At 39.0% G+C, this 121,896-nt stretch overlaps 2 protein-coding genes across 4 annotated transcripts; both read right to left on the bottom strand.

Annotated features, from left to right (window-relative positions):
• Window positions 1-5,954: 5,954 nt before the first annotated feature.
• neurod6b (neuronal differentiation 6b) lies at window positions 5,955-8,709 on the bottom strand. The gene is made up of 2 exons (XM_020635234.3): window positions 8,572-8,709; window positions 5,955-8,317 (listed from the first exon to the last, which is right to left on the bottom strand). The coding sequence occupies exon 2, from the start codon at window positions 8,310-8,312 to the stop codon at window positions 7,308-7,310; it is 1,005 nt and encodes a 334-aa protein (XP_020490890.1). The 5' UTR covers window positions 8,313-8,317; window positions 8,572-8,709; the 3' UTR covers window positions 5,955-7,307.
• Window positions 8,710-20,881: 12,172 nt separating this feature from the next.
• Window positions 20,882-112,997, bottom strand: pde1cb (phosphodiesterase 1C, calmodulin-dependent b). 3 transcript variants are annotated; one of them, XM_065954224.1, is made up of 18 exons: window positions 112,603-112,997; window positions 101,279-101,329; window positions 100,418-100,583; window positions 46,711-46,824; window positions 44,454-44,636; window positions 42,499-42,565; window positions 42,201-42,317; window positions 41,540-41,680; window positions 38,794-38,894; window positions 37,360-37,488; window positions 36,916-37,017; window positions 33,081-33,201; window positions 31,551-31,632; window positions 30,368-30,488; window positions 28,532-28,707; window positions 24,821-25,048; window positions 24,446-24,508; window positions 20,882-24,301 (listed from the first exon to the last, which is right to left on the bottom strand). In XM_065954224.1, the coding sequence occupies exons 1-18, from the start codon at window positions 112,682-112,684 to the stop codon at window positions 24,285-24,287; spliced, it is 2,061 nt and encodes a 686-aa protein (XP_065810296.1). In that variant the 5' UTR covers window positions 112,685-112,997; the 3' UTR covers window positions 20,882-24,284. The 3 variants fall into 3 exon arrangements, with proteins under 3 accessions (XP_065810296.1, XP_065810295.1, XP_020490903.2); XM_065954223.1 differs by having other exon boundaries at window positions 20,882-24,304; XM_020635247.3 differs by lacking the exons at window positions 100,418-100,583; window positions 101,279-101,329; window positions 112,603-112,997 and adding exons at window positions 84,881-84,907; window positions 89,334-90,827 and having other exon boundaries at window positions 20,882-24,304.
• Window positions 112,998-121,896: the final 8,899 nt, after the last annotated feature.

Here is a 121,896-nt window from a genome sequence, read left to right on the forward strand (position 1 = left end):
ACAGATTGGTGATGGCGCAGAATGGACTAGAATACTAAAAAGACACAACAATTTTCCTCATTTAAAGATCATACATCGATAAGATGACTCTCCTGCCAGGTTGGGACATTTGTCACATTTGTCCCATTGTGCATCTGCATGTCCTGCAATGTAAACCACATATTCTCTTCTGTGAATGAAAATAACGGGGTTATGGGGAATGTGTAAGAAATTACTTCAAATGCTGTCTTCTTTATCGGACCAAGCTTCATGTACAGTCAAAAAGGTGGAACTGCCATATCTGAAATGAGTTACAGGATGGTTGATCAAGGTTCTTATTAATCATAAGGAGGAGTGATTATGAAACAATACGTTATGAGTAAGAAAGAGCAGTAAGTCATTTTAGTATAGATATTATGAATGGATTCTTTTCTCCATCTTAATAGATAGTTAATTATGTACCTAATGACTCCTCACAAAGCGCTATATAATTAGTCTAGATGAGCCGAGAAAGTTCCTACTTGTTCTTACATGTTTAATGTTGGTGATTTCTCATTTCCAAATGGGAATGTCGGAGATGGTGGTACAACATTAATGTCAGTGGAACCACAGAGAGAAACTGATATCTTTCTATCTATCTATAGATCTATCTATCTATCTAGAGATCTGTATTATAACAATTATAATTTCTTAGACCCACATTAAATATTCATATTTTCTTCTAATTTCATTTAATCTCAATATGTAAGTATAGAATTGATTAAACTACCCTTATTCCTTATCCAGAAACTTGGAATATTGCATACTGCATGAAAGAGGAGGGTGATTCTGCCACGTCAGTTAGACCCAAGATATACTGTAGATCCAATGTGTAAGAACTCTTAAACAAACTTTGTATGTTTCTATGTTTAAAAGCAGAGTTGTCTCGCATCTTAGGGCCATTCTGATTGGGCGTGACCTGACCACTCGGATATATTTCATAGTATTTCGCATTTCGCAAATTTGGATAAAACTTGCAAGTGAACGATGACTACAGGAAGGGATGGAAGGAGGCCCGACTGATAAAGAGAAGCTTGGTGAAGTTAAAATAATGAATTAATGTACTTTTGGGAATGTGAACTTAGTCAAAATTAAAAATTATGAACTTCCCTCCAAGGGCCCACCTACTCAAATTTCCCAACATAAGAGGAGGTTAGAGTCAGAATTAGCGTCCTAGCTCGTTAGCTATTGTAGACATCAATGTTGTTAGAATATCTGTTATGCCGAAATGAAACACTTATTGTCAGTCTAAACTTAAAATTAACCCTTTAGTTACCTTTTTTTTCCACCAAGCAGAAAAGCAATCTAAATGGATGGTATTAAATAATCTATAATTTAATGTTTGTCTGATGGTTAGATTATCATATTTACAAGGATTTTTTTCTTTTATATTTGTGGACAATTTTCAGAAACACTTACAAGTAATTCAGCATCATTAACATTATTCTTTTACATTTATTTACATGAGTGATCTTGTTTACACCATTGTGTCTGTCACCTTGATTTTAAACAAATGTCCATCTATATACCTCCCAGAAAATTGCTCTTCAGCCCTGTACATATAAGCAAGTGTACACTTGAAGACAGTGCACACATACTTGGTGAAAAACTCCGAATAGATTTTTGATCTACCTTTTATTTTAATCTCTTTTCAGTATCACACCCCAGTGCAGTCATGCTTAGCACATGCTCGTGTTCACAGTCGAGGGAATATAAACCCCTTCACCCAGTTCCACACGTGCCTCTCAGGCTGCCCTGAAATAGGGTGTTGCTGGGGTGTCAGAGGATCACACCCCTGTATGCCTCCCACCTGCTCCTGAACCCACCCTATACTCCCTCATATTTTAGCCACACACTTTTTTTTTAAAATCTCACACACACATGAATATACAATCAGACAAAGAACAGCATAAAGCATAAAGGTGATGTAGTGGCAGATGCTCCCGTCACATACTTAGCATATCTCCACCTCCAAAATAGTGCAACAGCAGAAGTCAGCCTGTCTCCCTCTGTTAGTGCTACTACTCAAAGCTCATTCATTTTCTCTCCTCAGTGGATAAAAGCAGCTCTTTAACCACAATCCCTCACCCAATATTTATCCAATCTGACCAAATATTATAATTAATGCCTGTGTCTCTCTTCTGCTCCCTCCTCCAGGCCAATCTATTCCCCTCATCTCACTCCCCCACCCCCCCCACCCCGTCTAACCTTTCGGTGCCAAGTTCACAGATAGAGAGAAAGTACTTCCTATGAGAGGCCGGGCCGGCTGCCAGAGAGACTGATCCACCAATCTGACACGTTAATGAGATCCTGGCCCGTAGTAGTGGAGTGTCAGGCCTCCTCTGCAGCAGCATCAGCCCTGCCGTGACCTGCAACACACACACAAACACACACACAAGAGTTGTCTTTAGTCATATGTGTAATTTTTTTCACACATGCACCCACACTCACAGAAATATAAGCACAAATGAATCCATCTCCACACACACACTTTTAAAAAGGGGGGGGGGGGGGGGTTCAGCTCCTTAAATCTGTCTAATTAAAACACCAAATCCCTCTACTCCCCTCACCCACCAACCCAATCCTCACACACACACACACACACACACACACACACACCCGTACTCGCACCCCCCACCCCTCCTCCGTCCCCACTGCCACCACCCCCTATTCCGCAGGAGAAATGATTATTAGGAATTTAATGGGGGAACGTTTCCCATCCCACACCATCTGGGGCTTGGGAATGGCACAAAATTTGAGGATGCTTGCCGAAGTGGCAGGGAACATTATTTTCATTTTTCTTGACTGGTGCTCAGAGTTTAGACATTGCAGGAAAAAATGTGCCTGATTTCAATAAATTAACATAACACAAAAGAAGATACATACAAAGATGAATTTGTGCTAAAGGTGACTGCAGAAAAACTTTTCTCAACTTCTGAGCTGGTTGTTGTCATTGTGTGAGTTCTCCCTATAGAAACAAATAATAATTGTTTTGAATTAATTATGACACCACGTCTCCGGTTGCAAATTCACCCCTATATGATATACAACCCCCCCCCCCCCCCCCCCCCCCATTCCAGTCCTTCACCTCCCACACAGAGCTGGGCCATATGCTCCCTCTCCCTCTCTCCCGCTTTTTCCCTCGCTCTGTCTCCACACAGTTTAATGAGCTGCATGAATGTAGGGGTACGTGTACACGTTTGACCCTGCGATAAACTGCGTAGACCCCGTGGGTGTGAAACACCCCCTCCAGCCTCCCTTCCTCAGCTCCTCCTCACCCTCCTCAGTCTCCCTGTGGGGCTCCAAGAGGGATTTAAATCCGCTTCTCATCCACACACATGCATATATATATTCACACATACATGTACACACAGACACACACACACGCACACACACGCACAACATGCAGAAAAAGCATTAAGACTGACAAGGTGGGAATTTTAGTGAATGAGATAAATAAGGCCTGCTGGTGAAGGATGGGGGGCTAAAGAGGTGATTTTAGGGCCCCAAAGGGACCTTTAGTAACCCGCTACTCTAGTTTTATGACAATACAGAGGAAGAGGAGGTTGAGTGAGGGAATGAAGACAGGAAAAACAGTCATTTTCACATAGAAAAATTCCAAACATTTCCCTTATTCTGCAAATTTCCCCTCATCAGTGGTGCCGTATTTGGGAGAAAAGTAAGGTTGATTCTTAGGGCCCATGACTGACAGGGGCCCTTTCGGAATATTTGTGACAATTTTTGCGATATCAGTTCATTTTTCATGGGGCCCATAATCGCAGGCAGCGCCACTGCCCACATCTACTGTCCCAGATATTTCTGTCTTGACAATTTATTTCATCAATTTAACCAAAACGATGCAGGAAGTTCTGAGGGAAAATCTGATATTGATTTTGTGTAGTTTACATCCTATTCTGGTTAGACGTGTAGTTAAAACTGAATCATTCTTCCGATTAGAGGCTTCCATTTGGGTTACTTTGTTTTTCCCTGATTTTTCTTTCATGTTGCTGTTTGTGTTGCTCTTTAAACCCTACACAAATTATCACAAATTAGCTTGAGATTTCATGTTCATTGGTACATATTAACAAGTTTTTTTTTTAAATTGAGAGGATATGTTTACTTTAATTTTGTTTCTTCCCAAAATTGAACTTTACTAAGAGTTAAGAGCTTCTATCTGAGGCATGTTCTCTGTAAAGAAGTCAACCTCTGTAGATCAGAAGAGAAACAAAAATACGTCTTCGCTTTTTATATTCACAAGTTTCTTCTGCTACCACCGGAAAGACACTCTTAAGCAGTTTGACAGGTTTTGTGTCAAAAAGTGATTGTTCTCTATGTGTTTGTTATTGTTTTGAAGACATACCCTTTTTTATACCCTGAAGATCTAAAGGCCCTTTTTCAAACTCAGCCTTCACTATTTGTTATCGGATAGAAAACCACAGGTATCAAAGGACAGTCAGAGTTCTTTACTTACAGGAAAAAAACGTTTTGCTTGTAACCTCAGGTTTTTTTTTTTTTTACACAAGCTGCACCAACCACCAGAACATGTATTTTTTTACCTCCATGTTTCACTTCAGATAAACGTGTTGTGTTCTTTCTAAATTGTGTTACACAGATATAATTTGGGACTTGGTTCTAAAGTTGTAAAACCTCAGCCAAATGTTTCTTCTCTGTTTTCTGACTGTCCCACAATGCTTAGTTTAAGAGTGCTATAAGACAAACATGCATGGGATTATATTGCGTGTTCCCGCAGTGAGGTCGCGCACTTTATTAAGCACGATTTGTTTTTGTTTTTATACTTTTACAATTAAAGTCTTAAACGAACATTATGATTTTGACCTTTTCAATATTTTTTATATAGCCTAATAAAATGTCTTCTTTTTATATACGAATACAAAGTAAGTTCGTTATCCCCGTAAGTTCAGTAACATCAGCTATCGTTCGCCCTCTGATCATATTCATATTCAGTCACAATCGATCATATTCAGTGAGACTGACGTGACTTCTTCTACCACACAGGCTACGCAGTTAGCATAACACAGTAAACAGTCTAATAAAATCACATATAAGCGCAATGTTCGTTGAAATCCTGATATTAAAGGTAAAAGTCAAATTGCCTTTTTTTTTTTTTTTTTCCGACAAACTGAAAACTTTATTTTTGTTTCATATCTAGAGAGACCGTGCCACTTTAGATCATCTCTAAGTGGTGCTGCAGTCACAGAATTGTTCTCTCCTCACTGGGAGCACTGGGATCAGATGTCTGAGCTCTCTGGCTGACATCCAACACCTCGTGACACTAATCAGCAATGTGATGACTTAAATTAAATCAAATTATGGACAGGCCTCTTTGAGATCAAGAATGACAACACTGCGTTATATTTCACACCCTGGCCATTTAACGTGTTTTTTTTTATTATTATTACAAGCCCAACTTTATGTGAGAAAAAAAAGGTTCGATTACAAGGTTCATTTACGATTCAACATTTCACCCTTAAGATGTTTATCTAAATATTGAAAAGGCCTTTTACGTTTTGTGTCACAAAGAAGTCCTTAGAGATTGTAAGAATAAAGCAGTCAATTCCTCTAAAGTAAATAAACAAAATAAGGCCCGGGGCGTTTCAATCGTGATTTATTTTCCTGACAATTTTTTTTTAATTTTTTTTAACGTAATTGCCGCGTGCCTGCTGTCGATCATTCGCACAGAAAGCTGAGAAGCTGCTCTCCAACATAAAGCCTCTCCATTTTATTGCGACAAACACATCACAAAACATTAACACATTACTTCACGAGGATTTCGATCCATAACGAGTTCTTCTGAGGGATGTGTGCGTGTGTGTCAAGAGTACACAAGAGAGATAGTGTGTGTGTGTGTGTGTGTGTGTGTGTGTAAGAAATAAAAATTATAAATACCATCCAATAATCATCATTCGTCATTCGTGTTAAAGATACAAAAGCAACATAATTTATGAGTACAGTCACTAACATTGTGCAGAAACACGTGAAGTGCGTCACAGCTAGAACCAGGAAGTGTAAAAAGTTTACATCAAACTATCCAAAACAAACTGTCCTTTCGTTGCATATTGATGGTCATCATCTCCTCTTTTTTTAAGGCATTGTGAAACATTTTGTTCACGTCACACAAACTGATTTTTTTTACCTCCAGTCCTCCTCCTTTCAGCTGCAGTGAAATCTTCACAACAAAGTTTCAAATGTATGCTAATTTACAGAAAAGGTAACACTGCTGATTTCACAATAATTCTTATAATATAATTTCCACATTCAAATGGACGGACTTATAATAAATAAGCTTAAATAAATAAATACAATAATAATTTACATTCACCTCATATCACATTATTTACTCCAAATACAAACGCATTTCACTTTCCCCCCCCCCAAAAAAACTTCTTGTTTCAAAAGGACTTGTTTCATTCTGATGACATCATCGTCAGGTCTCCTTAACACGTGCACGTCCCTATGTTTTTTTTATTTTTATATTAGTAATTTTTTTTGTAATTGTCAACGTTTAAAAGAGTTAATGAGAAACGCCCTGTATGAGTAAATATATATTTATCATTATGTTAAAATCAAAGATTGCATTTGGCTGCCTTGCATAGCTCAATTGACCTTTTATTGCTAAAAGACTGAAACTGTGTACTCCAATCATCCAGAAAAACTTCCCTGAAGATGTCAAAATACTTGAGATTTTTCTTCGCCGGTTGTTTCTTTTACGTGATTATTTCGCCACAAATAATCGTCTCACTAACTGCTGTAAACCCAATCAAATAAATCCTCACAAAAAAAAAATGAATTGCCCTTCTCTCCCACATCATGACTGATAAATGCTGCACAGCCATTAACAAACAGATTGTGCACTTTACTTAATAAGAATCTGATTCTGAAACGAAATGTTTTCTATTTTGTCGGTTTTCAGGAGACGAAAAATCGTCAGTGAATCATTACAGTACATGTCCATTTTCTGAAACGAATCAGGGGGACTGCCTTCAGAATTAAGTGAATTCACTTGTTTTAAAATATTTTCTTTCGTTTTCTCTGCCTTTACCAACACAATTAAGGTGAAAAGGAAATAGGAACAAGTGAAAACATCATATTCAATCTGCAGACTGGTCATTTTTTAAGAAACACAAGTATGAACATTTAACACAAAGTGACTTGTTCAAATGGACGTTTTTTTTTTGCAGTGCATCAGCGTGTCTGGAGTCCATTTGTCTCAACATCTGCAGGGGGAAATTGCATCGCTTCTAAAACTTGAACTTAGTCCAGCTGACTGATTAATTGTGGAAAGAGCCATTAACTTCCCCTTGTGCTTGAAAGGACTGGCTGCGGACGTGCAGGTCGTAGGGGAAACGGCCCTCTGGGGAGACGCGGTACATAGAGTTGTGCGCCAGAGCCGTGCGTCCTGGCGCACCGCAGTAGCGCATACCATAGTGACTGCTTTTGCCGTAGTCTGGTGGATCGTCGTGTTTAAGGGAGAAAATCCCGTTAAAGTTCATAGGGGGGCTCAGCTGGCCGTCGAAATGCGGGCTCGCGCTCTCCGGGGACGGGTTCTCGTAGTAGGGCTCGTACGCGCCGCTGTAGCTGTAGTGTCTAAAGGGTTTGGCGCCGCCGTCCAGGCTGCCCGCGCTGTGTCCGGGGGGCGTGTTCACGTCTGAGCCCGGGTACGGATACACGGCATCGTAGGGCGACCTGCCAGAGAACATGACCTCCCCGTTGTGGTCTGTGAGGAAATTTCTGGCGTTGAGCTGCAAACACCCGGCCACCAGGTTGGTCGTTGGCTGAGATAATCCTTTGCACAAAGTCTGCACGAAAGCAAGGAGGTCCGGTCTCTTCCCGGCACTCAGAGTCTCTGACAGGGCCCAGATGTAGTTTTTAGCCAGTCTGAGTGTCTCAATCTTGGACAGTTTCTGAGTTTTTGAGTAGCAGGGCACAACTTTACGTAAGCTCTCCAGCGCGTCGTTCAGACCGTGCATGCGGCTGCGCTCCCGGGCGTTGGCTTCATGGCGCCGGACTTTGGACCGGTCCACCTGCTCCTTGCCCTGCTTCTTTTTCCTGGGGCCTCTCTTTTTAGGGTGCCCGTTCTCATCCTGGTCGTCCTCCCTCTCGTCGTCCTCTCGGTCGGAGAGCTCGTCCTCAGCCTCCCTCATGACTGAGTTGGACCTCTCCGGGTTGTGTTGTCGCTCCTGCTCCACGCTCTCAGGTAAGCTTTCACGGGGAAAATTGGCACCGAATCGCGGCTCACACATCATATGAGATTCCTCGAATGGCAGTGTCAACATATTTTCTGCAAATCAAAGCACATACAAAAGGTATGAGGACAGAGCACAACACTGACTCCTTCTGAAGGTTGTCACTTAATTACCTCGTGGGTAGATCATCCCAAGAGAGAGAGGGACAAATTGGAAAGCAAGGCCAATGTCACAGTTTTTATTAATTTCTTTGCGCATTTTTACCCCAAAGCGCAGCACAAAGTCATCTTTTAAGCAATAAATCATATTTATTTAAGGTCAACAAATGCATTCAAAACCATGTGCCTACCTCTGGTCAGCGTGCACCTTGCATGTTCCCAAATGTCTCCCCGAATTCTGCGCTGCTGCTTCTTCTCCTGCAAACCACAAATTAAAGGGAAAAGCTGAAAGCTGCGCTTCCTCTTTTCTCTGCTGTGTTCTGCTCTCCCTCTTCTCTCCCCCCTCTCTCTCTCTCTCTCTCTCTCTTCCCCGTCCCTTTCTCTTTGAGGAATGACACTCATGCCAACAGCGGGTACCCATGCCATCTGCCGCTGACGTCTTGTGGCAGTCGAGACCACGTGTTCTGCGTCCCATGGGACCTCCATTCCTTACCGATCATCTGGCAGCTCCGGTAATGGGCACCGGGAGGCCCGCGTTTACCGTCAGATACACAGACCGGAGAGGGATAACAACTAATATCTGCCTGTTTCCTCATGTAAGAAAGATAAATTCATGTCTTTATGTCAGGGAAAAAACGGAAAGATGGATGTGTGAGTCTGCAGCATCCTCAACAGGTGGGACAGACAGACACACTTCATGTTGGAATAAGTGTACTCTAAGTTGTACTTGTATCCAAATATGTGTAAATAAAAATCAAAAAATATGAAATATTCTGTAAATACTTGAATAACCATCCCTTGAAATCACAGCACGATTATTAAATTAAGTTAATAACTTGTTACATGCATATCTGTCAGGATGCTGCAAACAAAAAAATCGAAGAGAATATAGGGATCGAGGGGATTTGAATTTCCAGATTTTTTTTTATCCCAAAGCACATAAACACGTTTTTTTTACCTTATCCAAACAAAAAAGACTTTCAAGAAACTATGATAACAATTCATAAAGCAGAATCAAATACTTAAAGGTTTTTTTTAATTTTTTTATCAAAGATCAAACAGTTAGTCTGACCTCTAACACTGTAGAAACCTATAGGCCTAGTGAACATTTAAATATTACTTTTCACAAACTTCTTTCTTTTGCACACAATGATAGGTACTCTGCATCTTTAATTTGATACAGCCATCAAACGATTACCATTTTATTTCTTTTCCACATCCCTGAAAGAAAAAGAGTATGAAATAAAAGTAGGCCCTCTGATTTGAATCTTTCGATCACTACTGATGATCAATTGGTTAAACATTTGGATAACAAAATGTCAGGAAATAGGGACAGATGCCTGCTGTTCTTCTGACATCATCCAATATTTTGCAATGTTCAACCAACTGTCCAAAACCTGTTTATGATTTTCAACTACAAACTATGAAAATCAGTGAATCCTCACATTAGAGACAGTCAAACCAGTTTACAACCTGCAAATGTTTTTGGCCATAAAACTGTCACATTCAATGATTCAGGCTCAGATTAATTTGCCATTGATCATGTAATCCACTCATTGATTGGTGAGTGCAGTTTTGTAAAACAGGTAAAGAGATTTCTTGCAGGCTCCTCACACACAGGATGGTGTAAGCGTAACAGGGGGTGGGAGCGGGGGGGGGGGGGGGGGGCAGAGGCTGCACAGTGTTGGTACCTCAGGAGCGTACACATTAAGTACACCCTGTGGAAAAGGCCGGTGGCACGCTGCCAACTCCACACTGGGGCACAGCTGGCACTCGATATGGGTATATGCACTCCTCAGTTATGTGGAACACACACACACACACACACAGAGAAATGCATGCCTGTGAATGACCTTGTTGCAAGGAGAATCAATTAAAGCGATTTATCAATCTCTGTGTATCGGCCGTTAGACAACATCGATCAGCAGTGAGAGTTTGGCTGCAGAGTGATGACACTAAAGACCACACGAAGGTACAAATATGAGTGTGTTAAGTGATGTGTGTGTGCAACACGGCATCCAACATGGGTTCACAGGTAAGTGTAGGTAGGCATGGACACTTGGAAAGCACACTAAAAGCAACAATAATAAAAACTAAATAAACTAGTCCCTTCATCTCTGCCTTCCCCCCCAAAAAATGCCTCAGCTGGTCTGCTGATCGTTCTAGTCCAGCAGACACACAGACACACACACACACACACACACACACACACACACACACACACACACACACACACACACACACACACACACACACACACACACACACACACACACACACACACACACTCACACTCACACTCACACTCACACACACACTCACACTCACACTCACACCAGCATCTGATGAGTCAAACTCCCCATCTCAGACTAATCAGTTGACTGCACTAATTGCAAATGCAAATATGCAAATTTATATTAATTAATTACTCCACTAATTAGTTCTCTTGTCTTTTCAGGTAATAAATCATGGTGTGGTTGAGAGAGAAAGAAAGAGAGTGAGACAGAGACATGGCAGTGATCTTTTGTCTGCTAGAAATCCTCCTTTCAGGTCAGAATCAGATGAGTGTTTTTTGAGGATGATTTTCATCAAAACTCTCCTCCACTGAGACTCCCTTTTTTTCTTCACAGCGGCTCTAACCCGCTTAATTATTCCAATTGATATTTTATGTGTCATACTTGGAGGGTGGAAGCATTGTAATTTGAGAGGTATAGCAAACAGCAGAGGTTGGTAAATCAGGGTGTCTCGCTGACACTTCTTGCCTGTCAGCTCTTTTAATTATCACATTATCAGCTTTTATAGGCACAGCGCGTGGTGTGGAGCTGCAAAAGAAGGCGCCGCTGATCGCACGCTGAGCCGCAAGCGTTTCTCAATTGATGTCAGCAGTTAAGGGGAGTTCCTGTCTTGAGGACGAGAGCAGGGTGAAGTGGTTTGAGAGAGTCGTATTGTGGCACTACAACTTGGTTTTGCCCTTAAGTCCCCTCAGTGCAGGCTTATAGAGTCAGTGACAAGTTATTTCTTTAGCTTAAAGGCTGTAACAATGCTCCAGAATTAACTCCCAAACATGTGTTTTTTTTAAGTTCTGACACTGAATCTGTAATGAGGCTTTAACAGTTAATTTTCAGCTTCTAAACTATCTCTCACTATTACTTTACACAGAGGAATAATGTCAAATAAACTTAAGGCAAAACACTGACACTTTTAGGTTTAGGCTCTCCCAATTAAACAAAAACCTTCCTTCAGCAGATTTTTGTTCTTACACCATGAATGATTTGTTGAGATTTGTCTCCTTTTATCATGAGCTACTCCCAAATCTCTGACATTTCTGTCTTTTGCAACAACTTGTGTCATCTTTTTCTTGTCCTTTCTTTTTCTTGATTTAAGTAGGTAGGAGTCTAAATGTTACTCCAGAAGGGCTATAAGAGGGCAAGACATGTTCACTGCAGGTGTTTTACTCTGTTCACGTCTTAAGTTCACATCTTGAGTTGACATTTGATGTTACATTTAGACAACAAAATCATTTAGTTAAGGTTCGGATCCCAATAATGAATGAATTTGTGAAAGCTTGATATTTTCTGCATTCAACTTTTCTCAGAACAAAACTGAGGGCTTTGGTTTTAGTTCTGCCAGTAGTCCCTTTAGATTTTTTTTTCACAGATTTCAGGTGAAAACCAATAAATGTTGCCAGTGGTCCTTTAATTAACGCACAAGGATATCAATCATGTTAAATAATACAAACCCATAACGATAATACATCTATAAAGGTTGAGGGCTTATGTTTCCTACAGTAAATGCAGCCAATCTGGTGCTACATACTGTATATATACCATGACAATAAACCTTATTTATATAATTAATATCTATGACATATACTAGGATACAAGGTGGCAGTAAAAGTAAACATAAACATAAATCATAAACACAGGGATTTGAATTTTGGAAGAAAAATTCATATTAAAAAACATCATTGTTGATCAAGATGGCTTTTTTGACAAGCATCGAATTAACTAAGAATAATGAACTTTGACAATTACAAGTCATTTATTGTTTCCACATTAAAAAACATCAGTTAAACATCACAACAGAGCGGGGCGTGCTGGTGGCACAATGGTTAGGGCGCATGTCCCATGTATTGAGACTCTCATTTTGAGCGGTAGGCCCAGGTTCACTTCCACCCGTGGCCCCTTTCCGCGTGTCATTCCCCGCTCTCTCTCCCTGGTTTCTGACTCTATCCACTGTCATCTCTCTGCATTAAAGGCACGAAAAGCCCAAAATAAATCTTTAAAAAAAAAAACATCACAACAGAGCTCAATATCGAAACAGACTGAGGAAACAAGGCATAATCTATCAAACTTCATGGAACCAGCAGTTACATTCTGGTTTCAATACAGTTTTGGAGTATGTTATCAATGAGAAAAACATACTTTGGGGTCTCTATGGTGACAGTGATTCAAAAATTTGGAAAAAAATGAGTCCAAGTCATATATGTCACATAACATTCTGCAGGTAATTTGTCCCTATGACTTTAAATTAGTGCTTTCCAAATTGTCGTATTCCTAAATATGAGCTGGAATCTAAAGGGAAGACATGTTGTTGAACACTGTTATGGGGCAAGTTTCCTTCAGTTACAACAGTGAAACACATCTCCCCCTCCTCTTCCCCACAGCCTCACATCCAACACATGCTGGATGTGCAGAGGAGGGCCGAGGATTGAGGGACTGATTACCAGAGGCCAGGTCCTGGACTGGTGTCCTCCAGCTGTGCTGTTCTACCCAATTAGAATCTCCATATGCTGCCCCACTCAGCTGCTGAGTGGCCACACCTCCCACCCACACAGGTGGGAGCCCGGTGTGTGTTTCTGTGTGTGTTTTGCTTTTGTTGCTGTTGTCTGTAAAAAAACAACAATACAAACCCTTTTCTCCCCATTTGTTTTTAGAGCCAAGATGTTCCAGTGTACAGCGATATATAACACCCTCACAAATTGAATACGCGATGGTCCAATGCTGCAGTACTTTATAGTCCCAACTCGTTTCTTTAAACCCAAACAAAGTAACTCTGACTGTCAAGGCTCCTTTGATAAGAAACACACAGGTATTTAGGTGGGTGGCATGGAAGTGCTAATAGTATTAAAATATGGGGATATGAATAATGGATATGTTTTTGAAGATGTATAATGTAAAGATGTTAGTCCCGTTTTCAGACAGAGATGGGACGCAGACGTGAAATGTTGCTGGAGGCACCCGTTTTCTTTTTCAAAGCACAATCTGTTCGCACGCTTTCAAAGTGGCTGCGGCAATCTGTTGTGGAAGAATGCGACACTTTCAAACCCAGAAAGTGATAAGATAAATAAAAAATGTGTCAGATATTATGTTTAAACAAGAGTCACATCTTTAGCTTCCTGTTTACAGTAAGAAAATGGATAATACATTCTGTCTACCGCATTGTAAAAAAGCAGGGGTGCTTTCTTTTATATCAATCTACAAAGAGAGAAGAGAAAAAGAAATGTAGTTTAAAAATGTATTTTTTTGTCATGCCTGTGGTTCTACTGACCTGCCAAATTTTGCTTTGCGCTCCCCCCCCCCCCCCTCTAAGCATGGAGCCGAGGTGATTGACAGGGCTGCAATGTGGTTTTCTCACCTAATCGACACTCTTGGTGTTGATATGATATCTTTCTTCCTCTTCCCTCATCAGCTGTCCTCGGCTCCCCGTCGTCATGCTGAGTCTCAAACCATCTCGTGTTCTTAACTTAGCCAAAGTGTGCTATAAGAAGATTTTTTAATTCTCAGTCCAAATGAAGTTTACACTTTTTTATACTTGCTAAAATATTCGTTTTTTTTTTTTTTTTTTTACCATAATGATGCTGCCATTGTCTGTCAAATGCTTTATTTCTCTACAGGCATATCTGAAATAGATCACAACTTGGATTAGTGACTCTCTTGCTGATAAGAGAAGAATTGCACCATTTCTTTAGACAGTTTACCTAGCTTAGAAAAGAGTGCATAACAGAGAAAAAAGCTAGCCTGGATCAATACAAGGCAATTAAATATTGTACCGGCGTATTTAAAGCTTGCTAAAAAGCGTTAAATCTTTCATTTTCCAAATGTTCAAACTGTTGTTTTGATGTTTAAATTGCAAAACCAATATTACATTAAAAGGTATGTGTGTCTGTTGTTAATCTCGCTAAATACCAAACTCCTTCAATCTTGCATCTGAAAAAAACAACGCCTACCTTAAATGACGGTGATGTACGTGTCTCCAGAGCTTTGTTTTCATTTCACTTCCAATTTACAGAAAGTACAGACCAAGATGCCTTTATATGCTAGAATCAATCAGAGCAACAACACGTTGTAGCTAACAGTTTAACCTACTCTGATTTAACTCTGACGCTAAAGCAGATTCTAGCCGAACTAAAAAGCCTCAGCATTTTTCTGACCAGCTCCATGACCAGAAACGTTTAAGGAATGGAGGCAAGTTTGCAACAAACCCTCCATTTTTCAATGTGTTTTGTGAGGTTACAGTGACCTTTGACCCCAGAATTAGAATCAAGTTATCCTTGAGTCCAAGAGCTATTAAGCCACAATTAAAGATTTGCTACACAGAACAACAAACACAGATTAACTCGACAACTTAGACTTAGACTTTAGACTTAATATTTTGGCCAATGCCATTTACAGTGTAGCTGTTACGTCCCCCCCAGAACGCAAAATCTGAATGACAGGGGTCGCGAGTTGGAGAACTAAAAAAACACTGCACTTGTTACTAAAGGGTACCAAATAAGTAGGCCTTTGGTTTCTTAAAGGCGGTATAGGGACATAGCCCACCAAAACCACCCACTGAGTCTATCAAAATGATAGCCAAACAAAAATTGCAGCCAAAAAAAAAAGAGAAGTGGGAGTCAGGGAACAGGGGGGTAAAGGAGGAGTCACAAATGGCTGAAAAGTTTCCGAAACTACACAACACTGAGATTTTCATTCAAACCAAAAAACAAGAAAGCCAACTGATGGTGTTAACTTTCTGGAGACACAACCAACAAAGCAGGGAAACTTCAACCTCCCTATATAGCCTTCCAGCCCAGCTGATTGTCATCAGCCAACAGCTGAGTGAGAACATTACAGGTGCAGTCAATCACTCCTGATGAGCAGGGGAACCGGTGACAGAGGGTCGATTCGGATTGTCCCTTCTATCCCCTTTCACTCTCCTCTTTACCTTAACCCGGAGGAAAACGTCATGAGGTTACAGATAGATGTTAGGAGAATTCATAAAGGACTATGTGTGCATTCAAATTGTCTTTTTTTGCATAGGAAGGTTCTTACTGAGTGAAATGACCCGGAAGCATTTAAGTGGCGGCGATGATAAGAGTCGTTTGAATTCTCTGAAAGTTAAGGAAAGGTGTGTCGGTGCTTCCTTTATAACCTCCTTTAGCATAGGATACACTGGACCATCCTTTACGAAAGGAGATAAGATAATGCCGTCCCACAATTCCTTGCGGCCGCAATATTTAAAGCGACTCGTATATATACTCATTCCTAAGCATGAAAGACAATTTGAATGCACCCCTAGTTCATTGGGAATCTATCCATAAAACAACATTATAACAATCAATGGATGCTTCCAAAAGTTTTTGCTAGAGGATTATTATTTTGGGCTGTATAATATTTAAAACCTTTACATCTTTGTGTCGTCCCCTCTATCCATTGTTTTCATGTTGGAGTCTGGAGACTTCGAACATTTGTCAGTTTTGAAAAAAAACATTCTTTGACTCTTGAGTTTTGGACAAAAGCAGATAATTTGACTTCAGATAAAGATGAAGAAGTGACTTCAAAACAAATAAATTAAATCTATTGTTACAGTGCTGAAAAGATCTCAACATGACACCTAGCCAGTTGTGAAACTTTTAAACCAGTTTGAACAAGATCAGGTTACATCTTGTCGCAGTGCTCTGGTTTGAAGTTGAGTTACGGGGAAAGAGTCAACACCACAATGACTAAATATGTTGTGAGTTCTTTAGCCGTTCATTTGAATGTGCTCACTGGTTCTTTTACAGCTTTTATGACTTTTTTCTGTAGATACTGTCAGTACAATGAAGTGAACAAGTGTTGAATATATACAGTTAATTGTAAGTAAAGCAGTGCAACTGTGTACATAACTCCAAAACAAAAGCTCTACATTTTAAATCTTCCTTTATTAAAAATTTAGAAAACTTTAACATCAAAATGTGTTGAAAATGAGAAAAGTAGCAGGATTCATGACCAAATTTCCACTTTGCTCAGTCTAAATTTGTTATAGGATTCTTAAAAGAAGAATAAAACTGATCTGGAATTATATTAACTTGTTGTTTTTTCTTGAAATTCAAGAATATCCAGTTGATAGGTCGAAAAATCCTGCTACAGGAAGATGATTTATTTTATAAAGCGATTTAAATACCGTTCTTAATAATTCAAACCATCCATTTCTCTAAATGAACTCCTGGCATTTATATCTGAATATTTTGGGGTATTTTCATTAATCCATCACTTCTGTGGAGTCGACTGGAGCCACTTTCACAGCACATCTTTGTCCGCAGCTCATCATCTGCTGTGTGTCACAATGGAGGGGGGGGGGGGGGGGGGGGGGGGTCTGCCCTGCCCCCAGGAGCCCACCTAAGGGGGCTTACAGTTGGCAGTCAGGATTCCTCACCTGACGGGCTTCCAGAGAGGAAGCACTCGGCTGCCAGCAGAAATAGCTTCTTCCTATTTGGGGTCGGCTCTGAGTCAAGATGGGGGAAGCTTGGCTCTTTAAGAGTTGGGCCAATTCCCAGACTCACTGTGTGCTCGAGCCACAGGGCCCTTTGATTGTGGGCTCTCCATCAGTCACTCGAAACACGGCTCTGTGCTGCTTTCAGTGGATACACAGGGTTTCATTTTTATTAAACAGCTTGATCTGCAGTGTCGACTATACATGCCGCGTGTAGTTAAGTGGTGGGAACATGCTGGTATCTGGTCAGGTCAGAGGATGCATTCCAACAAGGCCAAAACTGACACCTCAGAGCGATAAGCTTATTAGTGTGAGGTTTGAAGGATCTCTCTTCCAAACTAATATGGACATACAAATCCATGCACACACTCAGATGCACATGTAGGCACACGATCCTCTAATTTCAACTTTAGAACACATCTTTCTTTATCTTGTTTTTTCTCTGTTTTTATCCCTTCTTTTATTGTTTTATCTTGTTGAATTACGTTTAATTATCTTCCTCTTTTTCTTTTCCTCCCAACACCATGTATGTATGGGTTTGTATTGTCTACCACTTGCATTGTTTTAAATTTCTTACTCACAAAAAATACCTTATTTAAAGTCTTTGTTTAATAGAAGGTCCATTAATTGACCTGTTGATTGACAGAAAATGCTAAATATTCTTTCATTACCCATTTCCAGCCAGGATGGTTATCAGAGTTATCTTTGAGTTAGGAATGTTGGGTGAACAAAACATGCAAACTGCAGACTTTAAAGACTTCTTTTGAAATATTTTGTGTAACATCTTTTTTCAGAGCTGATTAAAAGTAACCCACAATCTCATCCCAAGGTATCCAGTTTACAATCATGTGAAAAAGAAGTAAACTAAGAAAAGCATCAAAGTCTTACATTTCACAAAGAATATTTTGGATTTTTCTGTCATTTAACCATTTGACAGTTTATTCAAGTAAGGAATCTGTCAGCAGATTAACAAATCTTTATACGATATCTCTGCTGAACTGTGTGTTTGTGATAGAAGGACGAGTGAGAGGTTATTTTTTTGTTACGTTTGCCTGCCTCCACATTAGCATATGTGCATCTATTATGCATGTGAAATGTGCACTTGAGCGGATCTCTTACACAGGTGTGTCTGTTTTTCTTTAGATGAAGGCAAAGCAAACTTATTAGCAGGTCCAGTAACATCGAAGCAGCAGGCCCCGCCGGTGGCCGTGTGATTAAATCACACACAGAGGGAGTCTCAGGGAGCTGGCGAATGCTTTTACACCCTCCTTCTACTCCCCCCCACCCCCCCACCCAAATTCTTCCTCCACCAAGTAGCACTGGAGCTCAGCCCGAGAAATGGGACTTGAGTCTGGTGGAGCACAAATACCAACACTTGCAGAAATGCCTGCTCAATCTGTATTTGCGTGTATGTACTCAAATGAGTATGTTGTCTTCTCCATGCACAAAAATGTGTTTTAGTACACAAAGCCAAGAGCCCAAAGCAACACATATGCAAACATGGGAAAAAAAAGGAATGTGTCTGTAAATGAACCTTGGTGCACCAAAGTGATGCAAGATCAACTTGAGTCAGACCAACCAGCCTTGACTGGAGTTCGAGCCAGTAAAAGAAGCTAATTTACATGTTTTACTTCTGAGCAGATTGACTTTTTAAGAGAATAATGAACAAAAACAACAGCTCTGTAAATCAACACTGAGCAAGAACAGAAAAAAGGGACACAAATCTTACTTTGTTGCCAAAAATAAGCATTAAAATCTCTTTAAAATACTGTGAATGGCTTTTGGTTACAGGCAGTCCCTGTTCTCTTGCCTGGCAATGGTCTTTTATGGCGAGGGACCTAATACAAGATTTCTGTTCTAGTGCAAACACAGTGGCCATGGGCACCAAGGAACAGCTGCCGTATAATTGAATTAACATTCGCCTTCTGCTCCGGCACTCAGCTCAGTGCTGAGGAGTCGTACACATCCCTCCACCAGCTCCATCAACCTGCACATGAATATGCATGCTGCTGCCTGTGATAAATATGCACTCTGTGTGTAATGTTTGTGGAGCTGCATGTATGGAGGATAAAGAGCTATACGCAGACTATCCGGGGAGAGACACGGTGTTCATGGAGTCCACTGATCTTCTTTAGAGCTGCAGGCTGAGGAGAGATGAGGTGTTGGTGGAGATTCAGTGTGATCTGAAGGCTAACAGAGACACCTAGTGGATCATACACAGTGAGACATGATACATTATACAGGACTGACTGTAACAGCAAAGAGTAATGTCAAGTTTCTTAATCGTGACCTTAATGTTGATATTTGAACCTGAAAGGAAATATTTGTCTTTCAAAGGTATTATAATAAGGTCTAAACTCCTCCTGTCAACCTATCACTTGGTTTTTTTAGGCAATAAACTTTATGTTGGTCAGAGAGAGAGCTTATATTTTCTTTCTTGCAAGGAAAACAATTCTCCCCCCAAAAATATGTGTAATTTGAAGTGTTTCCAATATGATGAGGTTTAACTGATCTGTGATAACAATGACCTGAAACTGCAGTATAATTCTTTAAAAAGTACCGTGTATTTTTTTTGGCTGACATTGCACCAGTATAGAAAATATGACTTTAACATGTAGGAACAATAAGGTATCAAATTGCTAAGTTGACAAATATGGGATTAACAATGTAGGTACTTGCACTTACAATATTTTATAGGGTAGTCAGCATTAACTAGTTTATCACAATAAATTAAGGTCTGAATTTTGTCCCTCTAGGCACACCATGGACAAGCCTCTGCAGCGTCTCCCTGTAGTCCCAGTGATGGAAAAGAACCACACTGTAATTTTAAATGTCTCAATTCACTTTAATTTGTTTTTGAGACAAGTAATATCCACCTGATAACATCAAACAAAAAAAAGTTCAAGTTAATGTTGTAACCTTTTATCTACCAGAAGGTCCTTACTTTATTCCAAAATAAAAGCAGGGTTGAATTCAAACAACAAGCGCAGTATTCTCTGCTTAAGACAGTAAAATACTTCAAAATAAAAGCCTAACATTTTTTTTTATGCGAAAAAAAGGAATTCCAAATATGCAATTAAAAATGTTTTTAATCGCTGAGTTGTTTTAACAGCACAGTTGTTCTTATTAGAATACTTATTTTAAACGATTTTATGTTCTGGGTTTTTATAACAATAAACGTTTGTCTTTACCGATCTATCGTCCAGCCTGGGTGACTTTTCTAAAAGCATTAATAAAGAGGCCTAAACAGACGTGATATTTGACTCGTTTGATGCTAAAATGGTGCAGTCCTGCTTTGTCCAAGTGAGACATTTAACCAAGATCAGGCCATTCCTTTCATCTATAGATCTACAGAAGGTCATCCACCCTTTCATGTCCACCAATCTCAACCACTGAAACCAAGTTTATTCCAGCATCAGCCGGTGAAACATTCAAAGACTTTACTTACACAAAAAGCTGCTGCCAGACTTGAACGAGAGGTGAACACATTCAGACAAACCAATACCCCTCACTACTTATGTGCAAGGTTAAGAATTGATTTTAAGATTTGACTGCTAGTTTTTTAAAGTCGTGAATGTTCAGGCTCCCACTAAAAATTTGCTCCCCTCATCTGGGAGGCTTCTGGCTGTCCTATAGTTACATTTACGGGAAGACATTATTTGAAAAAACCTCTAACACTTCAATTTAACTGAATGTAAAGTGGTTGATTATTGATATAGTTTTATCACGAATGTGATGTTGTAGAAATGAAGACAGGCAGACATGATCTGAGCCCTTTGAGTCCAGATTTATTGATACAGCTGTGCAGTCACAGAGCATGGTGGCACACGCGGCCGCCTGGCCGGCATGGTACAGTGACACACACAAGCATGCACAAACATGCATACCCACTCACACACACACCCACACACACTCTCTCCCAGTCATTCTGTCTTAAAGGATGTAGTGGAGGCTTGACCTGAGGCATGTAGCCAGTTTGATCATCATGCTTTCATGTTTTCAATGGTTTTAACTTCAGGACAAAATATCAATAACAATTTGAACTTTATATTTCCAATTCTGTTTAGTATATGTAAAGGTACTGTATGTTATCAGCCTGATAGGTTATATTTTACGCGTGAGAAAGTGGGAAAAATGCTCATCTTAAAAGTGTTTATTGATTTTGTTTACAGGGTAGAGAATATATTCCCTTCCACTTCATCTTTTAGTTTATCAATCACACACACACACACACACACACACACACACACATCCACATCCACACAAACTCATGTCATCACTCTCATCAATATAGCAGATCACAGTGAGGAGATCAGAAATGCACGTTCAGTGTTTTTCGGCTGTTTCACCCACACAAGGCATACACACACCCCCACACACACAAACACACACACACACACGCACGCGCTCTTTACATCCATCAAACCTCAGCCACTAGAGGAGTTTGAGTTCAGTCATTACGGCGCTATTCAGACTAAACAAGGAAACAAAGCATTAAACAAACAACAGAGAATGTGTTCCATAGTAACCATTACAAAACACCGTGATTAGAAGTCTTTACATGTCATAAATACAGCTATGTTTTTGATTATGGTTGGTATAAATTCTTGTTAAATATTCATAGAGCAGCCTATCACAGCAGCAGGTGAAAGATAGAGCAAACTACAAGACTGTACATGTGTCGGCCTCTTGGTGCAGAACATCAACTCTGCTTTCAGTGTCAGGCAGCTTGTTTCAAGATGCAATGAGTTTGTTTTTTGTTGTTGTTGTATTTAAAAATCTAATTTGCTTTGACTGTTGCTAACTTTTTACAGTTTTCATTTTTCTGACTTCAAAGCTGGTGGATAAAACAAACACACAAGGAAAAAGAAAACCAAAGCGGAGAGACAATAAGAAAAAAAAAAAAGTCATTACATGTTGAAGACATGATTTGGACAAAATCATCCACGGAGTAAAAAAAAAGAAGCAGTTGGTACAAGAAAACAAACAAGAGAGCAGCTAGAACAGATTTTTCTAAAGAAATAAAAAAAGAAACATTATAAATACTTCTTCAACACCAAACAGCTGACTTTGCCCACAGGTTTTCTTACAGGTACTAAAATGAAATGAATCATACGAAGATATTAACTGGTTTCCAGTGAATCAGTACAGATTGAAATGACATCACAACTTTAGTTTTCTTACAGGTGAAAGGTGTAAAATGCATGGTACATATATAGGCACACATTCAGCCAGCCGGCTTTCTTACCACTGACTGTATTTTTTAGGTAGAAAGTAGCTTTTTGTCATAAACTGCTTTATATCGAAGCATGATACCAAACGTCCTGTTGAGATATAAAAATGGGCAGAGTGTGTCGAAACTAAAAAGGTTGAAAAATAAACTCCGGCAGTTTAAAAAAAAAAAACCTTTTAGGTGATAAATTGTAATCATTCAATATTAGAGAAATGTGAACATATGAGCAGTATACTTTTAAATAAAATAAAATATGCCAAGTACTTGATCATGGCACAATATATTTTGGGCTCTTTCCCCTAAAAAATGAAAACCTAATGAACAAAAAGTGCACAAATTTAGAGAAAATATATCCATAACTATGGAAATACTGCCAAATTCTTCTAATTACACATAGTAAGTACATATTCAAAGCTGAACCAACACTGCAGAGGTTCAATATGTTACATATGCTTATAAGCAGTATTTATAGCTCCTATACACAACATTACAAGCCTTTAAAAACAGGCAAACAACCAAGAAGCAGATTGAGTTTGGACTCATAGACCAGATGCATCACAACAAAAGCATGATGGATTCAACAGGCTAACGTACGAGCATACTGTAAACACGTTGATTTAACATCACACCAGCGACCTCACAGGTGAAGCTGCTGTAACATAACCGTACTTCAAAATAAAAGAACGTACGTTTAGAAGACTTTTCTCTGACTCTCTGCTACAGCTTAAATGTATTTAAGAAGGCATCAAGAAGAAGTTTTTCTGACAAAGAAAGGACAAACAGCGTGTTGATAGCAGACACATCTAGTGCAGGGTTCTTACAGGACAAGAATGTAACCAAAAAAAAAAGTAAACAATAAGATTCGTATATATTACAAAAACTTGAATTCATCTATGTGTGTGATATGTTTGAAATGCAGAAGTTGCATTCTACGCTTTGGAAAGGTTTCCACTACATTATCTTACAGCATATCCATAAAAATATCCATTGGTGGACTGTGGAATCAGAGGACTTCTACTCCTCTGCAGATCCCTACATATACAAACGTCCATTATATACATTTAGGAGGACAAAAACACACAACTAACAATATACATGTGGATGTGAGGAACACCAACATATTAGACTGCACGATATCTGAGGAAAGCATTAAAAAAAAGTAAACATTATAAGGTGAAAAAAAAAATGAGCCACAACTGGTTCTTAAGGGACAGGAGCTCCAAACAACCAAACAGAGACACTTGACTACATAGAGTGTATTTGTATAAGGAGTACTTGCAAGTAAAATGGTTATGCTATAAACCTGTGAATTAACCCCAGTGCAGTGTGTATAGCTGTGTTGCTATATTCTGTATCTATGTAGTATTCAGTGGGGAGGAAAATAAGCTGCTGTGAATCGTAACCTCATAGTAAGCTTTGTACTATACTGTCTAAGTGACGCTAAATCTGTTTGAAACGTGTTGACAGAGAGAGGCAAAGCAGCAGGAAAAGTGGGACTTGTACAATGGCTACATGTCTGTAGTGGCTGAGTTACACATACGACTTACATTAAAGAAAAGCTTGGCAAACTAATACAAAGAAAAGCAATGTTTTAGTGTCAATCCTCCAAAGGCTCCTCTTCTCCCCCAACACATTAAGGACGTTAAAACTTCCTGTGTATCATCTTCATCAGTGAGCAGGAGGGGGGCTAATGCACATGGGTAGAGCCACACACTCTGCATACAAGAGCATGGGAGTATAAACACAGTGAAAGACAAAACAGGTTAGCAATAGAAGACAAACAGCAAGTGTAGGTGTCACTTTCTCTGTGTCCTGTAGAGGGCGTCACAGTCCAACAAATGGCCCTCACTTGGTGAGACTCTATGTTCTCCTGCACAAATGCAGGTTCAGGTTGACTGCAGAGATGCAACAGTGTTGCTCTGATTCTCCACAGCGAGCTTATTCCATGGCTACCTCTGCTTTGGAAAAATACAAAAAGAAATGTAAATCATTTATTTCCGATTATAGAGCAAACAAACTGACCAGGAGGAAAACTCCTCTGTTGATGGATTTTTAACATCTAGTTGGTATTCTGATCAAGTGATGAGCAACAAACTCACCATCATCTCCTTTGTTCTTATCTTCTTCACCCTCTGGAGATAGCGCTCCTTCAGACAGCTCTCCTGAAAAGAACGATTAGTCAGTTATTTATCATACGGACTGAGGTACATACTTTGCTGCAAACATAAATTCTATCCGAACAAGGAAAATCCCTCTCCCCTTTATGCAGTTTGTACAGACATCTTCAACCTTGACTTGACAGTGTTTCAGCCTTACCTAACTCACTGAGGAAATATCTAAGAAAATGAAAACTGTTCTGAGATTTACTGTTGCTCTATCACTCACTTAGGTTTGCTGAGTGACTAAACACGTCACTGTAAACATGTATCTCACAACATATTAAGTTCTGGGGCTACCCCATTAAAAGGATGTACCGTTCTGCAGTGGAGTGAACGTGGCGCTCCCTGACTGTACTCCCTGCTCTGTTTCCCCTGTGTTGCCATCTGGTGGTCTGCTGGCCTCTGCTGGATTGGGTTCCTCCCCTTCCAGTTTGTCCTCCTTTGGTTCAGGCTGTTCAGATTCTGTGTGGACTTCCTGGGGCTCCATAGCCTCTTCCTGCTGGGCTTGCTCCTCCGCTTCCTTTTTAGCTCTCTCCTCCGCTTCTGAGGTCAAATGGAGCATTGAGGCAGGTTAACATGTGAGATACTGTGTTTAAAGCTGTTTTCAAAACTGGATAATAATATTGAACATAATTCATTTGGTTTTGCATCATTTTGAGATCAAGCAAATATAAAGTGTGGTATCTTTGTGTGGTTTGGTCTGATTGTAATTGTTTCCCTTGTTATGATAGCCATTGCTGTCCATAATTTTTATCTCTGACCCGGCGCTTTGCATTGTGGGAAACAGTAAGTGAGAGAGACTGGTAACTTACTGGGAATTTTTTACTGAATCAGTTCACATCCAGGTATCTTTTGCATGCTGAAGATTTCCCAATTGTTCGCATACTGCATACTTCAAACTGCATTTTAGCCAAGTCAGTACGCACTACTAGTATAGTAGGCAGTTTTGAAAACAGCCTGTGTGTCCATGTGTATGAAATAGTAATGTATGATGCAGATGTCTAAAACTGTGTTCGTCAATTTGTGGAAAATAGTTTTCATATACATTTTATTTTATTCATCTCTTATTTATCTTCAGGTCTGCGATGTCAATAAATTATCAGTAAATAATGTTAACCAATAGACTGCCAGTTTGTAAAATGAAAATAATCTGTTAATTAATTGATTCTTGAACAAAAGAACTCAAAAGAAAGTTTGATGTGAAATGATAATAAATACCAAACACATGAATTTTCTACAAACTGCAAATCTGAACATATGCTTATCACTGTAATAACTTGTAATCCTCTTAACCCTCCTGTTACAAAATGCCACTTAAAAAAATAAACATTACAATTAATACGGATGCTTAGACACACAAATACATGTGTATCCCACAAAATCCCACTCTAATACAGGTCAGTCAGAATCCCCCTCCGAGGGAGCTAAGAGCATTGCAGGCATTAAGAGCATTGCAACTCTGTAAGCCAATTTTACACATTCTGGTGGATTTCAGGATCTGTTTGGACAGATCCCTTTTACCAGGACATTAGGCAAGGCAAGGCAACGGCCAGTTTATTTATATAGCATATTTTCAACAACAAGGCATTTCAAAGTGCTTCACACAAGACATCAAAAAGCATCATGACAGAGGAAAGAAAAGAAACATTAAAATAGAAAATTTAAAAACCACTGAAATTATTAAATCTGAAAATATGTTTAAATAAAAATAGTTCAAATTAAATTAATTGAAGTAAAAATTTAAAAACAGTTAAAAGTTACAGTGCAGAGTTAGAGTTTAAAATCATATTAAAATTGTTTAATGAAAGGCAGCTGTAAACAGGCGTGTCTTCAACCTCGATTTAAAAGAGCTGAGAGTTTCAGCAGACCTGCAGTTTTCCGGGAGTTTGTTCCAGATATAAGGAGCATAGAAACTGAATGCTGCTTCTCCATGTTTGGTTCTGACTCTGGGGACAGAGAGCAGACCTGTCCCAGACAACCTGAGGGGTCTGGATGGTTCGTAATTAATCAGGAGGTCACTAATGTATTTTGGCCCTAAACCATTAAGCGCTTTATAAATCAGCAGCAGGATTTTAAAATCTATTCTCTGACAGACTGGGAGCCAGTGTAAAGACCTCAGAACTGGACTGATGTGATCCATTTTCTTGGTTTTGGTGAGGACTCTAGCAGCAGCGTTCTGGAACAGCTGCAGTTGTCTGACTGATTTTTTTAGGCAGACCTGTAAAGACACTGTTACAGTAATCAAGACGACTGAAGATAAAAGCATGGACAAGTTTTTCCAGGTCCTGCTGGGACCTAAGTCCTCTAATTCTTGATATATTCTTCAGGTGATAGTAGGCTAATTTTGGAATTGTCTTGAAGTCTTGACTGACTGAAGCTGCGTGCTGACTCTTAGTCGCTCCTCCTTTGCTCCAAAAACAACAACCTCAGTTTTGTCTTTGTTTAGCTGGAGAAAATTTTCTCATCCATTTATTGATTTGCTCTATGCATTTACCCAGTGCTTTTATGGGACCATGGTTGCCTGGCGACATTGTAATATATATTTGTGTGTCGTCTGCGTAGTTATGATAACTTATTTTATTGTTTTTTATAATCTGAGCTAGTGGGAGCATGTAGAGGTTAAACAGAAGAGGCCCCAGGATGGAACCTTGGGGAACTCCACAAGTAATTTTTGTTTACTCAGATTTGAAGTTACCGATAGACACGAAGAAGTCCTTGTCCTTTAAGTAGGATTCAAACCAGTTTAGTGCTGAGCCAGAAACTCCCACCAAGTTTTCTAGTCGGTCGAGTAATATATTGTGGTCAACTGTGTCAAAAGCAGCACTGAGATCAAGTAAAACTAAGACTGAGGTTCTGCCACTGTCTGTGTTTAAATGGATGTCATTAAACACTTTAACCAGAGCTGTCTCAGTGCTGTGGTTTTGTCGAAAACCTGACTGGAAGACATCGAAACAGTCGCTCAATGTCAAGAAATTATTTAACTATTGAAAAAACAGCTTTTTAGATTATTTTAATTAAAAAAGGAAGATTTGATATCGGCCTGTAATTGTTCATTATTGACTTGTCTAGATTGTTCTTTTTAATAGTGGCTTGATGACTGCTGTTTTCAGGGCCTGTGGGAAGACACCTGAGAGAAGAGACAGGTTTAAAAATTTTAACAGATCTGAAGCCATGACTTGGGAAACTTTTTTGAAAAAACCTGTTTGCAGAATATCAAGACAGCAGGAGGAGGAATTTAATTGTTGTATAATGTCCTCCAGGTTTTTAATGTTGATTTGATTAAATTGTGTCATGGTGCTTAAATTGGTTTTCAATGGACACAGCACATATCCTGATCTTGATGATGAGTTACTGACAGTTTGTCTAAGTTTCTGGATTCTTTCAGTAAAGAAGGTGAAAAATGTATTACAGGCCCTGGTAGAATGAAATTCAGATGCTATTGACACAGGAGGGTTTGTTAGCCTGTCAAACAGGGCACAAGCATTATTACTGTTTCTGGTTTCTGGTCAGAGAAGAAAGATTGCCTTGTATTCCTCAGTTGTGAATTATAAGTGTGAAGTCTCTCTTTGTAGATGTCATAATGAATCTGGAGATTAGTTTTACGCCACCTGCGTTCAGCTTTTCGACAATCTCTTTCACGTTTCTTACCAGTGTCGAATTTCTCCATGGAGATATTTTCTTACCAGAGACAACCTTCACCTTAGTGGGAGCAATGGAATCAATAACATTTGTGATTTTAGAATTGAAGTTATCTACCAACTCACTGACTGAGCCACAGGACAAGGGCAGCTGTGGAAGAGAAAACCTGGTTAAAGATTTCACTGGTGTTTTCAGTGATGCACGGTTTTGTGATTACCTTTGATTGAATACTTATGTACACCGAGATAGTACTCTTAAATAAAACACAGGAGCGATCAGAGAGGGCAACATCTGAAACAACAACCTTGGAGAACATTGATCTTCACTGAGTCCCCGAATCATCATCATTTTACTCAATTGTATGTTGTTTGTATGGCCGTACTGTACCTTTAGCAGCTTGTGATTTCCATCTCTCTCTGTTCTGATAAACCTCTTCGTTCCACAATGCCTTGAAGTTCTTCAGGTCAACTGTCAGCAGAGAGCCTTGTCCCGATGAGCTGCTGTCGGAGCCTATGCTCTTCACGCTGTGCCTCTTGGTCTCATCTGAGCTAATACTGTTTAGACTGAATGGGAAGATAAGATGGGTAAGACATGCAGAAGTTAAACACGACTTAAAGAGTCTACAGCCATACTAGTAGCTCTGTGCAGCTGTACTGAAAAATCATCTTTTTGTAAATGTATTCTGATGTTAGCATGCTAATATGTTCACAATAACATTGCAAATGTGTTCATTTTTAGCAGCTATAATGTTAACTGTGTTCACTATTTAAGTTAGCATGCCTGCCTATTATATATACATATTGCCACGAAATACAAAGACAAGCGGAGGATGATTGCAATCTGATCACTCTATGGCTATTTGTGGATAAACCAAATAAATTACTTTTTAAACTAATAATGGAGTTCGATGGAGAGTTAGGCATCCAGGTTAAACATACAAACTGTTTCTTTATCATAAAGAGAACAACTTCATGGACTTTGTTGTTCTGGAGCTTTACGAGTTTGCAAAAATATGATGAGGGGTATGTAAGCCAAATACTAAATACTAAGTAAATGCAAAATTGATGGAGGCAATAAATCCCATGACTGTCGATATATTTGCAGCTAATCCTAAAATATGGCACCATCTTCATTCACTCTAAACGTCTGCATCTGTCTGTGCAAAACTCCATCCATCTATTTACAGGTTGTATAGATATATCAGCCTGGACCAGAGTGATCCCACAAATCCACAGACTGACACTGCTATCTGTATATAATGCTGCTGCTCCACAAGAGTTCATATTCTTTCACACACTGAAGAAGAAAGAAAGAAAGACAGAAGGGCTGTGAACCAGAGGCAGACACAGAGAGCAGATATAGTTACAGAAGATTGAAAGCGGTTATAAATGCCGTGGAAAAAGCAGTCAAAGGAAACACAAAAGCACCCAGGTGTGTGTGAAGACAAGAAGGCTGCATGAGTAGCAACACTATCTGAGATTTCCACTTGGTTAGCTTCGACCGGAGGCCCACTGAGTGATGCTAATGACTGTTGCTGCAGAGGGCGGGGAGGGTGGTATTGATGTGCAGGTGCAGAGCCAGACTCCTAAAGTACAGCTTTCTTTTGGTATAAGCTCAGGCGAATAAAAAAGAGCAACTCAAAGTTTTCCTCTGGGAAGTTTAATTATTAGTTACACAAGAGCAAGTGGAACGTACTTTCTTATTTGTTTGGTTTCAAAGCCTTGCACATATCTGATTCAGTAAGTGGCTGGAGGAAAAGTACAAAACCAATTAATTAAGCCGGTGGAGACAAAATCATTTCATTTTATGTCTCCAGAGGCTAATGTGTATGCTGATCCCGCACTGAGGCTCATTCTGAATCAGGGATGCCAGGGTTAGCATCTCTAAAATATCAATTTCAAGGTGTGTGGCTCTGCCTGATGAAAGGTGGAGACATTTCCACGCACAGAAATGGATTACCCATGGAGGACTCATCTGCTGTTTTCAATACTTGCATTAGATATGCTGCTATTGCGCAGGAGCTGTTGGGTTTAATCACGTCATTGAGCGAGCAGTTACTCAGAAACAGTGAATTTTCCATTCTTGATTTACCAGGCCAGTTGATTAAAATCCACTCAGATTTACATCCAGTCACCCACTTCCATCTGCTCAGTCCTACTACTGAGCAGAATCAAACTTTCATTTACAAATAAGGTCAAATAAGGTGTCAGTGCCACAACTCACCTTGAGCGTCTGAAGCCGGCAAGGCCCGCATGAGAGGCCTCTTCGATGAGCGGCGTGACGATACGTTCCATCATGTCCGACAGCACAGTGAAGGTGGGCACCACAATGAAGTCTATGAAGCCTGGTGACGAAGAATTCAGAAAGTTCAGAAGACAACGTCAGTGAATACATATTTACATCTTTAAGAATGCATATTTGTACAAAATAGACGCCAAAAACAATCAATGTAAAGATGTGATTTATAGAGGAAAGAAAATTAGGCCAAATATATTTCTACAATTTTACATTTAAATCATTTCTGCTACCCACAGATGTTAGCAATGTCAAACAAGGTTACCGTTTTATTTTACTGTTGATCTCAGAGGTGTAACTTTTCAAAATCCTATTTCCTGTGCGTGTAACATTTCTTTTAACAGATTCATTAGAGGTGCAGCTGCTAGTACAGATGGAACGATCTCTAAGCGGATAAAAACCCTGATGTGCACTGAGCAGGGTAAGAACATTCATGTTTTTATCATCACAGAGCTTTTCCTGAGCGGATAAAAACACAGTTATATGCTTAATACTCGTTGTTTTGAATTAGCAGTGTGCATTGACAGCTATTCAAAGTAACTTCCCCATTTTTTTATCTTTCGTAAAACAACATTCACAACCAAACAGCGGCTGGCTGTTCTCATCATCCTGTCATTTCTGACCATGATTTAAACAGGTCAACTGTTACTTGGTACATAGCATTCCTTATTTTCTCTGGAATACACCATTATCATTGGAAGAACAATAAGATGACACAAATGTATACAAATATATATAAATAGCATTTTTATTTTTTTATGCCTTTATTGGAGAGACAGGACAGTGAGTCAGAAATCAGGGAGAGAGAGAGAGAGAGAGAGAGAGAGAGAGAGAGAGAGAGAGTGGAGAATGACATGCAGCAAAGGAGCAACAGGCCGGTTTCAAACTCTTGGCTGCCGCTTCGAGAACTACAGCCTCTGTACATTGGAACCAAACTAATCACTAAGCTACCAGTGCCCCAAAAACAGAACACTCTGAAGTGCTCTATCTAAAAATGTTATAGAAACAATTATCAAATAAACTCATGCTGGAGCTTAACTTGATTCGTATATCCAGCCAGGAATGCAGCACTTTGCAGGGGGTGTGTATAAATGATGAAGTAGGCACTCACCGATCTGGGACTGTGCAACCATTGTGGACTTTCTGTCGCAGAGTGGGGAGAACGGCAGGCCGAGCTCGGATTCTTTGTCCCCCTGAGAATACAGCAGTGACCTCAGTCAGAACCATTTTCAGATTTTGGATACTAGCCCCCCCCCCCCCCCCTCTGGGCAAACACTCATAAACACAACTGACAGAATCTCATAAACACACCCACAGTACCCGCTTGCACACCAACAACCAACTTCTATCAGCGGGCTTTGGATTTGTCTGCCCCCTTCGCCCCGAGTGCTTTTGGGCCAGAAATGTGTTTCATTTTCTCCTCTGATTTGTCACAAACAGATGAGATGTGGAGTCGGGAGGCAATGTTCTCTGGAGAAGCTATTTATCGGCAATTCATATGCTGAGAGACAAAGGCCTGGTGAAAGCAGCAACAATAACAATAGCACCCATAATGAGAACAATGTGGATTAATAATGGAAGAGATGAAAGCAATGCAGCACCAGTTAAACGTCTGTCTTTCATGTTGTCATTTACAAATACACAAATTATTATCTTTAACAAATGCATTGATTTATCAAAGAGATAATGTTCTACATTTTAATCTGCAATTATGCTTTGTCATGTCATCATTTTAAAACTTGACAGAGAGCACAGTGCCTGCAATTAAACTTATGATTAGGACTGCATATCTTATTTGTGTAAAGTACTTTGAGGGGTAGAGTTTTGGCTAAGCACCATCTTTAAACAATCATTCATTGATGATCATGAGCTTATTCTTGGTCTTACGTGGAACTGTGTGAAAGAAACCTAAAATATGGGAGTTCAATCCAAAAACATCCGCACCAAAGGGTCGGATAAGAGCAATGTAAGTGTTCTTTTTGGAAAAAAAGATGAATCAACTCTACTTCACATCAAGTGTTTCATCTTTTGGCAATCCCAAGAAAGCCGAGGAAATCAATTCCTCCAAGACTTCACAGCTGGTCCAACAGAGCGTATTATTTTCACATAGCAGGGAAGGCACAGTTGTAATTTAAAGGTCAGGAATGAACTTTGGATCATAACTTTTGAGTCAACTTATTCAAAAGGTGAAAAAAAAAAATCTGAAGATCTCCAAAAAATGAGAAAACTGGATCTACAGAAAGGGGGTTAGGGTATAAAGCTGAAGAACAGCTCCTAAAGAGCTTCCCTGCATTTCTTCTAGTTTTCCAGTTCGAGCCCCCTCACACTCAGCATGCATGATTAAAAGCATTGTTTGCTGGGATGCTCAAAATAAGTGGGGCCATCTTCATTTCATCTTTATTCTTCATTGCTTTCTCATGTGTTGCTGCAAATACTGTTAATGTTGAATTTCATTGCTTCAATGATAAAGCGTCAACTAATATGTTGCTGGTGTATTTGACAAAATCGGCATAATGTAGTTCTTTTTATAAGACTAGATCAAAAGCATGCCATGTCCTCTCCCTGTGCCTCTGAACCTCACATATTCCTTGAAGTAGCCTCTCGTGGTTTATTCCACCACCTGTCAGGTACACCCACTCACCTGCCTGAAGAACTCCTCCAGTAGGGAGGTGGTCCAGCGATGGTGCAGGTCCCAACTCTTGGCCGGGTGGCTGATGTCTGCCGTGTGCAGCAGCAGGGACAGAGCTTTGGGCTTGTCGATGCTGCAAAAGAGAGAAAATAAGAAATTAATAAGTATATGTATGAAAGGAGCATCCTTTATCAGTCATTCACACAAGCCTTTTCAGTTTTGAGTGTTACTTGTAAAAAGTCTCAACAGACCTCTAAAAAATAAGATTCAAATGACTAAATGTTTTAGGTTTGACCACTGATTTTTGGGTTAAAACAACCTGTAAACATTAGGACCACATCCTGCTTATTCAGTTCCTGGCATGGACTACACGGTGAGCCAAACAGACTTTTCAGACATATCAGCAAAAAGGACATTGGAAAATACCATTCGTAAAAGGAATTCAAGAAATTCTCCGAGGCCCTGAGTGCCCCTGAAGAAAGCAGGGTCAATCGTAGAGAAATGTGGCACAGCTGCAGATTTGTCCTTAGCAATCTGTCCATAAGAAATTGGCTTTCTGATCAAGAACATAAAAAAAAAAAAAAATCAAAACCAAAGAAAACCTACCATCACTTTTAGAAAAATGTCCTGTATATGCTCTGTATACTACCAGTACTGCCCATCCTGGGTTTTTGTCCTGGCTTTACTTAGTTTTTGGGACTTCTATGAGCATGGCTATTGCTTTAAGATAGAAAACCCCTTTCAGTGCAAAGTATGTAATCATTGGAACCAGATCAAGATATCAAAGAGGAGAGGAGGGGCATGAGATCACAAATAAGATGCTCAGTGGTGCAAAACAGCGGGCTGATTACACTATCACCACTGCTGCAGACTGCCTAATTGCAAAAAATGCTTGGTAGTTAGATCTGTATTGCAATGTCTGAATGCACAACAAAGTGTCTGCAGGTCTGCATCATTTATTCGTAAAGGAAAAGGCTGAACAACAAACACCATAACAAGATTGAAACCAACTATTTGTTAGTTTTCTGACTTCCTAAACCTCAGCCCTCAAACCATCTAGTTTCAACTGTTCACTAAAATAAATTACTTAGGCCTTAATAAGATCTCTCTTAATGGAAAGTCAAAGTCTAGCATCACATATGGTCACATAGGAAGTAAAGTAGAGTGGCACAAAGGCCTTGGTTAGGATACCCATAATACATTTCATTTTTATGTCAATGATTATATTAAGCAGTAACATGCTCTCTTCAAAAGCTTGGTAGAATTCCTTAACTAAGACTTAAACAGTGGTATAGTCCATTTGTCAGGGTCTATTTTAAATGTTGTATTATCACACTTTTGGTCCAGAGTATTTCCGACACCAAGAAACCACAGAATTTGTGTTTATTGTGACAAGGAAACATGTCATCCTGTGCTACAGTGTGGTACCTTAATGTGCATTGGGTCAATATGAAGCTCTATATCACAGAGGAAAATACTTATTATTGTATTATTGTGAGCATTTGTTTTCTTTGTCTACAATAATACATCTTTGATGTGCTATGATCGCACTAATCCAACAGCAGCACCTTCCATTTGTCAAACTGGTGAAATAAAATACAAAAAAATCCCTCCTCAAATGCTCATTAAGCAGATGTTGAAATATACCAAGACATTTATTAGCGAGTGCATAAAAACACAAAATTCGGAGCTGTAAAAGACGAAGAAGATAAACAGGTCTGTACAAAAAGAGCGAAAAATAAAATCTCTTCCATCAAAATGCCTCCATTACGCTAATCGGTTTTCTCTACTGGAGCTCAGTGTGAAGATGCTTCATTTCACCTCATCAGACATCGCCGGTGTCTGAGATATCACCTGATAACCGTATCAAAATATCCTCTTTAATGGACCGAAGCATGAATTGTCAGGCATAGAGTGATATGGAAAATAGGTACACAAAAAGACAACACACACAAGCACAGTGTCACACAGAGCTACACACACACTGCACAAGGTTAAACAGAGGTCAGAACCACTGGCTCAAATTTCCCCTCATCCATTTGTGGCAGATTGGGTCTTAAAGTGCGCTCTAAGCAGGCCCCGGGCACACTGGTTTGAATTACTGCACATTAGAGTCTATTCAGCATTACAGCTTCCTGCAGACTGCTCGTTTGTGTGCCTGTGTGTACACGTCGCTGTATCGTATCTTGATGATTACCTTCTAGTCAGCACTCTTTGAGGTGTATTTACACATATATAGCATACCATTGTTGATTCATACATCTATTACCAGGATGTAACTTATCACCGTATCAATGCCTTTCTAGTATTTCTCTGGTCGTGAATTTCACCCTGCATTATCACAGTGAAAGGAATAAGCTGAAGGTCAAAAGACGTTTCAGTATTGTCAGCCACATGAACTGTGGTGACTCATCCCTTCATATGATAGTTTGCTTTTGTTTCTGTTAGTGAGCTGCAGCTCTGTCTCTGCACGTAGAGCCTACCCAGTTACACAGCACGACCAAAAGATAGTAGACATCACTTTCTTATTGGAGTCCAGGTGTTCCAGCCACACGCGTTACTATCAGATGCAAATCTGGCACTTAAAATAAAATCTTTTTGAATAAAACTTTTCAAGTAGTTGTTGTGAGGTCAGTGACTTTAGTTGGGCACTGTTGACTAGATCGGCCTTGTGTAAAATTCATGCTAAGGTTTGTTCAGTGGGACCAAAGCTCAGCTACAGAGTGCCCAAAACGACAAATAAACAAGTGCTGAAGCTATTTACACAAACAAATCACCTATATTCACCTGCTTTAGGAGACACAAAAATAGATGAAGCCAAAGACATGTTGGGTCTACATATTGTATCTATAAGGGGGTCACATGATGCCACCCAAAAAATAAAAAAATAAAAAGGTAAATTCATTTAAAATTGTATATTTTACCCATTATTGAACAAATTGATAAAAAAAGTAATTCAAATTCAAATAATATAAAGTGAAATGAAAATTAAATGAATGTGTAAAAATACTAAAACTACTAATATAAGTTTGTACATGACAGCAACAATGTAGGTGTCTGCTGCTCTAAAGACGAACACACCTGTGTCTGTAAGGTTGTGGATATTACTTGTATTCTGCTTCTAGCCTTTTATTTTTAAATATATGAATAGGTATGAGTAATAATAATACTCTGGGTATGTTTATCAGGGTTCGGCAGTGCAAGGTAGTCAGTGACCCGTCTTCTAATTTCTACAGGTTACAGTGGCATTTAAGCAAATTTGGCACTTTCAATTTTGTGTTTTTGGAAAGTCATTTAGAGGTACCTTTGCTGCAATAGAAGAAGAGGGCTGATTAAAACAACTAACTAAGTTTTTGAGGGCTAATATTTCCTTGCTGAAGCAGCCTACAACGTTCCAAAAAAATCTGCCAACAACATTTCTACCACAGGCTGTTTTTCACTGCGTTGTCTGCGGCTAAATCTGGTGTGACTGCCCCATAACTCTGCTGCAGAACAGAAACACAAAGTATCCTGTTTATGCCTCAGAGGGCCTTCAGTACTACATTACTGTATACCTGTGCTGTATCATTCATGACCTATAAATTTGCAACACAATACTGTATTTTGTATACAGGGAGTTTTCAACACCAGAGTAACAGATATCATCCTTTGTTTGTTTGGAAAAGTCTGTTTGATATAAACATGAATGTTGCATTCAACTTTGGATGCACCCTTCAGGGCAGGGTTAATTGAGTTGTAAACAGCGGGTGTTGAGTAAACGATGACATGACGGCAGGGTTAATGAGGATGTAAATTGCTGGAGTAAAGACAACAGTTCGAACAGCAGTTAAGCAGAAAGGTGACTGACCCCTCTGGTTGTTGTAGGAAGTTCTTCATGGCCTTCACCTGCTGGAAGTGGCACGACATATCTGTGGCCAGCACCATCTCCACCACCAGAGCCCGCAGCTCTCTGGATGAAGACAAAAAAGAGGAAAACATGTGCCATGTGATGCATGATGAACCGTTAAAGCCAACAGTAATAAAATCTACTTATTTTGAAAGTCATATAAAGTAAAAGAAAGCAGCCAACACATTTTAGGGGCCTCATTTTGAATTTAGGAAATAGAAAAAGCAACTTTAGGCTTAGAAATTTGATTTGTAAACTGTGGAACTGCTTGACCTGCTTGGTTTCTACTTGTCTTGTCTGTCTCCCTATTTGTCTCTATCAGTTCTCCACTTCATCTCTGTGTTTTATTTCCCTTTGCTGTCACTCAGCTCTTTCATTGTCTGCCTCAGTTCCTGTCTCTCTGACCTCCAGTCATCCTTGGAGAGGTTGTACAGGATGTTCATCTCATCGTCATCCTGCAGAAGGCGGTACGCCGCGCTGACATGGTGACTCTCCAGCACGGAGCGGTCATTGTACAGGATGGCTGTGTCTGACCTGTCGAAGAGAGAAGCAAAGTCGTCATCTCTAATTGGTCTATTATGGAAAGACAAGCAAACAAAGAATTAATTGAAGATGAGAGATGTTGCTGCATCTTCACTGAATAAATCAAATGTGTCACGACGTAATTAACTTGAAGAGGAGTCCAGACCAGGAGCGCCTTCCTTTATTTCAGCTCTCTGCCTGCGCTATCTCTACTGTAAAGGCTTTTATGCTGAAATATGTATATAGAGAGTTCTAGTCGGAGTCCAGTAACTACCATGGCAACCAAACATCATTCAGTTAATGTAGCTTATACACTGGTTCTTGGCCTGCTTGCAAAGACTTCAATCATGCCGAGTTCTGACCAGCTAAAAATGTATGTTATTAAATTTTAAGTAGGAGCTCTGTCAAAGGGAAGACTGACTCTAAGGTAACAAAAACAAACAAACAAAAAAGCCCAAAAGGGATTCGGCGAGACAGCAGCTCAGTCTGTAGGGACTTGGGTTGGGAACCAGACGGTCACTGGTTCGAACCATAATATGGAAGTTGGTCTGGTAGCTGGAGAGGTGCCAGGGCACTTCCTGAGTACTGCCGGGGTGCCCTTGAGAAAGGCACCGGACCCCCAATAGCTCTGGTGCGCTCACTGCGTAGCAGGGTGTAGAAGCCACACTCTGACATCTCTCCATTAATGCATGTCCACAGGCTCTATTTGTGCATGTGTGTATTTTGGTCCTATGTGTGTGAGAAGCATGTCTCTCAATAACTGAGTGTAAACTAGAATTTCCCTCAGGGATTACTAAAGTATAGAAAACAAAAAAGTACAACCTCAACTGTACTTACAGATTAATGGAACAATATACACATTCAAAGATATACAGGACTTAGAGATAACTACAATACACTTTTTTTTTAAAATGTATCTTAGAAGGGAAGTAAATAATTTGAAAACATTATTTATACAGTGTTTTAAAAGTTCAACTTTCTGAATCAAAGGGAATTGGTTCTATTTCTATAAAGCTATGACAAATATACAAAGCCCTAATGGTAAAAAGGAGGATACATTTAAAGATAATTAAGTATACAAAGACAGTATTTGTCCTTAAAATGTTACTGTTTGAGTTATACTTTCAGTAAAAGGTGTTGTAACAGTATTTCTCTTCAACTTAAGGTTTCAAGAGAATGCAGTTTTATTGAAGTTCTGCCCAAGTGTTATTACTGCACTGCAGGCCATCTCAGTGTCAATGTAAAGGCCCCATGCAGCAAATGAAAGCATTGATCCAGTGAGTTTGTGACATGCATTTTTTATTTATCATCCATTACCTTGTCTGGATGTGGAAGTTGTTTGTGGTCCCTGTGTGCTCGTAGTCGTGCACAGCTGCCGCAAAGATCATGGCAAAGATCTCAAGCTCGGTCAGCCAGTGCTGTAGGAAAAAGTGGAGAAAAAGAAAGGAGAGGTTAGATGTGAGGAACAAAGGAAGGATAGAGGATATTAAGAGAAGTATATAGAGGATGGGATGGTGTTGAGGAGGGAATGCAACAAGACGGAAAAAAGGACCGGAGAATGTAGTTAACTCAATAAAAGAGGAGGGAATAGACAGAAAAGAGATAGAAGAAAAAATAGAGACCAGAGAGTGGAAAAAAGGGAGCAAAGCAGCAAATGGTTTGTCACTTCAAAAAGATGTAGAGAGCAAAAGTGAAATAAAGGACACCAAGAGAAGTATTTGGCATGAGGAGAGATTATAGTCAGGGATGAAAGAGCACAAATTGAGAGGGGAAGATAGAGAAAAGGTCAGCATATCAAAACGGAAACTTCAGATAAGACAAGCTCTATTGGGATTCATATTTTAAACTGTCAGTTTGAAACTCCTCCTTTACTCGTTCCCTCCCAGACAGCCTCAGAGTCTGGTTAGTCACTGTGTAAAAATGAAAATAGTAATGCTCTCTGTAAATGTATTGAAGGTACTGCTGTTGCAAGGTGAGAATGCACATCATGCTTCCAAATTTAAGTTCTTCAAATCAAGTTTAAACCTTTTCCAGGCACGACTCCTGACTACAGCAATAAAGAGAATAAATTAGAAGAAGAAGCAGCAGGCTTAAAGCAGCAGGCTTAAAGATTAGCCTGTAAGTTTGGAAAAACTATGTTTCACTTTCTGCTGAAAGTTAAATAAGAAGACGTACTACTATTGTCCAGTAATTATTAAAGCTATAGATGGCAGAAAAAGTAAAGTTAGCTTGGCACAAAGACTGAAAACACAGAGAGACAGCTAGCCTGGCTAGCTGCATGTCAATACAAGTGTTCATAAAATCACAATATATTTTTTTACATGTAGATTTGCACAAATTAAACTGATGATCCTATGTGTAAAATGTGAGTTAAAAAAATCGCATGCAGCAAATATTTTACCTTCAGACAGATCTAGACAAGCTTTTACCCCCTTGTTCCAAATAATTGTGCTAAGCTGAGCTAACTGGCAGCTGGTTGAAATTTACAGTTCAGACTTGTGTTAATTCACCTCTAAAGTCATTAACCACTGAGCCCACTACCATTGTTACATTGTGATTTAGAGCCATCTAGATCAGAGATAGTTTTGCTAATTTCACTGAGAGTCATCACCAGGGCGAAGGAGTAGCCCCATGGGCTCTTTGATGTGGCTCTGCAAAGTTTGCAGCCTGTTGTGTTGTTAATCCTGCGTTTCTCTGTGTACGGCTTAATAACAGTAATTAACAGTAATATCATTTTTGCAATGTTTTAAACCTGGACATATATGCTAATGTTGCCAGTACGAGATGGGTATCAACTTTAATATCGAACTATCTGCATTAAAGTGAATACGCTTATTTTCTGAAATGTCAAACTATTATTTTGTCTGCCGAATAAAAAAAAAAAGTATTGTGAAACTTGTATTTCATCATATTAGCTGCCACATAGCCACATGAATCTAAAGATACAGTTGTCAGTAAATCTGAAAAATGTAAATAAGATGGACTGAATGTCTATGTGTGTGTATTTGCTTCTATTTGTGGGTGTTGATGTAAGATCTGTGAGTGTATACAGCATCCACACACCTGTGAGTGGGCACTTCCTCTGAGATGTGCCTGCATCTCAGTGCACTCACGTACATAGAGTGGGGATTTAGCCCAGGAAGCCAAGTCGATATTGGTGACTAATCAACAGTGGGGGATGGGGGAGTCATTAAGCGTGGGTGGGTGGAGGGGCAGGATGGCTGATCCATCCTTCAGTATTTTTGCCTCATGGGGCTGGCTTTATGAATGACCTGATGATTGTTGATTTAATGGAGTCTGGAGGGCCTGTGAAATGATAGATGCTGTTCTCCTGCTCTCCCAGGAGCCCGAGGTTCTAGCAGTAATGTGGTTTACTCCGCAAGGCACTGCCCACAGAAACGCACCATGTCGACAGCTGTCGCAGCCACCTTATTAAGGTGATTAAATAAAAACACTGGAAGCGGAGGCAGCTGGCTGGTAAGGGACTTTGAACTCGGCTGTAGCAAAACTACAGTTTTTCCTTGTTTTGTGAAATGGATTTAGCAACAGAAATGCCCTGAAGTCACTACAGTGGGAAGTAGAGAAATACAGGTCACCAATATGGAAGAAGAACAAAAGCAGCACGAAGCAAATTAAGTTACGTTATGGCAACAAGGCAAAAAACATTTGATTTGAAAATCTGAAACCATTAACAGGTATCACATTTTGACATGTATATATATATATATATACACACACACACACACACACTGTATATTCTCTGAAATGTTTGTTTATTTTCTCAAAAATGCCTTGAGAAAGACTATAAATGACGACCAATGTTCTTCTGGTCTGTGTTTTTTAAGGGGAAAATGGCTTGCGGATTCTCCATGAAAAAAAGCTAAATTTAGAAGCTGCATGTCAGTCAAATCTGCAATTAGGTGGGTTGTTTTGAATACAATGTGGACAAACGTGGCTGGATTTGAGAGATGTATAAGTTTCAGATGGAACCAACCCAACATTTCTCTGTTTAACTGGTCTTTGTATGTTTTTGTAAGGACACCATACAATAAATCCTACTCACCACCATGCCAGTCTTGAGTAGCAGGTAGTGTACAGTCTGTGTGACATCAGCCGCGTGCATCAGGTTGTGGTATGGGTTTTTATGTTTGCTGTATCCCACTTCTAGGGCCTCCACGAATGACACCACCGCAGAGATTGGGATCTGATGGCAAAAAAAACAACAGTACATGACTGTAAGCCAAAAAACACCCCAAACAGTAAGAAAAGCTATCAGGTCTCATTTAAGTGATGGGGGCACATCATTTCAATCCATGCACATTCCCGTTTGAAATTGATGTAATAAAATCATGGATTGTGAACACTATACTCCCCTGCAGACTTAGATTACATATTCATGTCGGCTTCATTGCCCATGTCATTTACTCTTAGATGCCGTCACATCAGGTGGAGTGTCCTCAGCTGTAAGACGTTGTGGAAAATGAGCGCCACAAGCATCAGATGAGTTGTCCAACCTCCCTCATAATTCATCCATAGAGGAAATCCAACAACACTATCTCACTCTTAAGAGGCAGAGAAGTGGGTGTGTGCTTACTTCCATGCAAACAAGGGGGCATTGTGAAGGTCATGAAGGTACTGAATATATTTAGTTTCTCCTTGTGTGAATGACACAAACAAAAAGGCAAAGCAGTGACCAGCAGCATGATATATTCTTGTGGCTTTACCTTGAAGCGGCTAATGAGGTCATATCTTGTAAGCAACTCGTAGAATATGAATTTAAGTGCGTGATCCCCGCTGGCTTCATTTAAAGCGAAGACGTCAAAGGACCACCTGTCCACATTCTGTGTGAGGAAGAAAAATATCAAATAAATCAATGTTCTCCCAAACAATCCCCTCATCTTCTGCAATAAATGCAACACATCTAAAAGGTTGGTGGTGCTTCCTGGACAATGATGTGTGCATGTGTGTACAAAGTTGTTATTTCATATCTGTGCAAGTTAGTGGACATGTGCACGTTAATACCTTAAGCACAGATATGACAGTGGGGGGGTAGCTGAGTCCCACCATATTGGAGGTGCGTCGGTACATCCTGTTTGGAAGAGATAAAAACATCAAATGCAGAACACCGCTGAGTGCAAACACCAAAGGTTCCTATACTGGCCCCAAACCACAGCCTGGAAGATCCCCCACCAAGAGTCTTTTTAAACCTTCAAAACAACACTCTCAGTATGAAATTGTGTGGAAAAGGTTAAGTTGAGGCAAGACTAGCTCCTTCAGGTTTGTTTTTTTCACAATTGTTAATTGGTTTAAGGCTTTCCTGAATATAAGGAATAGCATTAAGAGTAATTTAGCACCAAAATGCAAAACCAGCTGGATAATTCTCAATGTCATAAGTGTCAGCTGAAAGGTAGTGAAGTCACATTTTCATTTTCATCCTCCCCTTCCCTATTTTCTATCATTGTGAATATCTGAAAAACAGACTACCCTCTGCAACAGCAGATTAAGAGAGATTACAGCTCACATGATGGAGGCATATTGGTTTGAACAAATGCATGTTGCATGTTGGTGTGTGATAAAGCACAGCCTTGGAGAGGGAGCTGTTTTCAACTCCCTGAATGATTATGCTTAGCTAGGCTTGCCAAGGCTGTAGAGAAGAGACGAATGATCAACTCAGGTGAGTGAGTCAGAAAAGACGAATACATATTTCCTACAGATTGAACATTTAAAAAGGACCCAGCAGTGGTGCTTCAGTGTTTTAAAACATCTTCTCACCTCACTTTAGTTCACTTTGTAAACAGCCCGGTTCAGACAGATTTGAGAGATATGCAATGAATTATTAATGAACAATATTCAATTTACCTAGTCTTAAAATGAAAGCACATTTGCAGTATCCCAAATCAATTTACATGTCCAATGTATAAAGCTTTATTGGCATGAATGTTAAATGAAAAATATTGCCAAAGCATCAACACAATACAAAACAATATCAACTCACTCCGACATTTGTTTATTCACTTCTATATTCACTACTATCACTCTGTATCTGATCATCATTGACTGTGTTTTTATACTACTGTAGTTTCCACTTCTATAAAATGATTAACATTGACATTTATTCTACTTTACTTGTTCCATCATGATCATTATAAAGAGCAAACATGTCCACACTTTATGACATGATGCTGGTTAAATAATATTATTTGACATCAGTGCTGCAACTAACAACTGCTCATAATCAATTCATCTGCCAGTTGTTTTATTTATAGATTTGTTTTGTTTTACTCAGAAAATAGAGATGTCCTTCACAATACAACCAGGTAATGTCATTTAACATCTTTTTTTCCAATAAAGAGTCCAAAATGTAGGAATAAGTCCCAAGTTATTGGCAAAACCTTTCATTTAATTACCTCAAAACATAACAGATGAGTTATTTAAGTCTTCAATTCAAATTGACCACATTACAAGATCAGAGCTGATTGACTATCTTCAAATCTTTTTTGATAAATCAACTAATTGTTGCAGCTACAACCTATAAAGGGAATAAGACGTGATTTTTGACTGCCAATGTGTTGACTGTGCTGGATTACCAAAATGTCTTAATTTATTCATTTTCATATTTAATGAAATGAACACAATTTTATGCTTCAAGGCTAAGCATATCAATTTCCAAAATCTTTATGTAGCTTGTATTTTGCTAAATGTCCATTCTGTAAAGTATGTAAGTATGTGTAGAAACTGCATTGAAACATGCAGGAATTATTTGGCTTTCCTTTTTGGAATGGGAGGCTAAACTTTAGACGTTGAAAGCATTGCCTTAAATTGCTCCAGGCTTCACTTGTTTAGGTTGACCAATGAAAGATAGAACCGTAGTGGAGGCAAGATAAAAGTGACAGTCCCTCTGAATTATTTAACATCATTGGCAGGTTGCCTGGATGTGGCTGTGGTTGTGTGCTTGTGCATCACAGACAGAAGTTTACCTCTCAACAAATATGCCAGCCTGGACGGCGTGGACGATGCTGCGGAAGCGAGGTTTCTCCTCATTGCGTCGCAGCATCAGGCCCATCTGGCGCGTGAAGGTGGAGGCCAGCCAGTCCCGCACTTCTGAGGGCACCGACTCTGACTGGATGTCACTGAGCTCATCTTCTGTGTCCACCAAACGCCTGAAAGAAAGAAGAGATGAAAGTTCAAAGACAGACAGGTAGAAAAGAAACAAATGAAGGGAACACAGAGCGATGCAGACTAGTTATCCAAGCTCTACTTTTACAAGGGACCAAACCCAAATCCCGGCACTGCCCATCAAATAATACCACCTCTTATGTAAGATAAAAACATCCCGGCCTCTTGGAACACCATGACGGGAGTGTTTTGAATCCAATTGTGTGGTATAATTCTCTGCAGCTACCCTGCTGTGTTGACATGTTCAGGGGATCAAAAGCAAAGCTTGTTGGTCTCCACCCTCTGAACTGAAAACAAGCTCTTATGGCAGAGAGAAAGCATTCACATCCCACTGATAATCTCGCTGCTACGTGGATTCTGCACTGGACAGTTCATCATCCTCCATCCACGAGTGGTCATGCCATCGCCGGGCCTAATCTGCTTGGATCTAGATGACGAGAGGTTTATATAATTCCATAAGCCTGCTCATATCTCAGATTCTGGACCTGTATTCCACCGTTAACATGCATTGACCTAGTATGTTCCCTGACCTTAACCAAACCTTTGCAATGTTTGCAAATACATCAATCTATCTGTGATCTTAGCCAAGAAGTGATCATTGTATGAATGTAACAATAAGAGCAGCAGATCAAAGAAAACTACCCACAATTCCCACTGGTGTAAGAAGCACTTAGATTTTTTTTTTTTTTTTTAAAGCTACTGTCAGGAACCCTCACTTTGTCTAGATTTTTGCTGCCCCTGTGGGCAATGTGATACATCCCATCCCTTTACTAATCCTGTTCTCAAAAAACCTTATCCTATTTCCATTAAAGCTGCGGACCTACCAGTCACTGTCAAACCTTACAGTGGAAAAATGTAAACAAAGGCTGTTTCTACAGCATGCTGTAAAGTGCTTTATCAAACACTGAACCTCTTGCAGCAGAAATAGGCATTAAAAATAGCTGCCTATAAACCATAGTGGAATATATTGTATGGAAATGTTAACATCTCAATCTTTGACCCTTTTTTTATTTTCATTTATGACCATATTCATTTTCAATTCAGCGTCCAAAATTTAGTTGTCAAGATGGTTCCCCAAATGCTACACTCCCTTTTGCCTTTTTCTTTTTTTGAACCCCCAGGGCTTTTTCCCCGTGTGTAGAACCAATAGCCTGAACTTTTATTTCAGCCCAAACAAGGTTATTTTCCTAAAATCAGTACATCTAGTGCCGAAACTTAGCAAACTGTGGTTGTTGAAAGCATTTGCGACAAGTTGGTAATGTTGTACAGCAGTTTGAAAGAGTTGGTTTAAAAAGGAAATTAAAATGATGAAATTATCAACCTTATACATGTTGTTTTCAAATGATTTTGCAGGCCATATAGAGGCAATTGCACACATTTTAGTCTGTTATATAACCAACTAAAAAGTCCTCATTGAGTGTTTCAATAAAAGTAGCTGTAGTACACTGTAAAAAACACTCCGTTATATTTAGAAGTCCTCAATTCCCATTTTCCTTTGGTTAAAAATCAGTCATAACATCATAGTTATTCATCATTAATGAAACATTAACGCTTGAGGAGTACCTAAATTTTGTAGTTTATCAAGGTGGAGTAAAATGTAACTGCCTATATACCGGTACTTTTGGTTCCCTTTATATAATTACGGTGTACTTATATTCATCCAATGAGTTGTTAGTGGAATATGAATCTGATGTAACAAATAAATGAAGCCATAAACAAATGTTATAAAGGAAAATAACAATATTTGGGTTTTAAATGTAGATGGAAGTATGTTGCTGAACAACTTCAGTAGCTGTATCTAAGTGTTAAGAGTTAGGGAAGTGGTAGCTCTGTTAAATTAGTTATACATGTAGTACATCATCCATCATAATGTTGTGAGACTAACAGAGCACTAAATGGTTCACTTGAAACTAAGAGCACGAGCACAGGTCAACTGCTATACTAATGATGGTCATCCATTTTCCAAAGTCTAGACTGGTGTCCGTGCTGCTCTGTTGTTCACAACAAATGAACCGTGTCAGTACCTGGTTCCACTGCATGAAGCTTCTGTTTTCTTACCTCGTCTCCTCGATGTAAACCGATTCCAGCACCGATGCTGCATACTCCAGGTTTTTCTTGAGGTCAGTGAGCGAAGCCTCTCCTCTCTCCAGTTGTTTCACCAGACATCTTAATCTAAAACAGAGAATCGACAGTCATTTAACAAATGGGATTACTCCCCTGCTACGTCCACATGATAAATTAATTGCGACTGGTATTGGATTACCAAGGTCTGGGTTTCCTGCTGCACTAGGCAACTTTATTATTTTTTTCCTGTAAAAAAAAAAAAACCTGTGTGCTTGGTCTTAGTCGGAGAGTGGGAGAGCAGCAAACAAATACAACCTGACCAATAAATAGAATTGAATAAAGGTTTTAATAGGAGCCAACAGAAAACCAGATAAAAATGTCCTTTCAGTTCAATATAAAATTAGAGAATTAAAGAATTAATGAATTAACAATGTATTTTCATACTCCTTATTGTCTGTGCTCTGATGTGAGTCTGATTTAAATTTAACTGTTCCTTTTCAAATAACTTTGTTAGAATCGGCACTATCCCGTCTGCCCTTTCCACAGCAGACGTTCTGACTTTTAAAACAAAGGTGTAATAACAATAAAGAAGCCACCATTGATGCTATTAGCTCCACCTTTGCTTTCCCTGCTTTGACAGGTCAAAATGTCTCCGATTTCAAAGGTCTTTTCATTCTACATCCTGCAGACCCTTGATGTGTGGAGGCAGTGCTCATTCTCTCTCCGCTCTTTCTTTTAAAAAGAAAAACACTTTAATATAGCAGCTTTATTTGCTCCTCTGGTGACTTTTACCCTTGACTGGTTCAAAACTCCAGTAAAAATTCATTAAGATAAATTTATCTAAAAAAGTAATATATGTTTCTTGGAGGCAGAATCTGTTTGCCATTGTTGCTTTGTGCGCCACAATTTAAACATTTGCTGAAAGAAGTCTATTCTATAATGGGTTTAATAATGTAAGTACACGTTTTGAAGCATGTTACTTCCAACATGTAACTTAACCATGTAGCTTAAGTTCAACTATACACAAGATTATCTATTCTTTTCAGTGTTGTTGTTGTTGTTGCTCTGTTTGTCTCTATTCCTATCTTTCTTCCTGCATCTCCCTCTATTCCACTTTCCAAGCCCAACACAGTTTCAGCAGATGGCTGTTCAACAGGAGACTGGTTCTGTTCCAGGTTTCCACCTGTTAAAAGGTTGTTTTTTCTTGCAACTGTATTTTGCTAAATGATGCTTCGTACTGTGCTCATGATGGATTATTGTTGGTTCTTTGTAAATAATATTTGTTGTGCATAGAGATCAATGTGTGCAATGTCATTTGAAGTATCCTCAACCCGTGGCACATGCCCACTAAAAATAGCATTAAAGGGAAGAGCACCTTAATTTCTGCACAGTGCAACCTCTTGCAGAATACCACCTGCTGCTGTGCTGGAGGTCACACGCTCCCATCCACAGTGAATGCCCACAGAGGATACGCTTGTTGTTGAATTATTAAGTAGAGAGGTGGGAGAGTGAGGGTTTCAGATGCTCTCATTGATTGCAGTCACTGAAAGTGGTAGCATTACTAAACAAAGTAAAGCCTTCAAAAGCGTTTCTGTGAATTAAGGAGGGCTTAGGAAAGATATTGCAATTTAATATTCATGAATGTATTTTGGACCCCTTTGTTCTTTTGAATGGCCAAAGTTGGAGTTGGGCCTGTATGTGTACAGAACTTAAACTACATCTTTGAATATGCTTGCAAATCATATTATTTTATAGTCTTACAAATGTAAATTTGAATGTTTGAAGAAGGTTTCAATGCAAACTACCGGTACATCTACAATTACCGCAATAATATCTGGTTGTAAAAATGACATCTTTCAAAACAGCCACACAGTCATGACTTCCATATTCATGCCAAAAATGTTTGGTAAGATGCTAAAAATAGCCAAAGCAGAAAAAAAAATATTGGACCATTCCATATAAGGAGGATAATATACATTACAAAATCAACAAAATGGATTCTGTTTTCATTCTTCCACAGATAATTGGAAAAGAAAGCAACAACAATCACTGTGTAATACTGTACACAGTCCAACAATGATATTTTCTAAGAAAATCTCAAAATGTGAGAACCCCAGTTGGGATCCAAGTGGTGGAACAATGTCAAACCCTGATGGATAGGCACCCTAGAGCCAGTGCATTTGATATTCTTCCTTGTACAGGATAAACCTGTTCTTTAGCTTCCCTGTGTTGTTCTTTTGACAAACAAAAATCAAGATTACCATCAGTATTTCTGTCAGAAATTATGTGTCTATCTTTAGATAAAAAAGCAGCATGGATACCTTTTTTTTAATCATGAAAGGATGACTTTTGTAAAAAAAAATGTTAAAATCAATTTTTACTACCTTGCAGAGCCTTTGCTGGTTGTTGCAGAAATATCGTGTAATGTGACCTCATGGTCACCTTTAATCACTGGACACCTGTGACATCATTGTTAGAACTGTATATTGCATAAAAAATCCAGCTCTTAAACTCCACAATTACCCTTTAACCACGACCATGCCTTTTTCATGTACTTCTGTATTTAGCTAGTGAGGGCTATTTTAAGAACCATTGGGAAGTGAATGGGTGAAGGGTGAGCTGCAACTTTAGAATCACTGCACATGTGATTTGGTTTGCACTAATGATGGTTATTAAGAACAGCTGTGTGCCAGTGAGCTTCCCTGCTAATACACAGGAATAGAAAATACTGAACCTCCTTTTTACAGAGCTGTAGATCAGACTGAAATTACATCTGCAATGTTGGAATATTTACTTGGATTGCACATCTTGAATGTATGAGCTCATAGTGGCTTGATGTGATAATTTGGAAAGTGAGTTTTGACTGACATTATCACATGTAATAAATGTGCGTGAATGTCTATAGCTTAGACAAAGGCTTATTTCTTTTATTTGTATGTCAATAGACTAAAAAGATGCTCAATTTTAGTAGTTTAGTAAAAAGTATAACGTATCAGATTGTGGAGCATCAGGAGGCCTTTATAGTGGAAATAAATGCTTTTCAAAGTGTTGTGCTTAAAGAAGAAACAATAAAAAAGGAAATAGTTTTTTCCCTTTCATGCCTTTTTGTATTTTATGTTGCAGGACCAAAGTGAACATCAACCATTGTAAAAAAAACAACTTAAAGAGAAGGACTTTGTGATGTTGAGCCAAGTGCCAGGATGTGCTCAACGTCTCTGCCAACCAAAACAAAATCAACTACTTTCACCTGCTGTCGCTACCAGTCGAGACAACATGCTGGGGTAATGGCACGCGTCAGGACCCAAGAAACTCCTGGGCACACAGCCAAGGGAAAAATTAGTTTAAGCCAGAGAAAAGCTGTTAGGGTTGAGGAGCAGCAGCAATGAAATGTGCAATGTCTGCAGAGGTAGTGGTGAGGCCGTGAAATGATTTCCTCAACTTCTTTCATTATCAACTTCTCACACTCGATTCAGGGTGAAACAGCTTCATCTTAAAGAAATTGCTAAATAGTGGCCCTAAAGGAAGTCCACTGTCTATCAGTTAAGATTTCCATACAACAAAGAAATTCAATCACACAAATCAAAATAGTTCATGTCAATGAAAAAAAAAGAAGAGTGCTAAAAAAACACACCGATGGGATAAGGGGAATCAGAAATGAAAAGTTTAAGGGCTGCCTATGATATTGATGTTTGTTAGTGATTAATCCGTTGATTAATTTAAACAGTTGATAATTTGGCCAATGAAAAATCCTTTATAGTGAAAATGTTCATCACAAATGTCTTGCTCTGTCTAACAAGAGATAAATGTATCTAGATGCTGTAACTCTTAAGAATCCATTAGGTGATGTACTAATAAAGCAGAAAACATGCTGTAGCAGTGGTACTGTTGAGCTGCAAGGTATAGGTAGGAAATAAATGTTAAAACCAACACTAGGACTGCTGAGGTAACATTAACAGCAAAAGAAAGATCATCCAGCCAAAAACAGGGGAGGATAGACTTCAATAAATCATAACCAAAACATTTAAAAGCGCACTGTTTTTTTAATTGAAATGCCTTTAATATATGAGCTAGACGACTGCAGGTTTTGTCTCCAATTCTTCATCAGGGCCTGATAAAATCAAGTGCCAGCTCCCACATAAGCAGATCAGCACTGGGTAATTGTCACAGGTCTTTGAAACCTCATTTAGTGAAGCAGCACTCCTAAGCAATTCTATTGGCATTTTTTCTTCATTAAAAGCAAAAGATAGTCATACAGTCTAAATATGCTTAGCTACAAACCCTGATCATAATGCTAACAGATAAACATGATATACAGATGGCAACAGTGAGAGCTACAGTGTGGTGAAGGCACTGGGCTAAATTTCTGCTGAATGTAATTTTCAACATAGAGCAAAGATATAAAGAACCAGGCTTAACATATAAATGTTTAATATTCACCTGCACATTTCAATGTTTAAAACAATTCAACTAACACAAACTTAAGCAGATCACAGATGCTGTTGTTTTGAGAAAGATTAAGCTGCAGTTTTCTGCGAAAGATTAAAATAGATATTTTTTGCTGATTGAAGATTCAGGGTGGAGCATAATCAAAAGGTTAAGCAGGGAGCTGGTGGGGACTTCTACCGATGTAATCAGATAGTACATCATATGTTGTATCCAGATTAGAAAGCCCCCTAAGACAAATATAAATAAATTGTGACTGAACCAGAGAACAGGCAGCAACCTGTTTTGTTTTGATTGTGAACATCAGTGTGTCATCTGCAAATTGATGTAACTTGACAAAGAGCTTATTGCAGAGGAGACAGCTCACAGCCGGGTTCAGGGTCTTTGCGCTGAGCTTTTCAGACTTTAGATGTTCCCTTTTTGACAGTTTAATATTTTACCAACAGCTGCAGCCAGCTGCAGGGTCAGCTGCTGAAGCTTGACCTGTTGGAGCTCACATATCATGATGTTGAATTATGTGTGCACTGACATGTGAACTTGAGCTGTCATGATGTGAGGACTTGGATATCTCATCATTGACCTTTTGGCAAACTGTAAACTGGTCTGTGCTGTCTAGGGATTGGATTAGGTGCATGTCTTAAAGGTGTTGTAACTCCAGAAGCGAAACTAGCAGGGCTTTTACAGTCGGAAAGATGTTTTTACAAAAGCAAGAAAACAAAAGAATTACATTTAGCAAATGATTGGTAGTCATCAGAGTTCAAGATGATTTTAATTCTTTACTTTTACACAGTATTGCTGGTGAGTTTTAAATTAATTTTGGAATAGGATAGGGAATAGTAATAATAGTAATAGTAATAATAATAAACAGCTCCGTTAGTGTATCCCCTTCCATTAAAGAACATTAATTAACTCATACGATCCCTATTATTCTGTCTGAGAAATGTCTTTCCTTCCACTAAATTGACAACTTCCAGTAGCCTTCAGGTTAAAGGGCCAGGAGCCTCCAGCTGTCTGCTGGAGATGAGAGGTTTATCTGCTTTCCCTCAAAAGGTTGAATGGAGAGCATAGAGATTAGAGTTGGAATTCGCTATGAGAACATTTTCCTGCAATATTCTTTCTGCCAACAGCTCTTTGACCTCCACTGACCTACTCAAAGAGAAGAACGGAGGGAAAGAAATGAAAGGGCTTGAGGGATATGGTGTCAAACTAGAGCCGCCCTGTCGAGTACAGCCGGGCTCTGTGATGCTCAACCTCTCGACAGCTGTTGTGACAGCCATAAAAGAACATAAAACGAGGGAAATTATCAGCACAGTAATGCAGCAAAAAATAAGATCCGGCCTGAAGAATTGCTTTGTCACTCAAGCAAAAAAAGAATGCAGGAAAAAGGAAAACTGGCCCTCCCTCCCCACATTCACACTGTGAGAAAATTTAAAAACTGAATGTAGCCCATTTGGACCTAACATGAAATAAAAACATGTCCAGCTCTGCTTTGAGAAGCCAAAGAAACAGTCAGAGCCTATTATCTGCTCAGCAGAATGCAGGGAAGGGGATAAATGGAGCTATTTGAGCAGAGGGGAATGAGAGCATTGCCAGGATGCAAAATTTGGTCTACGCCTGTGTTCCATTGACATTCTAGCCTACATGGTGTGTAATCAATGGCCTGGGTCAATGTAATCACTCGAGGAGATTAGTGGGCTTTCAGGAACGAACACAGGTTTTTGGGCTGATAAGCGGTACAAGGCCTGCAAAAACGTGATGACTCAGTAAAGCTGTGGTAAAACGATTTCAGTGATTTGTGACTGAAGATTTGTGGGAAAAGCCTGGTCACTAAAGAGCTAGAGTCCAGGGATGTATACATTTAGACAAGACAGATAGGAGAAGCTGGATTCTGAGGCAAAGTTTAATCTGGTATTGGCCTGTGATCAACACAAAACAGCTCAATGTTGAACCTGCTTTTATTCGTTGTTGTGAACTCAGTCAATAGTCAATAGTACCCTTTTAAACTCATTGGGTTTCCTTAAGAAATGTTTGATTTAAGTTCTATAATGTATTTAAATGTTTCAAAGTGATTTTTTTTGTAGCACTGTAGAAAATTTGAATTCTGGTGATGTACATGTCTTAAAAATAGCACCAAATAAGGAATTTATAATCTGACATACTGTCATTTTAATTCACTTTCACATCAAGTCTGCAGCACTAGTTCAACCTTCTGTTCAACAGTTAATATGTTTATCCTAAATGTAAACCCCTTTGTTTTTATTGTAACATATCATGTTAGTGTTTTGATATTGGAATACAAAAGTATACAAATGTTCAGCTGCAATATGGCAGATAAATGATTTTTGTGGGTTAAAAACTGAAAGCATGTGTCTATTTCAATATATAACCAAGCCACATAGACTCTAAAAAATATGTTCTTTTGATGACAAATCACTCAGGAAAATATTGCATAGTACATATTGTTTTTGATTCAGAAACCTCTCTGCTATACAAGCCACTTTGTCCTGTTTAAAATGCCTCCTCCTCTCATTCTGTGTTGCTGTGGAACGTGAGCAAAATGCCCAAATCATATGTAAATACAAATGTTAATGTCACACCCACTCTTGAGCATTAGTGGCCATTCAGCAGAATTCGGTTCAAGCTGAATGTTAAAATTACAAAATGCTGTTGCAAGGCCAGAAAATAGCTCTCTATGAAGAATATTAGTAGCTCCTTCAAAATGTTCCAATATCTCTTCAAAACAAAGCGTTTTCTGTGGGAGTCTGCGAATGACAGATGTGACAAGAATGGCTGGGGACAGAAAAAACCTTAAAAAAGATCAGTGTTTTGCTGAATGCAGCCCACTCATGTCAAAATCTGACAATCCAACCCATGAGAAGAAGTAAAAAAATGAAACAAATAAATATTTCTATGAGAACCAAATAAAACAGAGGGTCAATCCTATGGTAAATAAATAATCAATTTAGTGTTTTTATGAAAGACAAAAAAGAAACAATATGAGTATGCAAAAAAAAATTGTGGGTGCAAAAATGGATTACAGTCATTCCAACATGGACCCTATAAAATATAAACTGCACATTTATTAAGTTAGGTAGAAAGTATTTTTCTTCTTTTATCACTGAATATGAACACAACTATGGAAGCTGTATTGCTTAAATTATGAAATATGCAAACAAAGGTTCAAATGGAAATAAAATGTTCAAACTTTCAACAAGTTTGAGTCATCTCAAAAAATGCAAAACTTAAAACTGGTTCAACTTAAATGTATAATATGTAGAAATGTGTTAGAATGTTTCATTAAAATATCTAAATTGATTAAATATTGACTAAACCTAATAGATCCGCCATGACAGACACAAAATGTATTTCGTTGCCAAGGAAACACCGGTTGTTACGTCAAAGTCGCTGCATCAGGAAGCAGGAATTGCTACTGAAAGCTGCCGTTCTGTTGCTGTAGGTGCTGCTTTGATTAAAAACGTCATGTAAATTATACTTAGATACATTGTAACATATTATCTTCCTCAGATCTGTTTCACCCGTTAGTCTTGACTACGTTTACATCGGGGCCAAAGAGAACTCTCATGATTCCACGCCAGCCTCGACGTCGACAGATTATTTACCCATCATAAAATATGTTTATTTTGAGACAGCTTTTTTTAACAAGATCAAGTTTTCCCTTTACATAGTCACAAGCGTTTCATTTGACAATACTGACAATACTCTAAATCATACTTCAAGCAGTGATGTGTATGTTTTAAAACAATCAACTGTGGTTAAAAACAACCATTTGTCTTCTCTACTTTAGTACTGTTAGGTAGTGCATCGAGTTCATTCAGAACTACATTGGTTCCATGTCGACCCATAGTCTTAAAAGTGAAAATCAATGTACAATGTGTTATATTGTTTGGAGAGTATTTCAGTATTTCACCAGTTAACCCTCAACATCAGTCAGTCATTCTGCCTTCTTCAGTATTTAGCTCCATGTAAGGCCATAAAGGATTTTGTCAGGTTTTAATGCAGCATTTGAGCTTTGGCTCAGAGCTGCCTCAGGCAGGACTTTTGTGTAAGAAATGTATCGGTCTAATCTAAAGTGGATTGTGAAGGGCAAAGAAGGTTGTCTCAACCACGTTACTTCAGATGGTTTAGATTCTACCTCTTGGCCAAATGAAACTCAAGTGTTTGGTTTGGCCAATGGATAGAAGTCTTCTGACTTTGACAGACAGGTTAGTAAATAGACTGTGTGGAGGTTACAATATAAATATACTGTATGTGGTTCTGGAGTTCAAATGCATTCAAACATTTGAGTGGATAATGTGAAAAAAAGCTTTGGGCAATTTAATGAGCTTTCGTTTTTCTGAGAAGGGAGCTTATGAAAAGGAGCTGTGCAATTATAAATAATGTATGGTGCAGCTTTTGGTGTATAAAGTGAACATTTTGTTTGTCAGTTTCAGTATTTTCCATCAGCAGTATGAGACTTTTTGATCAAATATAAGGGATAACATTAATGAAAAGCATTGGAAACAGAGTAGAGGCACACATGCTCATCTTCTCTATGTGCCCGTGGTCACACCAATGTGGACATAATGATATAAAGCCTGAAGAAAACCATATTCAGCAAATTCCAGCCGGCACACAATGACTCAATGAGAGGCGATGGACCATTTGGCAGCAGTTGATGGTGGGTGTTTGATTTACCAGCAGCCAAGTCATCATTTTAAAAGGGTGGCATTCATCCGCCGTATGGGCTTTATTGTCCCCCTTAATGCTGTATGAACATCAAAGCTCCATGTGACATAAAGCACCACAAATTCATACTGCGATATGCTTTACTTCACAGAAGATGGGAAAATTAAGACTGTCCTTCCTTGAAAAATTAAACACTGCAAGAGAAAAATCTGTTCCTTGTGTTTGGTCTTATCATTGTAGTAGTAGCAGTTACTATGACAATGTTTTCTCAGAGCAATTGTAAAGATCTGGGAACACAGAAAGGTTGCTTCAGAGACATTTCATGGAGCACAATCCGTAAGCAGACGGATCAATTCATCTTATATGGAAGTAAAACAAGAAGTACAGCACATCCAAACCAGTGAGGTATCCTGTGGCTGATGTAAAGAAGAACTCTGAGGGATCGATAGTTAGTCCATGCTGACCAGGAAGTCTGTGAGCTATGATAGGGGTTTATAATGAAAAAGTCATTGGTTTGACAGTTGCCTTTCTTTGCCTTCAACACGGTTATCTTTCAGATATTTCTTTTGAAAACTGACAAATTTTCCCAACGCTCATGTTTACTAACCTTGTTTTGTATTTATTAGGCCAGTATTACCAGACATCAGATATTCTGAGTTGTTCTGCTATTGTAAGTGTGTTAATGAGCAAGTGTGTTTGTATTTGTTTTGTGTCATCGTGAATCAAAAGCCTCTCTAAATCCAAACTATATTTCCTTTAATCCCTGTAAGCAATTTGTGAGTTCTAGGAAGTAATTTGTCCTACAGGGAAATAAAACAAAGCCAACAGCTTAAGAGAGCACAGTCGCTCTGCACACAAGCAGCACTACAGCTTGACAACAGTCTGAAATACATCACAAAAACAAACTTCATGTGAATACTTGGACTGAGTACTGCATGTGTGTTATATTTGTGTGAGTGTTTTGGTCTGTATTTTGACATCATGGTTTTGGCTCATGGAACAGAGTGAAGAAACTGTAGAGGGAAACAGCCAGTGGTACAGATAAGAGCATGGCCAGAGAAAACCAGCTGACTAAGCATAAAGTAACACTGCTTCTTTTTTTTCTGAATAAGACTGAAAAACTAGTGGATAATTTCTTCTGACTTTCTGTAGGAAACACTGATCTAACTCATTTAAATAAATGAGTGAGCACTAAATCATTTCTTCTGGGGTGTTTTCAGATGTAACGGTCTCATTAAGTGAAGAGAAATATGTTGTTTGAGGGAAAATGGGAAATCAATGAATGATTAAATTTGAGTTGCGACAAAGAGAAAAGGAAAAGCATTGGAATGATTAATCGTATAGGAAAATAAATGAATGCCTTGTGCAAACAAATTAAATGTTTAAACTCATTTTTTAAATCAAATTGTACTCCCCTTCTAGTTTAAGAGCTTGAAAAGACAAGATTCAAGCTATCTACATCAGATCCATATCCTGCTCTCTATGGATCTGTGTGCTCAGAAATGGTGGATGTTTATTTGCAACAATAATACTCAAGGACATACTGATAACAAATTCTTTACCCAAGAGGCATCTTTTTTTTCCAGTGAACGCTGGCAGAAAGCTTGGTTGTGTGTTGCTTTAATTCATATTGTACTAGGGACAAATATGGTTGTTGAAATGCGGAATTGTCCAAATGTGAGGCCCTCTTAATAATAGCTCAATAGTTCAGTAGCAGCTTTCACTTTGCAAACTGTAGCTTTATCCAACTAAATTCTCAGCTCATTGGTTTATTATTCACCACCGGCTGTTCTCAGTACGATCGCGAGCAGAACTAAACGTTCGGCCGTGTTTCAGTTTATTAAATTCTGATTCACAGACAGAGCTGCAGAGAAGTACTGAACGATTCGGTGAACGAATCTTTTGAACGAATCACTTTACTGAACTGATTCTACTGATTCAGTACACTGAAAAGAACTGCTTTTCACATCACTAAATGACATGCGGGAAAAGAGCCACAGGCTTTATTTGAACCTGGGCCGCCCGCTTTTGAGGACTATAGCTTCCATACATGGGGCGCGCGCACTAACCACTGCACCACCAGCGCCCCCCCCGGCAGAGTAAGTTAAAGAGAAAATCTCAATTTCCATTTTTGAAAATCCTGATTTTTCCCACATTTTCTATTTATCGTCCAGCACTAGTAGCAGGTTATGATCTTGGTTAAACTGCTATTAGTTCAACGTGTGTGTTCAAAGTCTTATGATTCAAGTCTCTCTGGACTTACACTTTTCCTTCACCAGGTTTTTCTGAGTTTCAAAACACAAGTATAAAAAGCAATAGTTAGGCATTTGTGGAGGTATTTTTGCAAGAGCAGATTTTTAATGAAAACACTTTTGCTGACATAAAGTTTCTCAAAACTTATTTTGGCATGAGATCACGTTGTAAATAGCCTTTACATAAACAAGCATTAACCTCCTCTTTTTTCCAAAGCTATCCGCTAAGTGCACAATAATAATCACTGAAAATTATACAACTTACCAAATGCTTGACACCCGAAAAAGCAGACATGGCCAATTAATAATTTCTAACAGCGACTCACTACATTAATTAGCAGAAAAAAGGAAACTGGAAAGCGAGGGAGAGGAGGTCAAAAACAAAGAAATGAATGTGAGGTAAAAACGCGAGCTGTCTGGAATGTACACCTCGTGAAGAAACGCATAATTAAGGGTTTAATGGACTTACTAATGACTGTACATTTGTCCGCCTTTCGCTTTAGGACTCAATTGACAGTGAGGACACGGGTGGAGGAACACATTACGGAAAAGGGAAAGCATTTTTGAGATCTTTATTCCCATCACAGGAGTCAGTCCCAAAGAGCCTGTGAGACCTTAGTGTTTGACATGATTTCTAAAACAGTGAATTGTTTTTAAAAATTATTTTCACAAGGATAAGGATTACTCAAATTTTTATTAAGCTTACTGACCTTTTAACAGCAATAAATCATACCCTTTAGAAACTAATGATTTTACATTTCAAAATACTTTTAGGGAATTTTAATGTTTAATTTAAAGAAGAAAAACATTTTTGTGCATAATGCATAAGGAGCCCCTTCTAGGCTTTCAATAATGTGGCACAAAAAACGATTACGGCTCTCATGATAGCATTCTTTAGCCCACAAGCTACACATCACTTCAAGCCAAGTTTGAGAACCACACGCTTCTTTTTATTATAAAGCTGAAAAACCTTTTTCATTTTGATGTGAGCGAAGCTTGGAATCTCTGGATTTAGCATAGTTTCTAGTCTTCAGACCACTCAGAGCACTTTACACTACATGTTAAATTTTGCCCTTTCACACACACTCACACACATTGATGGCAGAGGCTACTAACCAGAGTGCCAATCTGTCCATCAGGATCTAATTTAACACATTCACACACTGAGGGCTATGCCTTCAGGGGCAATCTACGGGTCAGTGGCTCAAGGACACTTGAGCTGGGGACTGAACCGCCAACCTTCTGATTAGAGAATGACCCCTCCCACTTCTGATCCACAGCTGCCCAAACAAATACCAAAGTGTGATGAGAATACAGTGAATAAGGTCCTTATATTCACATTTTTTTCAGGTCAGTAGCCCGCATTCAAGTAAACACAGTTGTTAAAACAACCCTAGACTGCAAGTGACCTAAAAATAGATACGTTTATATATGATTACATTATGAATTCTTCAGACCTCTTGTGTGGAGTGTGAAGTCTCTACCAGTAAAAGCTACTGCTGAAAGTTTGTTAATCACCTAAAAACTGTTGAAGGCTTCAAAACTAATGTGAAATACAAAACTTGCAACATCATTGTGTGAAAATGTTTTTAATCCCATTTTCATCAAATCCTGAAACTTTAGTTTGCAGGCAGAGCAGGAAGAAAATCATCTGAAATCACAACAGAGAAGCAACATGTAGCTCCTATTTGCATAAACAGCTGGGATAATGTGCCCGTGTTTCTCTCAAACATTCTTGATTAGCAAAGCCAGCAGAGTGAAGTATCTATCAAATATTCAACACGCTATCGCACAGCAACTCTGGTGTGTTAATAAAATGCAACAGACAGCTAGATATTTGAAATTACAGAAACCTTGGTGTGTAATCAGAGTTCAGTGGTCTGACACTGAACAACCCAAGTGCACTAATTGACCTCACCAAGCTGCGGCTCCTGGCACTCCAACAATCCACTCAGGGAAATGATAAACACACACACTTATGGATATCTCTCTATATTTTCTACTATAGCAGTACACTTTGTCCTTGTGCCATATGTCAGTACAGTATGCACTTAAGCAATGCACAATATGTCACTCCATTTAAAAAAAAAAAAACAACAACAAATTCCTGCAACGTGAGTGTACAGTGTGATTCTGAGAGCTTTGAAATCCAAGAAACAAAACCAAACACAATGAAACAAAATAAACACCAGCATAGCACTAATCTCACATACAAATCCTCTCCTTGATTTCTCTCCAGTGAGCGTAGCGACAGCGTAAGCGGCCCAGTCAAACATGCCTCGCTCATGACATGTGTCAGTACTGGATTATAATCTCTAGCCCACAGTGATGCACAGGTTACGTAATCAGAGAGATTAAATGATGCAAGCCATGGCCAGAGAAAGTCCATATAACTGAAAGAAGTCAAGAGAAGTATAGTACATGGACATGATTTAAGTGAAGAAGAACTTGCTGCCTTGAATTGACCCATGGTAATGTATTTGACTCCAAGAATTATCTCTTTTTGACAAATGGCGCTCCACTATATAGGCTAAAAGTGGTGTGACGTATTTTTAGGTCACCTAATAAATATGAGTGCAGTATAATAGACCCTTCTTTAGCGATCAAATATTAATTAATATGCTGATACATGGTGGATTTGTCATTCATATAGAAGGCAATTAATGACAATTGGCCTCCGAAGTAATACAGTAGTGGACTGTAGTGGTTTAATAAAAAAGGTAAAAGTAAGCCATGAATGCTAGAGCTAATGTTACATTACATGTTATATTAGAGCAGGAAGACTCTATTTATTGTTCTTTTTATACCTCCTAATGAATCTGATAACAAATGTTCAAAGAGCTAGGATTATGGGCCGTTACTCCTTTGAGTAGTTCACTATTGTGGAGGTTTTTACAGCATGCACAACTAGTTGGAGAAATCAGGATAAACCCAGACCACACTGAATGGATTCAATATCTCATCTGGCCTATAGGAACACCTATAGGGATCGTCCAGTAACCTGCTTTGCCTGCTAAAAGAGCAACCTCGTCTTGGATAAGCAAAAATAATAAAATGCACAGATGATTGGAAAGCTGACAAAGCTAGGCTGGGAAATAGACATATAAGCACATGGTTTGTTTTCTCTAGACATTTTCTTCAGCCACTCTTGTTCAGGCAGATTGAAATCCCACCTGGTTCATGCTCCCTCACAACAATTATCAAATATGGTGTCGATATCTGAGGTGCGCTGATGAGGCATTTATTAATACAACCAAGATGGCTACTGCTGATGTTAAACATCCTGGATCCTCCACTGCATCAGTATTAAACAAAGTGGACTAGAGTTTACATTACATACATGTTAAATGTTTTAAAATAAATAAGTGTACTGTGTTGAACTAGGTATCTGCAGACTGTCAACTTACCATAAACTGCATGTTTTGACAGCTGTACCACCCAGATGCATGGTCTGTGTCCAATGAAATGCCTCTTTATAACTGAGAGGTTCCAGGCAATTTTGCTGTAATGAAATGTTCAATCAAACCCGACTGGTGTGGAGAGGGAAGTATTTAAGGCTTTTGAATCACAAACAGTAGCACTCTCTTTAAGGTTAGCAAGGTTATTGGCAATAACTTTCATCCACATACAACTCTGAATCCTAAAATCACACTATGCGATAGTCAACTGCATTGAGTGCAGTTATTGTAGAAGACATTCTTGACTGCATTACCAGAGTAAAATGAGCTCATACACAACAAGATGTAGGCAGGATTTAGTAACAACATTTTCAGATTGAAAACAAACAAAAAAAACCTTGACACATATTTTACAACCGCCCAAAATACAATATACCGCAGGAATCAAAGATTTGAGGGTACACACAGATAAATAACACTCCAACAAGTACCTTTAATTATTGAAAGTAAAGCTTCTTAATATTATCTGTTTAAAATTGGTTTCCTATGCTCTTTTTGTCAATTGTGTTTTGTCCGTTCAATCAGTGTTGTCCACTATGTGTCAGTTCATAACAAGGTCATTAAATGCCAGTAATTCACTTACAACAATCTAATACAGTGAAACAAGATTTTCAAAGGTCACTCAATTCCCATGTCAGATGAGTCATACAGTCAATAGATTAAAGAAGGCTTTCTGTTTCTGTCTGCCACAGAGACACACAAACAGACAGCAGAAACTATAAGCAGACACTCACATAGAGTCATGAAGATGCAGGCAGTGACAGAGTTAAGTAAAGGTTTAAACTGCTTTAAATTCCAAAATTGGGCTTTCCAAAACCCGGCACCTCCCCTCACAACAACCAGCAGCATGGCCCTAAGAAAATCAATCAACCCCTAATTCATCATTGGCCAAAATTGAAACAAAACTGCTGAGCTATCATTGAAGCTAAATGTGAGTAACCGAATGAATGTTGAGTAAAAGTAGAATATTTATGATGAACCTCTAAACGAATTGAATCAAAAGCTGCTCCACAGTCACAAATACAACATACTCACATTCTACAATTAGATCTCATTAGTGAGCACCACACAACTTCTTAATGGTTTAAGAATAGTGATTAACACAGGAACACTGTGGTTTCACACTCGGATGTTATTTTAAGTAATCTACCTAGCACTGATAAGCTGGCACCACTCTCGATGCCAGCAGCAAAGGTTCACAGTGCCAAATGCAAATTCTACGCTCATAATTTTACCATGGATTTTCTCCAGCCCAGACAGGACAATGTGGGCACAGCGAACTCAAAACTCTGAGCAATAACAACCAATCTATGACTATTAAAATGTGTGAGAAAACTGCTCTTGTCTTGGAAAGTGAAACAGCTTGCAGAGCAATTTAAAAACACAATTACAGTCTCTGACTTGAGAGTAAATGTGATGTATAAACACAGAAAACAATATGGACAAATCCCACAGGCAGATGGAAGAAGGTAGGTCACAGTGATGAGAGAGATTCATTGATTAGTAATTGTGCTGTTTTGGTCAGATATGAAGCCATTTCCTCAGTTGATCATAGATTAGATTAAACTGATCAGACAGGACATTACCAAAGGGCTGTTTCTGAAGCACTAATCATCAATCATTAATCATAAATTAAGGGTTACAAATTGGTATTGGAGTATGTAATGATACATTTAATCTAAACTACATAATTCTTAGATTAATGAAGATTTTGTCATCCTACATGTATGCTGGTCTCTATAAACATCATAATTATTGTGGTTGGAAATGCTCTCCATAGGCTAGTTTGATGAAACTGAAATCAATCATTTGTAGACCTATAGGCAATGGGGGGAAAAATCCAACAGAACATAGACTGTATATAACATCTGGATGTAGTCTCAGTGATGTCACTTACAAAGCTCTTAACAGTCAAAACAATCTTATCTTAAAGAGCTAAAAGACCTTAACGCTCAGAATGCAGACCTGTTTGTGGTACCTTCAGTCTCTAAATGTGCTATGGGAGGTAGAGCCTTCAGTTATCAGACACCCCTCTTCTTTGGAGGTATCTACCAGTCAGGTTCAGGTAGGCAGACACCCTCTGTACTTTTAAGAGCAGGCTTAAAATGTTCCTTTTTGATAAAGCTCATAGTTAGGGCTGGCTCTGTTTTGCTGCTGAACTTTGAGGTCTTTGAATTCCGCACCGAGGACATTCATTTATTCATCCTGTTTTGTGATGAAACCTCCTTACTCATCTCTTCCTGGAGCGGATGATCACAGCCTTTGATCATATTGACAGCGTTGTCCCAGAGACATTGACAAGAACTCCACATTTTGCTGCTATTCTCCTTCAAGAATTCTTTTGAGCTGAACGTCCAGTTGAACCTCTGTCATGAGCTTTCCCATCACCTTCTGATCTTCTTCATTCATTTTCTTTGGTTGCTACACTGTTGTTTCTACCTCTCTTTCACCCTCGGTCAAATCACTGCATCTTCCAGGTATTCAGGTTGTCTTTGTGCTTGTTAAACTGTATTGGGGTTTCACAGGGTGCTCTGAAAGGGAAAAAATCATGTTGGTGGTCACAGTTCTTTTTTTGAGTTTTTCTTGTCTTTATAATAATTCTCCACCAGGACCCGAGTGTTGAAAAAGGGTCACTTTTTATCGTTGTGGGTCTCATTGTCTTGATATTATTTCATAGTTTATTACTGAGGTCTTGGAGGGGTGAAATGTTTGCTCTCTCTCAGTGACTCATCATTCTCTGCCAGAAAACCCATTGTCTCATCTTTTGTTGAAAAAAAAGACCCTACTGTTACCTGTTAAGTTTTTTCTCTTTCTTTAATGGCATCCACACACATGAAGGATATCTGTACTTTAGGAGAGTTGAAAAACATCAGAAAAAGAAGTGGAGTTCATCTTTTTCATCAAGATATCATTTTCTCTCTCCTCTCCTCATCCTTCTCACCACCTTGATAGCAGCCTCATTTACAGGTTCTACTCTATCATCATCACATCTTACTTCTCCAACTACAGAGCAGGGCAGACACACCAACGAACATGAAGAATATAGGATACTAATTTGTCTCTTAATATTTGCACAAGCATCTCCCCTGGCTTGATCAAAATATTCTTGTCTTACGTTTAGTCACAGCAATGATGTGGGAGGAGTAAAGCTTGTGTATGCTTCTCACAGAGACAGACCCATGCACACCCTCGAAACATCTGGCTGGAATTATTCTTTCAACCCATCTTTTAATCCATCTTGAATACTTATTGGTGCATTTAGTCTAACTCCAGAAACACCAGTGACTGAGAAAAACACAGTCATACATACTGCTGCCTCTAACTGAATCAAAAAAGTAATAGAATATACCTGGAAAGGTGATAAATAACTTATACAGTTTAACACAATCACATTTTAATTGAGTTTTTGGATTGCTCAGAGTATAATGTTCGAGTGAGGATAGTTTAAAATCTAAGCTGCAGCCCCAGACACTTTATCACGGCAGAATGAAACTCTTAAATGTTTTTTTATGTCTGAATGTGAACAGATTTAGAGGCTGCAGCCTGAAAAATAACTGTGGGTAAATTTGTCCTTTTAACTTGTGTTTTCATTGAAAGCCACACTCCAATTATAGTGAGTCATTTCGCCAATCTGCGAGTCTTTCAAAGAGCACAGTGGAGAAAAGTATCGAAGAAATAAAGTGAATCCAAGGGGTCTGAATACAGGGGTGGTGACCCTTTTTCCTAAAGCCTGGCTCAGACGACAAAATTGTTAAGGGTTTACCTCGGTTCATCTCGTCTATAACAATCAGAAGGAAAATCTGGTCTGAGACTTTTGTCTGTACAAATGTTTGGCTTAGATTATCTGGAAAGGTGAGGGAACCAGTCTTGATCCTCTCAAACTCAGACTTTCAATTAGTTTGCTTTCATATTTCTCTCGCTGCAAAGTGTCCTCTCCATAAGATCATCCCTTTCAGACACATGATAATCTTCATATCTTAAGGAGTGAAGTGCAGCATTACTTTCATATTTAGGAAGTAAATCTGCAAACTTCTCCTCATGTGCTTGTTGAAACCCAATGAATAAAGACGTTGTGGTTATAGACTGTATTAAAAGATGGACAGCAAAGCCACCGTTAGTTGTGAGTTGGTCGCAATGCCGGCCTGACATGTTTCAAGGTATGAAGAGCAACTGATAGGTGAAGAGCTAGTTTTCAGATAGGGGGGTTCCTCTACTTTGTGCTATGCTTCCTTTGAAACAGTCTGCCAACCAGCAGGCAGCTTCAGTTTCTCAGGCTGTTCTGTGCCGGCTAATGGGCACCAGCAACGGCAGCTTATCCTTTAGTTTCTATTGTGTGGATATCTATTTTCATATCACTAAGCCTCATGTTTACAAATGTCACTGAGGGAGGTAGAGGAGTAGCTAAACACCTGACACACCAAACAGGAGACAAAAGTAAAGACAGAGGCTGTCTCTGAGTGGTCTGCAGAATGGTCACTAGCGGAGCTGAGTTGTAAATGTCTGTCACATCCTCTGAGTGACTGATCGTAACGATTGCAAGTTTCATTTAGTAGCAGATAAATGAACCAATCAAAAGTTAATTTGATTATTGTATCAGTCTTTACTTATTAGTAATCTTGCTTATTCTGCAGTGTATTATTTGATCGCTGTTTCTTGTATTTTTTTCACAAGGCAGCCATAAATCACACATTCAAGATTCTAAATATTGTCCATTTGGATTTTATACATTAGAAATGTTATGAAATTAATTAATGCATAATAATCATGATAATTGTGAAACTTTGATTATTTCTCAGACAATAATCATGCCTTCAAAATCACTAATGTTGCATCTATAGTCACATTTGACTTTGACTGTCCTTTCATGGGTGACTTAAGTGTTAGTGTTATCTCATGAAGGGGACTTAGAAGCTCTGAGAAGTGCAGATGTGAAGGTTATTCTTAGATAAAGAGTGAATTTATTATAAAGGTAGACACATCCCTGAAGCGAAATATGGATGGTAAAACACACATACACACACACACATGTGAACACACACATACACATAGGTCAGTGAGCTAACTCAATGAATAGAGGGGGTAGAGAAAATAGCACTTTCAATTAGATTATCTGTTTGACTCTAAGCCAGAGAAGCAACGTAATAACAGATAGTGCATAATGCTCTGAGTCTATCAAAGATGATTACATTAGTAATCCCGACATAGTGATAGCCAATTATTGCTGCCTCAGTGTTACTTTGTCAATTGGAGCAGATGTAGCGACACAGGAACAAAAGGCTGAATTCCAAATACTGTGATGCAATCTAAGCTGAACTTATTGTTTTTCTTTTAGAGGAACAGATATGTTTACTGAAGCCACATGTAGAGATAATCCTAATTAATTCATAAACACAAAGCGGAAGAGACCATGGGGCATGAACAGAAAGGGAGTGCATGATAACAAAGCTGTCTCTGTCCTTGTCCTTGTCACACACACACACACACACACACACACACACACACACACACACACACACACACACACACACACACACACACACACACACACACACACACACACACACACACACACACACACACACACACACACACACGGACACACACGGACACACACACACACACACACACACGGACATACACGGACACACAACCACACTACTGGATCAATACAAGCTGAAAAGTGGTGCACTGTGGTGAGTGAGGTTATCACTTGTCTGTCCTTCAACCCCTGGACAAACAAGGACACAAGAGCACACTTTATACGGCACTGGGCAGCACAACACTACGGACTCAGTGAAAAGACCTTGCAGCCGCAGCACTTTTTTCTCAATGAACTATTGAGCTATTATTAAGAGGGCCTCACATTTGGACAATTCCGCATTTCAACAACCATATTTGTCCCTAGTACAATATGAATTAAAGCAACACACAACCAAGCTTTCTGCCAGCGTTCACTGGAAAAAAAAGATGCCTCTTGGGTAAAGAATTTGTTATCAGTATGTCCTTGAGTATTATTGTTGCAAATAAACATCCACCATTTCTGAGCACACAGATCCATAGAGAGCAGGATATGGATCTGATGTAGATAGCTTGAATCTTGTCTTTTCAAGCTCTTAAACTAGAAGGGGAGTACAATTTGATTTAAAAAATGAGTTTAAACATTTAATTTGTTTGCACAAGGCATTCATTTATTTTCCTATACGATTAATCATTCCAATGCTTTTCCTTTTCTCTTTGTCGCAACTCAAATTTAATCATTCATTGATTTCCCATTTTCCCTCAAACAACATATTTCTCTTCACTTAATGAGACCGTTACATCTGAAAACACCCCAGAAGAAATGATTTAGTGCTCACTCATTTATTTAAATGAGTTAGATCAGTGTTTCCTACAGAAAGTCAGAAGAAATTATCCACTAGTTTTTCAATCTTATTCAGAAAAAAAAGAAGCAAATTAGTGGCTGTTAATTAACCTAGGCAGGCCAGATAGGTATAGACTATGTGTGGGAATCACTGCAGGCGTAGCAAAAAAGAATGTATTTGAGGGTGTAAATACACTAAACTAAAAAATGTCCTTTACCATTTACCGCTGAAATACTTTGAACTGGCCACAAGACTGGCAGTGGAAGTGGCAGGTTTTTTTTTGGACCCTTTATTTGTATATAAAGCAGCAAAGTGTGACTTTTTAAAATAAAGCAACATTTTTGGGCAGTAAGTTCAAGATTACTTCATTCTCATACACACAGCTGTCAATCAGGTGTGCATCAGAGTATACACTGTGTACTCTTAAGATTTACTGTCATTCAGTAATCATACAGGGAGATATACATCACTCTATTTTCCCCAAGAAAACTCTCACTTCAAGGACTTTTTCTACAAAAGTTTTCCTCTACACAGCTGTAAGTTATAAATGTGAGGGTAAACAGCACTATAATTTCAGGACCATTCACTAGGGGTGTACAAAGTAATTCTGGGTGATGTAGGGAACAACAAACTGAGGTAAATAAACATTGATAAAAGTGGCAGCAGGTAAATGAAGTCAGAGGACAACACAAAGTAATTTCTGACATTTACCGGTACTTTAGGTCACAAAATACTTCAAGTGCAGTGACATGCTGCTTTTTGAAGATTGTTAAAACACTGGAGCAAATGTATCAATCAAATGTATTAAAAACTCACAATGACAAGTAGAGCTACAGACTCATTGATGATTGGGTATGATTTGACAAAAAAGTATTTGTTAATACGCCAGACTGTACACGACCTCATAAAATCATTTTGCAAATGACAGACTCTCCATGAAAATCCAATCCTCCCTTCTTTTTCTGCTCACTCCAGAATCGGTCTCCTCTGGGTTAGGGTTACAAAAACACAATCCATTTTGCACCACACATCTAAAAAATTAGCTAACCAGATGTTTCCACTTGTTTTGTTTTGGTTTATTTTTTTCACATGGCCATCAAGTTAATTTTCAGAATAAACATGTAATTAAATTGGATTGTTTTGGTTATGTTAAAATATAGAGGTGTGGTCCTCTATCAGTGACTACTGAGCAGCTGAATCATTTTAAGAGGCATTCTGTGACACTGCATTGGTTCACATTGAATCAATAATGCCAGACATTGACATTAAGTTGGACACAGCTGACTGGGAAAAGACAAACTGCAAAATAAAAGCGGAGAACGTTTCTTACTTACCTGTATCCTTTTACCTAGAAAAATATTTTAACATTTGATACTTAATGTCATTTTTTCTGGTGTGGTGCTATACAAAACAGCCTACTGGACATATAAGATGGTACAGAAGGCTATATGATTTTAATGCAAGATCTGTCATTATACTATTGTGTTTACATGCCAGAAGAAAAATAGAAAAAGGAAAAAAAAGTTCCACTACAACCCTTAAACTATCCCTTAAATCCATCTCGAAAACCCAAATGCCTTCAGCAAACACTCAAACTTTTAAATGTAGCAATCTTTCTATAACTCAGATGTGGTTACATTTTCAGGGGACCAAAAACAGACATCACAGTACATTATACTATACATTGGTCCCATGGTGAGTGGGCCCCTTCACTACAGGAGATAATGGAGAAAATACATAATGAGTCATTCTGCACCAAAGTTGTATTTTGTCACAGAACATTGCTTTTTCCTGGCCCAGTATGAGTGCCCAAACCCCCTGTGGAACCAGTATCATCCAGCTACTGTTCTTATTGTGATAGGGATAATGCATTTTAACTACTACCATTAAGAGTGTGTGCTTCACATAAACCCTATATAATCAAATGAAATCTCACTATTACACAGTTTAATAAATGAGTTACAAAGCTTATTGCATATATGAATGTAACAATTCTAGGACAGAAATGCGTCACTCTGTCAGTGATCGTTTAGGAATCAGCATCACCACTACATAATTTGTATTTTAAAGAGTCCTGCCACGTTTGTACCCCCCAAGCATAATGTGCTTTTGTCACGGTCCTGATTTTTTTTTTTTAAAGAAAACTGTCAGAAGATATTATATTATTGGAGTTTAATATTCCAAAAATATTTCTGATGGTTCTGTCTACAAACCCCTTATAAGAGCTTATTTACAAATTATTTGGTTTGAAAGGTACAAGATGAGGCTACCAATTCACAGACTAGTCACTAAGTCAACAAATAAAGTAAATACTTTATTGTTAAATCAACTCGATCATCAATGAGCCCACGAACTTAGCTTGTCATCCTGAGTTTTTAAACCATTAAAGATTGATGAAAACAGCAGTAATACTAGTTTTTGAAATTACATCGTGTTAAAACCACAAGAGGTCACATTGTTAAATTGAACCAATTACAAGGTATCATTGCTAATCAAAAACTCTCTATGCAATAATATGATTCATGCTGTTCCTGTTTCCTTACGGGAAACTGAGCTTTATAATACTTCATATCTTACTCTCTGGGCATGGTAGGTCATAATTTAAGATATTCAGCTTTTTTTGAGCAGCAAAAAGAGCCAAAACTTGGAAAGCAATTATTTTGTTTGTTAAAATCATGCATCATTTATATATTGGGTTTCATTACTTTCCTTCATAAAATAGCCTCCAGCATGGCCTGATCAAATCATCTCAATATCAAGCTGTGATGAAGCACGTTAAAATTCTCCGGCTTTATTTTCATTATTCGAGAGAAGAATTAAAAACTCGTAAACTTTTCAGCAGGGTTGAAAGTGACGGTTTACATGCATGTCCATCGTCTCTTATGTGTCAGGTCTTGAATGTGATCAAGGAGGTGAACAATGTGTGTGACACACAGTATTTGTCACCATGAATCAGACTGTATAACATGGAGCAGCTGAGTGCACTGACTGTTTATTTTCTGGAAAGGATGTTTAGTGTAGCGTGTCAGGAGTGTGTTAGACAAACTGTGAAGGAAAGCAGAGACCTGAGTGCGTCACTGCTTTGATTCTCAGTGTGTCTTTTTACACTGAACAACACACGTTACTGCAAACATATAAAAGAAGATATGATGAACATTTCCAAACATGCCACACTCTCTGTGCCTCCCTCTCCCTCACTCTTACACACAAACTCACACATATACACACACACACATACGCACAAACAGGCGCAAACATCTTAAGTGTTTATTCATCTTTCCCTATTCTTTCTCCCAAGTGACAAACAACATGTTTCACTTCACAATGCCAAATCCTTCACTGTCCACTGTTTACATAACAGCTAAGCAGCAACAAGCTGATTAGCACCACATCACTAATCAAGCCATTTTCTCCTTGGCTTCCATCCAACAGTGGCTGAATGCTTGTTAAAGTTCACTCTCTGCTTTCACATGGACAAGGAGTCTGCCTGAGGTCTGTTTTAAACAAGTTAATTGCAAGTGGCAACCTCCGTCCAGCCTTGAAAGAACAAATGCAGTTCCTTAAACATCCACTTGAGGCTGGCGCCAAAGGCAAAAATCCCTGTAAGGCCCCATAAAAAATGTCAATTTTTACAGCAGATGTAAAGATGTTCCCAGCCTGGTACTCAACATGGTTTTGGTCTGTCGGGTGGTTACTTTGAATGATGTGATTTTTTAATCTAAATGGCCATTTAAGGAGTCAGGGCTCAAATGTTTAGATGACTGAAATCCTAGTCATATTGAATTGATATCATTTTGGTGAAAAAAAGAGTGCATGTAGCAGGTATATACGCTAACCATACCTGCTTTGTCTGCTTGCTCAGTATTTATTTGACCTTTTCTTTATCTCTAGACCAGTGCAGGGTTTGCAAATATTTGCCACCATCTAGGGGATAAGGTAAACAGGAAGGAATTTTGCATGAGATTTACTATTCTTCGTTGGGAGGAGAGAGAGCAAGGGAATCAACATTACAGATACCGATAACCAAAAAAATCTTTGCATTTTAACCATCTAAATTTATAGAGAGGTGTATGAGGATGCACTCATCAAAAAACTAAATACTGCAATAATAAAATGAATCAACGTTTTCTAACACCACTCCTATGCACCTGGATCACATCCAACAATGCCTATACACATCAAGATGAATGCATAACTTCAACACTGTCTCCAAGAAATTACATTTATATTCAACTAATTTAAACAGCAAATACATTTTGAGGTAAGCTTAATGCCTCCCCCCCCCCCTGATTGCACTCTCCATTAACATAATGAGGAAATGTTACTAATTTACATATCTGGCAAGTTGCAAGAAAGTTGATGCTGAATCTGTATATTACAAAATATCCAATCATGCAGTACAATTCCTGCTTGTAGTGATAGTGTAGTCATTTTATATTCTCGTCAAGCCTGATCCCTCAGTGCTCTTTCCCAGTGTATGTTTAGCAGTGTATGTTAGTCAGTATACAAAAACATTGTCTATACCTATCTCATGCTTTTTTTCCATTCCGTATCAAGATATTGATACAGGATAAAAGAGTTTTTTTTGCCGACCTGGTCTTTCAAATTGGATATGACAGAGGCTGTGGGCCACAGAGGGTATCTGAATACACTTAAGTGAGATTTGCGACTCCCGCTAGGACTCAAATGACCGGGTTAGCTGAAAATGAATGAGCTGAGGTGATGGATAGCTGAATGGAAAGAAAAACAACACACACCCACACCAGCAGACACACTCTGGTGGCTGCTGGGTATCACACACGAGTACACACATCAGCATATAGAACACCTTAGAATGCCTCACTCTCACAAAGTGTGACCAAATATTTTCTCCTACATGTTTTTTAAACACACACACACAAACACTGAAATGTTGAAACATACCCATCCACCTGCCTCCACCCTCTGGACAAACAGCCAGAAGGGACCAAGGCAAAAGTGGAATAGATGGCAAGAGGGTTTTAGGAGGAAGGGCAGATATAACCAACCATATTACACAATCTGCTCCATAAATCTGCAATATTGTCATTAGCAAATGGTAGGAGGGGGACAGCTTGTGAGATGGTTATCTGAATTTCATGCTCTCATTTTAGCCTTTACTTAGGGTAAAAGCCTAACATTTAGGCTTTGTAATCAATCTTCAGAATAGTAATACACTTAACTCAATAATGTCTTCTTGAGGTAGGCAAACCAGGGAGGAAATAATCAGCGATGAAACCCTTTGCTGCAGAACGAAAATGCAGCACTTGTGCATACACTTGGCCTCTTACCATGTCACTTTAAGATAAGCGAGGAGAAAAATCAATTTGAAAGCCTCTTTGTGTGAGGCTATTGAGAGATATTGTGTCTCCTGAAATGGAAATCCATCACATTTAAGAGTAAATACAGGCAATTGTCTATCCCCGTGAGCACATGATGCATACGTGTGTGAAATAGCTGCATGTATTACAGAATGTGTACTTCTAGTTTTTTGTTTTCTTCAGCTTGTCTTCTCATGCACACACAGGAAGGTGCGGCTGAGCACCTGGGAGGTTGAAAAAGCTGTGACGAGCAGTGATTCATGTTAACTGAGGCGGTTGCTTCCAATAAGAAAGGAGCACCTCATGTGGAGCAGTTGGGAGAGAAATTAGAAAAAGGAGAATAAAGATTGGTTGAGAAGAATGTAATTAGCTCAAGCTTTTAAGATTCGTTTGAGCTGGGCAATTACCCCTCTAATTATCAAGGTAGAAGAAGAGAGAAGGAGATGGGGTGAAGGAAGGGAGGGAGGAAGAAAGAAGGAGAAGGAAAAACAGCAAGAGAGGCGTGATCAAGCTTGTGTTTTTGCTTGAAGAAACACGAAGAAATTTGATTCAAAAACACATCTTCCCTCTGAATTAGCCATGGGCAAAAATGATGGAGTTACATCTGCATTTGGCTATATAACACAAAAGATTTGAAAGAATGCTAACTTCAATGTAAGTAACAAAATGCCTGGGATATATTAGAAAAAATAGCTTTATGTGGATTAAATTAAGGCTTAGTTTTCTTTTTTTCTTTTACATTTAGTGAACGTGTCTTGAGTTTTGCACAAAGAAATATCTAATTTGAAAATAACTGAAAAAGAAGAGACAAAATTTGAAGAGGGACTAAAAACTATATCAACCAATTTTTTTATATAAGGAAGGCCATGAAATGAATTAGTATATTAATAGTTTTGTCCTTTTCTGAGTACATTGTTATTATTAACACAATAAGTTAAAGCAATTACATATGATAGTTATTTTTTTCTACAATCTGTCTTGTTTTTTTATAGATAAACAATGATTTAAATGAGTATTGAGTGAACATGAAGTGATATGTGCATCAAATTGTTGTTTTTAATTGGTAACTGGTGTGTGCATCTTCTTTATTCTCATTATCTGAGCACATCATCATCTTTATTGCCTCTGTCATTTCTGACCTCATTGCTCAAAAGACACTTATTTGTTTGGCCAGCTAATCCAAAACCAATAAGGACATGCATTGTTGCCCCGAATGAATCATCTCCAATAAATAGCCCTTAAGTTGTGATGACTGAAAAATGGTCCCAAACCACAGAAAAGAGAGACAGCGAGGCTTTAGTAATGGCATCTAATGAGCTGTTCTTGAAAGGCAGCCAATGCCTGGAAGATTTGCTCCTTGATTACTGACATTAACCAAAGAGTTCCATTTCCCCTTCAGGCTCTCATCCTGATGATATCTGTCCTCCTCCCTGCTGCTCTTTCTCTTTTTTTTCTCTGAGTAAATATGTAGATTTTTTTTATCCAATGATCCCTCTCATGGTATTTTATGCAGGTGTCATTTTCGCAAATGAAATCGGTGTCATAAACTAGAAGTTATAAACTGTTTACAGTATTTATATACAAACAGGAACACAGCCACTGCATGTAAATCTTAAATGTTCTGTCCTGTACAAGCACATATTTACAAACGCAGATCGAGTGTGAAAGGTTGGAGCAAAGTGGAGAAGACGTAGGCAGTAGATGCCTGAGCAGTCTGAGTCATTATTTTTGCTGAAACATGTACTGAAGCCCTGCAGAGCATCCAAGGCTACAATCTGAACCAACACAGCAGTCCTGAGGGAGAGACAGGAGACAGAGATGACAACGTGGCAGACTGCATGAGGCCATTTAAGGCTTGAGGCCAGGCTGGATCGGAAGGAAGAACACTTAAAGCCGCTTTCAAGTTGTGATCACTGTGGCCACTGTGTCAGTGCAGTATTCAGACGGCTGTCAAAGAGATGCACTAACCATCTACTTGTTGCTTTGTTGGTGAACAATCACTGTGAGTGGTGCTGCTTAGGTGATCAATGCCTTGGCTGATTAAGTAGAGATCAGTCAAAGACACATTTCGAAACAACCATTTGCTAAACCTTTCCCCTGATCGGAGATCATCCTATCACAGCTTAGCAACCGTAACTAGGCATGTCAGCAGGTTTGTTCCTCCACGTGCCAAAATGGTGTAGTAAGATGGTTCCTTATTTTAAGTTTAAGAAGTAGATTCATAAATATGTTAATTTGCTGCATATATATCAAGCTTAACAATGCATGACTTAGCATAGAAATGTTTTTGTGTTGAAGTTTTTAAATATGAGATGGTTAATTCTACCCAGGTTGCTACAATTCCCCCCAAAAAAGGCACAGACTCAGGGGCCGATGTAGAAGGGTGGCACAGCCACATCAAAAAAAAATTCTGGTCAAAAATTTTAAAAACAAAACCCTGATTACAAGCGCATGTGAAGTAAGCCCATCCCTTTCCCTCAGCTCAGTTCCATTCAGTGTCACTGAGGGCTCTCTCTCTCTCTCTCTCTCTCTCTCTCTCTCTCTATCTGTTCTTTAACCACTCTCCAGTAGTCCCGACAGAAGTTAACAGCAGCAGGAGAGGATGAAGTCCCAGCATTCATGTCCTTGTGGAAAAATTGCCTCAGTGTCTTGCGATTTTTCCAGAACTGGAGATAAGACTTGGATCAAGACTCAACTTTTTTATATTTATCTTAATACTTTGGAAGCAAACCATATGTATTTCAAGTAAGAAACTTAGTCCCCGTTTAGGCAAACCAAAAATCAAACATGATATAATAACGTACTACTTTTATTGGTCTTTGCATTAAGGACTCAAGACTTGGTTTGCCTCCAACTAATCCTAACTAAATAAAGACTTAAACCTTCCCCAAAAAGACTCAACAACAGCTCTTCAACAAAGTGTAGAAAGAACATAGAGAGAAACACACATGGGAAAAATGTAATGGGGACAAACAAAGAAACAAACAGAGACAGTGCCCCTGAGACGTAATACTTCTGTCTTGTACATATACATATTAACAAACACACATTGAGCAAAGACATGGAGCAAAGTGGAGAAGACGTAGGCAGTAGATGTCTGAGCAGCCTGAGTCATTACTTTCCCTGAAACAAGCCCTGCAGCAAGTCCAATGCTGCAATCTGAACGAACACAGCATTCCTGAGAGGGAGACAGGATACACTAAACTCTCACATAAACACACAGGCACTGTGGACGGAGTTGGCAAATTGAGCAGGCTGCATGCGGGCATTTAAAGCTGGAGGCATGACAGGATCAGATGGCAACACACTTAAAGCTTTTAAAAGCCAGAAAAACAAGAAGTGACCACTGTAGAATATTTACTGGCCAAAGTAAAAGCCTCTTTCATTCAGTGCAGTATTCAGACTCCTGTCAGAGAGATGCACCAACAATGTTCTTGTTGCTTTGTTGGTGAGTAATCACTGTGAATGGTGGTGCTTTGGTGATCAATGCCTTGTTGAGGGAAAAGTGCTTTTTTCCTTCTCAACAAATGGATAGAATCAAATTGCTCTCTTTCACATTCAGAGGCACAAGATTACACAGAGCATTGTCAAAGGCACATTTTGAAATGGAATGGTCGGTAAACTCATCCCCTTTTCAACAAGTGACCAATCAGAGCTTAGCAACTGCTATTAGGCACTGTTGGGCTGTCAAAATATAAATTTCTCTGCAAGCAGAAGCATTGTGCAGTTTAAGTCATACTTGCACATTGAAGCAACTTTTTTTCTGCCTCTCCAAACCAAAAATTGAAAGCAAAAATGTGAGCAATGGATTAAACTGCTTTAACATTGGTTGCAAACAGTAGCGTTTCTGGCTAACTAGTAGCTTTCTATCTACTTAAGTTACCTTGACCCCCCCCGAGCATTACCTCCAAGTGTTAGCATATCATTACCTCTGACTGTGTGTTTCGTGACTTTGTAAAAAATAAACGTCTGATTCTAAAATATTTTCACTCAAAGATAGTAAATCTGAATTATTAGCATGGACGTCAAATTTGTAGAGAGAACTGAATTTGAAGACTAGTGTGGAAAAAGTGTACAGTTACAAGAAAGTGTATTCAGTTTCAGCATGCTAAATACATCATCATCATCAACTTTTATTATTAGACTCAAGGTCCATTTTAAAAGACATACAATACAAAAAATAAGAAAAAGAAATAGTAAAAAATAGACAACACACATATACAATAAAAACATTCCCACCTCTTATAAAAGGCACTTATTCCAATGTCTCCAAAGGTATGACTGGTAGCGTACTGCACTATAACTTGGGTTTGACAGCAGCATTATAATTACATTCTTAGAATCATTCAAGCGACCGATAAATCTGTACATCAGGTTCCTCAATAAAGCTTGTAAGGTGTTAACTCCTGCATACACAAATAGCTCACTTGCACTACTCCACCTTGTTTTTTTTTAGTAAGATCCTAAAACAATCATTGTAAGCAACCTGAAGTCTATGCATACTTGATTTTTTGAACTTACCCCATAAGGGGGCAGTATACAGGGGAGTGCAATATGCTCTAAAGAGACATATCTTTACATGATCAGAACAACATATTGGCTGGGCATATAATGTACGACACTGTCTAAAAATGTTGTCATCGTCAGACATTTGATCTGTTATTAAGTGTCCGAGGTATTTGGCTTTATAACAAACACAAAGTTCTTCCCCAGAAAGATAAAACTGAGGAAAGTGGAGGTCCTTATCTCCCTTTGCCCTACATATCATCACACTGCTCTTATTTGAGTTATATTGCACATCATGTTTGGCACCATATTCTGTACACACATTTAACTACTGCTGAAACCCAGCACTACTGGGAGAGAAAATGGCCAAATCATCTGCATACATTAAATGGTTTATCACAGTGTTGCCAATCATACAGCCCGTTCTACAGCCATTCAGTTGTTCAGATAAATCGTTCATATACAGGTTGAAGAGGGCTGGTGACAGTAGCCCGCCTTGTCGAACTCCATTACCAACACTGAAGGGACCAGAGACACTACTGCCCCATCTGACTTGCATACTCTGGTTAGCATACCAGTATGCAAGTATTCTTATAATGCTAGCAGGTACACCCTTTTGATTTAATTTTTTGAATAGCTTCTGGTGATTGACTCGATCAAATGCCTTAGAGGCATCAATAACGCCAATTAGAACAGAGGAATTTCGCCCTCTATACATTTCCACTATTTCTTTTAAACTATAAATACACAACTCAGTGCCATGCTTCGGTTTGAAACCAAATTGATTGTCTCTGGTATTAATATAATCACCCAATCGATCTAAAAGAATACTCTCCAGAACTTTGGAAATCACACTTGCCAGTGCGATTGGCCTATAATTGTCCATGCTCCCAATCTTGCCTGCTTTGTTCTTAATGACAGGCACAAGAGTTACAGCCAACATAGAGTCGGGCAACAGCCCATGTGTCATAAAGCCAGTGAAACATATGGCAAGTAGAGCAGCCACTTTGGGGCTCGCAAACTTAAGGTGCTCTGCAGTGATCTGATCTGAGCCACTTGCTTTATTTACAGATAATTGTGCAATAGCTTCAGATACCTCAATGGTTGTGATTCCTACTGCATCCCTGTTGGCAATATTACCCACTTTATATGGGTCACTTTTAACAAAATTAAATAAAGCCGAGTAATTCTGTTTCCACAATTCAGCGATTTTATCAGCTCCAGAGACTCCCTCTATTGTACTAGGTAGCAATGTATTGCTCCTGTTTAGCGTTCTCACCTCCTTCCAAAATTCAATCACATTCTTATTTAGCAGCCATGCTCTCATCATTTGTTCATTTTTGGATATATAACGAACTGCATATTTATACCTTGAGAGAGTAAGCTTTTTATAATCCAGGACAGGCCCCTGTCTGGGTCGGCCTTCCTGAACCCAAGCTTTAAATGCCTCCTTAGCTTCTGCATGATGAGCAGCTACATGCTTTCTCCAACCTGGCTTGGTGTTAGAATTTGCCCTTTTAGAATAATTATGAGATGACCTGCTGGCCTCATACACAGCTCCAACAATATCATTGTACATAGCACAGAGATCTTTACAGTTTGAAATTTCATTACAGTTTACATCAGAACACATAATTGCACCTCTCGGTAAATATACACCACTAAGAAGGATATCAGTTTTCCCATAGTATGATAAGATGTCTTCATTGGTGAGTTTAGCCCAATCCAGTTTAGCTTTAGTGTTTGTAGTATTACTGACCTCATTAATCATCTCAGGTAGATTTTCAACATCAAGAGACATTATAAATGGTATATGATCAGACATTGATTTCTCATATTAGATTTCCATGTAATGCAGAATCTCATGGGCATCAGCAGTGCTAATACAATGATCAAGCCATGATGTTGTGTGCCAGGCCTCACTTATTTAAGAGTAACTGCCTGCCGGTAAAAGCATTTGGCTGGATAATAAAAGTCTGTTATCATCACAAAACTGTGACATATGTTTAGCAAATATTGACCTTCTATCTGAAATATCAGCATTCATATCACCAACCACAAAAACACTACTAGACTGATTGTCATGAATAAATGAGTTAATAAATGCAAGACTGTTCAAGTATACATCCTCATTTGCCTGACACTCATAAGGTGTGTATACATTCAAAATAGTGAACACTTTGTTATCAATCTTCAACTGCACAGCAATACACCAGTCAACTCCAGACCATATTACATTTATTACAGGGTCCAGCTTTTTATGCCATAGGATTGCCACACCACCTGCTACCCTTCCTCTCACTATTCCCAAAGTAAGATCTGTAGTGGATTCACCAGCCCCATGGAAATTGTCATTAAAAGAGTTTAGTTTCCCCAAATCCTGTTTGGATAGAAACGTTTCTTGTAGACACAAGATTTCACAATTTTGCAGCAAGTCTTCAACAACTGTACGTCGAGCCCTGTCTCCAGCGCTATTGCCAATGTGCAGCCCCCGACAGTTATATGATATAACTTGCATTAGAGATTAAGTGGACGGCATAGCCGCAGCAGCAATGGGCACACTTGCACCCAGCATGTCCATAGCTGTGCGGGATCCAATGGCTTCCGCCTTCCTAGGCTCATAGTAGCGGCGCATAAGTGAGCCCTCAGGCCACAGTTCTGGGTTATACATCTCAGCAATGTCAGTACATTCAGCACAAGCCTTGAATGAGCTGTATCTGCTGCTGGTAGCGACAATACGTTGACAGTTCACATCTCTACCAAGCTTTTCTTTAAGATAGTTAGACAACGTCTCCGCGTCAAGATCTGGTGAAAATTTAGTAGAGGAAACACTCACCATCTTCGTGCTCACCACTTTTATGTTTCCTTGAGCACCAGTACCAATAATAGGCTTAGCTCTCCTCTGCACAGTTTTCTGACCGCGCCGTTTTGCTGCTGCAGCCTGCTCATCGGTAATCGCCCGTCTGCCATTTTTCACCGCCTTAGTCCATTTCGGCGAGATTGGCACTGCTGTGATCCCCCCAGCACTCACACTTGCGTTCAAAGCCAAAGCCCTCGCGCCAACCCCGGCACGACTCGGGGTCAACTCCGTGCGGGAAGCAGGCTTTAGATCACCGCCGGTAGAATCACCGCCGTCCGGAGGGGCCGTGAAGCGCACAGCCGCAGACGCGTCGCCGTCTATAGCAGAGTCTCCAACCCCACTATCCAGGCCGACTCCGCCGCTCCAACTAAGTTCCAGATGTCGTTCAATAACAGTAACTCTGCTGTCAATGGAAGTAGTAGCCGTGTGCAGGTTCTCACCAATGTCAGCCTGGAGTTTAATCGCATGCCTTAATGCGCAGACCTCACTGTGCAGACAAAATTAGAAATTAAGAAACTCGTCCTCAACGATGGTTTTTCCATCAGCAGTCTCGTAAATCACTGGTTTTAAACGTGGCCGGCTGATTGGAGCCGAGCCTGAGCACACACTTTCCGCCATCTTGCAGTTTCCGCCATCTTACAGTTTCAAGTGTTTTCAAAATTCAGTTTCAAACTAGTAAAAATTAATTTCAAATTATGCTATTTTAGATTCAGTTTAGCAATACACATTCAAATTGTGTGATTTAAACTGGAATATGTAATTCAATTATTCAAGGTGAGCAATTCAAATACAAATATACCAAATTTCAATTCAGTTTCTGCTGACATATTTCTGCCCATATTCTATAAGAGTATACTGTAGATACCATAAGTAGAATTTTTTTAAGGGTCCATTTTTTCATGTACCTTTACCATAAGATGTTTATTTAGACTTTTTGCAAAGTTTTCATTCTCAAACAAGTTACACTGCCAATGACAGTGTTTTTAAACAATTCATTGAGCTAGCATAACATTTAGCTAGCTAGCTAATACTAACAAAGATCTGCAAGCAAAAGTGGTCACTTCAGCAAGCAAAATCAATAGTAGAATTAAAAAGAGAATCAATAAGTATGCTTCTGTCAACATCTGTAACCCATTGGCTATCTTCTGATAATGATATAGACTTTTGGAGCAACCAGCAACTTTTAGAGCTTCCGGTGTAACCAGGTATTAGCGATAAAGGACTTCCAGGAATTACTTTTCTCCGCTCTTTTCGCTGTGTTGCCATTGTTTACAGTCCAACTAGCAACTTGAGTAGCGATACTTCTTAGAGCTGGACTGGCTGATAGCTGCAGTTGCAAGCAGATGTCTTTTAGCAGAAATAAATTGAACTTAAAATGATGTTAGACAACCGCTGATGGGTTCCACAATTGCATTGAGATGTGTTGTACCTCCTTCGCTCTTCATATGGCAAGGGCGTTGGCTGAATGTTCCTACACATTCAGCCAATGCTAAAACACCAGTGGAGAATACTCCTCGTACTACATACAGAAACCAGAAGGGTACTGGAAAAGGGTTCTGCGCCAAGAGATTGCAGATCCGTCTTAGAGTAGGCCTACCCATGTTTGCAAAGAACGGTAAGGAATTCATGTGGTACATCTTCCACCAGTGTCACCGTATGCATATGTGCTGTGCAAGAATAGAATGCTTGACAGGCATAGAAACGGTAACTAAGGGGGGACGGGGCTTGGAAAAATGTCAATTGATATTTAAAACAAAAAAAAGATCACAATAGTGACCATGTGATCAAAGACCGACACAGTAACGTGGAAACAGTTTCCCTGCCTGTCATGACCAAACCCACATAATTCACACAAAGGCTTACACAGACTATGGTTATATAGGCTTTTACTCTTTAACTCCTTACATGCATCCCAAACAAGCAAACACACACACACACACACACTTCCAACTCCCTCCCTCTGTGAAGGGGGCTATCTTTCCCTCCATCTGCGTGTGTGAGGGGTTGTACTCGTGTGTCAGTAATGACAATGTCCCAGTGTTCCTCGCTGCCAATTAGCCTGACTGTAATTACACAGACACATATGGAGCTGTCAATCACCCAGCTCCTCCACACAGCAACTCACCCACCCAGCAGAAAGAGAGAGAGAGAGAGAGAGAGAAAGGAGCGTAGAGAGGGTGAGACTCTCCAAGTTCTATACCGTTCCAAACGACCACATGCTGGGCCAATAAGTTGGATGACGCGAGTTTTGTTTAATTACTCTAACTGTGCAGCAGTCCTAGAGTTCAAAGGTAAACGCCATGAATCCGCATTAGAGTGGAGCCAAGGCAAACTATTTTTTCTATTCTCAGAGCTTGGACAACTAGTGCCAATACTTTCTCCAAATTGTTGACTTTACTTCAGCATGAGAGAAAACATTCCAGGTTTCTGTGACACAAAGGTTTTTTGAGCCATTTTACATCCATGCCCAAACTAAAAAATATATTTTTGAAAACAATGTGTTTACACTGCTAATAAGTATTAAAAATAGGTAATGATCATAGGTCTGTGCCTTACAGCTCAATTGTTGTCCAAAAACAGCCATGAGGCACACTGCTGTGACATGTCCCTTCATTATGATGAACATCCACAGTGTAGTTTTTTTTTAGTCAGTCCTGCTTCGAACATCCTGCTCCATGAAGTACTCCCTAGAGCACCAAATGTTTTTTTCAAATGCAAATCCTTAACTATCACCCACAAATGCAATATTTACTCTTATTTGCTAAAAAAAAAAAAAAAAAAATGGTACAAAAATAAATTATAGACACATTTATGACTTCAATTAAATGTTAATGTTCAACAGGACACATAGGCTTGATCCTGGTTGTAACATAGAAGATGAAAGTCAGAAAGTGTTCTTGGAAGAAAGGGAACTATAGTAAAACAAAATATCAATTTGTTAAAGACTTCAACTTGAGTGAGGAGGTGTGTAGAAAAGAAATAAAAAGTGACGTTTTAGGCAGTGACTTGAACATCCAGGAGTTATGACTATTGTGATGACTTCTGCCCCTTTCTGACAAACTCTCTTTGGTTTACCTGTTCTGAGAAATGGTGGGTGGGGCAGGCAATTGTCAGTGCCAACAGATGAAAACATCCCTTGTGATTGCATGCACACTCGCTCTCATCTCCCCTGAAGCTACCCACTTTGTTATGCTGCATTTCTAGAGCCTCTTCAGGTCTTCTCTTTACTTAGTTTACTCACACACTCTCTCCACTCTCATGTGCCCCAAACACTACTGATTCAAATGACATCTGTTCTCCATGTTATGTTGTTCTTTTGCTGCATACTGAATTCATTTCCGTCTGTATAGGTCACAGTAATAACAGTTAGTCTCCCACCTTGTTGTGGCCTTACGAGCCAGTGATGATACTATCTCTGATCTGCAAGATTGACACCTCAGCATAAAAACACTTGCATAGTTCAACTGTTAAATTAGATACAATATTGGTATTCAGATGTTTTCCCTATCATTTTCAGAGATGGAGTTTAAACATTTTAGAGTTGTTTAAGGACTCCTGGGTCTGGACTCCAAGCATTATGTTCTCTGCATTAAAAAAACAAAGAAACTTTCAAAGAGAAAGATTAAATTAAAAATGAGGGACAATGATTTGAAGGTTTTTCAGATCAGTACAGAAAGACTGTAAACAAATAATACTTAAATCAACATTACCCACTCATCCAGTGGCATTAATTAATCCCTGCTTTCATGCTTGTATTAAAATGCATTTATGTCCCGGTGAACAGAGGGCCTGATTTCCCCTGAGCATCTTCGACTGAACTAAACAAATAAAAGTTTTATTATGAGGAGGATAGCGAGCATGCAGCAGTTAAACTATTTGTCAAGATTTAAAGGTCTATGAGTTGTCTTAATTTCCCGAACACCTTAGTAATATAACTTCAACAATGATGGGTTGACACTTCATTATGAAATCATGAGCAAGAGGTAAATATATGTGAATGCATACAAGTGAGACCTTTTAATTCAAACTGCATGAAAAAGATACAAAGTGCTTCAAAGAAAAGTCACACTGAACATGAGAACAGAAAAACAGGTAGGTGCAGGTCCAGCAACAATTTCCGGAGGTGAAGGGGAGAGGCAGAGGGAGGAAATCCAAGAATAAAAGACAAGGAGGAGGTGGAGGAGGAGGAGGAGAAGGGAAGGACAGGTGGGAGGGATGAGGAGGTATAAAGGTCCAAAGTCCCAGCAGCAGCTCTTACCTCTGGGATGTCTTCTTGTACTTGCGCCTGACAAGAAAAACAAAAGTGAGGACATTGGGGGATCAATTGTTAAAACGACTCGTGTAAAAACTTACTTGACTACAAAAGACATTGTATCTCATACAAGACCCACACATCCATAGTGATTTCCATGTAGCACGTGCAAGAGATTTTTTGCATCCTTTATATTTTATTGTAAGTATGAACAAAATTCCCTTTTCATTCTAGACCTTTGGAGTCATATACATGAAGTTTATCCCCATCTAAAAGGGGGAAAGTGTTTACATTATGAATTATTAACCCTCATTCTGGAAGAATTTCAAGTTTTAATGTGATACTGTAATAATTTCAAATAAAAAATATATTTATAACAATTTACTTTTAAATGTACATACTTTTCCATATGAAATCCACATCATCAAAAGCATATAAAGTTAAAGTTTAACAAGGTTAAACATTTACATTTATGATTTCCTAAACTTACGCAATGCGTGCTTTAAAAAAAGTCTCTGCATTAAAAAGTTTCCTCGGGGTCTTTATGCAGGTACAGATTCTTGCTCAGTTGAACCCGACAATGTAGCATCACCTGCAGCACAATACATAGTGTACTTCATGTGTCCATCTCTGACCTGTCACTTTAACTGGTTTAATTACGAACTGTTTTACCTTTTATAGACAGTTTAAGAATGGAACTTCAAGTAAATCAGAGTTTCCTTTCTGTCAAAATACATCCCTATATAAGATGCCAAACTGTTGGCATTCTATAATTGTTTTGGGTCCTCTAATATTACCTTTGAGTTTGTGTTATTATTTTTAGTTTTGTTTGTTTTTTCGCAATAAGCCTTGAAACTTGGTGATTTTAAGTTCTTCTTTTATTCTTTGGTAACAATTCTCCAAGTAGAACCTGCCAACAAATGGAGTGGAACTGGTAGTGCGATTTGGAAATTATTAGACATTAGTTATGGAAATGAGTAGATCTGATCAACACACACCAACAGATGTATTGGTGGCCTTTATCGATTACCCAGAATATGTTTGGTGAATATGATGTAACAACTAACCTTACAGAAAAGAGTTAAAGATGTTCAAGTTGAGAAAGCAAAAGTCTTCTGGCATAAGAGCCAATGTCCCTCACCCAATATACAAATCCTAAACAAAAAACTAAACTGAATTTTTATTTAACTGCAGAGGTTGTTGTTTTTCCTTTTCTTGTAATAAAGTCAGAGTCATAATGACAAGATTCATAGTGGCATGCAAACACACACACGCGCACACACACACACACACTCTCTCTCTATCTCATTACATCCAACCTACAACCACACATCAGGAATCTACATTAGAGTAAAACACACCTACTATCACTTACCCTAACATTTGGCCTACACCCACCCACAGCTCCATGAAGAGATAGCAGCGTGACTCTAAAAGCTCAGTTCATGCTCACAGTCACTTGAGGGACTCATAATAGAAAAGTGGAGGGAGGGATGGACCCACTGCTGCTCGACAACAGACGTTGATTAAAATTCCAGTCAGGCAGAATTCACAGCACTTAACTTGATTTGTTTCTCAATCGTTTTCTGTACCAATCTTTCTTGGAGTTCAGCGTAAAACTGCAAGCTAAGGAAGTGAGTCTCTGTAAAGAAATGTTGAAAGCTCCTTCATGATAAATGGTAAAAAATAAAAGGAGTAAACGACTCGAAAAAAGAGAGGAGGGAGGAGTTTTATTAGAAGAACATGGATAAGCAGATACGCAATAACAAAGGGTAAATAAAATGTGAATTAGAAGGTCTTTCCTCACCTCCTCTCCTGTCCTTTATATCCCCCCCGTTCCCTTCTCCTCTTAATAAGCTTGCTTTACATCTAGATGTGTGTCAACATCACAAATCTTCTTCTAATTAGAAGGCTTTAATGCAATGTCCTCGGTATAATGAGGGTGTGGGTTAAAAGAGGTCATGGAAATTCCAGGAGGTATTATAATTATAAAGGTCACAGAGAGCTTATTAAGCAAAATGGGAGTTGTATTTCTAATTCATATATTGGGCTGTTTTTTGTTTTGTTTTGTTTTATCTAAGTTAGGGTCTTAGAAGTCTGAATTTGTCATAATGCAAATCATCCTGCCATCTTGATCCTCTTTGGGCCATGTTTATGCTACCCGACATTATGAACTGTTGATCAAGTGATTAAATAATTCATTGATTTCCATTAATCAATGGATGACGGAGAGGTCAGGTGTGTCGCAGTGATCTAATTCATCAATGGAAATCTATCAGAGTTCATTCACCGATGCAAAGGTAGAAAATGGGCCATTTGTCAGTGTGAAGAAATAAAAAGACAACCCACTGTTCATACCTTCATCAGTGGATGTCAGCTGGCTTTAGACTGCGTCACCAAAGGTGGAGCAGTCCAAAGCAAATGTGCTCTCTCTGCCTATCCATGGATGGTTGGTGCTCTCTGTGGACAACGCAGTGCCACAGAGAGCCATTCAGCGCACACACAAACACACAAATCATACAGCTGCCAAACAAATCTCCTAGGATAAGCTGCCAGCACATACAGTAAATGTCACCAATCTGCCATGTACCCTCTTAAACGCACATCCAATCTATATCATCTGCACCAGCACATGCACAGTTAACCTTTCCCAATAGTACACACACACACACACACACACACACACACACACACACATATGCTGCTTACTATATAACATACAACATCAACATCTGTAGGGGCTGCCCGTCAGTCTGAGCTCCCTCTCTCTTCAGACGGAGGCTTTTTGTGAGATTAAAGGCTAATGTGATCTCTGACACGCAACAGGAGCCCTCAGAGCACCCAGCAGACTGCAGACCTGCCATGATGAAAAAAAAAAAAAAAAAACAGCCCCCCAACCGTCTAAATTCTTTTGATTCACCATCCATCAAATATCCAAACAGACACTTGGTTATGATGGGGAATGGGGATGGTGGCCAAATGGGAGAGACAATGAAGCCATCCGAGGAAACTAAATGTGGCAGAGGATGATGATGGCAGGGGGAGATCAGCATATTGGGCTACTGACAGAGTATAGAGAGAAGCAATGACTAATCATGGACAAAAATATAACCATGATGTGAAAATAACTTAAATGTAATGGGAGTGATTGTTGATGAGAGGCTGATAGAAGAACAGCTCCCTCTTGCATGATTCATTCACCAAGTTGAAGTCTGTGGCGCAGGAGGCAACTGCATTTCATTCAGACTTGCAGCAGTAACATTAGAGTATTTTTTCTGCTTAACACACCCCTCCAAGCAACACCTCTGTGTGCCTCCACCCCCACTCCATAAATCATAATTGGAAAAAATAGACAAAAGATCATACACAGTATGGGGGCCTCTCTCATCAGGGCAAAAGGTCACAGAGGTGTTGATCGGTTGAAGGATGAGAAAATGTAATTTTATAGTACTCCGGTGTTTAAAAAAAGGCTCTACCTTAAGGAAGTGGGAGAAGTCAGAAGGGGGAAGCTCAAGAAGGCTTTTGTATTATTTGAAGAGAGATTATGGGTGTACAAGAGGCAAAGGCCAAATATGTGAGGGGAATACCTTTATCTTTGTCTGTAAAACTTTGAAATAGTGGAAAATAAGGCAGTATAGGCACTGGACTATGATATGTCCTTGCGCTTTTTCAATTTGTATTTTAAGAACCTGATGAAATGTGCACATTAATTTGCCCCTGTTGAGTCTTTATTCTGCATGCAACAAGTGCTGATGAATGTCAGTGCACACATTCAATAAAATCATCAGAATGCTCTTGTCTCTTTAATCGATCTGGTACACAGGAGTGAAAACAAGGTAACTTAAACTGACCCGAAAAAAAAACCTGCCATAAGACTGAAAATGTTAGAAACTCTCCCTGCATTAACACCTCATCTATTTTGTTCTTTCTTTTTCTTCCTCTTTTATAAACCATTCAAAGAGTTCAAAGTTGCTAAGAGTTGTTGTGTTTCAGCCATCTCAATATTTGTTTGTCTTTTCTTCTACTTTAAATTTTCAGTCAGGATTCAGTCTGTCTTAGTTTTTCTTTCTCTTACAATCTGTAACACACACACACACACACACACACACACACACACACACACACACACACACACACACACACACACACACACACACACACACACACACACACACACACACACACACACACACACACACACACACACACACACACACACACACACAGTGTGAGCTGGACCATGCCAGTCTTTCCTGAGTCCTGCTGTTATGTCTTTTTTTAAATTAGAATTAATCTTTCAGTTAGATGATATTTCTAAATCTTAAAGCTTCATTTGAACAGAGTTCTAGCTCACACAGAGGTAAACAGACACACACACACACACACACACACACACACACACACACAGAGTATTGCTTGACACACTTGTTGAAAACAGTAAAAGTGGATATATACTCACAGTCCACGGAGCCTGAGCCAGATCTTTTCTATCTGTTCCGGCTGAAGGTACTTGAGGGACGTGCTTTCAAACTCCTCGATCTCTTTGGTGGGAGACTCCATGTCAACAGTTCCAAATGTGCCAAGCAGAGATCAAAGAGAAAAGTTTAATCCTTTTTAAGTAAGAGGAGTGAGGAAGACACAACACCGCGCAGATGGATGTCGCGATGTGGTGGATCCCAGGACGTGACCGAGGTTTCCTCTTTCCTCATTCACTTTTGCACCCACAGCTCGACGCACCAGCCGTCCGTTATGCTTCCCTTCATTTCCTCTCCTTTCTGCCTTGTTTATATGAGCGAGTGTGTGTGTGAATGAAACTCAATAACACTTAGTGCAGTGCAGCGCTCAAGCAGCTGTGGCAGTCGTGAAACATCCCAACTGTACCTCTTCCCTGTTTACCCTCTCTTGTCTCTCTCTCTCTCCTTTCTCTCGCTCTCTCTCTCCCTCTCTCTCATGCGCTCAGTTCTCTCCTGTGTGAGCACAGGGGTCCTGGAGCCGTGCCATGCTCTCCCAGCAACAACGGGATGCAGACGGCAGGGCAGCCCAATCCGGGATTAACGCTTACTGCCGAGCTCTTCAACACAAGAGGGAGGGAGGAGAAACACCACCAGTCAAAGAGAGGGAGGAGTCTGGCTGATAATGAGAAACCATGTTCTGTTCGTCCAGTGGGAATCCAGAGGAGGTGAACAAGAAGAATTCGAGAGGAGCAGGAGGGAGAGACCTTTAGTAGAAGAGATGACGACGGTGTGAATTCCCTGAAGTACTTAAAGAAAATATCTTAATAAAAACAGATTTTAAAAAGGACCTTTCCCTGTGACATGCTGCAAAAATGATAACTTTTGCTTTTAATTTGTGCCTTCTAATTCACAGACATGCATGTGCCTATTTCATCATGGATATAAAGGTAAATGTCATCAAGCAAATACAGACTTAGACATAGTCTTAGTGTAGCATATTCATCAGAAAATGTAGATCCTATTTTTGTTGTGCAACATATTAAATGTCATGACAGAGAGGATTAAAGAGAGCGCAGACAGCGCATTGACACTGATTTGACCAAGATTACTCTGATCCATTGAGCACATTCTGGACCGTCCCACATTCAACCCCCTTTAATGCAAGATGTGAAACACTAATCTCTCTTGTTCCTTCTTACATTCACACAACACCGTCAACATCCAAAAAAACAACGATGTTCTCTTTGAAATGTCCTCTCTCTGATGTTTGGTCCCGATGTTACCAGGCCGATTTGTAATTAAAGATGGTTTTATCATACCCACAGCTATATAAGCCATCGTGATGCACGGGCCCCTGCATATATTACATGTCACATTCCATCCATTATGAAGCCTGCATCAGTTATTGCGTACTGAAAACAAGAGGTGCTGAGCTCTTGGTTTCTGCTTTTCTATTTAGGCTGGACCTTTGCATCATTATTTTTTTTTGTGATCAATTTTTTATTTAGAAATGTACAAAGAAATTATATCAATTACAACTGTTTTCCCCTTTACCTCCCCCCACCCATCTAGAGCACATACATGTATAAAAGTGCATATGTGCAAACATCAGGATCAATCAAATTTCCAAACCTTCCCCCCACCCCCATCCACCGCGTGGCGACCCCACATACATCCCTACCCCAGATCTCTCAAGGAAAACATAGAAAATAAAAACACATTTCAGGTCAAGCACGCCGCACACTGTCCTTAACTATATTGTAGGCTGCATCATGCTTTAAGGGTCTTAAGGATGGCTCCATGTATTTGGGCCACAGACCATTCTATCTGAACAATTTCAAGAAGAGAGTTGGCCCAATGTCGTCAGGTCAAGGAATGTGGCGGTTGCCATCTCATTGCTAACATTTTCTTTGCTGCACTGAGACCAGCCAATAAAATGCGCCTCTGCTGCAAGGACAAGTTTAAATCGACCTTTGCATCATTATTGTTTAAATGTTGTTGTTGGAATTTTGTTTTTGTGTTGTCTTGTCATGAGGAATAAATATTGCAAATAGTGTCGTACAGAAATAATTTGATTGACTTATTAACTTAAGGAACCATTTCATATTGCAACATTTTTACAGGCATGACAGATGATAGTGATTATACAATTTTCAATTCCCTGGCACTTTTCTCTTTCCTTTTATTTCTGCAAGTCCAACAGAAAGGATGTTCGGATGACTCAGCCTACACTCCCTTATTCGAGCCCCCTACCACACTCTTAGGTCTTTCAATTACTTGATGCAGGATGCAGGGATAATGCTAGGGCGCCACCTCAAAGAAGCTCCTGCTTTCATCTGTGGAGATGGGTCCTCCGCACAGAGAGAGGAGAAGGGGTCTGCTTAAGTGCCATGACGCCTGCCGATGTTCTCTTCAAAGGCGCATGCTGTCTCCCTCTGTCCCTTTGGCTTTCACTTTCTTTCACTTTCTGACTGCCATCCTAAATCCACTCTTCATAGCAGTGTTTTTTCTCCCTCTTTGTGGAGGTATGCCAGGCCCCAGGAGACCTCATGCCATGGGCAGAGTTGACAGGTCAAGTTGAGGGGAAACCACAACAGTAACTTCACATTGCACTGCTTGCTGTTCGCAGGTTTACACCCCGGGGACGCGATGTACCAGGTCATTTGTGTGTGTAAGTGTGATACTGAACAAGGTTGAGGCTGGTGAGAAAGGTTGTGTCAAAAACTGCAAGGACTAGGAAGGTCAACTCAGTTGAATGAAGAAGTACTTAGAAGTTAACAGATGACATTTGACTGAATTAGAGCGTACAATGTGTACAATGCTGCTCATGACACATTTTTAGAAACTTTGCAAAATCATCAGCCAACTTTTCTAACTTCCTTTTTTTTTCTGACACCCCAAGTCCGAACAATTCTCGCAAATCTCCTAATTATGATCAGCGGCTTTTATTCTTACATGTATGCAGCTGCTTTATGCAGCTTTACAGACATTTGCTTTTTAGGCTAGTCGCACTTTGTACAACTTAGGATAGCAATTTCCAATAATAAGCCATCTTTAGGGTTAGGTATATAAAACACTCACAAAAAAGTAAGATATGCATCTGTAATGATTTGAATCACTCAGTGACTTTTCATTACCTAACCTCTTAACATGTTTTTATTTTATTTTTCATAGAACAATAGGCTTTATACTAAGTAAAGAGTTGAACAAATGACGATACTGCTTTTTGACTCAAAATCTATTTTCTGATGCATAAAATAGCAGGGTAAGAGGAAGAGGCCTTGAGAGAGATGTGGAACCAGAGCATTTGCACCCAAGGATTCTTAAAGAAAACCTGCATTACATTGCCGGCTGATGAATGAAACGCCTTGAGGAAAAAAAGCCCAACTGTGATATTCTGGCCTATTTGAACTACTGATTGGTGAGAGGGAAACAAACAAGAATGTTGAGTATGTGATGAAGTGTTAGATACACTGAAGTCTTTTGCTTTTTCTTAATTACATGTTGTCATAAAAGACTCTGACTGCAAAATAAGGAGTAATTATCAGTCTGAAATTACACATTTTGAGTCATAAACATCCTGTAAAAGAGTGCAAAATGTATCATTTGATGAAGCTAGGTTAAAAGGGAAAGAGAGAGGAAAATATAGCAGAATGTGAATAAAAGCTATACAAGCCCAACTAGAGTTAACACACAAAGCCAACATTTAATCCTATTTCAAGACAGATGCACCAATACAAGAGGCAAAATAATTTAGAATATGTCCCTGATTAATTATTTTTTCAACAACTGCTTACAAAAAGGATCTAATGAATCAATTCTTCAGGGAATTAATAATTTGTATGAGTATGACGGAGGGACTTGCTGGAAATTACGCCCTGCTAAGGTATTCTTGTCACTGTGCGCAGGCTCCCTCAAAGCTCACACATCCAAATCAAGACATTAACAGCCCCGGCCATTTGGAGGTACATGAAAAATTCAAATCTCATTTAAATTTTTCCAGGCAAGTCGATAAGGATATCTATGCATCAAAATAGCAGTCGCCTGAGCGGTAATGACCACATTTTGAGTAAGATCATCTATCACAAAATATGATTTCCCATCTATACTTCAGTTCACTTTTTGTAACAGATTGGGTCGAGATGGAGTGATGGGTGGGAGAAATTGAGGGCACTCGGCTATATAGCTTTATTTATTTTCACAGTGATGGAGGTGGAAAAATACACCAGAGAAGAAACGTCCCATTACTTCATCCCCAAGAGACTGTCCTGTAGGTCAAAGATGGTGCATACCAAAGCCGAAGTGAGGATCATGTGAGGAGGGAAGCAATCGGGCACCATTATTCAAACAGCCTGGAAGCAGTCGTCCTGAGAAAAGGCCTTCTACAATCCTAAATTCTACAATTCAGTTTCACCTGTGTCTTGTTTCTCACACCTGCTGATTTCCCCCCAGTGTACTTATTCTCTGGCTGTGTCCCAAATCACTCACTATTCACTAAACAGTATAGTGAGCCTAAGCACAGGGACTAGTGAACTATATAATGAATATGCCATTTTGTAGTGACAACCGAGTTCTGAGTGACCTATAAAGTCCACTCATTGTATCCCACAATGCATTATGAAAAGTCGTGTACAACAGAGGGTCACTAGCCGAGCAATATCATCATGCATTGCGGTTCAAGGATTTTTGCTAGCAGAAAGTGGCACTTATACTCGACTGCTCTCAGACAGATGAGAGGAGCAACCAGCACGAACACAGAAACTCAAACATTTCATATTTGGGGCGTTTTTACTGAAACAAAGAAACTGTTTTAATAAAGAGTAAAGGATTTACAACAGAACAGAGTACAGTAAGTTTGTCCTAATGATGATGACAGACACAAGACTATCGTCTTTAAGCATGGACAAAGGGGTTTGGGTGCAAGATATGGTACAGCATTCATTATGAAATTAATATTTTATGTTTATTTATTATTTTCAAATGTTTTGTGAAGTTATTACTGACATTCATGCTGTTATTTACTGTTATTTCTGATCCTCAGCCTGCGTTAACCTTAGTTCTGTGACAGAAAAGACGTCACTGTTTGGCAGCCGGTGAGTGAGCAAAGTAGGGCCCGAAATGTTTTTTTACTGAGTCAAATGAGTGCACTATATAGTCCACTACATATTACTCCCTGTATAGTACAAGCACAAAGCAATATACTGAACAATGTCATTCGAGTTGTGTTTCTTGCCACCAGATTACTGAACTGCAATTTGTACTCTACTTTAAGCACTGGTTTAATTCACAAACTCTGTCACTTTGGCTAACTGCATACCATTGTTAGCTTTGACCATCCACCAATCTACAAGGGTAGATTTTAGTAGGTGCTCTGAGCCATATGGAGGCAGCCGTGTAGTCTAAATGCAGACAGGATAAACAGAACAAAGAGCTAAAAGCCGCTTAAAGGTGTAAATAGCTCTGGATCTGGGTGTTGCATTTTATTGGGATGGGAACACAAGATCCCTTTTAGGAAAATTTGTTATTTTAGTCATTGTCTATCTTTTGAGATGTTTATCAATGGATTTATAGATACCATAAAAACTCTTTAATTTTTAGGGTTGTTAATAACAGTATGTTTCTTTCTCATCATCTGTTGTGTTGGTCGTATGTGCTAACTGCTGCATATTATAAACCTTCAATCGATAAAAACAAAGTTTATTGAATTGAAAATTAAAAATGTAACTCAAATAAATGTGCCTTTACTCGTTAAGTATTTTTCATATATCTCCCAATGTGGTCAAACATTTTAAATCTAGATTTTAATTTGCAAGTTTTTTCATCAAAACAAATAAAAAAGCCAGTGTTTGTGGGAACATGTTCCAATGTCATTCTAACTTATGTCTCTGTCACCAGCGAGTTATGGCCACCATAAAATATTCCACTACAGATGGTTGATTTTCTGTGAGACAGTTCACTTCGGGGTCAAGGCTCTGAACTCACCACACTCACACATCCTGTAACTCACACTCTTACTCTGCTGCCTCCAGCTGGTAAATGCTCCGATACTATAACTACATTTACATTATCTGACAATAAGATGTGTGCAAGGCCCTCAATAAGGGTTTACATCATGGGTGACTGGTTACCAATTCACAGGGTAAAGTGAATACACTGTCACAAGCAAGGTTAGAGGTTACGAGGTAAGGATGCGGTCAGATTCAAAGATGTACCCTTTATGTATTTTCAGCCTTTTTGTGAATGAGATCAAAGAAAAGGGAGTGATCTTATTACAGAGGATGTCGAGTGACAAAGCATTAAAAAGATAATAATAAAAAATAACCCAATTAAACTGATTTCTTTCTTTTAAATAATAACCAAAAATCGTATTATTTTATGTGAAAGATTGTAAGATGCATGTAGACAATTTAATCGTACTGATCATACTGAAGGTTACAGCTTTCTTACGAGCAAAAAAGTTAAGTATATACAGTAAGCTACAGATACTAGCCACTTTGGCTTTTTGCAGAGAGTTCAAACTCTGAAAAACACATGAGAAAGTTGCCAAAGTTCCAGCTTCTGTTTCATGTAAATGGTTAATAGGGTGTACTTACATAGTGTTTTTCTAGTCTTCTTACCACTCAATAGCACTCCATTGGTGGCAGAGGATGCTATGTAAAGTGCTCATCAGTTTTAACTAATACCCATTCATGCAAATACATGCACAATGCCACTGGCTATGCCACTCTGGAGCAGCTCAGGGTTCAGTGTCTTGCTCAAGGACACTTTGACAACAGGAGCTGGAATCAAACCGCAGTCCTTCCGGTTGACAGACGACCCGACTCTACCACTGTACAACAGCTGCCCTGTTAGTTCTTGTACAGTAAATTGTAAAGACTATTTCAGAAATATGTGGCGCCATGTGACAGCAGTTATACAGCTCTTTAACATGACAACTGTGAGGTTTCGCCTCACTCACTTTGATGAATAGCTTTCCCTTTGCCCATGTGCTTACAGACACTCAGGCCAGCAGAGGCTCATTAACCGGCTGGTAAGCCTGGTGATGGAGCTCATTGCTGCACAGAGGATGTCGATGGGGGTCTGTCAACCTGCTGCTCCAGCCAAAGGAGGGGTCAGCCTCTAAAACTGTGGGCTACCACGGAGGAGACAGTCGCCTTAATCAGCTGCAAAGTTCAGAGCAGCACACAGCTTCCAATTAAGCGGCAGATAAATCACAGAGCTGACCATAGAAGAGTGTCTATGTTTCAGCTGTATGTGAGCAAACCTGTTCGATGTGACTGTGATGATTGTTGGTTTGTTACACAGATTTTTGGTTTGCTTCTATTCTATTTCATAGTACATGTACAACTCTGAAGTTGCAAAAAACAATGGATGGGGAAAGCATTGCTACTAGTGTACGTTGTGAAACCAGGGGAAACAGCCCAATCCAGAACAGGAGGCAAATCCCCAAACTCAGGCTGGGGGGAGGTGATAGAGAGTGTTCTTACCAGTTAAAGGGTCTCATGTACTGTATAAACAGTCCACTCACACTAAAATAAAAACAGCGTGGAGTGAGAATGTCCGGACCCTGATGCAAACTCTAGACCAGCCGTGAAGATGTCCTGCAAACTCTGTAATTTCACAGTGCCAAACTATATTAGTTCTGAAACTCACCAGATGTGCAAAAATAAACTTGCCACTCGATTTACTAAAATGTGTTCATGAAGTGGGATAAATAAAAACACATGTCTTCATAGTTTGAGCTTCAACCTAGATAATGTTTGACTTCAGAAGGGGGAAAACAAAAACACATGTAAACTAACAGATGACATAAAAAACATTTTTTTTAAAGATTTATTTTTGGGCTTCTGTGCCTTTAATGGAGAGACAGGACAGTGGATAGAGTCGGAAACCAGGGAGAGAGAGTGTAGAACGATATGCGGGAAGGAGATGACATAAATTAACAAAGATTGCAAGTAAACTGTTAAGTATTATCTATTTATGTGACATGGAGATGTTAACACGCATCTGCAACTGTACAGTTGAAAAGGTGTACAAATATTCATGACGCTAAGGAAATGAGGCGTACTCCCACCTTTTGTGCAAACATGTAGCGTGCGGCAAACAAACCCGGTGTGCCTGTGCCTCAGGAGCTTCGGATGGCAAACCTGACCCTGGCCCAGCAGCTAACACTGAGCCGAACGCAGCAGCCAACAGTATGCCATCTTCCAGTATGGTGCTGTAGCCCCTGGGCACATGGCACTGGGACTCACCTGCAGCCCATCAGGTAATCATAGCAGATTTACTTAAACACCAAGCAGCAAGGTGAGCTTAACAGAGGCTCATTGAGCAGGAAAAGATGTGTCATGCTGATAACCACTTTCTGAACAAACAGACTAAACAAAGGCTCACAGCTCTCTGTTTGGCTCAGTACCATCATGTAAAAATCCTCATTGTTTTTTGTGCTTCATCTTTTTAAAAGTTTAGCTTTCTCTGCAGTTTTGCATTTGAGATGGAAAAAAGAAAATCAATCAATCAATAAAATTAGTGGAATCAGAGAAGCTGCGCTGGTACTACTAAAGCTACTGAATAATAAAGGATGATGCTGGTAACTGTTAGTAATCCTAAGAAATACAGTTTGCAATTTGTGGATTGATGCTATGGGGCGATAAATGATGAGATATGAAATAAAAGTCACAATTTCTTTGTGCAACAAAGTAAGTGGTACATTTACGATAGCACATGTCACAACCGACTGGAAATGGCACACTGCAAAAAAACAAAAAAGGGAAATTACAGAAGCAAAAAGTATCTGGTAGAATGTGTACCTTTAGACAAATCAAGACAAAAGACTCTGCCATACATGTCTCATTCAAAAAAAAAAATAGCCAGTTTGACCTTTGTTTGAAAACCCCATACAGTCCATTCAATAGCCAGCAAGTGCTTTAAAATGCAGAAGGCACCTCTAATGAGCAGAAACACCAGCATGACACCAGCCTCACAGATGAGTCAGCGTGTGTTGATACACTAATGGCTGCATATTGTTTTCTATCCCTCTGAGTATGCACATGATTGTGCTCTAGCTGAAGCTGTTTTTCAGCATCTGCTCTGTATCTCAAGTGTTGAGCAGCTATTGAGTTTATCTGTAAATAAATAAAATACATACAAATAGCTACAAAGATAATAAAGGAGCATTGTAATCTTATCTGTTATCGGTACTTAAAGTGAAATGGAGTGTGGGGTTTAAACAAAACCTTTGAAATTTCACTATGTTCAGCAGACTTTTACCTTCATTCAACCCCACTTTATGACAGCCAATAGCTGCAGTCCTTTAACTCACTCACTCCCATCCTGCCTGCAACAGATCACATGACCCCTCTCCATTCTCCAATAAAATCTAATTATCATTGCCCGGAGAATAACAGCCAGCTCTGGCCTCGGAGGTGACACAGTGGTTACATCATTTTATGGATTACTGCTAGTTCTGCAGCCGTTTAATCACCTTGTACCATAATCTAACCATTTGTCATTCAGCCATAGATCCCCACAACTCCCTGTGGATTTGCCCTCTATTAAACACAGTTGCAGGGGCCGAAGACTTCCCCTGACCTTGGTGGGACTTCCCAGACAACGACAACAAAAAAAGAATATAGATGTCAACTGAAAAATGTGAATCATGGAATGGATGCAACAAAGCAAGAAAGACGTACTCATCATGTACTATGATACGCAGCTTTCCAGATGACTGATGTCCATTCAGATATGCAGTCTACAGCTGATTCGGTTCTAATTTTAGTATTTTAGACCAAACAAATTCCCCAAAACTAGTGGTTCTCATTTAATTGTACTCTTGACACAAGCTTCCTTGAGTTGGTGGGAGGGCTGAGTATGTCTTACCCCACATTGTGGCAATAAGGCAGGGATAACAGTGAGAGGGGGAGGGGTTCACGTGAACTGTAAGTGCCTTTTGCTGGCCAGTACACAGTTATGCAAATGGTTCTGCCTCAGCCAAAGATTTAGCAGCATCTGGCTTTTTCTTGGCATTTGTCCACCAACCTGATTAAAGCTAACGTTATGTCCTGATATATGACGCTGAAATAAGTCACTGTCACCACAGACAAACAGACTCTTTCCTTTATGGAAGATATGAGTGCTCAAAGCTCTCCCGCACGGACTATGTTTTTTCTTTCAAATCTAGACTGTGGCTGTTAAATGAAGGAGCAGGTTATGTCCAGTCAAGCGGAAAATCGCTTTCTTCCTGTCACCACCCATACTCTGGAAAAAAGGACCTGTGTTCTAGGGGGGGAGCCATAGCCAAGAAACAGCAGCACAGTAATCTGACAGAGCATGGAGAAGCACCAGAGAAAAAGAATGTATTGTCAGAGGGACTTTTGGAAAGTAGAGAAAGAAGAAAAATGGGGTTTCAAGCAAATGCCAGATAAATGTGGATATGTGTTGGTGCTTACTTCACATGTAGCTCCCTGGCTATTCTGCATACAATTAAAACCTTGTTATCGTGTACTCGGTGCATTTTAAGTATCCTGTGACGAAAGCTCACTCATCACACCTGCGGCATTTGAACCGGTCTCCAGAGCCACCAAGGTTAATTGGAATCAGGCGTTAAAAGACGTTCAATATTCTAAAAGTGACAACAAATTATGTTAATGGTGGATTGAAGTCCTTGTTATCAAGGTGGAATCAATCATGCCTCTGTCCCTTGAGGTCAGCAGCCATACATAGCAATTAGCACTGTGTGTGTGTGTGTGTGTGTGTGTGTGTGTGTGTGTGTGTCGAGCTTGTGTTACAAGAACATTAAATGTCACACTGTAGATTATCCTTTCCATAGAGGAGGGTGTACTTTAAGTATTTTTAACTTAATCATCATTTAACATTTATCCCAGTTCAAAATAGAAAATGAACACACAAACAGAAGGATGCCTGATTGTATGTGTCGACTTGTTTCCTTCCTTTAAGGTGTATCGATGGAATGCAAATTAGTCCTGTGCAACAATAATTAGCTGGACACGGCTGTCAATGTCCAGCTGCAGCGCACATACTCCTTACTTCATTATAATTAGCTAATAAGAAACTGAAACGGTAAGCAGCAAACCTGATGGCTGTTTTCTCTGTGGCATCTGGTTCGTCTGCTGCAGGAAGGTCATCGGCTAGAATCTCTTCAGGACTTCGAGGGTCATTCAGGGGGGCCTTCTGCTCTTTACCTTTGATCCCCATCCCCGCCGTGATGGCGTTCCACAAAGCACTCTGGGACTTTGAGCCTACAGAGAGAAAACAACAAAACACAAGAACCATTTTTGGATCATTTTGTTTAATACAATTAACCAAGCTTTTTTTGTGTACCTGGTGTTAGACTGTAAACATTATCCAATCAAAAAAACAAAGCTGTAAATCTCCACAAGAAGTACATGGTGAGAAGAATGAGTGCCTGTACAATGCCGCCACCATGTGGCTATATTTTGTCAATGCCTGCATAACCCTTAAAAGAAGTACACTTAACACAAGTAAGCAAGAATAAGTTGTTTACGGAATGTAGCTAATCGACTCATCAACCATTTCTAGATCCTCACATTTTTATAAACTCAACCTTTGTTTTAAGTAAATGTGTGTTTAAGGTCATAGAGAGAGCAGCACTTAATATTGAAAAAAAAAACATTACTCATGGATCATTTAGCAATACTTTCTTTCACTTTCTCCCTCTTGGTGTTCAGAAAGAAGTTGTGCTGAAATCTTTGTCAGTAAGCTTTATAGGTTTATGCATAGTATATAAAATATTTCTAGAAACTGCATTCCTCTCGATCTGACTGAAGTGATCATTAGTCTCAGCAGCTGATATCTCATTAACTCAGGATAAAATGACCCCTTAATAGGGTCCTCTGAAAGGTGAAATGGTTTGAAATAGATGAATTGATAAATAATGAAGCATGACTGATAACGAATGAACGTTAAGACTCACGTGCAAAACTGGCTTGTGGTCTGTTGGAGCTCTCCGCATCTTCATTCGCCACTGGACAAAGGAAATAAAAATGGCAGAGATTAAAGTGTTGCCAGGAAGTTTGGTTTAAAAACATGCTTGTGTTCAGACTGATACAAGGAAAACACACAAACATATATCCTGATTTAGAGAGAATGTCTTCATCCTGCCTCTGGCTGTTGTTTATTTCTTCACATGCTGTGCCTATACTCTATCAGAAAGGTCATTAACCATTCCGTTAAACTCAAGATTTGCCGGGGCGCTGGTGACGCAGTGGTTAGTGTGCGCGCTCCATGTATGGAAGCTGTAGTCTTCCAAGCGGGCGGCCCAGGTTCAAATCCAACCTGTGGCTCCTTTCCTGCATGTCATTCCCCACTCCCTTCTCCCTGATTTCCGACTCTAACCACTGTCCTATCTCTCAAATAAAGGCACAAAAAAGCCTAAAAATAAATCTTAAAAAAAAAAAAAAAAACTCAAGATTTGCCTTGATGTGTGATTTAAGTGATTGCAAAAGTACTATAATCGTAGCTGTCACTTTAGAGACTGATGCCCTGCTGAAATCCCAGCCCACGAAACACTTGACACCATGTGTACATTTCATAAAGGAAGGTGAAGAAAAAACTTTGTTCTAACTGACATGACTATATGTTTTCCTTCACAACAATGAAGACAAAGAGAGTAAATTCTTTGGGTTTTACTGGACCTATATCTGAGAGACTTTTTATCGTTCCCCAATTTGTCTTTACTATCTCACACTTCAGTCTCAATTCAAAACATTTTAGGCTCAGGTTTTCCTTTCAAAACTAAACCTTTTGAGGAATCATATGTCATCTTTGGGTAGCAATTTTCGACTTTAAACACTCTAGCTACAATATTGATTCTAGGCAGTCGGTAAAAACTGACATGATCTTGACTGGACTGTACTGCGCCTCTCCGCATCTGAATGGATGATTATTAAAGACCATTTTTCATACATGACACCTGTGAATTGAAACTTTTTTTTAAAAGTCCTGTGAGCTCTTATTACAATCTGGTAAGACACCTGCTGTAAAAGCAGTGAAGTCATGTGCTCTGAATGGGCCTAATACCTACATGGATAATCTGGGTGCTTAACTGGAAGATAAGAGCAGGACTGTACTACCACTCAGGGCTAAATAAACGGATTCACCTCAACCAACTTTGGCCCAGGACATCTGGCAAACAGCCAAAGGAAGACATAAAAACGGACTATGATCAACCCCAACATTAAAACTGGAAAACATCTCCGAACTTCTAGCAAAACTGAATGAGGAGAAAGGTGGCAATAAGATGAGAAACATAAGTGGTAAGACAGTAGAAACATAGAAAGTAGAATGATTAGCATAATTCTACAAGTGTTGGCCAATTATGTTTGCAGAGGGGCTAAAACAGGATTTCCCTCAAGTGTCTCATTGTTGTGATTAACTGGAAGCCAAGTCTTTTTTTTAGTGGAACACAGCCAACAGACAGCGGAGGGTTCACCAGGTCATCACTCTTAGGACACAACACATGGTGCAGAAACAGGGATCAACTTTATTTATAGTTTCAATCTTTCAAGGAATGGAAACATCTTATCCAGGCAGATGGTGTCCACAAAAGCAGATCCAAATTTAAAATACTGATGGGATTTTGGTTCAGTCTGCAACCGCCATTGGTTCAGCTGTTGCAGACGGAAGATGTTGCACCCTGAAAAAGAGCAGCCAAAACAATACAGTCTCAGAATCAGCATGTTTAAAACCTGCACGTGGCCCCAACTAACCACAATAAGGTTTAGGTTAAACGTAGTGCTTTTATTTATATGGTGCATTGCACTGTCCATGCTTTGTAATTCCATTCTACTGTTTAATTCCTTTTGTACTCTACATAGTAAATCCTTGTAATTTGCCTTTTTTTATATCCACATTTTTCTTTAATTAGCAGTTAGTAGGATTTAGTGGCAGCTAGCAGTGAAGTTGCAGATAGCAACATGGCAGTCTCTATATAAGAGGAAGGGCTTCATAATAAAAAAATAGAACAATTTTTACAAGCAGATGGTTACACACCAATGAAACATACTTATGAGTGTTATTTGCCAGTTTGGAGCAATTCTGGACATGCCTAATAAAAAAAAGAAGTGAAACAAATATACAAATATTAAAACCGTGCAAAGGCTATAGCCAGAGAGATAGCATCAGAAAACAGCATAATATTGGTGTCCAGGTTTGTGAATTCACATTGCATTACGGCCTTGCAGCAGTGTGAGAGGCATGGCGTGTGAGCACACAGTGGGAACTTCACATTCACACACTCAGGGATGCTCACATCCAACCATTACGCCTGTTAGCTCTGTTACTACCTCCCATGGCAGATCAGGGATGTAAATAATTTGGCCCACCATTCCACAACCGTGCACTGCACCTTGCACAAGAGGCGAAACAGGTGTCCCACCATCAACAGGCAGTCAGACCCCATTTGAAAGATGCTCAACTTGCTGTGGCACCTGTCAGTCACAGATTCATTGTCAATCTCCAATGAGCAATAGATATCCAGGATAGGGCTTTTTTCAAGAGAGCATCATTCACAACAAATTTAGTAATTGTAGACCTAATATTATCAAAGGAGTTTTTATGTTTTCATAAATGGTGACGTCAAGAACCCTTGCAAACCTGGCAGAGGCTCTGACCCTCGGCATCATACAGATGGACTAAATTTATTGAAAAGATGAACATCTGCATACTTAAAGCTTAGTTCCACAATCTGTTGATGTTTAGGCTTATCCCCAATGGGTCATTGCAAAATCTGAGCATCATCATAAAAGCCCGCTCTGCAGGTCTCTGACAAGAAAGAGCTGTTGAATACTATCTCCAAAAGAATGTTTTCTTTCTGGCACATTCAGCTGTCTACAAATAAAGAAGAATTTGTTTAATTACATTAAATTTATGAATGCTTTATCCATATACATTCAGTGACAAAATACTTCAATATTTTTTTTACTGTTTTTACAATCAGCCAACCTTTAACTCATGCTGCATTAAGTCTTGTCATGTAATCTGGAGCCTGTGTTCCTTCAGGGATTACATTTTGCCATTTGTGTCAGTGAATAAACCTTTTACAGATAGGAAAGAAGCAGACACCATGACCTTCAGTTTACCACGTGTTTTTTTTCTTCTATTTTTTATACCATTTCTGTCTAGAAATGAATCTGTCAATGTGCTAAATGGTGCATTGGAGATTGGTTGACGCTCTTCAAGATAACAGACAGCCATGCTCTGTCAAAAGGACACGGGCAAGTTTAAACGTTGGCTATGCAAGATGTTTGTTAGTATATCTCAATAAAACACTCCCACTGGCAGAGCATGCAGCCTATTCATCATCCTCTTGTGATAAATACAAGCAATATTGTCTGATTTAGGGCAATACAAATAATCCGATTACATGGAGATCTTTGGTGTACAGTAATTAAAACATTGAGTAACTATTAAAAGAGAATGTATTTGACTGATTTGAATTGATTAAGTCTAAGTCTTATTTTATTTTGACTTTATCTTTACATATCCTAATTAAAATACTTGCATTTCTGTGTAATAACATAAAGCTGTGTTATGAAGAACTACACATACATTGAAAAATTAACTGACAAACCGAAACAGAAATAAAAAAAAAATTTAATTCCAGAGTCTCAGTTGCTTCCCCTTTTGCACTTAAGCGCCCACAACTGTATCCGATTAGAACATTGATGTGTAAAATCGCTCCAATTCAAACTAGAATCTAATTAACCTTTTGGCCTTGTGTAGCACAAGTTTATGTTAAACCTGTCATGCACCAGTTAAACGTATGCAGCATTCAAGTCAAGACAGTGCCAACAGTGATGCCTTTAAACTGTTTTGACTGGGATGTATTCTATCTTCTGTAAGAGAGGACAACAATGAGCACCCACCTGCTTTCTAGGCATACACTTTATAACTAAACCGGAGTGGAGTGTTTTCCTTTTGTATTTAGGCAAGAGTGATTCAAGACTATCAGAAAACAGATTATCATCTACTTACATGCACCATGGAATCCCATCCAACCAATCAACTACAACCACGTCCAGGGAACTGTTATTAAGTGAATGTTGACAAAGTGGACAAAACTTTTCAGAAATTTAAGAAATGGAATTTTTCCAAACAAACTCTCCAAATCCATCTATGGTTGTACATATTTGTTGCTCCACTAGAGTAAATAGTAAGGTCTACTTTTCTTTTCACATGGCAAATTGTCAAGCAGTCATAGTGTTTAAAATGGGTACTGCAGTCCAAATTCAAAACACTGGAGAGAGCTGTATCCCCCCGCCCCCTCCTCTCTAGAATCGATGCACACACAGGTGAAGCTTCAGCGTTTAGCCAGCTCTGCATTGGTCTTGAAACCTTTTTGTGTTCTTAACGCTTTTCATTTCTCAATAACATCTCCGATATTTATCCTACTTTTACCACGTCTCTGCTCATGGAGCTTTATAGAAAAATGAAGAGGCGTTTTAGGTCAGGTAGAATTATAGACTGTTAATATTAATGGACAATTACCCATATGTGAGGCTAAGAGCTGGAGCTCAGGCGGGTTGTAAGCCTCTTGACAAACATTATGCCCACCTGTCAATTGGGCACCTTTATTTCTTTCAGGTTTTATTTAAAGTCACTGTCCTGACTCCATCCTCTATCCTCCCTTGTCTTCTCTATCTCTGCCTCTAATTTGTTCATGCCACCCCAACAACTCCCCATCATCGCCCAGTCTTTGCAGCTTTATCATTTGATCAGTCTCGGCTGAAGTCATCTGCCACAAAAATCACCAGAGTCTGGACTGCATGTGAAGATTCATCTAACTGCTGCTCAGGGCACACCCCTCAATTAAAATGTCTTTCTCAAGAGTTTTGGTGCCAAAAACTTCTTGACAAGACTAATTATCGCATCATCTGTTATAATAAATAATTATCTATACTTCATTTACTTGTCTCTCTTGACTGAAGTACTAATTAATTCAAAAAATTCAGTCCTTTGGCAAAGAGCAAGAAGAGAAAAAACAATAATGTCACAATTTAATCATAGTTATTCAACAATGTAATATATGATAATAAAAGTTCACTCTAATTCCATCTTATAATATTTCATAATTAACCTTTATTTGATACATTTTACTTCCATTATGCTGGACTGAAGATGGATGTTGTTTTTAAATTGGGTCCGATTACACTTGATAAACATGCGTTGTACAGTATAGTTTTTAATTAATCTGATGTTTAAAAGTTAATTGAATTCAGTTAAAAAAAAGTACTTTAGGTTTTTATCATATGCATTCATGACAACCAAAACAGCAGTATTGACAGTGACTACATTATTGTGATGAGGTTGAATAAGTTGTATTGAGTCGATTGTACTAAAGTTGTAGTTTATTAAAAAAAAAACACACCCTTGCATAATGCTGCCTTTTGGGAGACAAGCAAAAAAAAACGAAATTACAAGTTGAGAATGTATCAACTCTTATCATATGGAAGCATAAGATTCAATCATGTTTAGGGATTTTCGATTATCTTAGTTGTCTGAGATGTGATGCTTAAAAGGTACCAAGTTAATTAACACCCGATCCATTACATAACGTTAAAGTGATGTCTTATTAAATGTAAATGCATCACTGTTATGTAGAGCACTGGGTCCAAACCTGGGGTGTGGGCCCCCTCTACGAACTGCTCCAAACATCTCAAGGGGGGCATGAGGCTATGTTTGCTCTGAGGTTGTCAAACTTACATTTGCACATATCAACTAAAATAATGATAACACACTTAGATAAATGGAGCACAATTTACATTTCTCCTCACTCAGACACATCAGGTTTCTTATGCGGCCACATCTGGATTTCAGGTTCTAATAAAAACATTCAAAATATATCTACATTTGTGACAGTAGAGTGTCACTTTTCTCTCCTCTCCGAGGAAAAATGGTTTAAATTGATGTAAATTTACAAAGAAATTTCAACAGTATGATCCTGTTATGTTTAAATACAGGACATTACTGTATTACAAAGGTTTATAACAATATTTTACTGTATTATTGCTTGAAGGAAACAAAACAGTAATTTACCGTAGTTTTTGCAATGCATTTTGGGAAAAAGAAGTTGAGACCACATGGTTGAAAGGACAGTGGAGTTGGTTTTGCCAGATTGTCATCCATCTCCATCCTGACTATTAAGAGGTGAGTGCCTTACTGCTTTGCTAGTTAGAATAGGCAAAAACCATCACTTACTAAGTTTGAAGTCATTTGTAAGATTAAGATTAGCTAGATTTGGAAATTACACAGAAACACTGAAGGCAGACACACAGGCAGTGAGTGAATTATTTGCCAGCTAACATTAGCTTGAAATACAGATCTTAGCAGTTGCTAAATGGGACAAAAAACAAAACATTTTCTTGTAATGTGGTTAACTAAGTGGCTGGGCTACAATGAACTTGACTTACTTGCCTGGTGGTAATGGTAAGGTTAGCTAACATCAACAGTCACTTTATATTTGTTTCAGCTTCAACTGACACTGACTATTGATTAAATATTGAATTATAAATGATGATTAGGGCCTACTAGGCAATATGGCCTTAGTATAAATAGTAAAATATACAGTATTTGAAAATGTATAAAAGGAAACTTTAGTGAGACTGTCAGAACGAACCTGAAGCATGTTTTTTGTTTTTTACTGTTTTAACACATAAAGCTGCTGCCATACATCCTGAATTCATGTACTACCAGGACTTAATTTTATTCATACTAGTTCTACTTCATACTTTTACTTTACTTCTTTGTATATGGAGAATATTCAGAAAGGATTGTCCATATGATAATGTTCACTGTTTAGCTGGAGCTGCTTTTGTTCTAATGTTGTCCAGGGACCCAATTTCCCTCAGAGGACAGGTTGTTTATTCAGTTTTGAAATTATAACAGAATTTCTTTTCACGTCTCTGTTTAAAATGTATCTACCAAAACTCTTTTATGCACTTTTTATACATTGGAAATGGCCTTTGCTAAATGTCTTAATGTAAATATTTGTGCTAGATTTTTTGCCTATTTAACCTTCATGTTCTTAAAGTGTATTTTCTTTGTTTATGTCACAGTTTAAATAAAGACAGATGTGGTTTGAGAAGACAGTTTGAAGTTTTATTATTTGTCTTAACATTTTAAGTTGCAATTTTAAAGGCACTGTTTATTTATTATTTTAAAACATGGTGTTTTATAACCTGACATGCAAGGAATCGTTTATCAAATCACTAGGTTTAGAAAATAAATATATTGTGTCCATTTTGGTAGAAGGAAATTAATCTATAGCTAGGTGTAGTATTTACAATTCACAGTAAAAATCTGCAAATAAACAGTATTAAACAGTTAATTCTTTCAACAGTATTTTCCTGTTAAGGTTTAAAATCACACCTTTTTGTTGTATTTACAAAAACGGTAAAAAACGGTAAATTTCAGCGACAGCAATATACCGTTAATTTTACAGTAACTTCCTGGCAACCCTACTGCCAGTTGTTTACCGTTTTTTAACAGGGGGAATTTCTAAGAGTGCACTGATTCAGAGAGATATGTTGGGCAAACTGTTATCCCATGAGGGTTGTAATTGCACATTAAACAGGGATATTCTTTACTACATTGTCAAAACACAAAAGACAAAAAGAGACTTAGTGGTTCATTAGTTTCCAATAAGATTAGCTGCCCCAAACAAACTACATTTGAGTGTAGCTATAACTTATTCATTGCTCTGTTTGTCTCTATCCTTATCTTTCTTGCATCTCCCGCTTTTCTACTTTCCAAGCCCAACACAGTTTCAGCAGATGGCTGTTCAACATGCGTCTGGTTCTGTTTGAGGTTTCTGCACATTATAAGGACGTTTTTCCTTGCCACTGTAACTTTGCTAAATGTTGCTTAGTGCTGTGCTAATGGTGGATTAATGTTAGATCTTTGTAAATGATATGACAAAGAGTAAGGTCCTTTATCTGCTGTTTTGTAAATTGTCTTGAGATAACATTTGTTATGAATTGGTGCTGCTCAAATAAAGATTGATTGATTGATAAACGTAATAGTAGACACAGCCCTTAGTACTTGTATTTGAAATACAAAATAACAGCGAAAGACGCAATTAAGAGCACACAAATAGATCCACAAATAAAAAAGAAGTGTGCCATGGCCTTGAGAGTGGGCTGATTAGTTAATATCCGTTTTTTTCCAGGTGAGCTTTTGCAACATCATCAGAAACATAACTGAGCTAACAAGCCTAACCCATGACTAAGCAGCACAGCTCGATTCGAGGCAGGGGCTGCCAGCTACAGTTGGGGCTCAGGGTTTAATAGAAGTGAACACGAGGTGTCCAGCCAGGCAATGAGGTACCAGCGCTAAGGAGTCACGCTTCAGAGGAGATGATTGGCAAAACGCAGTGCGGACAGAAACCTGGTCTCAGTGGACCATTGATTGTGACACTTGTAGGTTACCATGACAACTGCCATGCTTGTGGATAGTATGGCTGTGGTGTATGCCTCATGTGAATGAGACAGGTTTTTAGAGGTAGCACAACGTGTCCAGTCAAGGTGAAACTTTGCAAATTAATGTATATGGGATGATGAAATCTTGAAGGGCTGCTTTTAACATTTTACAAAAAGATGCAAACTACTTGAACACACATCTCTTTCTGTTTTTGAGTCTAAGCAATCCTCACGATAAAGATGTAAAGTAAGAGCACTTGTAGCTGGGCCACAGTTCAACCTAAACATTACACTCTGATGAAACTTTAGGACATTCAGTGGTAAGTAAGAGAATATGGAGAGGTCTATTTTTGCTATTTTAAAGGACAAGATTCTAATATTTAGCGGATCTATTCGGAAACAGAAGATTATCTCCCGGCTGTGAATAACTTAAATTTTGTGTAAATTATGGTGGCCTATGTAAACAAAAGTGGTATGTCTGGTGTTGAAAAGCTTTAACTTGTGCATTTGATTTGTAAGTGAATGAAAGATAGATGCATTTTTTTTGTAATACTTTTCTAAAATAGCTGTTTGCAGGATCCACTGCATATCTTTTTGTGGCTGCATAAGATAACTATAAAATGACAAAGAAACATAAGCCGTTTTCATATATGCACTCCACAAAATATCTAGATAATTTCAGGAGGACCACTCCTGAGATTCCCCCAACCTGGCTGTTCACACATGCTCCTCACAGCGGGAGACTATCCCTTTCAGACGGGAGGGGGGGCGGGGGTCTCCTGAGGTAAAATGTGATGCCAAAAAACAACGCTGAAGTAGCAGACGAAGCAACAGAGTCCGCTACTTCCACATTGTTTATATCAATGCTACGTGTAATCCAACGGAATGACAATATCAACAAATGAGCGGAGAATAACATACTGAGGAACAGAAAACATAATGCAGCCGTTTAATTACGTGCAGTATCAGTTTATAAACGTCACCCCCCCTCCCATTGGCTCGAGGTGAATTCTCCAGAGAATATTCTGCGGCGTTCTCACATCAGCCCACTCGGATTGGCTGCAGAAAAAATACTAGGGGTCTGGCAGGAGAAACTCAGAGTGAAGTCCGAGCAAAAAATTCAGCTGTTTACGTTCACATATACAGCTCCTCTGGGAAACATCCTAAGTTTTTCAGGAGATTTCTGAAAGTTTGAAAGCCCCATTAGTAAACTTTGTTCAAGAAACTTCAATGTTCAAAATACCAATGTTAGGGCTGCAGATTTAGCCTGGCGTTAGCCTAGCTGCTGTCCAATGTGCAGAGGATAAAGTCCTCGTGGCTGTCCCAGGTTCGGGTTCAAGGCCTACCATCAACATTTGCCTCACATCACCCCCCACTCACTCCTCCCAATATTTCCTGTCTCTCTTCACTGTCCTATCCAAATGACAGCAAAAATGGCCCAAAAATATCTCTGGGAAAGAAAAAAAAACAGTTAAGTGTACAGTCAACATATTTGGTTACTTTGATATAGCATTTGAAGCTACAGATTATTAATTTAAATTATTTAGGGGCTTCAGTATTAAATTAAGACTGATTCATAAGTTTATATGTTGGTATCTTAAAGAGTTCCTGACTTAACACAAATTGTCAGAAGCATATGTTTAACCGTAGATGGTGTATCTAAAGGTCTTTCATGAGGTACTGATGTGTTGTGCATCACATAACACATTCAGTGAATGAACTTACCACCAGCAAATGTTAGTGTAGAAAAAGAACAAGCTTAATTTTTGACTAACTCCTGAGGGAAATAAATGGCTCTTCAGTTGCTCAATTCTCCTCCTCTCCATGTTCAACATTTCATCATGTTATGCTCACTTCTGTTTGTGGCTGGGCTGGCTGCGTGGGTTTATCACGACCTTGTTAGCTGCCTGCTACATCTGAAAACAAGGTTTATAAGAGCAGAGAGTGAACCAAAACAGTAAAGCTGCAGGCTGTGAAACCCAAACGTAGAGCTTAAAGCTACTAAAATGCTCTGTAAAGCTGAGGCAAGGCGGTTGATCATTGTCACTATGAAGGACATCCACACTTTTCACACTGTAAACATTCATCTATTGAAAGGTGCAGCATCAGCAAATTCACCATCATGATTTTAAAAAGATAAATAGTTCATATTGTTATATTGCTGGCCCTTCTGCATCCTGACTGTATCACAATTAAAAAGTTATTTAATATAGAAAATGTACAATGTTTTGTGTGAAAATGTGTTTGTGTGTAAAAAGACTGAGTGTGACAGTAACACATGTTGTTTGTATCAATGTTGTGACAGCAACAGAGGTGTAACAAGACTGTCACTCAACCTATCATTAACTGCCATATGTAAGGGCAGAGTAACTGTACAGACCCAAGCACAGCGCTCAGACCGCTCTGTTTTTAACACTCAATCCTGAGAGTTTTCACGAGCGCTACAAAAATAACCAAAAAAAAACCAAAGCAAGTGGCACATAAGTTCATCAACACTCCGGTTGTCAAGACAATAGGATGAATTCCTGGTGACGTCAGCAGCACACGGCGTTACTCTGAAAGCCCTTGTTTCCATGGTGTAGTTGCATTACAGAGGTAAGCATCAACTTCAGTAGAATGGACTAATGTGGTGAGTTTGAGCAGAGAGGCTGAAATGTGATGTGTTTAACGATGCTGCCGCTGTGTGCAAAACGCCTCATTGCTCTGCCTCACACTCTCTCGCACACATGTATTCTTCTCCTGTCACACACACAGACTTTCATGCATGTAGCTCGCATGCAAACACACTTCACCCTACTCTGCTTACCCTGCAAATTCTTACCTATGGTGATGTTGAAGCCGTCAATGCTGAAGGTGGCACTCCGACCCTTCCTAAATCGATGTTTCTTGGAGTTAGCTTCCATCACTTTGGTAACCAGTGGCCAGCCTTGCGTCTTTCAATCTGTTTTAAAGCCTCTTGTCAGTTGTTTAAGTTTTTGTTTGTTTAACTCCCCGATTAGACAGAAAGAAAAGGCAGTCCACGGATTCCGGTTGGTGCTGAGCGCTGGAGGAGAACTGTTATAGACTCACCACTTCACAGTCACAGAGCTGGAGAATTTAACTCAAGTACTTCTCCGCCCTCTTGTCTTTGTTGTACATATCTTTTATCCCCCTCTCTTTGCTTCTCACACCTCAACAAGCTCATTTCCAGAAGCTTACGGCTTGATTTGTTTTTCCTCTCTCTCTCTCTCTCTCTCTCTCTCTCTCTCTCTCTCTCTCTCCACCCCTCCCTCCACGCTTTCTCTCTTCGTCTCTCTTCCCCAAGAGGTACAGTAGGTGTGTGGTGGTTGGCGGTGGTGGAGGTGGAGGTGGTGTTGGTGGATAGGAGGAGAGGACATCTCTAGCTGTCTTTAAATGAACATGACTCCTCCTACTGTCAAGGATTTATAGCAAAAGCTCAAAAAGCCAAGAGTTGGTATGACACTTGGCCTTTCAGAGTCTATTCTATGCTCACACAAACCAACAAACATTGGCTCTAACATCATGTCGTGCCATACATGCATTGATGCTTGAGAGAAAATGTGACCAGGGATAGCGAGAGTGATAATGTGTATTGAGTAAAACTGGTTCATTAAATCAATGCCACTGCTTTCACTTTGCAGGAGTTATTTACTGAGGTACAAAAAGATGAGGCCCATTAACAGCACACACACTGTTCTTTAAAGGGGTCATATTATGCTTTTTCTGGTTTTATATGCTCTTTAGTGTGTTTTCCAAGTGTCCTGTGCATGTTTAGGCACATCTTTGTGCAAAAATTCAAAGTCCACTCCTCCTGTTAACTGCAGCATTAGCTGCAGAGCAGACAGGCCGACCAATCAGATCAGACTTGGCACACGTGGGGACTCTGAACGTGGGCACTTCAGAGCCTTAGAGAGAGAGTCAGAAGCGAGCCGGTGCATGGAGCGGCAGTACACGAAAACAGACACTTTTTTAGAACTTTAGCTATTGTGAAAATACTTTAGTAGGTACATAGATTAAATATATGAACCCCAAAAAGGGCATAATATGACCTCTTTAAAAGAAAACATTGAGCTCTACTGTTATTCATTAATTTTTTCCTTTTAAATGCTCGCTCATTAATGTAGGAACAAGGACGGTGCAGTCTTTATTTCGAGAATGTCATCAGAAATCATCCTCTTGTGCTTATTCAAACTGCCTTCCCCTCACCCCCCCACCCCCTTCCCTCAACTGCACACACAAGATCAACAAAGGATAAAGAGCTCCCCTTATTAGCACCATTTGACATTTAGCCATGGAATTTATCGTGTTTCCTTTCCCCCCCTGATTAGTCTCTCAGAGTGCTCTTTATGAAGGCTTCTGGCTTGTTCTCACACCCTCTCTTAAATCCAATCGATGTGCCTAACAGCACACACACATCAAAAGACATGCTGTCTTTAATTCTCAATTTATTTAGTTTATAAAGCAATAAAAGCAATAACTAGTACGTATCAATCTATGCTAGTTCTCTGTATACAGCACAATTTACTACAACAAATCAGAAAACCAAACCTTTTCCCTTTTTACACTTGTGCAAAATTGCAAATTATTTAAACCTCAATTGATCGCAAATGTTCTTCCCTCTATTTTTTGCTCTATTTGTCTTATATTTGGTATACGTTTTTTTGTTATATTTACCCATGAACACCTACCTATTTAACTGTTTATTTTTACATTTTTGATTGATAAAATGTATCGAGGAGGAATACTTAGTAACTTTTTCTGATTGTTAGATTGAAAGAACACATTACTTGCATTAGAAACACGTCATAAAAACTTAGCATTGTGACAACAAAGTGAAGATAAACATTAATGTTCCCTTTTTTAATAACAAGTTAATAAATGTTATATGAGGTCTATGTGGCTACAAGTCTCAGAAACAACACCCACTTCAATCATGTAAATGGCTATTACCCACTGGTGAGTGATTAAACATGGTGACACTCACGCTCTGAGATTACAGACTCATTTCAGTTCATATTTAGCCTTATTCTGTTAACATCAAACTAGGACATGCATAATCATTCTATAGACACTGATTAGTGCTTTCTGTATAGCAAAACAGTATCGATCACAATCAGGATTTCTATCCAATTATGAAAGATCCCGTTGGAGTCACTCAGTGCAGTTCCAGCGAACACATTATGCACTTGTTGGATAATTACACTCCATCTCATTTTGTTGTGTGAGCTACAGTAAGGGCTCTTTATCCTCTCCTTCTCCTGACACCCTGCTCTCCCCAGCCTCCAATCCATGCTGTATGCAGCAATTTGTGAGGATCCTAATTTCGCCACCCTCTCACTGTGCAACATCAAGTGCCCACAGCCTAGCTTTTATGTTAATGAGTGCATTGTGGGAATATTACAAATGTATTATCCTTTCCCTTTGTCAGCAGACTGCCGGGTAACCATTGGTTTAAAGACCAAAAGCAGTTACAAAGTGCTTTTTATTTCATTTAAATATGAATTCTCTGTTGAGGCCAGAGTTGTGTCTAGATTAGTTATTATCCCTCTACTTCTAGTCCTTGTGCTGTCACCGGTATTAAATCTATCATTGCATAATAAGTCTAAATGAATGTGTTCCTTAAGCTAAGGTATCAATTAAAGAAGTAGAAAGGTGCAAAAAGGCAACATATTCTCGGAGAGTTCATTTCCAAAAGAGTAGGGCTCAGTTCAAGTGTCAATGTCATGACCAAAGTTTGCCGCAGTATGTTCAAAGCTTTCTGTTAAATGCATTTGGGGCTATAGACGTATGAGAGGAGATTACATAATACACTTACCTGAGGAAGTGTGCTCCTGCTTTTATTTTCATACTGCTTTGAAAGGCTACATGATGTTATGTAACTTTTTATTTTAACTTGTAAACCTTGACATTGTAGGCTTTTCACAGAACATCCTGTTGAAAAGCCTCCATAATGTAAGGACTGTGGAGGTGCAAGCACTTAACGAGTTTGTCATTCTGGTAAATATTTTAGTGAACATCAAAATACCACCAACATTGACCAGTTTAACAAGACATTTTAGTTACCTGTGGTTCCTAGAGGATCATTTCTTTTGGTTAATTAAAACTCCTTTTGTCACATACAACGTCAAGAAGGGTTTATATAGCATGGTACAAAGGGCATGTTGCAAATGCATTGAAAACATGTGTCAACGTCCTTTTCTTGGTTAAGAGATGCTTTAACTGAGCAAAGTAAGGTGCAAAATAGTTGTGGTATTTCTCTTAGTCATAGGAGTGTTTTTATTGTAACATGAATAAAAGAATCAGAGGGATCTCTCAAGCCACGTGATTCATATCACTTCAACTTTTACTGTAATATGCACAGTGATGTGAGTTTCTCACATTAGTAATAAAAAATGTAGTCAACATCGCTGTGAAATTTATACAATACTTTTAAGGCTAATTACTTTTAAGAAGCTCAGTCAAAAAGCAGATGCATGGAGATGACGATGTAGTTCGGTTTGTCCCTAAATTTAAACTGTAAGAGCTTTTGCAATATTGAGGAGGACACAATGCTCAAACACCTTTGTTTTCTAATAATCTTTGAAAAATTGTGTAAGAATTGTAGTTTTTGTATTTGACACAAGCACACTGAGTGACACAAAGCCTATCCCTACAAATTGTTTTTAGGCCAGTCAGTTTCCTTTTTGGATGAGCTTGTTGACTGCAGTCACTTTCTTGAGATCTTTCTCTGAAACATTTACGATATCGAGACAAAGGCCTAGATATCTTAATTGAAACATCCGAGTGACTCATACTGCTCTTATAATAGCAAAATGAAAAACCTACAATATAACAATATTGACTTCATTGTGACTTTTAGCTTTCAAAATGAATGTTGCAGTGTCAGAGCAGCGTGTGTGTGTGTGTGTGCGCGCGCATGTGGAGCTCCCAATGGCACATTGGGAGCTCCACATGCACACACACACACGCCCTCTCTCGTGCCTCTGAGAGAAGAACAAGAGAAGTTACTGAAGTGACTTTATCCCACTGCATGTTCAGATGGACACAATGGCAACTGCACTGGTACCTAAACCGAATATAACTTTGCCCCCTTGGAACCATCCAGCTATTAAGGCAAAGCTGCCCCCTCCAGCACAGAGTCGGTAAAGCCTTTGCCCTTGTTGCTAAATACAACATAGAAATTGACAGGCATAAGCATCCTACAGGCCCTGTTAAACAGTATCTGGTTGAGGAGATGGGGCCGTTTTCTACGTCGAGTATTTAAGTCAATGCTTCAAAAATTTGACAAGCAAAACAAGTTGCCCGGCAAAACGTATTTCTACCAAACTGCTGTCTTGTAAATGAGCAGCACAGTGAGCTTGGGAACCCCTAATCTAGGCTACATTAAATAAACAGAAAATTGTTGTAAAACTGTCATTTGCCTGTTTTTTAAGATGCCTATAAGCCAAGTTTAAGGAGAAACACCATAAAGGACGTGAAGGATACCATTTACAAACAAATATGCTAAATAAATTTTTAAAAAAAAGGGGTGGTGCATACCGCTGCGGATGAGCCCGAAGAAGGAGAAATGGAGATACATTTTTTTTTGTTCGTTTTTAGAGAAATGACAGTAGTAAGAAATCAGGGTGATACAGAGTGGGGAATGATGCTGGGGGAAAGGAGCCACAGGTCGGATTCAAACCTGGGCCTCCCACCTGGAGGACTATGACTCCGTACATGGGGTGCGCACACTAATCGCTAGGCTACTGTTAACCCAATCCTTGAGAAGTTGACTGACTTTAACCTGGGTGAAAGTCCCTGTTTTTCAAATATAGCGCCCACAAATCCAGCAACACAGCCGATAGTATTTGTATCAAAAGTTAAGCGTTGGTTATACATAATGTACAAAGCTAACTTGTTCGCAAGGTCAACCTGTAAAATGTCCAATAGTAATTAGCTGAAAGGGGGCATACTGCCACCTACATTTTAAATTGAGTCTAACCTGTGATTGGACTTCTATCATGGGGTTGGAGGGTTGGAATTAAATCGGTGTTGGGAACAAATTTCACTTTTTCAACATAGACAGTTTTATATTATTTCTCACAATTCTTTTTATTTGTTTATGATTTTGGTGGTTTTTCACAGTACATTTCCTTATTAAGTTAAAAAGTATATTATAACATATTTTAGAGACCCTATGTTAGAAGCATTTATGATAAGTAAGGACAGTAAAGGAAAATAAATGATGATCCTTTGTGTGTATGCACACAAATTTCATGCCAACTGCATACGACGGGGCCCGAGTTCTGCAGCCCAAGTCAAAAAAGTCTGGCTTCACCTCTGCTTGTCAAACTAACATGCTTGCAAGCACACCATGTTACTTTGGCCAGCAGCAGACAGAGGGTTCTGTTGATGGGCAGAGTGAAAGACAGGGAATATTAATGAAAATATTAAAAATCAGCAGCATTACTTCTGAAGACAGTGCAGACTGATAGTGTACATTTAATATTTCTAATTTTCATAAATTGTACATATTTTATGTACGGTAGGTGTATTTCATTTTTATGCAATTTATTTATTATTTATTTTCAGTTGATTTTATATTAAAACTCTTAAGCACATTTATAAACCAATTGTATGAAGCCTATTTTAAAGGAAAGGTGTGACTCAGGACTGCTGATTCAGTATGACAACACAGATATCAAGTGTGTGCTAAGCATTTTGTGTTCAGTCCTGTTGAGCATGATAAGTAATAAATATAGGCTATAATGTGATGTGTGTTGGTTTTAATGCTGGAGCACATTTCAAAGGGAGCGTGTAGTACGACAGCTGCTGTGATAGGTGTCTCGTATATCAATACATCTGTTGGATCCTTGTCAAGTTCCATTTCCTTCAAGGGTCAATACCAAGGCAATGTCACTGTCACTAGGCAACAGGGAGACCTATCAGACTTACATTGCATACATTACACTGAGGACAACAAGGGGTTATAATGACAAATAGTACTCATTACATTAGTGTGGCTTCTATGGTAAGTATACTTAGGTAAACTGTGTTATTTTCAGTGTCATTTTGGATCAGCAACATCTGGTCAGAGACCACGTGTCAAATTAATGACAACTCCACAGAATGTATTCAGTTTCTAGTTTGATATGCACAATTTACAACTTTTATGTCAATTTCTTTTAGCATTTTTATATTTATTGATTCTGAATTTTTGTTTAAAAAATAAACTTTACTTGAGGGTTTTTTTAAACAATGCTTCAGTGGATTGTTGGTACAAAAACGCACCTGCTTGCTGTTGCTGTATGTCCATTTTAGTGTCGCCCAACCTTTGATCTGGCCATCAAACACCGGGACAGGCCATCATCAACAGACATTAATCAGTCGTGAGGATAAAGGGGAGGTGAGGACTAACTTGGGGGAAGAGAAAAAGCCTCTTGCACCAAATTAATTCCATTGCTTAAAAAGCCCCATTTTAATCCGTGTTAAGATAAATCCACATATTTGGACTAGATATTTTTGAAAATATCACCATCTTTGCAAATCTATAATACATCATAGTCCTAGTTTCTATAGGCCTAAAACTCAAATTTAACCGTCATTTTATTGTGAGATTCATCGTAACATGAAGAGTTTGGGGGCCTTTTGATTTTGTAATCTGTCCCAGAAGCACAAATTATTCTAGACAACAACTACGCAATCCGAGAGAAAAACAAGCTCATTAGAGGTCTTCCCTGGACTGTGGAAAGACACACACTCTGTCAGTCCCTATACCGCTGTCACCACAGTGACACAGTCTTGTAATTAAGACACACTGGGTTCTAGGGAGCTTGCCTTCTCCCCTGCTAAATACTCATTAGAGGCACCTTTAAGGGTAATGTTATGTCCGTGTAAGGAACCTGAGGGAGATAAGCTGACAAAACAGAGAGCATGAACTGTCATTTGAGTCTTGATATCAGGGAGGAAAAGTCGTGAGCTCTATAGCACACAAGTTCAACTAATGACTTTTGCGCAAGCATGGTTCCACATGAAAGGAGCGAAACCAGTTTGGTTAGTGTAAGGTCAGTAGGCCAGACACATGTAGACCTCTTAAAAGGCATCTCATTCAAACTAACACGCACAGATCTCCCTCAAAATACACCAAAGCAACTAAACAGTGTTATTCAGACCAAGTAAGAAATAGACACATGTTCTGCATTTTTGATGATAATGTCACAAATGTCTTATTGGAGACAAAGCGGACTGTGCAAATGGTTTAGGGAGTCAGACAATAATAAAACTGCTCACTCTGCAGAATGAAACACTTGCCAAGCGTGCTGATTTTAAAAAGTAGCATCATCTTATACAAGAAAATATGTCTTTACAAAAAGCCACAAAACACATGCAACAAAACAAATGTTCCATTATATCTTGAACACATATTATGTAAATGCCGCTGCCAGGGGAATAACAAAAAGATGACATTGAGGCTGGCGGGGAATCATGAGACTTCTCTCTGCTAGCCCCCACCCCAATTAAACTAACTCCGAATTTAACATAGTCAAGGCGACCAGGCGAATCAGACCTGAGGAAGAGAGTATGTTTACCGACGATGTATCCAAGTTTAATTTACATTATTTTTTTATTAAAGCAGCACATACAGCAAAAGAACGGCAGCTTTCAGTAGCAGTTCGCGCTTCCTTATGCAGCGTCTTTTACGTAACAGTTTCCACAGCAACGATAAACATGTCGTGTCCGTCATGACAGCCGCCATGACATGACATTTCCAGTTACAACTATTAAAATAAGGATTTGTCTGGCTTTGATAGCTGTTGGAAATATTTGAGGTAATGTTAATAATCACCAAAAGAATAAATAACATAAGTTTAGTTAATTTTTAATTAATTCAGATATTTGAATGTAAACACTGTAATACAATTTTACATATTGCACCTTTAAAGCTATACAATATGTCCACTGACAGCATATTAAACAGCTCAGTCCCACATTTAGTTTCTCAAAGTATTTGTTCAATAGTGATTTTCAATTAGCTTTTCCTACAATATCTGCCTGTGTCAACTAAAATAAAAAAATCTCTGAGTAAAGACAGAAACCTGTCAGACAATAACAATCAAAGAGCATTCACTAAAAGTGCCTGGTGTTGCACTGTAAGGATCAGGATTTTTTTTTGTCCGACAGGATTATGGAAAGTGTCCCTACAGAGACTTGTTGCAGAAAGAAAATGGCAGAAAAATAACTCAGAGAAATAAGACAGGGATTATTTTTGCATGATGTTATCAGATGCTAGGAATAATTATTGTAAATAATGAGAAGGTAATTGCCAAAAACTGAGACTTGCAGCCATTGAAAACCAAAAAACACATTGTGAATTTCTTTGACTTTTCACTGTGCTACATACATATCATACAACTTACTGAACTGACACAAAAATGTTGATATTAAATGCAAGTGCAATTTTATGATTTCTTGTTTATGCTTTCTCTTCTCCTTCACCTCCATCTTTTCCTTGCTCTATATCATCCTCCTGCTGTGTGTCAGAGATGAAAGGATGAGAAGTGAAGATGAAGGAATAGATGGAACACATATTTGCCATATGAGGCACACTTGCTGAATCCAGTGTCATTTTGAATAGGTTTAAATTACTTATGACATGGCTGACAGCTACATTGCATGTCACTGCTTTTGTATTCTGTTTTTTGTGATGAAAAAAATGCATTTTTAATCAATTTCTTAAATACAGAAAGAGATGTGAGAATAATTTTGGAAAAAGTAAGCATTATAAAATGTAGTAGTGCAATGTCCCCCAAAGTATGGTTGATTTGTAACTACATTTACACACAAGTTCTCAGCCAGTAATCAGTTCCCATAAGGCTTTACTTGACCAGATTAATCTTTAATTGGGTTATGTTTCCTCTATACTGTATTATCTTATCAATGTCCTATCATATAAGCTGCAGTATCCAATTACATAGACCAGCTGGCACCTGTTAATTGTCACTGTATGAAAGAAGAAGTAACATCTTAATATCATTATAGTAAATACAGTAGCAGAAGATCGGCATCAAAAACATGTATTGGGTTGCTTGCACATTGTTGCCTTCTTTGTTAATAAAATGCAAATACATGATGGCGT

This window comes from Labrus bergylta, chromosome 4, assembly GCF_963930695.1.
Source record: "Labrus bergylta chromosome 4, fLabBer1.1, whole genome shotgun sequence".
NCBI classification, from domain to species: Eukaryota; Metazoa; Chordata; class Actinopteri; order Labriformes; family Labridae; genus Labrus; species Labrus bergylta.

Excerpts from the sequence above, each read along its gene's own strand:
- pde1cb (XM_065954223.1), bottom strand. The coding sequence starts at position 112,684 with ATGGAAGCTAACTCCAAGAAACATCGATTTAGGAAGGGTCGGAGTGCC. Across the intron at positions 100,584-101,278 it reads ACCACAAGCCAGTTTTGCAC|GCTCAAAGTCCCAGAGTGCT; the intron begins GTGAGTCTTAAC and ends TTCTCTCTGTAG. Across the intron at positions 24,305-24,445 it reads TAAGAACAAAGGAGATGATG|CAGAGGTAGCCATGGAATAA; the intron begins GTGAGTTTGTTG and ends ATTTTTCCAAAG.
- neurod6b (XM_020635234.3), bottom strand. The coding sequence starts at position 8,312 with ATGTTGACACTGCCATTCGAGGAATCTCATATGATGTGTGAGCCGCGA.